Source organism: Lynx canadensis, chromosome C1 (assembly GCF_007474595.2).
Source record: "Lynx canadensis isolate LIC74 chromosome C1, mLynCan4.pri.v2, whole genome shotgun sequence".
Lineage (NCBI taxonomy): Eukaryota > Metazoa > Chordata > Mammalia > Carnivora > Felidae > Lynx > Lynx canadensis.
Window position 1 is genome coordinate 192,121,830 of NC_044310.1, and position 144,179 is coordinate 192,266,008.

General features: G+C 41.4%; 1 protein-coding gene across 1 annotated transcript; it reads left to right on the plus strand.

The window, feature by feature from the left end:
* The first annotated feature begins 878 nt into the window (after nucleotides 1–878).
* Nucleotides 879–109,690, plus strand: CPO (carboxypeptidase O). The gene is given in 15 exon segments (XM_030323766.1): nucleotides 879–1,164; nucleotides 2,000–2,147; nucleotides 2,794–2,894; nucleotides 6,473–6,587; nucleotides 18,123–18,318; nucleotides 20,200–20,324; nucleotides 95,257–95,332; nucleotides 95,334–95,357; nucleotides 97,413–97,514; nucleotides 99,015–99,119; nucleotides 100,162–100,272; nucleotides 101,400–101,490; nucleotides 103,193–103,395; nucleotides 108,245–108,329; nucleotides 109,428–109,690. Coding segments are annotated over 15 exon segments (2,031 nt in total).
* The last annotated feature ends 34,489 nt before the right edge of the window (nucleotides 109,691–144,179 follow it).

Here is a 144,179-nt window from a genome sequence, read left to right on the forward strand (position 1 = left end):
TACTTTTTGGGCAGTATTTATCACAAATGGATGTTGAATTTTGCCAAATGTTTTTTCTGCATCTATTGAGATGATCATATGACTTCTATCTCTCGTTTTGTTAATGTGCATCATGTTCGTTGATTTGCATATGTTAAAGCATTCTTGCATCCCTGGAATAAACCCCACTTGATTGCGGCAAATCATCTTTTTAATGCATTGTTGAATTCAGTTTGCTAATAGTTTGTTGAGGATTTTTGCATCTATGTTCATCAGGGATATTGACCTGTGGTTTCTTTTTTTGTAGTGTCCTTGTCAGGGGATAGTATCAGGGTAGTGCTGACCTCGCAAAATGGTTTAGAAGCATTTCCCATAAATACATCATCAGATTTCTAAGCATAAACTTTGCTTCACTGGTGAATTCTACCAAACATTTAAAGAATATTTAACACCTACCGTCTTAAACTCTTCCCGTGAAATTGAAGACATAATTATTGAAGATATAAATTATTTGAAGGTATAATTTATTTGAAGACGTAAATTATTATATCTCTATTGTATCCTGGCTGCCAGACCAGGAGATCTGCAAGTGTTGCTCGCATGACAAATACTGGGGGGGCCAGACCAAGGGTATAAGCTCTTTTCCGGCAGATCTCATCAAGCTTCAGGAAGGCCACGGGGGTGTGTGAGGGTGGGTCTCCGTGCTTACGTTCCCGAGAGTGCCTCTGCAGCCTCTAGATGTGTGGGAAACCTGAAGCATGTTCCTCAAGCTGAGGCTCCAGGCTAAGTCGGTGGGCCTTCTTCATAGGAAGACTGGGCTTGTGTGTCACTCTATTGTCTGTGCAGTGCTGTGGGGTGGTGGCTTGCAAACACTCTGTCTTGCCAATTGTTACATCCCCATGAAGTTCAGGAACGCAGCCCACTTGACTGCTGGGGCCAGACATTCAAAGGGCGACCCATGTGTGGACTGCATATGCCCACTGACTTCAGCTAGGCAGCTAGAGAGCGTAGGGGTTAGGCCATGCTCTCTGGCTTCAGCAAAGCAGTGGAGTAGTGTCCTGACCACTGGCCCCATGCTGGTCTTAAAGGAAGGTGCCACCTCTGAGCTCTCCCACCTGCAAAATGGCGTCTGTCAGTGCCTCCATCTCTGGGGAGAGTTTCAAATATCCCCTGACCCTCTAGCAGGTACTATTAGATGAGTAAATAAATCTCTTTCAGGTGTCATCTAAGTGCATTTTAAATTGCTGGGTTTTGGGGCGCCTGGGTGGCGCAGTCGGTTAAGCGTCCGACTTCAGCCAGGTCACGATCTCGCGGTCCGTGAGTTCGAGCCCCGCGTCGGGCTCTGGGCTGATGGCTCGGAGCCTGGAGCCTGTTTCCCATTCTGTGTCTCCCTCTCTCTCTCTGCCCCTCCCCCGTTCATGCTCTGTCTCTCTCTGTCCCAAAAATAAATAAACGTTGAAAAAAAAAAATTAAAAAAAAAAAATAAATAAATAAATTGCTGGGTTTTTCCTGGGTCTTGGGGTGAACAGGCTGCACATGAGCTCTTTGAAAGGGGAGTCTCCATTTCCTATAGCGCTTTGGGTCTCTTGGTTTTCTTCTTTCTTCTTCTTTTTTATTTGAGAGAGAGAATGTGCGTATGAGCAGGGGCAGGGGAGGGGCAGAGGGAGACAGAGAATCTTATGCTCAGCGCAGAGCCCAACGTGGGGCTCAATCCCACAACCATGGGATCACGACCTGAGCTGCAATCAAGAGTTGGACACTCAACCGACTGACCCACCCAGGTGCCTGTGGGTCCCTTGATTTTCAAAGGCACATGTTATAGGGGCTCATCTCTGTGAAGATCCCAGATATTAAGGTGCCTGAGGTGGGGGCACCAACCCCTCGCTCCTCCAGGAGAAGCACCAGCCTGGTGAGATCCCTCTCTACTTACTGTGCGTCCCCACACTTGGGGTGGGGTGTTTGGCAAGACCGTGTGTCTGCTTCTCCTACCCATCTTGATGTGGTATTTTTGTCTGTTGAGGTGGAAAAGCAGTTCACCCCGTTTCCAGATCTTTTTCAGAAGAAAATGTTCCATATATCGCCATAGTTCTGGTATGTCTAAGGGAGGCGAGTTCAGGGTCTTCCTATACTGCTGTCTTGCGGAAGTCCATGGAGAAACCCCCGGTCTGGTGAGGACTTTTTTGTGGCCCATAGAGTACCAGGGGTACACAGATGCCAAGCAATCCTATAATACCAACCCTTTATTTTTAAGATGAGGAAGCTAAGGCCCGAAAGTGGTCATCCTGTCCAAAAGGATATGATGATGATATTTTAGCAACTCTATTAGGCTGACCAATTGCACTAGTTTAATTCTTTTGCATCTCAAAAATATAAATCCATAAATATTAGGGACCGAGAGGAATAAGTGCCTGGCAGCGAGGCAGGGAAGGTGGTTGTATGAAGAAAATGATGATGCCAATTCTGCCTCCTTCCGAGTTTTTTTCATTAGACCCCGTGGATAATATTGTGAAATGTCACGATGAACAATAAAATGACATACAAATGTGAGGCTGTATTTCTTTCTCCAGATAAGTCAGTTAAATGTTGGCTAATTTTCTCCAAAGTCACTTGTGCTTAAGAGAGGAGCTCATTCTCTTACGCCCTGATATCCGTCTGGTTTCAGATTTCTTAGCTCTCCTAAGCATTGATAGATTTCCAAATGAGACTAGGGTAGCACTTACATCAAGTCAAACACGTTTGTGGGCTGACAAGCCCTGAGGGTCATCTCGTACTTTGGTATAGAGTGAGGAACCCGTACTTGCCTCTCCTTACAAGGCGGATGTCTCTAAAGGCCCAGAGGGCACCTGAGGGTGGGAAAGACAGGACGGTGGACAAGGTTAGTTCAGGGGCCAGCTCTGGAATATACCAGGGCCATTGTAAGTCCTCTAGGAGGCACAAGAATATTAGGCAAACCCAGTCCAAGATGGACAAAACACACCATTAAATAAATAGAAGTGAATAACATACTCTTGAAATGAAGACAAATGTGTTTTAGCTTGATTTTCTTTTCTCATTTTTCCTCAGGGGGCCACGTTGCCTCGGAGTCCCACAAGTGGAATTGCTATTAATCACGATCACTTACCTTCCAGAGAGGAGAAAATAAAGTTCAACGAGCACAAGCTGTATTTTTAAGATTTTGATACATTTGGAAACTGTAGCTCTATTCTTCCAAGGAATTGCCAACTACAGAAGGAGAGAAAAAGCTTATAATCAGGGACATAATGTCAGACTTTCTGGCAGTTTCATTTAGGACATTTATCCAGCCCGAGAAAAAAGAAAAAAAAAAAAAAACATTATTAGGTTTCCATTCCAGATTTGTTCCAGAGAAAGCTTTTCACTTCCCCTCCCATGACTCAGAATCTTAATATAAAACACACAGGGGCTACCGGGTAGAAAAAGAACAGTATCAGATGGGAATTTAGGGATCTACAATTATAATAAATATCACTCTCTGGGCAAGGTAAGAATAATTACTAAACAGACCCCTCAGCCCTGCCCTCCACACCTTCTCCACCCGACTAACTGCCTTGTGTACAGATATTGTGAGTATGTGGGACTCAGGACCAGTGCCCGGTGTGGGGATCTGGTCATGCCTGAGGAAAAACGCTGAAACCTGAACCTTCAGTTAGGGCCCAGACCAATAGCCGAATTCACCCTCCCATCCTTCTCACCCTTTCATCCTAGTATACATACTGCATATGTAACTAACTGCCCAATGCTTAGAAAAATGCTCAGTGGTAAACTCTCATTCTAAAATAATGGTCTGATAAAAGCAGCTTGTGATAATCTATATTCTGAATAATTCAGGTCCTGTACATCCATGACTGCCTCTATATCTAAGCACTGACAAGATCCTTTTTCTCCTTCTTCATTTAATTGATTCTTCACTTGTTCCTCACAAGAACAACAACCAAAAAATGGGTTTGAGGCTGCCTACAGTAATATGTGGAATATAAACACAATGAGAAATAAGTGAGGAAATTGATGGGAGAGGGAAATTGGATTGCAAAAATGAGAGACCGCCAGGGATGAGGTTATCATTTGGAAGCCCAAATGGTAAAGTCCTCTTGAGAGCCAGAGGTCTGGAGCTTGTTCGGAGCTTCTTGAGTGACAGAGGCAAGGGGCTGAGTTGCAATTGTCGGTGTCCAATAGTCAAAAGTATCCCAGTCCCTCCCGCGAACTTCATACATTAGCTCTCCACATTGTATTTAGGAGTACCAAACTTTTGACCATTTTGACTTCCCCCTTCTGTAAGAAGCTGGAACAGGAAGATGGAGAAAGATGTGCATACATCATAGGCTGCATTGAATCTGAGTTCTTGATGTAGCAGCATTTCCTAAATTAGGTTGCATACCAGAATTATCCAGAGAGCTTTAAAAAATACACATTCCTGGGGCCCGCCCACAAAGATTGGAGGTATGGGGTGGAAAATGAGAAATATGTATATATATATATATATTTTTTTTTTTTTTCTCCTCCAGATAGTTCTGCTCTAGCAAGTCCAAAGACATATGTTTAGAAACTCTTACCTTGTCCTTGATGCATGCCACAATAATTGCACCCACTTTATTTCACATGACTAAGTGCCACCCCCTCCCCACCACCAAGGAGCTTAATTCTGTACCAACTCCCACTGCCGGGCGTGATCTACCAACGTTGGCCACCACTGAGCTTCCCAGCAAGGCTCCTGCCCCTTGCAACAGTGCATTCCTTACCATTTTGTTACATAGTGTGCTTTCTGGGCCTTCTCATAGATCAGGGTTGTCTCATAGGTTTTCCAACTTTAACTGGTACACCCATTATTACCTACTTTCCTGATGCTTTTGGTCCTTCCTTCAACCAACAGCACAGTATTACTTAGGGTGGGCCACTTTTTTCTCTAAGCTCCTGAAACCACCCCCGTCCCCCCCCACCCTTATCACTACCTAACTGGGTTCTTGCCAAGTGTTAAATTCTATGTGACTCTCACACCTATAAATTCTCCCTTATCTGACTCTCCTTCCTTAATCCTTGGAATTTAGTCCTGGATATCTTCTCCTGTCCCCGTCAGTACTGTTGTTTAGGTCCTACAGCTCCTTTGGCTTAAGATCCCTTTCTTCCCCTAGCATGCCAGTACTTCCCAGGCTAAATTTTGGTGTGAATTATTCTAGTTATTTGAGTGGCCAGAAGAGGAAGATAGGACAGACCCTGAGTAGAGTCTATGTTTTCTTGCAAGGACAGAGTCCCTCTGCCTTGTCTTTCATCAAGGTGGGGAGGGGGCATTAGCCTTTAATGGGGAGGGGTGGGTCACTTCTACAGAGGGTTCAAGAGAATCTGGGGACTTAAGATTGCCAAGTGCATCAACCTAGACATCTTTATCTCATGTCTCAAGGTCCATTCTTCCCAACCTGGGGCATTGGCCTTGGCGTGTCAGACCTGCCAGGGATGTTGAATTGTTGGGAATTATACGGTTCTTGTTTTTGTAAGTCTTGGGCTTGGTTCTCAGATTTGGTTGCCCTCCAATAGCAGGAGACGAAAGTCACTTGATATGCCACAAAGCAGGCTTTGGCTTACCCACCTAGTCTTTAACTGGTGATGAGTTATCCTTATTATTACTATTCCCTCTGTTTCTCAAATGCCTCGTACATCAGACCTGCTGAATATTCTATTTCACTACTTTACCATCCCAGTTCACCAGCAATGAAAGTTTTGCCTCATGCTGGGGTCCACCCATGCTCCACCTACCATCAGTTGATAGGAGTTATTATTAACTGGCTCGTGGATGATCCAAATCTTATTGTTGAATCATTTTGCGGACCACTCCTAACACACCGACTGTCACAAATCACGTACCCTGGGAGGTAGTAATCTTGGGAGGGTAGACTCTTATGGGAAAGGGAAAGAATCAGGAGTGAACAGAAGGGGAAAGGTGGCTGTGATGACCAAGATCCCGGGCAATCCCATGATTTGCTCTGAGGCTGAGGAGGCTCTGGATTGTCATCCCAAACTGGGGCAGGGGACCAGGCCTTACATCTCTGACCAGTCACTGCATGTGGGCTCTCCCAGGAAGGCGATGTGAGCTTAGCTTAGGCAGTTCTCTTTAACAAAGAGCAATCTCTGCGGCAGGAATCAATCACGAGCTGTCAGCCACCAACATTCCCAGCAGCTGGGGAAATGACTGCCTTAGTGCTGAGAGGGCGGAGGCCTCTGGATGGCCCAGCAGAGTGTCCATTAGAGAAAGGAAAGCAATTAGGGCTTTGAACTTCAAGTCACTTACATAAAATATGTAAAGTCTGATTTGTTTGCTGCTATATAGACAAATATGTTATCACAGAATCTTCTGAGATTGAGACTTAGAACACTAACGTGAATTTGGAGAGCTGAAGGGGAAATCATTGGATGGCACTCCAATGATATAAATCCAAAAATTCTTCCTGATGGTGGTCTCCTCTTTAAAGTTCTTCTCTCTTCGCAGTCTGGGAGAGCCTGAGTGTTAGGAACTACAGTTCCCCCACGTCTCTATCCTGTAAGGGCTATAGTCTATATCATCAGAAACTACAAGAATCAAAGGTGTGCTACCTGTCCTCCAGGTAGGTAGACAGCAAAGCTATTTCCAGGCTTGATCAATTATAAATTCTTCCACTGATTTATGAGAGCTGTTTGGGGGGTGCAGGAGGGAGAGAAGGGGGAAAAGAGCACCACGTTAAATATGCATATAAATTATAGGATGCATCTTAATTTCAGAAATGTTAAAATGTGCTTAATTATGCGCCTCAGTAAGGAGACAATGCAGTATGAGGCAGTGGTGAGTGTTAGGATGAAAAGACACAAATTACGAAAAGAGCCAAGGAAAGAAAGAATATTCCAGAAATAACAGGAAAAGCCTCATGGGAGAGGTAGAATTTGAATAAGGCCTTGAAGGAAAAAAATGTGACACACTTACTATGTGTGATCCTATGGTTATTGACCTTTAAAACATGTGCATTTATCTATTCATCCTGGTCTAAGCTAGTAGATAAAATCACACTTTGCCGTTCCAGTCTTCATTTCAGCTGAACCTCGTAGTGTATTAAATTTGCGGGGATCTCATTATTGATCCACTCACATTACATTGCTATTTAACTATTTAAGTGATATTTGCATATATACCATCTCATGGTTGTCAAGAGACCTTGGAGCAAAGGAAGCCTATTAAAATACCAGTAGAGCAAGTGTTGTTTACATTTGCTCTGCTACTTGTTAACATTCGCCAGTTGAGTGTTGTAATCTAGTAACAACAGGGACACAATAATAAATTTGAGGCTAAAATGACATAGTTACCTCAAATATACAGGAAAACAATGGATAGAAAGTTAGAAAGTAATTCCCCGTTACTATCACATTTCACATCTGCGTGTGGCAGAACGAGATAAGAAAAAAAAATACTATTATATGATGAAATCCCAATATTTTGGCAAACCTTAAAACATTTTTGAATTAAAGTGCCTGTTTCTTCTACTTATAGAATTAATATGTGCTCGTTGTAAAAAACGTAGAAAACGCAGACAAGCGAAAACTGGGATGAATTATTTACCTCTAATTCTTGGTAAGGCAGGAATAGCAGTATGGCAATTGAAAATAGGAGTGATGTCATCATGGAGGGGTTTTTCAATGGTATGATGGAAAACCAAGTCTCAGGTTAACACACACACACACACACACACACACACACGTGCGCGCGTGCTGCATCCTATATAGCTCAAATCTTCTGGAAAATTATAAGTCTCCCTGTCTCCCTCCCACACTCCTCCCACCTTTCCTTATTGGTCTTTTCCACAAACTAACTCCCTTGTGAATAACATGAACATCCACTTTTACAAGGCTTATAGAACAAGGAGCCAGGAAGGCTGCTATACCAGCACGTGAGAGGCAGTTTTGAACATAACAGGAAATTCAAGATGGTTTCAAAGTTGGTGTCATGGCACTGTCCTGAGAATTATTGTTCTTTCCCAGAAGAGACGCCAGACATTGGCTGTGACACTTCAGAGTTGTTTTGGAGCAACGCTCTTGGTTGTCACTGTAATGGTGATGTATGACGTATAATAAGATTTGTTGATTTAGGAAAACCACATCACATATAAAAACATCCATTTATAACCATTTGACCAGTCCATCTTTAAAGGGATTTGACTGCATCTACTAAATCTCTCTAATACTAAATCTCCCTTGTGTTAGTTGTGGGTCTGCTCTGTAAATCTTTTGGAAAGAGTTAAGATACAAGTGATCAGAGAGTAGAAGTGGAACTTTGGGCAATGCACCTATGCACTGAATACTGATGGTGTGACAGAACGAGAGCCATTTCCTGAAACTGAACTGCATTGTGGAGGCAGATGGTCAACTGAATAGATGTCATTCACCATAACTTGTGCTGAACTAATTACCTAATGCAAGAAAGATGTCTGGGGAGCCTCATAAATGATATATGGGTGACTACAGTGTAGCCAAAATTATGGCAGCTATTAAAATGCCATTGAGGTCCAAAAATAGAAGGAAAAGAGCAGGTTAATAATATTTTATTATCATTTTTCCTTAGAAATTCAAAGCATCTTATCATGTCAGGAACATGACACAGGCCGAGTAGTAACCACAGAACAGGGCTATTTATGTGATTGCTCACTCTGTGTGGGTGGTTGGGATACCTTTACTTCAGTTATTGCTTCTGCAGAATAAAATAGTATCCCTCTGACCTGCACACTTAAATGCACCTCTGAAGGTTTCCAGTGCCCAGGTAGGATCTGTTCTTACCAACACTGCGGTGTTTGCAGTATCCTTAAAAGGAAGCCAGTTGTAGAACTAAGAACTGGTCTAAAAGATGAGCTCAGGCTTCTTGACTCCCTATTTAGTTTGGTCTCTGATAGATGAATACAATGCCTGTTCACTTCTCCTGACTAGTTAGGGAGCTCTGATTTGATCAAACAGGTACCTTTTAACAAATCACGCCTTCTAAGTGCTTTCTGTTTTCTTTTATTTCCGCTCGTTATTAAGAAGTGTATCCAACACACCAAAATGCGCAGACAGCAATATAACAAACACAGTTACCAGCTACCAAGATTTAATAAATGCTGCTATTTTGCCATGTTGCTTCATGTCTTTTATGGGAAAGTGGTGGGAAGAACAGAACACTCTAGAATTTAGAAAGACTTTTCCAAGCCCGTTCTTCTCCCTCCTCAAGGGAAATCTCTATATCAAAGGTGATGTGTGTCCTTCCTTTCCATGAGTTTTTATTTGACTAGAGTCATGTGTATGCATAAGAATATACAAGATGATATATATACCTATTTAAAACACACAGGATAATACACAGAATAAATGGCATTATTACTATACATATTCTACAACTTGCTTTTTTATCCGACGTTATGTTTTCCAGGTCCTATCCCTATGAACACAAGTGGGTCCAGATCTTCCTTTCAACTCTGGTTTAGAATCCGTTGTACAAGATATACCATATCTTACTCACCCAAGCCTCTGTCCTTGAACATGTTGGTCACTTCTCATTTTTTCTTTAATACCAACAATATTCCCATAAACACCTTTGTACCAAGAAGTAGAATTGCCTATTCATATAATTCATCTTTTTTGTGTTATTTTATTTTTCTTGTTCATTTGAGGGAGTTATTTGCATTGTTTAATACAATCTGTTGTTGTTATATAATACAAATATCTTCTTCAATTCTATCGTTTATTTTTACACATTGCTTATGCTCTCTTTTGTTCCTGGTGAAGTTTATCATTTCTTTCCTTTATAATTGGTACTTTTTTGTCTTATTAAAGAAATCCCTGTGTGTATCCTTCTAATTTCTACTAAAAATGCTGGGGTTCTATGTTTCACATTGAAATCTTTAATCCATTGGTAATGTATGGACATAGTGTGAGACAGGGATCAAATTTAATATTTTTTCTATATGAAAACCAATTTACCTTCTACCAGTTCTTGCATATTCCACAAAAATAACCTATCTGTAATGCTATCTCTTTCGTATGGTAAGTTTTTGTGTAAGCCGGACATTACTAGCACTCGCCAATAGCTGGTGATCCTGTCATTTCTGGATATATCAAAAACCACCTCCCAGCTCTTCTCCAGCTTGGCAAGGCTGTGTAACTAGTAATGGCCAGTGACCTGCGAGCAGAAGCCCTTGTGTGTCAATTTTGGGAAAAGAATGAAAAATCCTTGATCAATATTTCAGATGCCCTGAAGAATGTGTGTTGAGATGTCAGGGCCACAAGACAGAGCTGTCTGCATTGTGACATCACCTCATAGTCATCTGTACCAGCAGCAGACTCTATATGAGCAAGAAGTAACCTATAAGTGCTAAACCTCTGAGATTTTCAGGCTAATTTGTTGCTGTGGCTTATCCTGATTAATATACCATGGTTCTGATTCTGGGTTGTTTTCTTCCATTGGTTTATCTGCCTATCCAAGCACCGATACCACAGTGTCTTAATTATTTTGGTGTGAGGGGAAGTCTTGGTTTCCAATAGGGCAAGTCTGCATTCCCCTTCTCTCTCTTATCTTTGATGTTTTACCTTTGCAAATGAATTTTAGGATTATTGTCAAGGGTAATGAAATTGCTGCTGAGACCATGATTAGAATTTTATTAAATTTGGTCTTTACGTTGGGAAGAAATGACATCTTCATTATATCGAATCTCCTCTCCAAAGGCGTGATAAGCCTTCTCCATTTATTAGGTTTAACCATATTAAAATGCCACTTTTATTTTTTGTAGATCAAAACACAAAAGCAGACTTGAGCAAATGGAAGGACATCTCTTGTTTTGCTTGGGACATCTCAACATAGTCAAGATGCAACTTCTCCCTAATTTATAAATTTAATGCAATCCTAATAAAAACACCAGTACTGACAAGCTCTTTGTTGAAGGTGGGAAAGTTGATTCTAAACATAATAGGAGAAAATAAACACATAGGAATCATTAGAAAAGTGCTGTGAAGAAAGAAGCATGAGAGAAGATTGACTCTCCCATATTATCAGAGCACATTCCAAAGCTTCTATGATTAACGGTATGGTACCGGCACATGAACATGTAGAACAACAGACCAGAATTGAAAATTCATAAATAAACCACCTACATGGAAAAATCTAGTGTATGAAAAAGGCGGTATTGCAAATCATTGGGGCAAAAATGGGATTTTCTACTGTGTGGTGTTGAGACAACTGGAGAGCCATTTGGAAAAAGATAAAACTCACACTACACACAAGAATAAACTCCAAATTAATAAATGATCTATTTATGAAAAAATAAGACTGCAATGACTAGGAGACACGGATGAATTCCTCTACAATCCAGCTGTAGAAAAAGCCTTTACAATTATGACTTGAAACCACATATAGTAAAAGAAAAAACAGGACATTCTGTGTAGTCATTGGCCAAAATGCTTAAAAGTGTCAATGCCATGAAAGCCAACGAAAGAAACATTTGAGAAATTCAGATTAAGGGACACTAAAGCAACCTGATCACGAAATGTAATGCGTGATCCCGGGTTGGATCCCATACGGGAGGGGAAAGGTACATAATTGAAACAACAGGAAAGGTTGGCTGTGGCTGGAAGATTAAAGTCTTAAGAACTGAAGATTAGATACAAATAGTACATTTTTGCTAAATTCCCTGACGTTGATAATTGAGCTACCTAGGATTTGCGAAAGAGAATATCCTTACAGGAAATACGAAGTAAAATATTGAAGGGTCTATTTGTCCACCTATCTATTTACCTATATAGATACAGCTATCTGTTCAGTGTCATGGTGATCATGTATCTGAACTGGAAAACAGCAGTTTTCCAGTTTTCCAGTTTTCTGCTGTCATGAGCAACACTGTTACGGCCATTCACACATTGTGCCTTGGGTGCACACATGAAAAAAGGGTGTACCTTTTTTATGGTACGTGCTTGAAATTAACGTGCTGGACTGCAGGGTACCTGTATTTTTTACTTTATTGGGAAATGTGGGTGCACCGGTGCACATTCCCATCAGCTATGTAGAGATGTCACTGATGTTCCACATCCTGGCCAACATGTGGGACTGCATGACTTTACAATCTGGTGAGTGTAAATGGTATATTTTTTGCAGTTTCAATCTGCATTTCCTCAATGTCGTTTTTTTATGTTTATTTATTTTTGAGAGAGAGAGAGAGAGAGAGACAGAGTGCAAGCGGGGGAGGAGCAGAGAGAGCAGGAGACACAGAATCCAAAGCAGGTTCCAGGCTGAGCTGACAGCAAAGAACCCAATGTGGGGCTGGAATTCACGAACTGTTGAGATCATCACCTGAGCTGAAATCAGGTGCTTTACCCACTGAACTACCCAGGCCCCCACACTTTCTTTCTTTCTTTCTTTCTTTCTTTCTTTCTTTCTTTCTATGTTTATTTATTTTGAAAGAGAGAGAGTTAGACAGCAAGCAGGGGAGGGGCAGAGAGAGGGAGACAGAGAATCCCAAGCAGGCTCCGCACTGTCAGTGTGGAGCCCCACGTGGGGCTTGAACTCACGAACCTTGAGATCATGACCTAAGCCGAAATCAAGAGTTGGAGGCCTAACTGACTGAGCCACCCAGGGGCCCCTGCTCAACTTCTAATAAGGGAACAACATGTTGTATGTTTATTGACTCTCTGTTTGCTCTTCTGTGAAATGCTGTGGTTCATGCCTCTGCCCATTCACTTGCCTTCTTCACCGTCAGGAGTTCTAAGTATTCTGCATGCCAGTCCTCTGTTTACTATATGAATTGTAAATATCTTCTGCCAACGTGTGGGTTATTTTCACCTGTTAAATGATGGCAGGGATTTTTAAATTGGGGGTAGGGAAAATATCAATATTTTCCTTTTTTTTTTTTTCTTCTCTTATTTGGTCATATTGAAGTAAGTTCTTTCCTAACCAGAGTCTACAAAGAAAAGTTTTAGTTCAAACTTTAACCTGAATTAAAAGGGATTTTTGGTTACACCGTGAGGGATTTAGTTCGTATATTTAATACACATAGCCAATTGTCCAAGCACCAGTTATTCAAAAATCCATCCTGGAGCGCCTGGGTGGCTCTGTCAGTTAAGCGTCCGACTTTGGCTCAGGTCACGATCTCACAGTCCATGAGTTCGAGCCCCGCGTCAGGCTCTGTGCTGACAGCTCGGAGCCTGGAGCCTGTTTCGGATTCTGTGTCTCCCTCTCTCTCTTCCCCTCCCCTGCTCTTGCTCTGACTTTCTCTGTCTCGAAAATAAATAAAAACATTAAAAAAAAAAATCCAACCTTTCCTCACTAATATGCAAAGTCTTTTCTGTGATACATCAATTTTCCATCTGTGGAGGATCAGTTTCTGGACACTCTACTTTTGTTTATTTATCCCACACCAGTAGCATGCCATCACGCTGTTTTCATAACCACAGCTTAGTATCTGTGAGGACAAATCACTAAATCTTTTTCTTCTTTTTATGCAGAGAAGTTTTTTTTTTCTTTTTCTATTATTGTCAATCTTGGTCTTCAACACAAATTTTAGAATGAGCTTTTCAAGATACATGAAAAATCTGGCTGAGACTTTTATTGGAATTACATTGGATCTATGTATAGATCTGGAGAGAATTGATATTTTTTACAATAGTTTTCCCACCCAGGGATGTAGTATAGCTTTCCGTTTATCCAGTTTTTCTTACGTGTCCTAGTAATGCATTAAAATTCCTTTTATTCATTGATTCTTCTGGCTGTGGGAGGGCCTTTTCTCACATCAGCTTTACCTGCTACAGTTACTGGTAATATCCTTGAACTCTGAAAGAACATACGTCAGATCAATATTTTTCACAGATTCCTCCAAAAATTAATCCTCCGGTGATCAAGGCTGATAGTGATAGCTATATATAGAAAAGAATAAATAAGCCAAATCTGCAAAGAAGTTTCAGTTTACTTGAAATTAAGGTGGGTGTAGATCATTGATGATCCTTACCTGAGGCATTCCTTTTTTATTAACCTCTTCCCTAATCTTATTTCTAGAACAACTCTGAAACATCTTTTCTATTGGACTTTTCTACTAGAAGCCTCTATTTTAGAATATCCATGTAAATCCTACCTTCCCCCCCACCTCGATTTGCAAATTGCATTAATGCTTTCTTTTCCCATACCCCAAATGCTCAAAATCAAGGATGCTTCCCTCCACATTTTTATTATGAAAATTTCAAAGTCAGAAAAATTTTCAAGAATAGTAAGATAGAAACTATATACTCACCACCTAGTATCTATCTATCTATCTATCATCTATCTAATTTCTCTATCTAGCTATCTCTCATCTCTCTCTCTCTCTGTCTCCCTCCCTCCCTCTCTCTCATCTATCATGCAACCTTTATCTATCATCTACTTATCTGTCTTAGTCTGCTAGGGCTGTCATAACAAAATACGATGGACTGGGTGGCTTAAACAACAAAAATCTATTTTCTCACATTTCTGGAGCCTGGAAGTCCAAGATCAAAGTTGTTAAGTTCAGTGTCTCCTAAGTCCTCTTTCCTTGGCTCGCCCTCTTGCTGTGTGCTCTCCCCCAGTCTCTTCTGTGCACACTCCTGTCTCTTCCTCTTCTTATAAGACACTAGTCCTGTTTGATTAAGTCCCACTCTCACGGTATCATTTAACCTTAATTACTTAACAGCCTTTCCAAATATAATCACATGGGCGATTAGGGATACAGCATAAGAATTTGGTGGGGGAACCAGAATTCAGTCCCTCGATCAATCCATCTATCTATCCATCTGTATATCTAATCTTATTGAACCTTTTTCATGTAGATTTCAGTCATGACCCTTCAGCTCCGAAGACTTTTACATCTCCTAAAACTAGGAGCCTGTTCCTGCCTAACAAATGCTATTATATCACGTATGAAACACTAATATCCTAAAAACCTCTAATATCAACTCCATATTCAAGTTTTCCCAATGGTGAGAATCCGCAGCAGGCTCCAGGCTCTGAGCTGTCAGCACAGAGACTGATGCGGGGCTCAAACTCACAAACCGTGAGATCGTGACCTGGGCAGAAGTTGGACGCTTCACCGAGTGAGCCACCCAAGTCCCCCAGCATTTTCTTTTCTCTAGCTTGCTAATTTACTGTAAGAATACAGTATATAAAAATATAGCCTACAGAATACGCGTTAATTGACTGTTTATGTTATCAGTCAACAGTAGGCTATTAGTAGTTAAGTTTTGGGGAAGTCAGAAGTTATATGTGGATTTTCAACTAGGCGGGGCATTGGCACCCCTACCTACCACGATGTTCAAGGGTCAACAGTATTGACCTGTTTCATTTAAGAATGCGTATTGCTGACAAAAGAAGGCTAAACAGGAGTGTGATATTTGGGAAAGTGAAGGGAAACAAATGTAACCATTAATTAGGATCCAATTTATGGTGCTATTGTGAAGGATAATAATTTCTTAGCTTAAATAATATTCAATATCTTGATCACAAGTACCATTAAGGGAAAACAGTGACTGAGCTGGGTTCTTTGTTAGTCTGTAAAATTAAAACATACCCTAAAAATTAAAGCATCATCTTTTGCAGACAGGCACTAATGACTCTGGGGCTGACAGGTTAGTTTAGTTTAAGCATTTCATAGATGATTAAAGTTAATGAGTGAAGTGTAAGCAGGACTCTACTTAATGAATGTGCTAATTGTTTTTCTTGCTGGAAATATTAGTGCTGCTTTTAACCACAACATACAGAAGATTAGGAGCCAATTCATTATACTTTGTTTAATGAGTTATATTTATACAATACAACGGCATTGTTAAATTCACATAGTACCCTTCTTAATATTCAAAGCACTTTACTAGAGTGTTCTATTTTAAGCTCAAAGCCCTCCTTTGTCAGGAGGGAAGACAAGAGCAGGATGCCTATTTTAGCATGGTGGTTATGAGTGCAGACTCTGAATTCATGCTGCCTGCATTTGAGTCCTGCCTCTCCCACTTACCAGCTGTCCAATCTCGGAAGACTTATTGACCTCTCTGTGCCTCAGTTGTCTTGTTCATAAAGTGGGGCGAGCGATAGTATCCACCTCATCAGGTGTTGTAGGTATTGGTGAATTAGTTAATGCTTGTAAATTATTTCAAGCAGGGCTGAGTATGCTGTAAGCCTCATAAGTGTATCAGTAATAGCATCAGACCCACCTCTGCCCTCATGGTACCTTCTTACCCAGCATCCAGAGTGATCTTTCAAAACCGAGAATCCCTTCATGTCCTCTGACTGCTTAAAACAGTCCAAAACTGTCCTTGCGTGAAGAGTCGAATCCAAACGTCACCATGGCCACGTACGTTTGCTTGTACCTCATTCTGCAACCCATTTCTCTCTCGCTGCCCCTGCTCTGGTGGTGTAGACATGCTGCTCTCCCTTCTCTTTCTCAAGCACACCAAGCCTCTTGCTGCTTCGAGAACTTTTCCTGGACTGCACTGTCCCCAGATCCTCAGATATCCCCTGAGTCACATCACAACTCAAGGCTGATTCAGGAACACAGGATGCCGTCTGTGACCATCTTATCCCTTGTACTTGGCCACTGCCACTGCCCTATTTAATGGAGAAATGAATGGATTTTTTGTGAACCTTGGGGTTCATGGTCCACTATCATCATTGGTCCTTACTTATCTTCTTTTCTTTATAGCACCTATTACACAAACAATGCGTAAGTATATATATATATATATATATATATATATATATATATGATTTTTATTTATTGGAATACATTCATCATGGTGCCTAAGTCCTTTAGAACTCAGAATCTCCCTGGCTTATCCTATAATTCTTAACCAGTGGTTCTCAAAGTTCAGTGTGTCCTGTGCCCAACCCCAGAGTTGCTGACTCAGTAAGTCAGGGACTATCTCTTCAGGGAGGTGACATTTAAGTTGGGTTCTAAAGAATGCAACGGAGTCCAATCTAATGGGTGCTGAGGGAAGGGAGTGCTGGGTGGAGGGAACAACGGGTGCAAATACTCTGAGCTGAGGCAAGTGCTATGGTGTTTGTGTAACAGAAGGGAGGCTGATACGACTGAAGCTTGGTGAGTGTTTATTGAGTTCCTTTACATCCCTCAGATATACAAATTAGAGTAATTTAGCACTGCTCTATCATGAATTAGGCCAGAATAAATAATGTCTTCACTTCAAGTTGAAACTTTAAACACTTGTAGTATGAAAATATAAGACAGCAGCCCAAATGACTGTAAATTATCACAGAATAATAAGATCCCGAAAGTGGGTGATGGGCATTGAGGAGGGCACCTGTTGGGATGAGCACGGGGTGTTGCATGGAAACCAATTTGACAATAAATTATATTTAATATAAAAAGATAACATAAAATCCCCTCCTAAAATGTAATTTCTAATTCTAGAATTTTTTTTTGGATGTTTATTTATTTCTGAGACAGAAAGAGACAGAGCATGAGTGGGGAAGGGGCAGAGAGAGACAGAGACACAGAACTGGAAGCAGGCTCCAGGCTCTGAGCTGTCAGCACAGAGCCTGATGTGGGGCTCGAAGTCACGGACCGTGAGATTGTGACCTGAGCCGAAGTCGGTTGCTCAACCGACTGAGCCACCCAGGCACCCCTGTAATTTCTAATTCTAATTGAGCTGCACACTTATGATTTATGTATTTTCTTGTATGGAACAATTCTGAAAGTTAAATCTAAAATATAATAACATTTCCTCATGGATGCAAAGGAGATGCATAACTTCTCTGTTCAGAACTATTTGCTAGCAATCCATGACCTTTAGGGCATAATCTCAAACCTCCAGAAGGGCACATAAGGCCCATCTCTATTGGCCTGTTTTTCTTCTCCTTAGTCTCCTAAAATGTACGTTTCTGCTTTGACTGGAACCCCTGCATATCCCAAATGGGCGTGCCAACTCATGCCTTGAACCGTTATTACACCTGGCGGCTCTGGGAAGCCTCCTCCAGCCGTGTCCCCTCGAGTCTGAGCGAGTTCCCCCACCCCCCACGCCTCTATCACATCAGAGCTCACGTCCTCCTCCACATTGTGATGTGTTCCACTGGCCTCTTTTGTTTACTTGTCTATTCTGGGCTTGGCTCTGAGCTCCCAGAAGGCGGGGAGTGTGCCTTCGTCTTTTTCCAGTGCCTACCACAGTGCCGGGCATACAGATGGCATGGCCCACATAGATGCTGACCGAACAGATGAATGGCTCTACAAAGTCTCATGCTGCTATGATATGACTTGGGGCGGCTTCAGAAAGCCAGCTGCAGTACTCTCAGTATTAATACTACAGAAAATGCATAAGAACCTTCTTCACACAGGATACCGAAATAATGCTGTACATGGGTTGCATGCTCCATGAAGTTTCAGGATGTCTGACACCTCCCCCTGGGTGCCCCCTAGAGAGGGCAAACGTGTTGTACAAGCCCTTCCTCTTTCTGTGGCATAGATGAGGGGATTAAACGTCTCTCCTGTCACAGGGAGCAGTGTCTTTTTGGTCTCGCTGGGGTCTGGCTTTGATTATTTTTTAATCACTCACGTGGCGTCCATCCCCCTTCCATGGCTGATGCTTTCTCGGCCTGTAGAAACTAGAGCTTACATGTCATACCCTCAGAGGTGTTTTCTGTCTCTCAGGGCAGCTTGTCCATTCCTTTGTAGCACCCAACACAATCTTTACTCACATATTTATTTCTTTACCGCCTCTCTGAGACCTGGGTGTTGACTTCTCAAGCACAGAGACGGTCCTATTCTCTTCACTAGACAGAACACTGTGTGGTACTTCACCAGCATCTGGTGAGCATTTGGCAGGATGAGTTTGGGATGAATTACCCTCCTACTCCTAATGGGTGGCCCCAATTTTGAAAGAAGTCACATAATATAATTCTCAGAAGACAAACTGGAAGGTAGGAATTACGATTGCAATTTTACTGAAAAAGAAATAGCTCAAAGAGAGATTGACTTGATCAAGATAAGTTAATGAGAGAATAAAGGCTTGGATCCTGGTTTTCTGATAACAAGTCAGTTTTTACCTATACAATTATTTTTAGAGGAGATCTCAGGAGTCCTGAAATATGGATGGCTGTTCCAAAGTTTACCCACGTGGAAATTCGATTGTCCCTCTGGTCAGTGCGCGCTACAGAAGAGAAGGAAAATCAACAGGGAGGTAATGAATTCGTGATAGAAATGATCCAAGTGGCGTATTCAACATGCCATTTATGTTTTCCTTCAAGTCTCTATTGTAACCTAATTGATTATAAAACAGCAAGATCTAAATTTGTGATTCACACCAAAAAATAAACTCCTTTGTATGCCATCTCATCTTCAGGAAGATTTCATGAACCGAATTGATAATTGTCAACATTAAGTTCTTTTCAGTCCAACAAGAGTGAAGGAAACTCAAATGTAAAATTCAGTGCCAGGGCGCCTGGGTGGCTCAGTCGGTTAAGCGACCGACTTCGGCTCAGGTCACGATCTCACAGTTCGTGGGTTCGAGCTCTGTGTCGGGCTCTGTGCTGACAGCTCAGAGCCTGGAGCCTGCTTCAGATTCTGTGTCTTCCTCTCTTTCTGCCCCTCCCCTGTTCATGCTCTGTCTCTCTCTCTCTCTCTCTCTCTCTCTCTCAAAAATAAATAAACATTAACAAAATAATAATAAAAAAGATTCAGTGCAGTCAAGATTTTATTTTTGGTTGGGAATCAATCAAAATGAGGCTCTGAGATCATTATTCTAGTTTTCAGAGTGCTCTTTCAAAATAAACACTAGAAAATATTTCATTTTCAAAACATAACGCTTCGTACATATTAGCGTAAAGTACCATGAGTCAGAAACTGTAGTTACAATATCTACACATTGACGCAAAAACTACTATAAAAACACATGATGATAATACAAGCTTCTTTGAATTTTGATGAGCAAATGGCATTGATTCACGTCTCTGTGAATTAAAAGCTTGGGAAATGTCTACTGACCTTTGCCTTTGATGTTGCATTGTCTGCTATCTATAGAAATAACTTCTTGTCTATTCTCATAATAAATTCAGATGTTTAATACACCTTCCTGAAATGATTTTGGCCACAACCCACAGGGAAGGAGAGTTATTGCTTCTGCCTGTGGTAGGAACTGGGGAGGCCCCTCACTGGGAGAGGCATTTGGGCTGGGTCTTGGAGAATGAAGAGGACCTTGCTGAGTGAGTGAGATTAATGTTTCCCTGGTGATGGATAGCGTGAACAAAGACTCAGAGATGAGCTAGGTCTGCAGAGGATGCTGAGAGTTTGCGGAAGTCCTGTGAGCATAGAGGACAAGGAGCGAAGAGGGGAAAACAAAGATGGGGAAATAAGACTGGGAAGGTAAGTTGAAGCCATGTCAAGAAAAGCCTCATGACATATTGAATCTTACAGGATTCATCACAAGAGCAGTTGGGAAGTATTGACATTATATGAAATAGTGCTTAAGGAATTAAAGACCAAGGTCAACACCTAAAGATATGAACCGATGTGAACCTCACAAAGAAGCTAACAACTAAGCATCCAGCTCTGTACTCCAAGCATTCTGTAGAGGAAATAAAGAACAGAAGCTGACTGTCTTGCATTAGTAATGTGAAACAGCGATGTCTTCATCTATAATCTACATCTGTAAGGTAAACCACTGTACTGTAACCTAGGAATACACTGAGAGATAGTTAGGAACTCAGGGTCGGGGGTTGGGGCATGGATTCCTTTTAGCCACTCAAGCTTTAAATTTTTTTTAAATGTTTTATTTATTGTTGAGACAGAGACAGACAGAGCGTGAGCAGGGGAGGGGCAGAGAGAGAGAGAGCGAGAGCGAGACACAGAATCCGAAGCAGTCTCCAGGCTCTGAGCTGTCAGCACAGAGCCTGACGTGGGGCTTGAACTCACGAACCATGAGATCATGACCTGAGCCGAGGTAGGACACTTAACTGACTGAGCCACCCAGGCGCCCCTAGCCACTCAAGCTTTAAAATCTATGGTCTGACAGGACACTTACCTGGGGTTTGATTTCTTTAACTGTAAATGAGGGATTGATTATGTCAATGATTTATGGTAGAGGTCGACACATTTTTTTCTATAAAGGGCTAGAGCATACATGTTTAGGATTTGAGAGTTATAAAAAAAAAAAAAGAATTTGAGAGTTATATAAACTCTATCACAACTACCCAACTTTGCCATTGTACTTTAAAAGGAGCTATAGACAGTATATAATTAAATGCATGTGGCTGTATTCCAGTAAACTTTACTAATGGACATTGAAATCTGCATTGTGTTTAATTTTACTATGTCACAAGGTATTATTCTTTTTGTGATTTTTTCAACCATTAAAATAGTGTGAAACCCATCCTTAGTTTGTAGACCATAAAAACTAGGCAGTGGGCTGGGTTTTAGCCCATGGGCCATTGTTGGTCAATCCCTATTTCTTTATGCCTAATTTATTCATTGGACAAATGTAATACTTTTCAACAATAGTGTATTTTCATTTTTTTCATTTAATAAATTATTTTTAAATGTAGCCTATCTGATTTGACAAAACTTGTGCCAGTTATAAGGGTACTTGCTTTATGGTTATAGACGCTTATCAAAGAACCCTCTACAGGACCCAAATAAAATAACTTTCCTGATAATCCCACTATGGTCACAGAATAGGTCAAAGAGAACCTACTTCACCAATCCTTATATTGTCACTTAGAGGGATAAGAGAGTATTTTTAAAAATACAGCATTAATATTTTTAGGACATTGTTTTAAAAAATGAGAAAGGGTTAAACAGGTATGTATACATTGATGTTCAGAGTAGCATTATTCATAATAGCCAAAAGGTGGAAATTACCCAAAAGCCCATCAATGGACGAACAGATAAACAAAATGTGATATACACTTTCAGTGGAATATTATTCAGCCTTAAACAGGAATGAAATTCCAACAATGCTACCACATGGATGAACCTTGAAGACGTAACGCGAAGTGAAATAAGCCAGATACAAAAGGACTAATGTCGCATACTTCCTTTTGTATGAACTATCTAGAGTAGTCACGTTCACAGAGACAGAAAATAAAATAGTGGTTGTTGGGGCGCCTGGGTGGCTCAGTCTGTTAGGCATCCGACTTTGGCTCAAGTCATGATCTCACGTTTCGAGAGTTCGAGTCCTGCATCGGGCTCTGCGCTGACAGCTCAGAGGCTGGAGCCTGCTTCGGATTCTGTGTCACCCTCTCTCTGCCCCTCCTCTGCTTGTTCTTTCCCTCCCCCTCTCTCTCTGAAGAATAAATAAACATTAAAAAAAAAAAGCTCACAAAAACAAAGAATAGTGGTTGCCAGAGGCCGGACAAAGGGGAAAATGGGAGTTGGTGTTTAATGTGTACAGTGTTTCAGTTTAGGAAGATGAAAAAAGTTCTGGAGATGAAGGGTTGTGACGGCTGTGCAACAATACAAATGTACATAATGCTGCTGACCTGCACACTTAAGAATGGTTAGGTAAATTTTATGTTATGTATATTTTACTACGATGATTTAAAAGGATGAGAGAATGAGAAAATGGCGAATCTAGTACCCCACGAGGCAAAAGGAAAAATCGAGCATAAGCTGCAGGACTAACCCCTAGCAGAGTAGTACAGGGCTCTTTGAACACAAAGTGACCAAGATAACTTTAATGTCTGGGGTTTTTTTTTTAGCGTTCTATTTATTACCAACGTCTGTGTTTTGAGTACTCTATTCCAGAGCACATTGCTTCAGAGTATCCTTTCAAATGACATTTTACAAAGGAGGAGACAGAGATTCAGAGCGTTTCATTGTCAAGGAACCAATAGGCAGGAGTGAGAAGCAAGTCCGTGGCTGTGCTTCCAAAGCCTCTGCGCTAAGCCACCATAGACCACTGCCTCCTTGAATTCTGAATCCACTCGTGTTAGGCTGTTGAAATCCTCTGCCGCTGAATACGGGATTTTTGCAATTCCGTAGCCATTGCTACCTCCGAAAGAGAGAGGACTCAGTTGCATTCCTTAGAGTCTGGGTCCGTGACATAGGACCTGTGGGCTGTTGGTTATGGAAAGGCCAGAAGGTCATTGCTATGTGCCGGCTGACGGTGCTGTGGGCCAGGTTGATTTGTGCCTCCACTCTGGGTAGAGTGACTAATACAGCCTTTAGCCCACAGATTCCCACCTCAAACGTTTACACGACACCACTAAATAATAAATACGTGCATGCCTTATCTCTCCTACTTGACTGTAAGATAAAGGCAGGAGCTGAGCCTGTTTAATATTTATATCCTCCATAAGATCGCCCTGTGCAGTGCTTTGCACCAAGTAGGGACTCAGCAAATATTTGTTGAATGAATGCATAAATGAATGTTAAATAATCTGCCTCCAGATTTTCCTTTTGTTTCAAATTTTCTCCTCCATCTGACACATGCAAGTTTCTTCCGTGTCCCTTTCATGGATATTACAGATGCCCTCAACTATTTTTCATGTTTTTCTGGCCTGCTTTTTCTCATCACTGCTGAAACAGACTGGGGGCCAAAAATAGAACCTCCTTGACAACTTTGCAGAGGACTTACGTCCCCGATTCCTGAGGTGGCAATACTGATTCTGTTAGAGCAGAATGGGAGTTTTATGACTGCCACATTCTTGGTTTTGCCTGACTTTAGAAGGGATACAAGTTTTCCCGGAATGGTGGTTAATACAAACTGTAATCACCCTCGGAAGCTGGGGTTCAGGACAAATAGAGGAATGTCACAACTTGTCTTAAGGATGCTTAAAGATGCTCAAAAAGGAAACAGAATTCTCTCTCTCTCTCTCTCCTTCTTTCCTCCCTCCTTCCCTCCTTCCCCTCCCACACATTCTTGTTCTCTGTCTTTGTTTCTTTCTCTATTTCTTGCAATCTCTGGTTTATGGCAGGGTCAGTGACTCATATTTGTTTTCAAGCCAGTGCATATTATGAAGACACAAGACAAGAATGTGTGTAAACACATACTCTGCCACAATGCCAATTCCTCCGGATTAAACTGGGGAAAACCCACAGTGACAGACACTGCCTCAATCTAGAATTGTCTCTGATCCACATACACTGGCACAGAGGTTCCCAGTATTGCTCTGGGGGAATTAGGTAGGAGACCTGGCTTCTTCTCTGAGGGCTTCTTCTCTTCTGCTCTGTCTAGAGCAGCTGAAATACCCGCCACTGAAGATGCCCTGAAGGTCAAAAATCCTCCCCACCCCTCCAAGAATCTCCTACAGTGGTCTCTTTGGGTCTTGGTGTCTTTTGCTCTATTTTAGGTTTCTCTTGCTAATCTGCATGTGACTTTGGGAAAGAAAAATCTAATATGTTAGCATCTAATTATGTAAACACTTTCTTTAAGTTAGAAACAATATTTAAAACTGTGGCAGGAAAGGTGTACCACCTCTGTTCTCCTTGGGAGAACTAGGTTTCTCTTCAAGTTAAGGAAATAGAGGAACTATTGTGTGTATAAATATGTATACACATAATTTCTATATCTATACCTATATCTAAACATCTATATGTATCTCTAGCAATATCTATCCATACTGAAATGCAACAGAATTTTGAAAGCACTCTTAGCATTATGAGCTATAAGAAGATTGGTTAGCAGAATGTAATCTTTGTAGTTCACTTAGTGTCTAACTATATCTTATATTTCTAACCTTAGGCTCAGCCACAATGATGGTCTTCCCTCCTTTTTTCCCTCCATCCTTGGGTTCTGGAGTCTTTAACAGTCTGTGAGGAGGGAGGCTACTGGTAATGCACAGAGGAGGGGGACCTTGGGGACAGGAAGGGAGGGAAGCAGGAATTAACAAGGTCGAGGGAGCACACGTGTGGGAGAGGCTACGGGCAAGTGGGGAAGAGAAAGGTCTTACTCCTGTGACCTTGGGGGTGCCTTAAATAGACGAGGGACATTATCTTCTGGTTCTGCATGAAAAGCTTCTTTTCACGTCGAAGGCAGAGAAGTGACTATACCTTTTAGGGATTCCCAGTCTGTGTTTGCCAGCTTTTTGGTGCTCTGCCCATCCTCCCCATCACCAGCTGTCAGCTGGATTCCACCATAAGGAAGACAGTCCTGAAGACAGTCCTAAATGGACCCATTTAACCAGTGGGCAGTAAGCATATCACCCCTCCTGCTATGGTAAAGGGGCACAGGTCTAAGTGAAATGAGTAAGTAGTCTTATGTATTATTCATTTCTCCCTCTTTACCCAGCATGATCTTAGATCTCTAGAACACTTTCTGGCCTTACAAAATGCCCTAAAGTAGGGGCGCCTGGGTGGCTCAGTCGGTCGAGCATCCGACTTTGGCTCAGGTCATGATCTCGCGGTTTGTGGGTTCGAGCCCCTCTTCGAGCTCTGTGCTGACAGCTCAGAGACTGGAGCCTGCTTTGGATTCTGTGTGTCCTTCGCTGTCTGCCCATCCTCTGCTTGTGTTCTGTCTCTGCCCCTCAAAAATATATCAATAAATAAATGTAAAAAAAAAATTTTTAAAAACAAAATGCCCTAAAGTACATTTGAAAACCTTGAGGTAGTTATACTTGGCTTTCAAACTATGTCATGCCTTTGTTCAAAACTTCATCACCTCTCCCGAGCCATTGCGATAAACCCCTTCCTGGTCTCCACGTCTTCCAATCTACTTTGTAACTGATGGTGAAGTTGTCTTTCTAATTCACAAATCTACAATTGCCATTATCCTGCTTTTCATTTTCACCTGTTTTTTAAGGTTTAATTTCCCTTTTCTTCCCCAAATGAAGTATAATATGACATCCCAATATATAAAACACTGAAGCATCTCTGCTCCGTAGGAGTAGGGTTGGGTGTGGGCAGAGTCCCTGCTCATTCAGTCTATGTCCCCACATCTTTGGCCCCCTTGTCCTTGACCAACCCTCGTCCTCCTCCTCTCAGTGGCACACACAGGATCCCTTAGGACCTGTTTTAATCATGAACATCCAAAGCACATGGCACAGCTTCTCCAGCTCCCTTTCTGTGCCGTTTCAACTCTGGGCCCCTCCCTGTGCTCTCCCCCTTTGCACCATCTACCTCCCTCCTTGGAATGTTCTCCTCCTTGCTGCCTGGTGATCTCCTCTCAGCCTTGGAGAAGGGGCTCAGGTGTTACCCCCGCTTAGAACCGTCCCCAACATCCCTGGAGAGAGTCGATCACCCTTTGTGCCCATGGCTATCCCTGACCATTTCCACGATGCCATTTATTACATCGTTTTGCAGTTCTCTCTCTGTAGCCGTATTATTCCTCACTCGGTGATCAGAGAGGCCATGTCTTACTGTGTGTTCTTCCATGTCTGTTCCTGTCTCCTAGCATCGTGCGTGTCCACAGCAAGTTGAAATGATCATCGCTGGCTAAATGGGGAAAAATAGTGCACTGAGCCCGAGTCAGAATCAAAGAGTATCTTGAGTCCATTGATAGCTTAGCAAACTCGGTGAAAATAAGTGAATGTTGTCTTTATTTGTGAAGTAAATGGACATTGTGGTTTTCTCTTTTCAAGTATGTCATCCAGACAAAATGGACTTCTTAGGGCACATTTTCAGTCACAATGTCCAGAGTCAAATGAAACTGAAGAAAATGGTGCCCCAGCATTCCCAGGATGTGATCCTCCTTCAAGGAGGATCATTACCTTCTCCCTGGGGTCTCTGTTGACTTATCATTCCTATGTTTGTCTCTTTCTATTTAACTCTTCTAATGATGGTTGTTTGTACCTAATTCTTTCCTAAATTCCCTACCCTGGACTCAGTCAGTGTTTTGAATTGAAATATGTTGATCCATGGAAGCAAAAGTTGGGTCTCATGGCTCTTTGTACCGTCTCTTCTGTTAATCAACAAAGTACTTGAATCTCCAAGGACTCTTTCTCAAAGCCTTGTCAAAAAAAAAAAAAAAAAAAAAAAGGAAAGAAAAGAAAAGAAAAAAGAAAAAAATCAGAAAGTAATTATTCAGGGGAAAGAAGGTTTAATGAAACATATGCCTTTTGTTATTTTGAGCATGTGGGTCTTCTTTAGAAGTCATAGAAAGGTAAAGATTACTATCAAGAAGGAAAGAAAGAAAGAAAGAAAGAAAGAAAGAAAGAAAGAAAGAAAGAAAGAAAGAAAGTTACTTAGCAGTGTCCACATTTCAAGGATGTAACAGAATTTAAGGGCAAAATGTATATTTGCTAGGAAAGTGCAATCAGGGGCATCACTAGGTATGCAAAAGAAAGTACACAAGCTAGATGGTTTGTGACAGGAATGCTCACTTTTTATTGGTAGGCAGGGGTTCCTGGGAGCTAGGAGAGGAGAGTTGGAAAATGGGAATCTTGCTAGGGAGAGGGGACCCGGCAATATGGTGGCGGGCCAGCGTGCAAGGCAGGAAAGTGCTGATAGGAAACTTCCCCTTGGGGGATGGATGAGGAACTATAAGAACACTATTCCCTTGTATTCAGTTTTGAGTTGTTTATTATTCCATGAGGTGCTGGTCCCTCTTCCTTACACCCAAGCATTCAAAAAAGTCTGTTGTGAACAATGGCTTTTTGTTGGCAGTGTGTTTTGGAAGAAATGAGGAGAAAGGTGGCTGCACATAGCATGAAAAGAGGAGAGGACTCACAGGAGAAGGGAAAGTAAGCAAGGATCAAGAAGTCAGAAGAGGTAGGAAGTCTGGGCAGGAGCTAGCTAGGGTAGCAATAGACTCCAGGAGAATACCACAGAGTCATGAGGAGTATGCTCTACATCTCCCGGGGCCTGGATTAGTGACTCAAACCATTTCCTCTGGATGTTAAAGGAAAGGATGATTTTTCCCTTGGGCTACAAAAGAAATGCTTAACATAAGGGTGTGTGTGCTCTCTCGGAATGATGCTTCTCCCCACTAGCAGGGCTATTCCACGGCCTCTGTAGGACCTGGGTGTCCCTATTATAGAGCCCTCATGTCCCATCTGTCACATTACATATGGTCAATATTCTCTTGTAAGAATCTGAAACCATCTTTGTGATTTTGCTTTTGATAATATATATTCTTGATGTAATTATTTGTGTTTATTCAGAGTTTAGTGTTTTAATTTGGACCCAATGAATTTTTAAGATCAGATCTTAGACATTTTCATGGACCTCTGCAAAGCTTCTGAACCTTCAGCCCCTGGGCTCAACATAACTGATGGATAAAATGTTCATACGCGACAGTAAGCTCTTTCTTGCAGAGGGAAAGCCAATTTCCAAAGAGGTATTATCAGCTTCTCTTGATAAATACAAATATTTAACTCACACCCACAAATGCTTAATTTAGACCCTGGTTTTTCAAGCAGAATTTCAGTGGGTTAATGAAAATAGCATAGAAATAATTTTTAGTGTAGGTCTTTATCTATAAGCCTTTTGGTTATCAGTTAGGGTCGTGTCTCTAATTAAAAAACAAAACAACACAAGGCACAGAGTGATTAGTAAATTAAAACCTTCAAAGTAAATCTCAAGCCTGATAAGAACTCTAATTTTTAAAAGTGTTTTTATGTCAAGAGACAATTTAAAGTACAGGTTTTATAGATATTTTCCTTTTACATAGAATTCTCTTAGCTAATCAGATGTTGAGCGGCGTTTCCTTTAATTTCATCTGGCCAAGCTTCCCTCCATCTGTTTTCCCATAATGCTCTCATTCTCTCCTCCAGATGTTTGGCACAGCATCTCAACTCGATGCCTATTTCTTCTTGTTCTCCTTCACCTCACATGAACCTTCCAAGTCATAATTCTTTGGAAATAGACACAAGGAGCTTTATTTCAAATTACCATCTTTTACTTAAGGAGTCTCATCTCTAAGGTCAGTACAAGTCAAAAAAAATTCTTTCTCGTTGTAGAATTTCTTGGCTGTGTATATTCTAGAAAGAGAGAAAGAAAGAAAGAAAGAAAGAAAGAAAGAAAGAAAGAAAGAAAGAAAGAAAGAAACCAGAAGCACAAGACTGTTAAGCAATATCCTCATGTCCACATAAGCCAGGCTCAGGAACAGGAATTAAACATCAAGAATTTAACTTTTGATTCTTTTTTAACATTTGATTTACTGAGAACTAAAGCTGTTCTATCAGTCACTTTACAGCTTCCACTTTGATCAATGCCTCTATTCAATAGGGGGTCAAATACCTGAAGGGAAATAAAAGAACTCTCTGGAACATATGGCAGGAAAGGATCATTTGTGTGTGCTTGCAGAGAAGACAAATGACTCACATTCCGCTCTCTCACTGTGTCAGTGTTCTGTGCTACTCAGCCGATCCTAGACAACCGCGTGCTCTAGCTAATCTACTGTGTTTCAAAGCAAACGAAATGGAAATAAAGGTGGAAATATCTGGAAAGTAAATCATGATTTTAAAAAAGATCTAGTGGCATGAAAAATTTTCTCTGACAAAGTGTACAGCCTGTTAGGAAAATTCCTTTCTGAGACCACCTGCTGATAGTCTATTTTATAACTAGAGAGAATACTGCCTTATGTCCAAAACTTAGATAGAACTAAAGCATTTGATGGGAAAGAAAAAAAAAATACCATAAACCTCATTAAGAACTTAGGTAGTTTTCACGGTGCAAACGAATCTACGAAATAGAAAAGTTCTCCTTCCTGTCACTTGAAATAGAGTTTCGCCTTCCTCGTGTCTCATGTTTGCCCTTTATTCTTCTGCCCTTACTGCCAACATCTGGGTAAAGTCAGTATAGGCTCGTGCTGCGCTTGGGCGATGGCCTTGAGTACATGTCTCCCCGCTTTCAGGCTCTCAGGATCCCGTCCATCTATCTACTAGAACTCCTGCCGAGGAGAACTCTCGGCATTTGTTTAGAAGAAATAGCTCACAGGGTGGGGGGCGGGGAGGGGGTGCTGAAGACAAGCACCAAGGACCCACTCAAGGGTGTGGGTGGAACTTCCCCAAAACAGATGAATACGAGCAGCATCTTGCCTGTGTCACAAGGAAAAGGAGTAGAAAGTCAAAAAGCAGGGACTGGGAAATAGAAGGAATGGGCCCGGGGTCATAGATATCTCTCTTCTTGATGTGTCTTGATGTGTCTTGCTTCATGACCCCCACTTTTAGAAAGCCGCCAAGCTTATGAAATATTTGGAAGTAGTGGCCTTGGGGAGAACCTATGGAGCTGGGCATCACGTCTACACAAATGTGCAGGGCACAGGAGCACGGAGCCATCGGGAAGAGAGAGGAAATGAGTGTAAGAAAGCATGGGAAACGTAGGAGGGCTTTGAACCGTCACAAGGGTGGCATCAGACTCCTGTCATCGCTCTCCTGACACAGGCGAACTGGCTGAGATTTAGGTCAGGCTGCGAATGATTCACATTACCTGTGGAGTTGACTTTGAACTCGTCGGTCTGACTTTCCAGCCCTGTGTGATCGTGCTTTCTTTGACTACATTCCAGCCTCTTTTCCTCTTTCAGGGTGGTCGAACTGAGCTGATCATTTTTCCATGAATGTGAATATTACTGCTTGAGTGATCTGGGGAAAATGAGTTAGGATTTCAGAATTTGAGTCTATTTATCTGGAAATTATCTGTGAATAAACTCGTGGGGTTGTCGCAAGAATTAAAGGCGATAACGTGTGTAGAAAAGAATCTGTCACCCGCTTCTCATACCATTAGACACCCAGTGAGTCTCGTCTCCCACCCACTCTGTCCCCACTGTCCCTTAGGAATTTTTGTTCCTATTGCTCCTTTTATGTGACTTTCTCTCCCCGCCACGTTCAAAAGGCTATCCTACTTTATCACATATGGCCTAGCATTGTAGTGATTAACGTCTCCCTCATTTCCTCATATGGATTGTAAACATACCAAGAACAGTCATCTTTATATCCCTTATCGCATCTAAAGAGTTTGCAAACAGGATACGCTCCATAAATATCTACTGAATACATTCTGTATTATTATTTACCAAAATGGTCCCCATGATTTTCAATCACAAAATTTAAATTTATTCTGTTAAGAGCTCAAAAATAAGGGGCGCCTGGGTGGCGCAGTCGGTTAAGCGTCCGACTTCAGCCAGGTCACGATCTCGCGGTCCGTGAGTTCGAGCCCCGCGTCAGGCTCTGGGCTGATGGCTCAGAGCCTGGAGCCTGTTTCCGATTCTGTGTCTCCCTCTCTCTCTGCCCCTCCCCCGTTCATGCTCTGTCTCTCTCTATCCCCAAAAAAATAAACATTGAAAAAAAAAAAAGTTTAAAAAAAAAAAAAGAGCTCAAAAATAAGGCGGCAGAAGTTCCCTACTAAATATTTCTCACTCAGTTTTCAAGGACCACGTTTTAAATACCGAGCCACATTCCCTCAAAGACGTCTATCACTGCCTAGGTCATAACCAGTACAATGTTTTGACATAAATCAAGTCCATAGTATGAAACTGAATAGACCTTATTTGAAGCTTCACACTAATGAAGGAAGGAACATAAAATCATTTGGAAAAGAGCTGCCGCACGTTGGGCACGCGCTAATTTAAAAAAATGGAATGTTTCTTTTCACCATCCCTAAGTTATTGGGATGGCAGGTGTTCCTGTTTTATGTTGTTGCTGATGTTTTCAATTGAGGAGTAAATTTTGCCTGTAGGCAGTTAATCATCTGGGCCTTTTGGAAAACTTAATTGAGAGGTCATTATTTGCCTTGCTTCCTTCTTCCTCCACATCTCCACAGCATATCGGCAACAGCAGTGACGTACTACTCTGCTGGTAATTCATAGGGTATATTCAGAACCACAGATCATGGCTGTTAGACCTGCCAGATGTCCCTAGTCCCTTGCTGCAATTAAGTTCCAGCATAGCCCAATTTGAAAGAGATGGAGAAACCCCAGTTCTAATTAAGAATATTCATGAGTTTGCACCTCGGAAAGCCAGAAATCACATACTGTGCCAGAGTGGACCAGATCCTTTCCTTTGAGAAGAGGGTTTTAAATAAGTCACCAGGTAGGCACTTATGGGAAGTTCGGAAGTGAAACAGGAGGCATGAGATTGAATGAACTGGCTGAACTCTTGGCCAGACCAGTCTTAATAAGAATTTAAAAGGCTGTATCAGATCTCCTAACACTGGCCGTACATTATCATCTGAGAAGCTTATAAGAGAAAAATCACCCGTGCCTGGGCCCACCCGCAAGGCTAGTCTAGATCAAGAAAAAGAAGCAGTATTGTTGTTGGCATGCTCATCTCCAAGCAGAAGTCGCCGCCGGACAGTTGCTATGGTAACCACGAGCTTGTTCTTCTAAGACGTTAAAAATGAGAACGCAAAGCGTGTTCAGCTGGACTGGAAACAGGTGCGATGTATATAGCACGTTTGAAGTGGAGTCAACCAATCACATGAGGCGATGCAGAGGTTCTCGGCCGCACCTGCGATCAGTTATCAGCAGTCCCTAATGGCATCTTCAGAAGCAAGACAAGGAGTGACCTTCAACGCGATGCTCTCCCGGAGTGGCAGAGATCACACTCTATGAACCGCTTGGTGTTCTGTCCGTTGTGATCCTGGAGTCGGAACCCTTGAAAATATGTGGGATACATGATTGCAGCTTACGAGACCAGAGGTTCGGTTTCTGTCATTAACTAACTGTGAGACGGGCACATCACCGGGCCTTTCTTGGTGACAATTTCCTTATCTAATAAAGGAAAGAGGTAGGTTTCAAGAGGTAGGTTTCGGGGTTAGAAGGGGCCTTACAGGCGATGTGTTTCATCCTACAATGGACATCTGTTGTTTAGGGGCCTCCAAACTCCACTTCCCCTTTATTCTGTAGCCGATTCTTGGCTTTCCTTTGGAAATCAGTCTTCCCTCACTCTCGGACCTGGTATTGACTCTACCTGTGGCTCCATTTTACCCAGGCCCGACCAGTTTGAAACACTGTATTCCCCATTCACAAGGTGAGTGGTTTAAGGATGTGCCTGAAGTCAATTAAATCCAATGAAACTCAATTCTGGGACTTTTCCTGGGATTACGGTGAAGGAGAAACTCTTTTTTTTTTTTTTTTTTTTGCTGGGCTTTATGTGTTTAGGAAAAAAGCTGAAGATGTGAGGAGCAATTTTGTCATCACAGAGGGAGAATGTGCATGAGGATGAAGCCAGCACAATAAAAATGAGAGCTCATTAGAGCTAATAGATGGAGAGGTACAGTGTCCCGGTGACATAATTCAAAGCTCCTAGATGCAGCTATGCCTGAAGTTGGTGTACCTTTTTCAGTGACCGAAACCAATGAAGTTCCCCCTTTGAAAAAGTGAAGCCAGTTTGAATTGAATTTCTCTTACTTAGGTCCAAAAGAGTTCTGGGTATACAAACCCCTCTTTTTAGAGGCTTAGGGAGCCAACACCGGTGGTGGTGACCTATCCAGAGGTAGGACAGACCTAGAAAAAGTCAGAGGCAGGACTAGCACCAATTTCTGAGCTTCTCAATTCAAAGACTTTAAAAATACGTCGAAACCTGGAATTTTTCAAGGCATGATAAAGACAGCTTTGAAATTTACATTCAACTGACTCTTCCCTCTTTTCTAGTAACATCAGTCTTCTCATAATTCTTTTTTTTTAATTTTTTTAAGTTTTATTTATTTATTTTTGAGAAAGGGACAGAGAGAGTGAGTGGGGGAGGGGCAGAGAGAGGGGAAGAGAGAGAGAATCCCAAGCAGGCTCTGTGCTGTCAGCACGGAGCCCGACGTGGGGCTTGAACTCACACACTGTGAGATCATGACCTGAGCCGAAACCAAGAGTCAGACTCTTAACCGACTGAGCCACCCAGGCGCCCCAGTCTTCTCATAATTCTTGATAGATTTATCTTCTTGGGGCCTTTTGCTGTTTCTGGGTTCACTTAGTTTGTACCCAGTGTACCTACCTACCAAGTCAATGAGAAAGAAATGGAACAACAATTCACCACACAAATCAGTATTTTGATAGCACATAGGTCACGTAAACAATAGGTTGTCTGTGTTTCCTCTTTTTCAAGTTTATTTTTCAATACATCATGGCACCAAGACCTCACTTTCCTATCAGAGGCAGAAGAGACAGATATCTTCAAAAGGAAGAATGTGAAATTCGAGCTTCATATTTCGCTGAAAATTGAGTTCTACCAACTGTCTTTTTCATTCTGTAGCCAGTGAATTAAGACCAAATAATTAAATGTTTTGCTAATTCTGTCAATCCAGCTTCAGGGCTTTGTTCTCCACAAACTGGGTACCCTCAAGACCCACTGCTCAAGACCCACTCCTCAAGACCCGCTCTATTATAGCACTTACGTTGAATGTTTCCACGTCTGTCTCCCCCGTTGCAACTCGAACCCCTATATGTCAGGAACCTTGGTTTAAATGGACACTCAATCATTATGCACTCTATGGAGTAAAAGTTGGAACACATGGCTGTTTTGAATTTATTACTTAGAGCGTTGATTCACTGTGCTTCCTTTGACTATTTCCAAGGCCGGGTAGCAAGCTCATTTGTCCGTTATTAGTCTGTGTGAGAAGAGTTCCTCATATATTGAAACTAATTTCAGGTTTTGAAAGTTTCCACATGGACCATTTTTAATCAAGCAGAACCTTGTGGGATTTTAGACCCTGAAGTGTCATATCTAATTGTTATATTTTCATGTTCATGTCTTCAATAATCATCTAGAAGTGATATTATGGGCTGGCACTCAGAGGCTGTGTGAACCGTGAGAATCTACATTCCAAAATCTTCTCAGATCTTACTTGCTATCCTTCCCATTTGTCTCACATCATCTGGGGGATAGAAAGTGTGAACCTTGTTAGTTTTATATACCTTGAAGTATTGAAACCAACCAGAGAGAGACTAGAATATGGAACATTACGGAATATCATGTTCTTATGTCTATATGTAAATTTGTAAAGTTCCACCCCATTCAGAATAGAGAGGCTGGGGACACTTTTAATCTAGGAAAGGAATGATATTAAGTTTATCAGTGTGGGATGCCTGAGGGGCTCCGTCGGTTGAGCATCCGTCTTCGGCTCAGGTCCTGATCTCACAGTTTGTGGGTTCGAGCCCCACATGGGGCTTTGTGCTGACAGCACAGAACTTCAGATCCTCTGTCTCCCTCTCTGCCCCTCACCCACTTGCGTGTACTCACTCTCAAAAATAAATAAACATTAAAAGATTTTTGTCAGTGCATAACGCCTTGTCTTTTAGATTAGGGAAAATAGGGAAGAAAGCACAGCATCGTTCATTTTGAAAAAGAAGAGAGTGCATCCAAATGATTTTTATTGGAAATTTCAATGTTCTTTTTCCACTCAAAGTGAAATATTATGCAAATTTTAAAATATTAATGTAAAAGAAGGGAGAGTCCAGCTCTACGTATAATACCTCACTAATTCCTCAAAACATTCCTAATAAAGTAAATATTATTGTCTGCATTTTATAAATGAAAGACTGGCTTTAGAGAGGATAAGTAAACCGTCCACAGTCATCCAGACAGTAAGCAGCTGAACTGAATTGGAAGTCAAGTGTGCTCGATTCACAGTTTCCGTCTTGACAGCTCTGTTACATGGCTTTGCAAAACGTGGTTTCAACAACTTGGTAGTTTCTCTATTATGTGTCAGCTGCCACACTATATGTTTTACACTCATTATCTCCGTTAATGCTCACAATGATTCTGCGACTGGGATATTATTATCTGCACGTTAGCGATCGGGAAACTAGCTTAGCTAACTTGCCCAAGGTCATGGAACTTATATGGTGGAGTCGTGCTGTAGACACCCTTCATTCCTTCAGCTCACACTTATTAAACAAGGCTTCTGTGCTGGGCATCACAGGACCAGAGCTGGGCCGGGGCGAGAAGGAAACGGAACTTCTTTTCTCAGCCACTTTAAATATTAGCAGACTATTTTGAAGTGAAGGGAGTGATTCGTGCAAAAACTAAAGAACAGACGTTACCACAGCATTGGTGTGTCTGAGATTGGACTTTAGATTCTCGAAGGAGTTCATACACTCCAGCGCCTCCCTGGAGCCCTCTGAGAGTTACTGAACTCAGTTTAATCCACTTGCTTTGGAATCTAGGAAGGGCCCCTGCTTTTCCTCTGGGGCTTTACAAAAATCACTGGCTTCCGAGGGGAGGGAGTGGAGGGATGGGCGAAATGGGTTGAAGGGGGGCGGGAGGTACAGGCTTCTACTTCCGAAATGAGTAATTCACGAGGACGAAAGGTACAGCATAGGGAATATAGTCAATGGTACTACAATAGTGTTGTATGGTGACAGACGGTAGCTACCCTTGTAGGGAACACAGCGTAAAGTATAAACTTGTGGAATCGCTATGTCACATACCTGAAATTAATGGAACATTGTGTGTCAGCTATACTTCAATTAAAAAAATGCCTGCCCTCCTTTCCAGTCTCCTTCAGCCCCACACCCACTAAGTCTCTCCTACAGGGAAGAGACTTGACCTGCTGATGCCCAGACACCCGCCTACCCCCTCTCTCACTCTGTTTGTCACCTTTATTCCACTGCCCGACACCTCCAATGAGGACTTTGTCCCATCTGCTTCCACGTCCACATGCCCTCTTCTTCCTTAAATACCTGCAGTCTACCATCATCCTCACCCCAGACTCTGTTAAGTTCAAGGTCACCAATGGCCCCTACTTACTAGGCTGATTGTCTTTTCATAGTTACCTCCACCGACATCTGATGACGGAATCAAGTCCGGATCCCTTAGATCAGACTTCCTTTGTCCTCTTGCAATCTGGCTCGCACCAAAATTCTGTTTGCCTCCCTTGGGACTCTCTGATGCAAACAGCTCTGCTTCAGCAAAACTGGTCTACCCCGTGTTTCCTGAAGGCATTCTGCACATTTTTGTGCTAGGCAAACATAGCAATTTTCTTATTAGACAGATGAGGTATGGCTTAGAATACCAGTGAAATGAAGACCGAGTGTGCAGAGAAAAATGAAGCTTCTATTAAGCTATCTGGAATTTTTCTACTAGGAAATCTAGAAGGAAACTATGTTCATTTCGGCACTTATGGCTGAGCTGCACGTTAGAGTTCAGGTGTGCATGTGTTTCAATTCTGAGTTAGAGGGTGCACTTGTCAGTGCTCGGTACAAGCGTCCCTCACCCACCCGCGCAAAGAGTCTGCAATTTGTCACTTCCCTTTTACAAAAACCTACGTTAGTACAGTTAAGGCTGTTTTTGTAAAAGCCAAAATCCTTTTGGCTTTCTTTCAACCACGTGGCCTAACAGGAACTTTCAGGAAGCAGAGGATACTTTTCAGTTTACACCATTTTGGCGGATGAAAGTTTTCACGGGGATGTTCTGCTTTCGGATAGCAGCGGGGAATCCCGGGTTTGAATTCCCTGAATGCCACTAATTAGGTGTAGGACTCTGGGAAAGTTTTCTAAGATACTGAGGCTCAATTAGCTCAGATACAAAATGGAGGGGATTACAGTCCCTGCTTGACAGGGACTCCATTCGTTTGCAGAATGAAAAGAGAGAATGCAGGTAAAATGCATAGCGTAGAGAAGGTGTTTAGTAAGTGCTGGCTTTTCCAGTTGCTGCTGCTTGTGTGCGTGCCTCGCCATCACACCAAATGTATTAGGTTCCTAGGGCTGCCGTAACAAATCACCATGAACTTGGTGGCTTCAGACAACAGAAATGTATTATCTCCCAGTTCTGGAGACCAGAAGTCTGAAGTCAAATGTTAAGCAGGGCTGCATTCCCACTGGCGGCTCTAGGGGAGACTCTATCCCATGCCTCTTCCAGCTTCTGATGCCTGCTGGATTGTCTGGGTGTTCGTTGGCTTGCGGCCACATCACTTGAATCTCTGCCCCTGTCTTCAGAGTGTCTTCTCTTCTGTCTGGGTGGGTCCGCTCTCTGTCTCCTTGTTATAAGGACACTTTTGATGGCATTCAGGGTCCAGCCAGAGGATCCAGGATAATCTGCTCGTGACTAGATCCTTACTTTAATCACATCTGCAAAGGCCCTGTTTCAAACTAAGGTGATATTCACACGTTCTAAGGGGCAGGATTCGAACATATCTTTGGGAGCCATCATCAGCCTATCACACCAAGTTAGAGGCTTTTTTGGAAGAAGCGACACATTTTCCTCCTCTTTGTACCTCCTACAACATCTAGAACTGTGAATAGAGGACGATGGGTTCATGGGTGTCCACAAGGTATTAGCAAGTAAACCAATGTGTAGATTTTTCAATTACCAAAGAAGGGCATGCTTGGGCCAATGATGAGTGTGTGCCTAAGGTCTGATTTAAAAAAAAAAAAATCAAAACCCAGAAGCCTAATGCTAAATATTTTATAACTAGTCAGTGGTTTGGTACGAGTATTAATTAAATTATTAGGCAACGTTAACGTTCCAATGAACAGATTGTTAGTGCGTACTAAGCTATGACCTATGCGGTCCAGCCCTATCCCGAGTGGTTTCACAGTCGAAGAAGCATAGCCCACAAAAGGATTTCAGTGTCCACCCACGCTTCTCTCAGACATGCAAAGGTACATGCACAGGTGTATAACAGCTCCTTCAAAATCCCCTACTCTCTCCCTGTGTCTAGTCTACTCTGAAACTTTGTGAAACAGTCGAGTGTCTCATTCTCTTGATCCCAAAGAACACTACCACTCATGGTATCCTGCTGGGTTGCCCCTTTCCACGGTAAACGTACCCCCCATCGTCTGCTTACCTTACGTCTCTCGCCCAGGGAGGCTGGGGGGCATGGACACTCTATAAGGGGCATAGGTGGAGGGGGGCACCTTGGAGGGTTTAGGATTGATGGCCGCTGTCTGGCTGAGCCAGCTGGCTTTTGCTCCATGCCTCCTTACAGTGTTCACTAATCACAGAAATGTATTAGCTCTCCCCTGGTGATATATACAATATCTAGAAATCAGATGTTTGGCAAGTAGCCCACTCGGGTCCAGTCAAAATAAGACGAATAATTCCTCAACTAGTGTGAGATTAAAAAAGACAGAGTCTGTTGGTGTGTGCAAACCCATTTGCTTTCTTAGAACCTTAGAAATCACAAAACATGCACCACAGTAGGCCCTGCACTTTTTATTGCCAAGGAGAAGATTCAAAATAAAGGCCGACCACTGAACGGATTGCTCAGTCAAAGGAGAGCCATGGCACATTAAATTCAATAAACCACTCAAGCTTCTGATCGAATATATTATGGGAACACTGTAGGCTACAGTGGAAAAGATTCGTCCAGGAAGAAACAATATACTACCGCATTGGCTTTCTTGCAGGCAGTCTCAGCTTCAGGCACAAGACGATGCTACCTGATAGTTGCCATGGTAACTGCGCAAGTGTTCGGCTGGAGCGTTTTCAGATGGAAAAATAGAACATCATACATGAGTCTGCTGTTTAAAGAGAAAAAGGATGGGCAGCGGCTTGAAAAACGGGAGTCTGCCAGGATACATTCTGCAATGTCAGGCTCCTGAGTCTCCTGGTTTTCGTGAAGCCAGTTAGGGTTGCCATGCACACCTGCTGGCGGGGGTCCAAGACTGGTGGCGTCCTGGGTCGCTGCAGTAGGGACAAGGCAGGGTAAGAGCTGTATCTGTAATGCCGTGGAGGCCGGAGGGGACTCCGTCTGGTGCAGACGTGGGCTTGCCATCTTCCCCAACCTAGCTCTCTAACGTCTTGCTGAATCCGCCAGGTCCTATATTCACGGTGGATTCTATATCCACTTCACTTAAGGCACTCTGCCCGGGCTCTCTCTGCCTTTACGCCCCACACACCAGTTCTTTGCAACTGAAAGATCGAGAAATGCATTCAGTGTTCATTCAAATGGCCCTTTCGGTCTATCTGAACGCCGCCCTGCAAAATGAGGTTCATGCCTCACCTCTGTCTGCAGCTGCTTCCCGCCCGCAAGCAGTACTCCCTCCCTCGTGCCCTTGCACTTTACCACCTGCGCCCCTCATTTGCAGTGTGGCCGTGTTGTTTCCTAGGAGCTGACTGCTTCCCGAGCAGAACTCCCGGATGGGCCAGCTAACCTTTTGTTGGACCTACATAATGTTTGAAAAGTAAACCAACGGTGTGATTTCACATCCCGTCCCAGATAGATGCTGCCAGCTCCAAACCCATGTTTTTGCTCTGACTAGAGCTGAGAAGTGACTGCCCTCTTTAAGATCACGCTCCCTCGTGGCCACTGGGTGGCTTCACGCGGTTAAGCGCCGACTTCGGCTCAGGTCATGATCTCAAGGCTCGTGAGTTCGAGCCCCACGTGGGGCTCTGTGCTGACAGCTCAGAGCCTGGAGGCTGCTTTGGATTCTGTCTCCCTCTCTCACTCTGCCCCTCCCCCGCTCATGTTCTGTACCCACCCCCCCACCCACCCCCCCACCCCCCCTCAGGAATAAACATTAAAAAAATTAAAAAGAAAAAAACAAGATCATGCTCCCTCACCCTTGGTGGTGGCTGTGTTACCACAATACTGACCTGCCCGGCTCCTGTAACATCTGCAAGGACTGAAGGAACTCCTGTTCCCGAGGACGGGGACAGCACACCCTGTTCCTCCCTCTAAGTTCGTCATGTGTTGTTTTTTTTCCCCCCAGACCCCAGTGCCTTCACTTGGTAGGTACACAATATTGATTCTAGGGAACCATTCTTTTTTTTTCAACGTTTTTTTTTTTTTTTTTTTTTTATTTTTGGGACAGAGAGAGACAGAGCATGAACGGGGGAGGGGCAGAGAGAGAGGGAGACACAGAATTGGAAACAGGCTCCAGGCTCCGAGCCATCAGCCCAGAGCCTGACGCGGGCTCGAACTCACGGACCGAGAGATCGTGACCTGGCTGAAGTCGGACGCTTAACCGACTGCGCCACCCAGGCGCCCCTCTAGGGAACTATTCTTATAGTCTCCCACCCATCATCCATCATCCATTCAATCAATCAGTCATTCCATCAATGTTTCCTGGGGCCATTTCACAACCAGGCACTATGGAGAATGAGAACAGCGAAGAAGACAGTCTCCATCCCTGACCTCATGGTGCTTATGTAATCTAGAGGATTTTTTTTTTACCCAAAGGGCTAAAGCAGCTGCTAAATGGACTTTATGAACAATCTCAGAGAGAGAAGATTGTGCCAGAGACAAGTCCAAAGAGAAGAAGGAGGAAGGGGAGGAGGGAGGGATGTAAATGGCCAAAACATGGATGGAACCGGTTGACCTTCTTGATAGGTTGACCATCTTGACATGCAAAGAAATAACATTCAAACAATAATGGCAACTCTTTATCAATACTCAGTTTGGCAACGATGATTTCAAAAGAATCATAATGCCAGTTGTGGAGAATGTATGACGTAATGAGCACAGTGGTTTCTCTTCAGGGGACAGCAACCTGGCATAGTCTTAAGAGGGCAACTTGGCAATAAATGTGAAATATCTAGAAATATTTTGTGATTTCAGGATACAATTTCTAAGACGTATTCTCAGGAAATAATTAAGGGCGGGCACAAAAACTTAGCAAAAATTTTTGTGGGAGACTTGTTAGTGACAACACCATCCAACTAAATGGTAACGAGGAAAGCAACTAACATGTGTTAAGCACCTTCCTATGCGCACCCCCTCCCGTAAGATGCCAAACAACCCCCGTGAGAAGCGTGACTGCTCCTTGAGGAAAAAGTTTGGAGAAGTTAGTAGTTTGTCCGTCCTGACACAGCTCTAAGGAAACACCACTGGAAGGGGGCCGAGCCCATCCAGTTATCACACCATGTTTCTATTAGTGAAAGAAAAAAAATAGTTGAGGTCTCACATTAGGGAACCAGTTTAATAAATTATGGAGGAGCCATGCCTTGGAATGCTAGTCAGCTATAAAAATAACATAGATGAAGATACATCCGCTTGGAAAGATGTTTGAAATATGCTACTAAGCTAATTATCGGACAGTGTTTATAGTGTGGTCTCGTGTGTATAAAAGAATCAATTTCTAAGCACATGTGAGCATAGAAACATCCAGAGGCATTGCTACCCAGGTTCAATAAGCGACTGTCTCTGGGTGATAAGATGGTTGTTTCATTTTTTTCCCATCCATTCTTTTTTTTATTATCTATTAAAAAATCAATCTGTATTATTTATGTAAAAGTCCTTATATTTGTTTAAAAAAATATGGGTGCATATTGACTTGGTATGAGCCTTCCAAGTCATTACATGACATTCTGACTCTTGCTCTCCCTGAATGACCATTGCTTCCCCTCGGGTGTTATAAAAGTCATCCTACGCTGAGAACAGACAGGCATGGGTTTCAGGCTGGGCTCGGCTACTGATGCGCCCAGGATGTGTCCTGAGGGCAATCACCGGCTCCCCTGGCCTCAGCTGGTTGATGGCCAGGCAAGCTGAGCTCTGAGGCTCCTCCAGCCCTAACACGCATGTGCGTATGTGTATTCAGTTTCTCCTTTAGAGATAGCCTGCAACCATTTCTAGTCCTCAGGAGAAAGATTTGAGAATGTGAAATCATTTTGGTCTCTAAAAAAGCATGGATAAACACCTGCCCAACCCATTTTAAGAAATCATAACATGACATTTATAAACTACTTTGCACAGTGTTTATGAATTCCCTCTCTAGAGGCTCTGCATTTGACTCTAGTTATTCTAATTATTTACAAGCCTGCATTCGAGTAGAGGATTTGCAACCGTGAGAAAGGGAAATGCTTCCTCCTGAGATTACTGGGGACCTGTTGTGTTGCTGGTACGAAATGTGTTAAGACCCCTTTCTCTGATGCAGAAAATGACCCCACAAAATAAAGTGTGACTTCATTTCAGCCCCAACTTTCTCCCCAGCTGTATCATGGCCAATAGTTCCTTAAGGCAGTCGAGCTGGGCTAGCATGGCATGTCAGAGTTGCAACTTTACCCTCTCACAGCAGCTCAGAACAGCAGGACCCGTTATGAGGAGGGTGCTTTTTCTCTGGAAATGAAGAAGTTGAGTGGTGTTTGATATCCTTGTTTCCTGCAAAGGAAGTCTAAGGCTGCTGAGCTTAGATGGGTGTTTAAGTCTGACTCTGAAGTCAGACAAATCAAAATTCACATCTTTATTCTGCCTCCTGTTACCATGGAGTTTGGGGGTAAGTTACTTAACTTGGTCCCAGAAATCTCATCTGTGAAGTGTGGAAACCTAACAGTCACTTCATCAAGATATTTGTGAAGATTAAATAAAATCAGTCTGTCAGGAATCTAGTGGGTGCCTCAGCCATCATAGGTACTCGATAAATAGCAGCCATTCACCTTACTGTGAATAAAAGAAGGTGTTTATGCCCTTTTATGAGGCATGTCCCATATGTAGTCTCATAGCGTGTGAAACAGATAATGGAAGATGAGCTGAGGGGAACAGATCAGAAAACAAATATTGTTACAGTGAACATTGCACACCTTCCCCTGTAGTTTGCGGTTGGAGAATGGCGGGCAGAATAAATTATGGTGTCTACAGATGCGTTTAGAAGATACCTTGAAAAAGGTGAAAAGACGTTACACTGCACATTTTATGGATTCTTCTCATCAGTGTTTCAATGTTTGCCGGTGTGTTTTAGGATGATTCTTTTATTTCAGCTGCAAACCCCTATTTGGAAAAATCTTATCAGTTGAATTGGCCCTTAGTCAGTCAGTTGAATTTGACCTGTCCGGTTTCTTACTGAGTCGTTTAAGTATTTCTCTCCACTACTAGACTGCATTACCCAATTCGTTCATGTAGTGATTCACTCTGAACTTCATTATGCCCCAGACCCTGTGCTAAACACTCAGTACAGATGCGTTCCCTGCCCTCAAGGAGCGGACAGTCAAATGTAGGGAGAAAAATAAGTGTTAGCTTCGTTTACAAATTTCTCCTCTCCTCCAGCCCTTTTAAGGGGGGCCAACTGCTGACTTCTCCTTCGTAAAACAGGCTCCAAGTGGAATGAAACACGAGAGGTGCAAAGGTGGAGGATGTCCCTGGTCTAGTGAGGGCCTCAAGTGGGAGAAGTCAATCCAGGAAGGCAGATGCAGAAAAGACTTCATAGCAAGAAAAACTGTTGCAAAGCGTTGAAGACATGTCATACTTCTATTTGTATTTCTATTCCAGGTTCTCTCCTCTCTGTCCCGACACCTATCATAGTGTCTTAGACATGTTCTCCACTGGACCGAATCGAGTTCTTGCAGGTCCACAGAGGAATCTGTTCTCTCAGTGGGTGTTGACTTGTCTCTGGGAGTCCCCCTGAGATAAGACCCAGGGCTGTGGCCCGAAGAGGAAAAAGAATCCCGTAGGACAACTCTAAGAACTCACTTCTGAAGAATGGAATAGCAGTGAACTCAGAGTCAAATAGCCCAGAGCATGGAGTCTGGATTTGCCATGTAACAGCGGTGTGAATCTGAGTGAGTGCCGTAAACTCTTTGATTTTGTTTACATGCCTTTAAAATGAAAGTAGTGATACCAATGCCACCGTGAGATGAAGTTTATAAAATCAGCTGGCAAAGGCTGTGGAATTTAGAAGACTCTTATTTACAGTTGAGCTTCTTCCCATTGATTCCAGAAGACAGTCCACAATATTTTGACCAACGCTTCTCTCCATCCCTCCACTTGGCTGATTAGCAGAGGGAGATCTGTTTCAGACGGTGTCACTGAGAAATTCAGATACTTGCGTCTTGATTCAATGACCCCTTACTCGGTCGCAGTTCAATGTTAATACCCTTTAATGATTGTCGCTTTTTTCAGCTGGGATTTTATTTGATTTAAATGTTAGATCCCTAAGCCAGTTTTCAGGGTTGCTTTCAGCAAAATATACCACTTGATTACATAAGAACAGCACACTTTTTATCCAAGCATGCTAAGAAGTCAGGTTAGGTGTAAAACAGAGAGTCATCTAAAGTTGCAGAAACTTTAAATTTATATCAACAATGAATTCTCTGTAGCCACACCGAGTCCATCAGTAGATATGCCAGATAAGGGAGAAGAATGGAACGATGACCCAGCATTCTCCAGGAATGAGCTATGAGATGAAGAAAAGTGCACGCTGAAGGTGAGAAGGGCAGAGCAGGAAAGGTGTGTTACAGAAAGTGGCTAATCCAGCCTTTCTCAGAATCAATCTTACGAGAAAACTCCCGAGCGTATACACTTAACTTGGCTTCTTGGCAAGGAGTTAACTGGATAGCTCTAATGCTATATACACCTCGAAGTCATTATTTGTTCTGCGTTTAAAATGGGAAATTGAAGTTTGACAAAGTCATTTAGATTAGCCCAGATCTCATGCAAAGCAATTGGTTCAGAGCTATTAGCCCAGCAGATTTCTCGGTCCAGTGAGAGTCTGATATAGTAGGGGAATCTCGTTGTGATTCTTTCCATTTCAAGCTCCAGACAAACTGCCCTTTCTGGGTCTTGAACTTGCTTCTGTGATTACTTTTTAAGTGTCTCTCAGGAAAGTTTTTCCTCAATTTGGTGCTCACTGTTCCAAGCCTTTGCTTCTATCCCTCTCTCCTTGCTCCTTTTTTTTTTTTTTAATACACCATCTTTGAGAAACCACATCATATGGAGATCTCCTAAATTTACTGTTCTGCACTCCTCGCTTTTTTTCTTGGCTGTCTACTCAAATTTCTCCCTTATACGTTTGCAGTAATATTTCATATATTCACTCTTTTCCTCTAAATGGTTGCCAAAATATGCAGCTGCTTCCTCTTGAATATTGTGAAGATCCACCCTCTTATCTATCAAAAGGGGAAAAAAAAGACTATTTCCAAACCCCAAATTCCAGTTAACCATAGAGGAAATGAATAGTCTCTACACATGGACTACTTGGTCAACTGGGTTTTTTTTCTGCCTGATTTTATAGCTCCCTCTTCATCCAGTGGGGTCAGCATAGGCCGAGGGAGCCTCAAACATCACTGCCATTGCTTCAGTCAACTATTCACACAGGTGCCCTGTCCAGGAAGCTGCAGGGACACAGCTGTCAGTAGCATGCTGCACGCTGCTACCTTGTCCCTTTCTGCCAGGGTCACTGGGACAGTGAGGACCTAAAGAGGCGCCATCCTCTCCCTCGATTCCTGGCCAATAAAATAGACATTTCCAGCCCGTGTGAGGTAAGAGGAACTGTGTGTGTGTGTGTGTGTGTGTGTGCGCGTGTGTGTGTTCTCTTTTCCTGGGCCATTTCCATAAAAGAAAGGGTGGTATTATCTGTTTGGTGTGATGGTGAGCGTGGGCCTCTAGCAGTCTGCTGGTAGGTGGAGTTGACGTGTGAAGGGTTGTAGGCACTTTGTGGCCTCCCTGTGTTGTCTCTGTTAATAGGACCCTCCGCATTCAAAGGGGAGAGACAAGCCAGGATCCTCCAGCACCTAGTGGGGTGAGTGTCTTTTCTGCAGGTCTGAGGTCTTGGAGTGTGTGAAGGGTGAGGGGGAAGTGTCCAGAAGCCTACACTGGCCTCAAGTCCAAGCTGTGTTCTTCAATGCAGTTGTACTAGTACGAATCAAAAAAATTTTTTAAACCCCTTTATCTATAATTGGATTTGAGCTCAAAGAAGATGGGGGGGGGATGATTATTAACTTAAACTCCAATAAAAGCAGGTTTTCTATCGTTTTTATTTTCTGATTATTAAAACTCTATGCCTACAAAACAATAATCATCTGTATTTCCACAACTCATCTCGTTTTCCTTTGGTATTCCCACATCAATCCGAAGAGTTAAAAATCATCTCAAGATCAACACGATTCTAGCAGCATTTCCCTGAAAGGGACGGGGTCTCATGGAGTTAATGTAGTTAATCACATTCTAGAGAAGGGGAAACAGACGCGGGGAGGCAAGATGGCTTGCACCAGGTGAAACCACCTCTGTGGGTAGGAAAGGAGCCACAGTGATGACATTATCTCTTTCCTAAATGCAGGAGGGAAGCCTGTCTCTCTTGCTTTGTGTTCTGCTCTACTAACCACAGTAGACCTTCAGTCAATGTTATTATCTCAATATACGTTGTGAGTTTTTTGTTTAGTTTGGGAAAATATGAATTGAGTAATTCTACAACTCAAGAAGAGAGGAATTAGGAAGAGACATGGTATGGTTCTTGAAGAGAATAGAGTTTTTTCATCACAGCCTAAATGTAAGTAGGTAAGTGGGTAGGTAGGTAGGTAGGTGAGCAGATACATACATACATACATAAAGATGTAATCTTTTGATTTTTCTTACTTTATTTCTTTAAATTAACCTACTTTCTCCCTGGGCTTATTTTCTTTTCCAGCATTCCACTCATCTGCTTTGGCCTGCTGCTGACTCTCCCTTAGTTTGCGTCTTCTCTGGCTTATTTGGATGACTTTTCACATCTCACTACCTAAAGTTGTGCCTCAGGCAAATCATTTTGTGTTTCTGAACTTCAGTTTTCTCAAATTTAAATTGACACAGTTAAGTGAAACCTCTAGATTCCCTCTGGTGTGAACCGTGAGCAGAGTAAGGTAACTCATTTGGGAAGGAGCTGAGAGGCCCAGGTACTCTGGCTAGTGGATGTGGTCATCCCCACTCCATTAACCCTTGCTTCTACCAATTTATAATGGGGTTAAGCAGCCTCCTGGGAAAATATTTAAGCCCTACCCAAGGTTTTATTTTTGGAGTTTCACTCATGTACAAGCATGTCTAATAAGTTGGGGGGCTCTGACTAAGGCCATATCATAGAAAAGGTCATCGGGGACCTCTAAGGGAACACACCATAAGTGAAAAAAACGTGAAGCACACAATAGCCCTAAACATTAAAGGAAGGTCATAGTTCCATCAATGGTTTGGCGAGTGGTAGGAAAGTTCATTTGCCACTAGTCAGCCTTAGCATAAGTTGTACGCTCTGGGAGAAAATGACATATGGGAATGGACCACGCTTTACCGCTATGCTGTAATGCTTTAGGATTCACTCAGGCTAGTTCTGGGACCTTCTCTTCTTTTGGTTAAAAACAAAAAGAATGTGTTGCTTTTCATTTCTTGAAATTAGTAATGTGGACCTCTGACTGTAAAGAATGGTGGTATTATCTCAGCTCTGCTGCGTTCTTATTCCATCAGCATGCGGGCCTTGCAGAGTTCCAGCTCCAGAGACATGCCGCATAGCAACCATGGCCTCTGAAGCAGAGTTATAGCTTGAAGTGAAGCTACTGTGAACTGCTGGGGCCTGAGTCCTCTAACCTGTCGCCACAGTGACAATGATCAAGGCTGATTAATTAGTGCATGTAAGCCCCCCTGTGGGACATTCTAGAAATTTCTTGAAGAAAGGGACTCTACAAGACTGACTTTCCTGTGGTCAGGCAATAATATAAGCATTCCTGTTGATTAGAGAATCTCCTGTAGATCCATTCATTGCCCTTCCCTTGGGCTCAGCTCTGTGTGGCATGTGGTCTCCTGCAAGCTGCATTTCTCAGGCATCATAAACCTGGTTTCTGGGGGCTTTGGCCAATGACTGGCACTTCACAGGAGATTGGAGAGGGGAAATACAGGAGAAACCAGGGTATTTCTCCCCTGTTGTCTGGCTTTAAGTGGCATCATCTTTAAGTGATTATGTATCTTCAGTGACTCCAGTTGCCATCGGAAAGACCTATCAAGGTTTTAGTCTCCACTGAGTGATCCTTCAGCCTTCCTCTTGTTTTCCCTCCAGTCTAGGTCTGGAAGCAGTTTCTTATTATTACCAATCTCTGGCTTCTCTCAATGTCCTCTGGTTGACTCCTTGGCCTTTTCTATCACCTCTATAATCAATTCTCTGCATTAAATGTCTCTTTATTAAATAATGAGTGTTTTCTGCTTCCTGATTAGATCTACTGATGCATCAAAGAACCCTGAGAAACCTAATGTTTTAGTCAGCTATGGCCACGCTAATGCTTCATAACAAACTCCAAAACTCAAAGGCTTAACATAACAGATTTTCTCTTACATTGATGGATCTGTAGATTGAATTTTACTTAGCTAGGTTAGGCTGGACTCCAGGCTTCCAGCTGAAATCAGGTTTTGTCCCATGTATCTCTGCTCTTTCTTGGACCAGGGGTTACCCAGAGCATTTGGTACGATCCCTGTACCTTATTCTGGAGCCAAAGTTGAAAGGGCAGCAGCTACAGTGGGGAGTATGTTAATCACGTAGTGGACCATCAAAGGACCAACTTGCACAAAGCTCAGTTGTGCAAGTTCATTTCCACCCTGGTCACATTACTTAATGTCTCACTGATTAAAGCAAATCACATGACACAGCAAGAAGAGTGGAAGCGTACTCTAGAGCTAGAGCTAGAAGAGTACATTCTGCCCACCATAAAGCCAGGCAGGGGTGTGGCTATAGGATTCTATTATGGTTGAGGAAGCAATTAGAACCACTAATTAAATCTACCACATTTGGCGTAAAGTAAAACTCATCATCTTTAAGAAAATTGAACTGTATTATCATTTATTATACTTTGTACAAGTGGTGGTTAACTCATAAAATCTGTTGTACTTACAACTGATGTTTTATTTTTTCCATTTCTCAACACTGATGTTGATTTCCAATTCAGAAGTTATAGCCCATTTTTTACTAAGGACCTCTTTTTTACAAAAAATAGAAGAGTGTCATTTATTATCTCTTAAATTAAACTCACCAATCTACCTGCTTCTTTCTGCTGCTGAGGCTGGGAACTCATCTGCTTTGCCAGATGATTCCACGCTTGACTTGCCAGCAGGAGGTGCTGGAGGGAACTGCCAAGCTAGAGGAGGAAGTATGGTCTCCTTTTTGTTTGCTTCCTATGGGCTTCCTTTCAGCTCTCTCTCCAGTGAATATAACAGAGCAAGACTTTTTAATCTCACCAACAGCAGTTCATTGAATCCACTTTGCAGTGCCCCTAACACCCACAGCATTAGCGGAGTAACACCCCCACGCAGAGGGGCCCCTCCTCCAACCCTCCTCCAAAAGGCTTTAAGCTTCAAAATTTCCAACCTCTCTTTGCTATTTCTCTTCATTTTTAGGAGTGAGAGCTGCTTCCAGCAGTTGTTACTTCATCTTACCTTAGCTTTCTCTTTCTTAGATAGCAGTTCTTTGCATCTAATGAACAATTGTCAATATTAAATTCCTTCTTTTGGGGTGCCTGAGTGGCTCAGTTGGTTAAGCGTCTGACGTCAGCTCAGGCTCAGGTCATGATCTCATGGTCTGTGGGTTCAAGCTCCAACTAGGGCTCTGTGCTGACAGCTCAGAGCCTGGAGCCTGCTTTGGATTCTGTGTCTCCCTCTCTCTGCTCTGTGTCTCTCTCTGTCTCTCAAAAACAAAATAAACATGAAAAAAATCTCTTCTTTTAAAGTAACAGGTGAAATTGTTGTCTCCTACCAGGAGATACTCTACTTTTACCTAATAAGATTCAGCTTCATCTTTAGGGAAGACATACATTGCCAAAAAGAAGAAGAAAAAGAGGAAGAAGAAGAAGAAGAAGAAGAAGAAGAAGAAGAAGAAGAGAAGGAGAAGGAGATGAGGGAGAGAGGGAGGGGGAGAGGGCGAGAAGGATAAGGCCGAAAAAGAGAATACCAAAGATAAGCTACCGAGCATCCTCTCCTCTTTCCTCTGGTCTATTGATTTTCGTTCTTTCTCTTCTCTGTCTTCTCCTTCTCTTTCTCTTTCTTCGCTCCTCCTCCCCTCCTCCTCCTCCTCTCCTTCCTCTCCCCTGTTCTTTTCTTGTTCTCTTTCGCTTTCTCCTTCTCTTTGCCCCGTCTCTCCCTCCTCGCCGCCTCCTCCGCACCTCATCCGCTCCCCTCCTCTCCCTTCCTTTTTTTGGCCCTTTCTTCTCTTTTCCTCCGCCTCCTTCCTCTCCCTCAAAAAAGAAGAAGAAGAAGAAGAATGTAGGAGGGGAGAACAGTCCATGGTTGGGGCCAGGCTGGCAGAACTCAGCTGGGTTTTTATTGTGGTTCTCCAGGAATACAAATTTGTTTCCATTAGAAAAGCCAAAGACCTTTTAGGTGACCAAGGAGACTGGAAAGTAGTGTGGGCAAAAGAGCAAAGACATAACAGCCTTCTCTTTAACATAATAGAATAGCTTTTAATTTCTTCTTGGAGACCTCAAAATCATAAAGTAAGTAGATTTTTTGCAAAGTGGGTTTATTATGATTATCAAGTTCTAAACATCTCTCTGTGCATACAGTACTTGCATTCTAAACTGGTTGAGGCATGGCCCATTCTGTACTTCAGGGATTTTTATGGAGTCTTCATCAGGTAAGCATGATCCATTATTAACTCAATCTTTAGCTCCCTTTTCATCCCCTGAGAATGGCAGGTGCGGCTGAAAGTTCCAAGCTTCTGGTCTTGATTGGTCCTTTTAGTGACCAGCCCCCATCCAGGAGCCCACTAAGAGTTGCTTTATTAGAACTAACGATGCTCCCATCACCCAGGAAATTCTAAGGGATTTGGGAGCCCTGTGTAAGATGCTCCTATCACCGCATTACTCAGGAAATTGCAGGAGTTTTAAAATCTCCGTGTCTCAGAAACCAGGATCAAAGCCCAAATATTTGCAAGAACCAGGGGCAGAAACCAATATATTCTTATTATTGCACATCCATTCTCACTGTAGACCTTCACTGTAGATATATATAATCTCAAATAATGTTCCCAATATTAACCTTAAATCCTTTCCTCCTGGCTGATTCCTCCTTGTCTTCCCTCACAGCCCTCCCTAGACTAGGTTAGGTGCCCCACTTATAACCTGCTATATTGGCATGTTCTTATTTTTTTATAGCACTCATCACAAAATACTGAAATGACAACTTTCTACATCTATCTTCACCATTAAAATGTAGACTTGGGTAAAGAGATGTATGTGTTTTCTCCTACTGTGCCTCTGGTCCTTGGCATCGTGATGGGCACATCGTAGGTATTTCAGAAATGTTGAATGGAGGGACTAACAAAGTGCTAGACTTATGGGGAGCAGGGGGTTAGTGGCAGTCAATCACGCATAGTATCTATTATATCTATTATATTATAGATTATATATATATAGATCTGTTATATCTATATCTATACATACATAGATATATAGAGATATAGATATAACAGATATATACATAGATATATCTATATATAGATATAGATATAACAGATCTATATATAGATATATAGATATATCTATTATATCTATTATATCCAATAAGTATCTATTATACTTTGCATTCTGTGTATCTAGATCAGTGCTCCCAGGTGACTTTGATAGCATTTGCTAAGGGACTACACTGTGAGAAGCAAAGCTATGGAAAATATATCCAAAATGGAGCCCTCTCACTAAGACCCTAAGTAGGAAAGAAGTAAATGAGACTCACATATCTCCATTCTTCCAGACCCTTAATCTTTCCTTAGCCAAAATCGTTTGTTGGAAAACATACACATTTCTGAGTTAAGTGGCAGAAAATCGTAAATAACCATGGGACCTGTTTAATATTGTTCATATTTTTAAACAAGGAACAAAGCCCCTGTTTATTTTGAAACAAGGGACTAGAACTCTGTGTGATGTCAGGTATAAAAAAGCTAGTAAGGAAAACTGGAGACCACACTCGTAGGCAACCAGAGACTTGACTCACTTAGGAAGTGCAGCCCTGAGAACAGCACCTGGGACAGGGTGGGTGCACAGACATGTTTGTTGAATCAATAAAGTCAGATCAGTCTAGCATATCCCTCAGCGAAAAGAAAAAAAGTATACAAATTGTGCCTGCACAGAGAATCTGTGCCATTGTGGGCCTTCTGGAGCTGTCCATGAGACTCATTAAAAAAAAAAACAACCCACATCCTACCTACAGAGTGCTTGCTCACCCTCCATGGGAAAAAAAAAAAAAAAAACCCTGAAAATAAAATATTGTTAAAATAGATGTCGTTCTGGCTGAAATTTTGCACATTTGGTAAATGATTCACTCTATTAGGTAGGCAGAAATAGGCACAGAAAATTCACTAGGGGATGCTTGGAATTAAAAGTAGAGAGAAGTATGAATTTCTGTGCCCAATTCATTGCGTTCTCCCACCATTAAGAAAGATTCTGTCATTTCAAAATGTAGAGATTCACAGTTTCTGATTTTTTGGAGACTTCTCCTGAAGCTCTTGGTACTTCCAAACATGGATGGTCAATAACATTCTGTAGAGAAGACCTCCATTGTGGAGGATAAGAGCTGTCATAGTCGTTATAGAGAATAGGAAACACAACCTGCTGTGTCCCAGAGCATTCCGTTCCTTCAGGGAGGACACACTCATTCCTTCTGGTTACCCTGATGAGCACCACGCAGTGGTGATGGATGGGTAAAGCTCAGATCCTGACTCTGGTGCTCCATCAAGGTTAGCTATGCTCTACTTTGCTGCCTTTTTGGTGGTTTTGTGTTTGCTTCGCTCTTTTCCTGTCTTTTATACATGCCTCCACGTGACACTTATGGATATCACCGTTGCTGAGTTTGGGCACACTTCCAAAGAAGCTCAGATTTTGCTCTTACTTTTCCATCCAATAAATTCATCTGTTAAGTATCGGGAGAAGAATTCTGGAAACTTCATCACTAGTTGGCAACTATCACATTTCTTAGGAGAAGAAAAATCTTCAATCTAGTTGGAATCATATTTCTTGTGCTGGAATGGATTGAAGACAAAAAATATATTGCACATTTGGGCATGGGCCTTGATTTTTCAACATAGATCTTCCATGTGTTAGGAACTGATGATGCACATTTTTCCCCCCTTGGGGATCTTCTTTTCCTTAAGGCATTAAATTGCCTGTTCAGATGTATAAAGTATCCACTACCTTGAAGGAATGGGCTAATTAGCAAAGGCAAAATTTATGGACATACACTGAGAAGAAAGGGGAGATTAAAATCCCGTTGTATTTAGGTATTCTATGTTTACACAAGGGAAAACAAATTATGGTAAAGTGACTTCCTTTGTCTAACTGACAATTTAGAAGTGGAAGGCAGTCATGCATTGTGTGGAAGGCGGAGAGCAAAAGCTGTCCTTTTTCTGCCTCTCCAGCAGGTATCTCACACCAACAGGTCTTAAGCTCTGCCATCCATGGGCCCCTGAGAAAGCCCCCATGGCTAGCCTTGCCCATGCCTCCGTCCATTGCCTTAGCTCCTGTATCCAACTGTAACCCGGCTGATCTTGTAGGTCACTACCACCAAAGAGTTCTTAAACCTGGCCAGCTCTAATTACCGTTTACTTTTATGACATTTTCGTCTCTAACTCAGTGGTTCTCAAAGTGGTCTCAGTGGTCTCTGCCCCAGCAGCAGCAGCACCTGGGGACTCGTTAGAAGTGTGCATTCTAAGGTACAATTCCAGACTGATGACATAATAAATTTGGGGGGGGGGTGCCCAGCAATCTGTCTTAATGGGCACTCCAGGTGATTCTGATGCACGCCCTACCTGGAAAGGTCTTGCTTCCTAATTTGAAAATGAAGATTAAAAGACTGTTCTTTGGTCTGAGTCCAGAGTAGCAAACAAGTAACCACAGAACAAGTATTCAACCCATACGAATCAATGAGGGATAGCCACGTGCTTTTGAAGGTCAGCCAATCAGCAGCAGCGGCACTCCAGGACCTGCTTCTGAAAGTCAGTTAATCCCTAAACTTCACAGCTGAAAGTCAGGCAATCTCTAAACCCTCCCACTTTAGAGAGTCTGCCAATCCTTGAACACCATGGTTCCTAAAACCCTTTATGATATCAAGTTTTGCTTTGTACAGAGAGAATGAGATTTTTAAGACTAGCTCTCCATTGTTTAGTAAGCAGTAAATTTAGCTTCTTTGTTTTACCTATATGTGATTGAGAATTTCATCCATCAACCAAAAAAAAATTATTGGCGATTTTGAGAAAGTCAAAATCTGGACAGTAGTTCCCCCTTATCCTTGGGTGATACATTCCAAGACCCCCGGGCGATTCCTGAAACTGTTTATAGTACCAGCCCTATATATACTCTGTTTTTTTTCTATACATAATACATACCTATGATAAAATTTAATTTATAACTTAGCACAGTAAGAGATTAATAAATATACCTAATAATAAAATAGAACAACTATAATAGTATATTATAATAAAAGTTAGGTGAATGTGGTCTCTCTCTCTCAAAATATCTTATTGTACTGTGCTCACCCTTCTTGCGATGATGTGAGTTGATAAAGTACCTATGTGAGGAGATGAAGTAAAGTGAATGACACAGGCATTGTCATGTAGTGTTAGGCTACTATTGATCATCTGATGATAGGTCAGAAGGAGAATCTTCTGTGTACACAATGCAGGTGACTCTGGGTAACCGAAATGGTGGAGAGTGAAACTGCGGAAGTAAGGGGGGGAGGGGACACTACTATATTGACGGAAGATTTGCTTGGCATTGTTGAAACTTTAGTGGTAAGGACAAGACATGATGTGTCTTGTCCAAGACAAGGACTAACTATGAATCAGATAGAAGATTATTTGGGAATCAAAATATACAAGAAAAAATAAGATATGAAGTATAATAATTTTTCATGACTCTACAGGCATCGTTATTATAAACAATTACTATTCACCTTATGAAAAGTTGCGATATAAGAATCAGGAGAATGGGGAGAGAAGAAATGAAGTCATGAGGATGGTTTGGATGCTAAATCGTAATTTTCTATAGCAGGAAGCCAAGGAGAAAGGAGATACATGGCAGAGTTGAAAGTGGAAAAAATATATGATGTCACCATTGCATCAATTAAATTTTAATACAATTCAAGAACTATTTGTTGGGCACATATGTACGTTGGACTCTTAAGATGCTGTATAAAGATCAAACTGTCAGAAGAGACAGGCTGTAAATAATTTCGGCACAATCCAAAGAAGAAATTAATTAATTTTGACAGGAGTGATGTGATCAGAAAAAATTGCAAAGAGGAAGTCATGTGAGTTAGGTCTTTTAAAGATGAGTAAGCACTTCCTAAGCAGACTGAAAAGAGAAGAACATTCCAGGGTGAGGGAATAATGGGGCAAGGGCAGAGGTGTGGAAATAAAAATGGAATTTGGGAATGAGGGAAATGGACAGAAGTGAGACGGGAAAAATAGTTTAGGGCTAGGATATTAAAAGCCTAGACATCATGATTAGGAGTTTAGATTTATCCTGAAGGCATAATTTTAATTTTAACTTGAAGCAACAATATTAATTTTAATGTCTTGGTATAACCTTAAACTGGAACAGACTCACATTTACTGTTCTCAGTAGAGGTGTGCTATGTATTGAGTTGTGTCCCTCCCAAGTTATATGGTGATGCCCTGGTTACAGCAATCACCAATGTGATTGTACCTACATGGAAGCAATTAAGGTTAAATGAGGTCACAGGGTGGGTCCTAATCTGATAGAATTAGTGTTCTTATAAGAAGAGACACAGAGTTTTCTCTCTCTCTCCACCACCGTTTCTCTGTCCCTCTTTCCCAGTCCCCATCCCCACCTCTCTCCCTCTCTCTCTCTCTCTCTCTCCACCATGTGAGGACACTACAAGAAGGCAGCCGTCTGCAAGCCAGGGAGAGGGCCCTCACCAGAACCCAACCATGCTAGCACCCTGGTCTCAGACTTCCAACTTCTAGAACTATAAGAAAATAAATCCCTGTTGTTTAAGCCTTTCAGTCTCTGAAATGTTGTTATGGCAGCCCAAGCAGATTGAGACAGGTGCTGCCGACATCGGTTGGAACAATCCTTTACAATACAGGACTTTTGTGTACGTTGCAGGATACTCAGTAACTCTGGTCCCCAATGTTAAAATAGTGGTAGTACTACTCTGTCACCATGACAACCGAAAAGTGCTCCTACACCACTCCAAGTGCCCCTTAGTGGGGGATTGTAATGTTTCTGGTAGAAAACCACAAAAGGAAGCTATCAAGAAGACTACTATCATTAAAATAGGATTCATCATAGTTCTTCCCGATCTGTTAGCAAGAGTAGGACAATGTGATATAACAAAGGATAATTTTAATATTCTTTCCAAGAGCCTATGGGGTCTTACTATTTTGAGGATGGGGTCTCTGATTTTGAGAAAACCAGAGTGATTCCTTGTCTGGTTGCCGGAATGATGAACACATCATTATACCAGTGAAAAAAATAAGAAAAAAAACAAAAACAAACCCAAGCTCTTTGCCTTGAGATAAATAAAACCAAAACAAAAGAAAACAGTAAGTACACTGCTTAGCACTAATCTCCAAAATAAATGAAGCCTCGAGTCCTTTCTATTAAGTTGCTTACACTTCAGGAAAAAGTTATCCCCAATTTTTGCAATACTGAATTTGGCAGATATGTGGTACTTTGAAGATAGAATAATTGTGTGAAGCAATTGCTGTTTATCTCACCCTAAAAAGACTAAATTTAATCTTGGTAAACTTGTGAGGTTTTTTTCCAAAACTGTAGTGTCTTTTATTTGGAGATCCCAATCTTTCTGAACTCTTTTTAAAGCTCTTCAAGTAAAAATACTTGAGAATATTTTAACCACAGCTGAAATTTCATCATGCTCCTTTACAATTAGAGGCAATTATTTTCTGCTTTCTATCACCATAGATTTGTATTTCTCTTCTTGGACTTCATATAAATGGAATCAGTCACTATGATTATTTTGTGTCTGGTGTTCCTCATTCAACATCTTTTTGAGACTCATCCATATTGATGTGTGTATCAGTAGGTCTTTTTTTTTTTTTTTGGCTGAGTGTTATTTTCAGTGAGTGGACATACACAATTTGTTTGTTTATTCTTCTATTGATGGACATGTGGCTGTTTCCAGGTTTTGGCAAACATCAGTAAGGCTGCTAGGAACACTACTGACAAATCCTTTTGGGGACATAAGGTTTCATTTCTTATCTAGAAGTGGAACTGTTGAGTCCTGGAGTAGATGTATATTTAACTTTATAAGAAACTAAAAAAACATTTTTCTGAAGTTTTTATGGAATTTTACATTCCACCAACAATGTAGGAGGGTTCCAGGTACTCCCATCCTTGCCTTATGTGGTCAGTCTTAAAAATTTTAGCCGTTGTAAGTGGTTGTAAACAGTATCACACTTTTGCCTCTAATTTTCATTTCCCTGATAACCAATGACGTTAAATATCTTTACATATGCTTTTCATAAATCTCTTTTTAAGTCGTTTGTCCATTTTTACTGGGCCATTTGTCTTTATATTGTTGATTTATAAAGACTGTTTTATATTTGTGAACACAAGCTATTTTTTTTAAATATTGTATTTTTTCCCCCATCCGTTACTTGCTTTCTGTATCTTTTGATTAGCAGGCATTTCTAATTTTTATGAAGCTCATTTATCAATGTTTCCCTTTCCTGGGTAGTACCTTTTGTGTCCTAAGAAATCTTCATTTACCCCAAGGTCACGAGGAAATTCTCCCATGAGTTATTCTACTAGAAGTTTTCTAGTTTTGCCTTTTACACTTGTCTCTATAATCCATCTCAAATTATTCCTTTTGGTATGGGGTCAGTAGAGTCCAGTTTGTAATATATGGTGTTCTCCGTGAAACACATTTGCATACAGAAGGTTTATTGGGGAGCATTCATTCCCAGGAAAAATACTTGTGAGTCGTGAAGGAAGCAGGATCGGGCAGAGGAAGAAATTAAAGTGTGATGCAAAAGAGGCATCAGGCAATCCTATGAGGAGCTCAGGATTTCGATGGCTCTTCAACATTGTTTTAAGTGATGCGAGAGTCCCGGACCTTTGTACCTCCACACTAGCCAGTTATTGGATTCCCGCTTTTACCAAGGAGAGGCTATAACATTGGTTGATGACAACACTTTCTGGAGAAGGGGCTCAGCTGTGAGCCATCAGCCGCCAACACTCCAGTGACAGAGAAATGAGTCTGAAGAGGGAATCTGGATTGTGCACCATAGCAGCCATTGAAAGGTTACTTTTGTTTGATTTTCAATCTCCTTTCACTATTTGTTAAAAAGACTTTTCTTTCCGCCATTAAATTGACTTGTTGCCTTGGTCAAAAATCAATTGTATGGGTCAATGCCTCTACTCTATATTCTCTTTCATTGACCTATTTGTCCTTATGGTAATATCAAACTGACTTGATGATTATAGTTTTATAGTAGTTGCTGATATTGGGTAGGTTAAGTCTTCCATACTATCAAATTTGTTCATTTTCAAAATCATTTTGGCACTTCTAGATCATTAGCATTTTCAGAAAAAACTTAGGATCAGCTTGAGTTTCTTAAAAAAAATTTTTTTTTTAGTGTTTATTTATTTTTGAGAGGACTGAATGCAAGCAGGGGAGGGGCAGAGAGAGAGGGAGACACAGAATCTGAAGCAGGCTCCAGGCTCTGAGCTGTCAGCACAGGGTTCAAACTCACAAACTGTAAGATCATGACCTGGGTTGAAGTCAGATGCTTAACTGACTGGGCCACCCAGGTGCCCCAGGATCAGCTTGAATTTCTTTAAAAACAAAACAAAACAAAACAAAACAAAACGCTGCTGAATTTGTTTGAGTGTATTGAACCTATAGATAAATTTGTGGAGAATGGATATCTTAACAACATTGAATTTTTCAATAATGAACACTATAATTAAAGACCTAAATGTGAAATGTGAAACCATAAAATTTCTAGAAGAGAGCACAGGCAGTAATTTCTTTGACATCCACTGTAACAACATTTTTCTAGATATGTCTCCCGAGGCAAGGGAAATAAAAGCAAAAATAAACTATTGGGACTACATCAAAATAAAAAAACTTCTGCACAGCAAAGGAAACAATGAACAAAACTAAAAGGCAACCTATTGAACAGAAGAAGATATTTGCAAGTGATATATCTGATAAAGGGTTAGAATCCAAAATATACAAAGAATTGATACGACTCAACACCCCCAAAACAAATAACCTAATTAAAAAAATGGGCAAAAGACATGAACAGACATTTCTCCAAAGAAGACATACAGATGGCCAACAGTCATCTGAAAACAGTCACGTGAAAAGATGCTCAGCATGACTCATCATCGGGGAAATGCAAATCAAAACCACAAAGAAATATCACTTCACACCTGTCAGAATGGCTAAAATCAAAAAGACAAGAAACAACAAGTGTTGGTGACAATGTGGAGAAAAAGGAACTCTTGTGCACTATTGGTGGGAATGCAGACTGGGGCAGCCACTGTGAAAAACAGTATGGAGTTTCCTCAAAAAGTTAAAAATAGAACTACCCTATGATACAGCAATCACACTACTGGGTACCTACCCCAAAGCTACAAAAACACTAATTCAAAGGGATACGTGTATCCCTATGCTTATAGCAGCATTATTTACAATAGACAAATTATGGAAGCAGCCCAAGTGTCCACTGATAGATGAATGGATAAAGAAGAGATGATATATACGCATGTATATATATTATATATACATAAATGGCATAAAAAAGAAAGAAATCTTGCCATCCTCAACAACGTGGATGTAGTTAAAGAGTGTAATGCTAAGCGAAATAAGTCAGAGAAAGAAAAATGCCATATGATTTCAATCATATGTGGAATTTAAGAAACAAAACAAAGGAAAATGAGAGAGGAAGAGATAGAGAAAAAAACCAAGAAACAGACTCTTCACTATATAGAACAAACTGAGGGTTACGGACAGTATCCCCACATTGATGGGGATTACAGAGCACACTTATCATGATGAGCACTGAGTAATGGGTACAATTGTTGAATCACTATACTGGACACTTGAAACTAATATAACACTGTATGTTAACTATGCTGGAATTAAAATAAAAAACAATAGAAAATGATGAATACCATATGTTTCTCCCCCTTTATTTGTGTTTTCCTTAATTTCTCTCAGCAATCTTTTGTAACTTACAATGTACACGTCTTGCCTGTCTTTCATTAGCTTAATTTTCAGATATCTGATTGTTCAGATGCTATTATATACAGCATTTTAAGCTTAATTTCATTTTCCAATTGTTTATGGCTAGTATGTAGAAACACGATGGATTTGCAAATTGCTTGTGTATCATCCTAACTTTAGTTCTAGTAGTTTTTGGCAAATTTCAAAGAGTGTTGTAAATTCAATTCATGCCTGCAAAGAGTGACAGTTTTACTTTTTCCTCTGTAATCTTTATGCTTTTTTATTTCTTTTGTTTTCTTATTGCCCTGGACTAGACTTCAATACAATGTTTAATAGAAGTGATAACAGTATACATCCTTGCCTTGTTCTGGATCATAGAAAAAAGGTGTTTGTGGCTTCATGATATACAATGTTACCTATAGGTTTTCCATATGAAAAGTTATCGCATAGAAAAAATTCACTTCTATTCCTCATTTGTTGAGAATTTCTATTATGAATAGGCAATGAATTTTGTCAAATACTTTTTTGCATTTATTCAAATAATTATGTTTTTGATCTTTTTTTTCTGTTAGTGTCAATCATTGATTTTTCAAATAATGAACTAACTTTATATTCCTGGAATAAAATCCACTTTGGCATGCTTTTTATGCATTGCTGGATTGAATCTGCTAATATTTTCTTAAGTTTATTCAAATCTATGTTCGTGTGGGATATTGGCCTGTAACTTTAAAAAATATTTTTGTCAAATATTATTGTTGGGGTTACATTAGCATCATAAAAATAATAAGTGTTCACTTCTATTTTCTGAAAGAATTTCCTTCTTAAAATCTTTGATAGAATAAACTGATAAAAACTGGAATTTCTTTGTGGGAATGTTTTGATTATAACTTCTATTTAGTAGATACAGAGTTATTTAATATTGTATGTCTTTTTGCAAGTTTTTGTAAGTTGTATTTTTCAAGGAATTTGTCCAAAGTTGATCTAGTTGGTGTTGGGAGATAATTATCCATGGATTTGCCAAATTTTGCATGTTTTGTGAGCGGAAACACTGACAGCTTTTGTCTCAGACTGTCTTTTGAAGATATTTACATGGCAAATAGCTTGGAAGATAGAAGTCATTTCTCTGTCTGGAGTAGAGGGCAGGTTTTTCTGTTGTCCAGTATAATAAAGATAAGGTCTTCCTCTGGGGCAAATGTCAGACCGGTTTGCTTACTGCTCCTTTTCAAAGATTGGAGTTTCTCAACCTTGGGATTCTTCAGTTGTGACACAAACCAACTGATGTCCAGCATCCAGCTGAACTACCGTGTCACCTGATGGAACTGAGGGATCAAGGGAGAACCTGCTCAAACATGAAGCTCATAGACTTGCTGTGAGGAATATCATTTGTCTCTGACCTAGGAGTCTTGTGTCTTCTGCCAGCATACGCAAAATTGGCAGGTTAACTTATTAGCTTACAAATATAGCGATATCTTCATAGTTCTTGAAGTCAGGACCCTTGCATTTCTTGACTATTGGCATAAATTGCTTATAATATCCCTTATTATCATTTGAATGCAGTTTAGTAAAAACAAAAACAAAAACAAAAAAACTTTGCCTCTTTCATTCATTTTATTGTTCTCTCTCTCTCTCTCCCCCACCCCATCCCCGCGCCCACCCCCTGCTTGTGTGTGTGTGTGTGTGTGTGTGTGTGTGTGTGTGTGTGGTTTCATTGATCTTGCTAGGGGTTTATCAATGTTATTAATTTTATCAATGTTACTGACTTCATTGATTTTTCTCAATTTTGTCTTTTCGTATCATTAATTTCTGGTCTCATATATATTATTTCCTTAATTGTGCTCATTTTGGGTTTCATTTTCTCTCCTTTTGCTAGTTCCTTAAGAGGAAACTTAGATGATCAATTTTTATACTATTTTATTTTCTAATACAAGTATTTAATATAATAAATTGCCTTCTACGATTACGTTAACGTACCTCACAAATTTTAATGTGTGGTATTTTTGTTACCATTCATTTCAAAATATTTTCTAATTTCCTTTGTGATTTCTTCTTTGACCCATGGGTTATTTAGATGTGTATAGCTAATAAATTTCCAAATATTTGAAGACTTTCTAGATGTCTTATTATTATCAATTTCCAATTTAATATTATAGTGGTCAGAGAGCATACTCTGTATGTCTACGTTGGTGAATGCTCCATGTGCATTTGAAAAGAATATATCTTTTCAGTATTGCAGCTGTTGGGTATTGTTCTAAAATATCAGTTAGCCTGGGGACCGATAGCAGTTTTCACGCTTTCTATATCATTACTGATTTTGTCTATTTGTTTTATCCATTACTGACAGAGGGATATAAAAATTTCCTATTTCCTTTTTTAAAAAAAAGGTAGATTTACACATTTTCCCTTTTCATTCTCTCAGATTTTTGTCCATGTATCTTGAAATATTTAGAGGATTATTATGTTTTCTTGATGACTCAACCTTTTTAACTCATCAAGGAACGTCCCTCTTAAATCCTGGTAATACCTTTGATCTTGAAATTGACATTGTCTGATATTATAGTCACACAACCCATCTTCTACTTGGTGCTTGCATGTTTTATCTTATAGCACACTTTTACTTTTCACCTACCTGTGTGTTATTATTTAAAGTGGATTTCTTGCGTGGCGGCTGGCTGGTTCAGCTGGCAGAGCATGCAGCTGTTGATCTCTGGGTTGTGAGTTTGAGCCCCATGTTGGGTGTAGAGATTACTTAAGGAAATTTTTTTAAAAGTTATTAAAGTGAGTTTCTTGCAAACAGCGTAGAGTTGTATCTTGTATTTTTAATCTGGTCTGACAATCTTTGGTGTCTAGTGGGAATGTTTAGTTAATTTATAATTAATGTAATTACTGGTATGGTTGGGTCTGAGTCTACCATATTGCTATTTGCTTCTGATAGTTCCATCTCCTCTTTGTTTCTCTGTTCATTTTTTGATGACTTCTATCTGGTGAATTGAACGTGATTTTTTAATTATCTGTATCTCCTCCATCGACTTTTTAGCCGTACTTTTTTTTTTATGTGTTTGCTCTAGATAGTACAACAAGCATCTTTAACTTAACATAGTCTATCTTCAAACAATACTTTTTTATTAAAATTTGTTTGTTTTTGAGAGAGAGAAAGAGAGACAGAGTGTGAACAGGGGAGGGACAGAGAGAGAGAGACACACATAGAATGCGAAGGAGGCTCCAGGCTCTGAGCTGTCAGCACAGAGCCTGACGTGGGGCTGGAACTCACAAACTGCGAGTTCATGACCTGAACCAAAGTCTGACACTTAATGACTGAGCCACCCAGTGGAAGGAACACCCCGAGGCAGAGTCCCAAGTCCTTGAAGGGGAACAATAAAGACCGGTGCTGGAGGCAAGGGTAAATAGGTTACACATTAAAAGCTTGGGGTCACAGGCTTCCAAAACCTTGGGGCTGAGATCAAGAGGCACAGGTGTGGAGGAAGCACTCTCCTCTTCCACCTGTGCCCAAGGACAACTTCTAGACTCATGATAGTCCATTTGCATTGCCGGTATTACCACCACCACCATGGAGAAAGGCTGCCAGAGCCCTTCAGGTACAACTTCGTAGGGTCAAAAACTACCTCCCCAACCTGTGGGAGGAGTTCTCCAAAGGATTAGAAGCAGAAATCTGCCGGTCTCCCACCTTGGAAGTGTACTTTTGCTTTAGTAAACAGCTTTGGCCCTGTTAACTTTCCTTCTGGCTGTCTTTATTCTGAGCACGGACCCTCACATGAATCTTCTCATGGGAATCCAAGGACAGAGACCTCCATTCACACAGCTCAGACAGTCCCACCGGTAACAAGGTCTCTAATCTATAGCCTGTGGGTCAGAAGCACAGGTGGTCACCTGGGCCTGTGACTGGTACCTGCAGTGGCAGGGAAGGCAGTCCTGTAGGACTGAGCCTTTAATCTGTGGAATCTGATTCTATCTCCAGGTGGAGAGTATCGGAACTGAGCTGAATTGTAGGACACCCAGACGGTGTGTAGAAAATCACTGGAGATATGGGGAAGAACACCACCCACATTGGAAATTGGTCTCAGAACACCCATTGCAGGCCATTAAAAGTTCATTTAGATTTTGCCTGTTTTTTCCGTCCCCCTTTCAGTATCCGATTTTCTACTCTGCCAGGGATGAATGTGGCCACGGGTCTCTTTTCCCCTAAGAAGGGCCGGTCACTTTCTGGAATGCAGTTCATTTAGATTTCTTTGTGTCCTTATCTCTCTGACAGATGAAGAAAAAAACGCCCACAGCTATGATTTAGTAACTTCTCTGGAGTGTTCTTGTTGCTAGGATAGAAGCAACAGTTTCTCATGACTTTTTACATCCTCACAGGAAATGGCAGTCACCCGATGTCACTTTAGATTTATTTGTGGAACCCAGTCCCTCAGTGAAAATTGGTATAAGCCTTATGACTTCTGTGATCACTTTCAGTTAATAAAAAGGTCTCATAGTCAGCAAGTCAAATGTTTAGTCCACTATAATAATAAATACTTAGAATTTGATTTAAGTCCCATTTTTCTCGGGTTCAGCTTACTGCAGGCTGGACACCAGCCGTGGGAGAGGGGGCATCGTTGCCTTTTTCTTCCCCACCCTGTGCTTTTGTGCTTCCTCTTGTCTTTCTAATCTCCCTCCAGACCCCCCAAGAGGTGGAAACATCGGGGAGAGCTAAGAGTGAGGAAGCAGAAATGCCTCATTTGACCAACACCAATTTCTGGCTGTGCTGGATTTTTTTTTTTAAACCCAGCTCTTCCTTGAGATCTTTCATGGATTTTTGGAGTGCTGGGTCTGTCTCCCTTATTTCCAGGGAATCTCTCATCTTGCTTACCTTTCAGGAAGGTAGATCCACCTTTATTGCAACAGGGTTTTTGTTTGTTTGTTTGTTTACATTTATTTATTTTTGAGAGACAGAGAGAGACGGAGCATGAGTGGGGAGGGGCAGAGAGAGAATGAGACAGAATCCGAAGCAGGCTCCAAGCTCCGAGCTGTCAGTACAGAGCCCAATGCGGGACTCGAACTCAACAAACCATGAGATCATGACCTGAGCCGAAGTCGGACGCCCAACCGACTGAGCCACCCAGGTGCCCCTGCAACACGTCTTTTATGTTTTCCCCAGCTCTTAACACTCTGGCTTCAGTTCAACTGTGAATTTTTCTTCCAGGTATTCCTGTTTAACAGAACCTAAGACATCCCACGCTGTCCTTGCTTGGGGTCCTCATCTGGTCCTGAGGAAACACACATTCCTTGCCCAACTTAAGGAGTGCAGGTTCCCTGTACCATGTCTTTGTTCATCTTCTAAGCAGCTAGCCTCACAACCCTTACCTTTAGGTTTTCTGGATGTATGGCCATGTATCACACTCTCTGGGCAACCATCTGGAAGCATCTTTCTTTGTCATGAAATGGAGAGTGAGGATCCCCAGTGCTCCCCCCATGGGGAACTAGGATTCACAACCCAAGACTACGGTCTCCAAAATACTTGCTCATCTCCAAATCTCCGCCTCTTTATATCCTTTCTGTGGGTCAGAAGCTTAAGTCACAAAACTGGTTTTTCACCTCTTTTAGAAATCATATGATCTTTACCTCGCTTTGGGATTGTTAAACACTAGACAACGGGTCCGAAATTGAGTGGCTTCCGCTAAGCCCCATGTCACCAAAGCAAAACTTTATTTAATTACGGTTTTGGCTCTGCCACAAATGGAATCTTAAACCAGGCAGTCGGGAATTGCGAGGTCAGCAGTAGTCAGGTAATCTGCCCAGTAGACCCTTTCTATCCCCTAAAGGAAAGCAACCTTGTGATAACCAATCTATTTTTGTCTAGTATAACTTCCTTGTTCCTGTTCCCTTCTGCCTCTAAAAGTCATTCATTTTGTACAGCTTTTTGGAGCTTCTCTCTATCTGCTAGATTAGAGGCTGCATGATTCATGAATCATTAACTAAAGCCAATAAGATCTTTAAAATTTATTCCATTGGATTTTGTTTTTTAACAAAATGTAACATCTTGGTGCCTCAGTGGAAACTTGCATTTTTAAAAAATTCTGCTCTACAGGAAGGCATGAAAAATTGAAAACGACCCACAATATGGGACTAATTAAGTAAAATTGGGGTACAGCTATTCAAGATCATATTCTGTAGCACCCCACCCCCAAAAATGATGAGGACACTCTTTATTTGTTGATTTGAAATGATCCCTAAAATACAATGTTAAGCAAAGGAAAAAAAAAAAAGGAACAGTGTGTAGATACAGGATGCAATTGCTATTTTTAAAAAAAGTGGAAATAGATCTGTTTTTGCTTGTGTTTAATAAAATATCTCTGATAGGATACACAGGAAACTGGTTGCCTCTAGGGAGGGATGTTTGGTAGCCAGGGGTAGCTTTTTGTACTTTTTGAGATTTAAACCAAGTGAATATATGATTATGTTTAAAAAGAAGGTAGTATTAAATTGAAAGAACGCATGCACAGTGAGAAAGTAGAGATTACAACTGATTCTTTCCAGAGCTTGGCTGTGAAGAAAAGAAAAAAAGAGAGTAGGAGCCAGGACTGGGTGCAGGGTTGAGGAGTGAGGTTTTCTTTTTTGTAGCAGAGTCATGGCTATTCCATGATTTGTATAAAATGATGATGGGGTTGGGGCGCCTGGGTGGCGCAGTCGGTTAAGCGTCCGACTTCAGCCAGGTCACGATCTCGCGGTCCGTGAGTTCGAGCCCCGCGTCGGGCTCTGGGCTGATGGCTTGGAGCCTGGAGCCTGTTTCCGATTCTGTGTTTCCCTCTCTCTCTGCCCCTCCCCTGTTCATGCTCTGTCTCTCTCTGTCTCAAAATAAATAAACGTTGAAAAAAAAAATTAAAAAAAAAAATGATGATGGGGTTTGGGAAATGCTACTCTAAATCATGGCTCCTTGGCATATTATTTTAAACTAAAGGGGTTTGAGAAAATGGCAGAAGCAGGAAGGTCACTCTGACTTTCCCCCCCCACCAGTCTGCCCTGCAAGAGATCACAAGACCTTCATGAGAGAGGTGCCCTCTCTATACCTGGAGGGAAGAAACATCCTTATCTGCAAAGACAAAGAGATACTGAGAAGAATCCTAACAAACAAGTCTTGCTAATTTTCCCCAGTTCATTACACTTCCTTCAAACCCTCTGACCTATCACATTTCTACCTGACTGCCTACCCTTCAACTTGAGCATAAAAATACTCAGGACCAAGTGAAGGCCCTCAGGTCACGTAAAACCTGTATTTAAAAAAAAATGTTTATGCTTTTCTTTTGTTAACTAGTCTTCGTGTCCATTTAATATTCAGATCCAGCCAGGGACTCTAAGGGGGTCAAGGAAATATTGTTCATTCCCTACAGCTACTATATTGAGTTGTGACCTCCTTCTCCCACCCAAGTATTTTCTGACACCCGCTGAGTGGCAGGAAGCTTGAGATCCTCCTGGGAGATCCTGAGTCACAGCCACAATGGGGATTTGGAAGATATCAACACGCCTCCCAAATGGAGGTGGGGGGAGCAGAGACTGGAATATTCGACAGGACAGCCGCCGAGAGGACTCTAAGGAGTTATGTTCTGAGTTTGCCATTCACATAGCAAATAGTGTGCAAGGAGCCCTCTTGGAGCTGTACAGGGCATTAGGTCTGTCAGGAACACGCTTGCCATCAGGCTTCTTTAAAGAAATTAGGGCAGACACGTGGGATCCTTTCTCTTCTCTTCTGTCTGCACTCTGCAGTTGTCCAGGCCCCATGCAAGGTACCGAGGTCAGTGTCCACACTGAGAACACTGGGGGGGCAGAACCATCAGCAGGACTCTGTACCCCGGCATGGAGTCCTAGCTCAGCAGAGTGAGGCCAGCATTTCGGCGCATTGCAGATTCAGCTGGAATCTTCGGAGGCTGCAGACCTTTTGACAACAGTGCAGTAGCTCTCCAGCAGGGGATGACAGAACCCCGACATGGGCTGGGAGTGGGCTGGGAGAGGTAGGTCTCTAGCAAGGCAGCAGCAACAAACACAGTATTTTCATGACCTACATGTAAGATCCTCCTTCCTTCTGGGGCTCTCACGTAGGCTGGAGGCAGAGGTAGGTGGAGGTTGGGGTTAGAATACTTGGCAAGGTGCAGGAAAGCATTTGTAAACTTTTTTTTTTTTTTTAACCCGGTACAATTCGGGTTTAATCTGGAAACTGGTGAAACCCGGGAGCATTTGGGTTGCATTATATTTTTCTTTATGATTTACTTTTTGTGTAGTAGAGACTTGTATTTATTGGCTGTGTTTGAGTAATTAAGAGGAAGAGCTCGAACATGGAAGAGTATATGGAGTCTCTCTGAAGGAGTCCAATCAACCAACTTGCCAAGGCCCTGGTCCCAGAATTGGGGATAATGGTGGAGAGATAGGATTTTTTAAAAAAGGGCACCTTTTCTCCGAAGTCGGGAGGGGAAGAGTTGCAGTGGAAATGGTTTCATAAACATGGACTGGACTTCTTCAGTGTAGTCAGGGGCTATCTCGCCTGCTGAGAGATGAGGACGACAAGAGTGGATTGGGGCCCTTTAGGAGAGCCATGAAGGCTTAGCTACTCCTTTTGGGAATTTGTGGTTGACCAGACAATTATAAAATAATTGCTGAGTGGTGTCAAGGGCCCCCCTGGAGTTGAAGGCCATGAATTTGAAGTGACATAGCCTTCCTCGGCCCCTTAAGTCTCTAGGTTAGGTGCCTTCCTGTGCGTTTCCATGGTACTCTGTTTTCCCATATGATAACACTATGGTGTAGTTGTAGAGCTTCCCTGCTCTGAGAAGAAGAAGAACCTCTCTCTCTGAGGTTGAATACTGTTGTATTCTTTTCTGAGTCTAGGATAGTTTCTTCTACTGTTTCTAGTGCCTAGCAGGTACTCAACAAAACTGGTTGAATAAACCTCAGCGATATGGCAGCTGTGAGATTTCTCCATTCCCTCAAAAATGCTGGGGTAGAGATGCAAAAGAGGCAGATGGAGTGAATGGTCCAGAGTGATTAGAAGATTTTCAGGTGGGTGTAGCTGGGGGTGAAGACGTTAAGGGTGCTGGCAAGAGCCTTATGGACACATGATGCTCCGTGAGGATTGGGTTGGACAGGATTTGAGAGGTGGTGCATGCCAAGGTGAAGAAAAGGTCTGGGGAGAGGCCTTGGGAGTGGAGTGTTTATGAGAACCACTAGAGACGGAGCAGGGCTGGGCTATGACCTTGGCAGGTCCAACTGTGCTCCTGGCCTTGACATTCTACTTCTCAGTGCATTCCTCACAACCTAGTGGGAACCTCCCACCGTCAAGGATAAGGAGGAGGAAAAAGCTTAAACAGCAAATAGATTCTCCTTGAAAAACAGATTTGTGAGTGGGAGAAGAAAGCAGACATTAGAACTAGGTTTTTCAATGACAGTCTTGACATTCAGTTCTTACAGAGAATCTTTCTTTCAAGTAGTTGAAATGAGATTTGCAAAAGCACGTCATGAAACTTTGCGGCTCTCATAGTGGTCAGTATTTTTATGCCGGTTTTGAAAGCACGGACCATACCGAGTCACCCTTGTAGGCCCTGGGCCCAGCATGTGGGGGTATTGCCCGATAGGCTGGCATTGACCTAAAACCTGTCCCCAGGTCTTGCATTCACTTACTGTACTAATAATTAGAATCTATTTCCACAGACACCCCGATCGGTTAAATTTACAGGCCTGTTTTTTGAGCTACCCAAGAAGTTTCCCTTTCTAGCTTGCAGATATCCTGTTTACACAATACCAGGCAGGACAACAAGACACGCTTTGTACAGGTTTCAGAACTTCATGAGTGAGGAGCGCTCACAGTCTCAGGAAGACTGCATTAAGAATGAATGTCTGCCGGGATATGAAATTTCACATCACTCTAGCAAACAAGTACTGGGCATCTTCTCTGTGGAAAACACTGAACAAAGGGAAGAGACGCACTCTTCCTGCTCTCAAGAATTTGACAGTCAGGTGGAGAATGCCGGGAATGGCAGAAATAACTACAAGAGAAGCAGAATTGTGGAGGAGCCAGAAGGAAGATAAAAGGCCATGGAAATTAGCAGAGAGAAAGAAACTGCTTTCTGCGGTGCATAAAGGGCCTTCATTAATTACACTATTAGAAACAAACAACTTTTATGAGTTGCATATTACTAATATGTTTTGTATTGATGAATAGTAAATTTGTAATAAAATTATGGTATTAAATTATAAAAAGAAAAGTTACTTGGTAGAACGCCACAGCAATCCCAGAGAATATAACTACTACATTATATGAAATTAATGCTTGAGGATCAAGAAGCAATATAGCGGTTGAGAAAGGAGTTATTAAATGGTAAGGGATGTCACAATTGAATATTAATGTGGAGGAAAAAAATTTAAATCCATGCCTCATCCCTAAAATTTCATTAAGTTCCAAATGAATTAGTGGGTTAAATTGTATTACAATCAGAAGAAAATAAAAAAGCCTATTTCTCCCACCGATGAAGAAGAGATATGTGCCTATTATGCTATACATTTATATCATTTAATAGAATAAATCTAGGAAATATGACCCATTTCTCCTGGAATGGGAAAATTATAAGATCAACATATAACACAAACTTACTGTTAAAAACAAAATTTTCTATATACACAGTCAGAACCCATCATGTAGTGGCTTAAAATGATAACCATTTATTTAGCGCCCGAGTCCATGGGTTGGTAGTTTGGACTGACTGCTCCTTTGCTGGTCTACACTGGCTTACTCAGGCATCTGGGGTCAGTTAGGTGGTCTGGCCCCTAAGGCCAGCTGTTGGCTGATGCAATGGGGCACCTGATCCCATCTTGTCTTGTCGAGGTTTGCTCATGTGAGGCAGATGGGTTCCAAGTGCAGCCAGGGGGCAAACCCCAGTGCACAAGTGCTCTACATGTCGCCGCTTGCATCACGTTGGCTACTGTTCAATGAGCCAAAAGAATCACATGATCAGTCCCAGAGTCCATGTGGGAGGGCATTGCCAAAGTATGTAGAGTCAGGGAAGAGGGAGATCGGTGGCCATTTTTGTAACCTACCCCACGTCAGTAATTGGCAAAGGAGACAGGCGGCTCTCACACAGAATAGCAGATCATTGCACGGAAACTTGATTTTAGTACTAGTGAATAAAGAAATGCATATTAACATTGGCTTCTAGCCTTTATTTTGTCGAGGAAGAAACTGAGGCCCAAAGCTTTGCTATGATGGTACAGAAGATAACCTCCCAGCCTGCTGACCAAGCAAGGTCTTTGATGCCAAGTCTAGCAGTAAAGGGCAAATCTGGGTTCAAACTCAGCTCTACCATTTCCTGGTGGTGTAACTTGCATAATATCTCTAAGCCTCAGTGTCATCTTTGTAAAACTGGAAAAATAATACATGCCATATAGATTATGAGGATCAAATGAAATCATGTGAAAATATGCTGTGAGGGGCCTGGTACCTGCTCAGTTCATGTCTCCTCCTTCTCCCCCCCCCCCTTTTTTAAATAATTTTCTTTAATGTTTATTTTTGAGAGAGAGAGAGAGAGAGTGTGTGAGTCAGGGAGGGGCAGAGAGAGAGAGGGAGACACAGAATTTGAAAAGACTTCAGGCTCTGAGCTATCAGCACAGAGCCTGATGCAGGGCTCGAACTTATAACCACGAGATCATGAGCTAGGCCAAAGTCAGATGCTTAACTGACTGAGCCACCCAGGCACCCCTCCTCCTTCCCTTTAGTATGATGCAATCTTATAAAACCAGCAACAAAGGAAAGCAAAACTAGAAAAGCTCAGGCAAAACACACCAGCAAATAAATTGATAAAGCTCTGGGGACCAAGAAGAAACTGCTACATTTGTATGTAACTGGTGACTGTTTATACAGTTATTAAGTTCATAATTATTGGATACATTTCTGGGCCTGGCCCCATGCTAGGCAATGGAAATACATCCATGCCCTCATGGATAGTCTAATAGCAAAGACAGACAATAACCAAATCATCACATCAGTAAGTATGAAATTGTGGCCTTAATTAGTGCTATAAAGGACTTTTGATTAGTGCTAATAAAAGAGCGTGTAAGAGGAAGGGGTACCCCAATTAGGAGTGGGAGGGGGCCAAGGAAGACCTCCTTGAGAAATGAATAGGTTGGGGTATGACAGGGGCAGTGATGGTTGTTACCTAAACTAGGGTAGGGTTATCAGAAAGGGTCAAACCACAGGGTCCTAGGAAATGACAAGTAGATGGTCTTAACCCTCAAAGCAATGTGAAGTCAGGGAAAGATATAAACAAATTTGGGATTTGAAAAGCTTTTTTTTTTGGAATCAGAGTAGAGAACAGATCGGAGGAGAGAAAGAATGGCTTCAGGCAGATGAATTAGGAGACTATTGCAGGAGTCCTGTAATTTATAATTTAGTTCAATTTTCCACAGAGTAATTGTAGACCTATTCATTCTACTTTGGTAAGTCCTAAGGAAATACACCCCAGATACTTGTATGTTCATCAGAAGTTATCAGTGACTAACATTAGACTAATAATATACATTTCAAAATGAATAAAGTTGAATAAATGGGCTTTGGCCAGCCAAGTCAGTGTTAAAATCCATATGTATTTTTAACAGTCATGATTGTTTTGTCATTATCAATTTTATTTATTTACTTTTAATTTTTTTAAAACATTTATTTATTATTGAGAGACAGAGAGACACAGAGCATGAGCAGGGGAGGGGCTGAGAGATGGAGAGACACAGAATCTGAAGCAGGCTCCAGGCTCTGAGCTGTCAGCACAGAGCCCGACATGGGGCTCCGGCCCACAAACCGCGAGATCATGACCTGAGCCAAAGTCGGGTGCTTAACCGACTGAGCCACCCAGGCGCCCCTGTCATTATCAATTTTAAAAGTTGCCTTTCTTTCCCAGCTGGACCAGCTTGATAATAACAACATTCCAAGCAACCTTGGAAGTTTGATGTCCTTATTAGTAAAATTTGCACAGACATCTCAAAAGTCTGGGTTACTCCAGATAAAGTTTGGATTTGGGCTTTACCTTGGTTGCAGTTATTTGAAGATACCAATAGCTGAATTAATCTCACACAAATTCCTACATTAGTGAAGCTTTTCACCTGATTTTCAACTACCCTTTCTAATTGCCCCTGAAATGAATAGACCATAATAATGCAGAGTGTTGTCAGGAAAAACTGTGAAAAGCTACGTAATGGACCACAAGGATTATGGGGCATCTACAATGGTAAAGGTAGAACACTATCTACAGCACTGTTTGTGGCTACCTGGTTTTCATTGTTTTTGATATATTTTACAATTCTGTACATTGTGAAAAATTAATAATAATCCAAATGATTCTTGTCCATAGAAATACCATTGAGGGGCACCTGGGTGGCTCAGTCAGTTAAGCGTCTGACTTCTGCTCAGGTGATGATCTCACGGTATGTGGGTTCGAGCCCCACGTTGGGCTCTGTGCTCACAGCTCAGAGCCTGGAGCCTGCTTCAGATTCTGTGTCTCCCTGTCTCTCTGCCCCTCCCCCACTCAGGCTCTGTCTCCAGCTTTCAAAAATGAATAGCATTAAAAAAATTAAAAAAAAAAAAAACAAATACCATTGAAAAGTGTTCAGTGGAAGGAAATGACTAATTTTGCATATTTTTGTAAATTCAATATAGCATTCTTTGTTGCCTATATATCTGTGTTTCTTTGACCTCTCCCTTGAACCGGTTCTAACTTCCTATTTGCTCTCTTGTTAATTATGCAGTAAATAGAATCAATTGTTTTAAGGTTTATTTATTTATTTGGGGGGCAGGGGAGGGGCAGAGTGAGGGAGATAGAGAATCCTAAGCAGGCCTGGTGCTGCCGGCACAGGTTCCCTATGTGGGCCTGGAACTCACGAAGCCTGGGAAACAGGTAATTTGACACATGGGAAACAGTTACAAACTACACCTAAGAGAGGTGGGCAAATGAGTAGATTTTACAGTAGAGACTTCAGAAGGAGATTAGGGCGGAGTAACCAGAAAAGACTTCAGAGAAAAGGTATGATTTCAGAGTCAGGACTTCAAAAAGCCCAGGAGAGATGGGAAGGTAGAGCCTGCTGTAATAAGATGCAGAGGAAATCAGCATGGCCTGTTGAGAGAGCTTTGCTTTTTGACAAGGACTGGATAGAAGAAATAATAATCAAGGCTAAATTTTATTCAGCATCTACAATGTACATGGCAATGGGTGCCAGAGATTCTCAAACCTGCCTCCCCATTCAAATCACCTTTGGGAATGTAAAAATGCTGCGGCCAGGGAGCCCTTACCAGAAATTCTGATGTAATTGCCCCGAAAAGGGAGGTGCCCCCCACAACTCTCCAGATGGTTCTGAAAGGAAACAACGTTAGCAAACTACAGTGCTAGGCAATTTACAAGTGGTCTTTGATCTTCCATTTCATTTTAACCCTCCTGGTAACCCCCTAAGGGGGGTATTTTCATCCTTGTTTATATTATAAAGGAGGAAACAAAGGCTCGGAGAGACTTGGTGACTTGCCTCAGCGGGGGAGAGGGGGGAGGAGGATGGAGGTGAGGGAAGGGTGGGGTGCTGCTAAGAGAATGAGGGAAATCTTGGTTAGTTGGGTGGAGAGAAAAGCAAGCGCAGTGGTGTGTGACATAACATTCCTCTAGAGTATTAAGGAAATGCTGATAGAAGAAAATAGGACCCACAATAAACAAACGAATACAAAAGTAACAAAATAGGACTCATTTGGGGGCATCTTATTAGTGTTTTTTTCTTAAATGTTTATTTATTTTTGAGAGAGAGAGAGAGAGAGAGACAGCGTGGGAGCGGGGTAAGGGCAGAGAGAGAGGGAGACACAGAATCCAAAGCAGGCTCCAGGGTCTGAGCTGTCAGCACAGAGCCTGTTATGGGGCTCGAACTCATGAACCGTGACATTATGACCTGAACCAAAGTGGGAAGCCTAACAGACTGAGTCACCCAGGCGCCCCCGGGGGAGTCTTATTAAAATGGAGAGTCTGGGATGGAGATTCGCCTTTCTGACCTTGCTTCAGTTATGCTGATGATGCTGGTTCCCAGTCCATATTCTGACTTGTAATTTTGGTTTTAGATAGCATGATCAATGCAGACCTCTGGGTCTCAGTTTCCTTTTCTGTAATTGGGTCCATAAACTGATCCTACTACATGAAGGTTGTTTATGCATTAAAGCATAGCGTCTGGGAATATAGTAATCACTTAAAATTTTCCTTATAATTTATAATTTGCGTTAGCTTTTAAAAGACTTTCCCATCAGAGTAAAATGGCATCCTCCTGGGGGTTAAGGAAATGCTAATAGAAGTGATGAGGAACATAGGACAATTAGGGTAAGGGATGTGAATGCTTTGCTGATGTTATTTCCATACAAGAGAATAACAGGTATGAATCTTGTGAAATGTGGTAGTCTCAGAGTACAAGTGTGGAACCGAACTGAAATTTTTTAGTATACTTGGGTTTATTAAACCCCATAATAATTTAGTACTACTTTTCTGTATAAAATGAATCTCCATATGTGAAATAGAGTAGGAGTCTTACTCCTATGTTTTTATTTTCGATATATAGGAAACTCATGAGAATAGGAATATACATTAAATTAGGGATATTCTCATATTAATACGTTCTTAGGTCATAAACAGAAAGCTAGGATTATATAGATTATATCCAGCTGATTTTAGTAGCTAATATACAGCTCATTTTCAGCAGATGCTCATTTCCAAAAAATCCGTTTTGCTAATGGATATAAAGCTGAGAAACCCCTCCACCCTCTGCCTCACCTCTAGAAAATTGCTCTAGAAGGGTGCCTGGGTGGCTCAGTTGGTTGAGCGTCTGACTTCGGCTCAGGGTTGGTGAGTTCCAGCCCCGTGTCAAGCTCTGTGCTGACAGCTCAGAGCCTGGAGCCTGCTTTGGATTCTGTGTCTCCTTCTCTCTCTGCCCCTCTCCCGCTTATTCTCTGTCTCTCAAAAATAAATAAATGTAAAAGAAAAAAATAATTTTTAAAAAAAAAATCAAAATTTCTCTAGAGAACTTTATATTATTAGGAATTTGATGATAAAAGTGAAAACAGTTCTACATTTTGCTATTTGGAAGTTTGATTTTCTTTTCTATAGAATGTGGTTATCATACGGGAATAATCGTGTGCAGAACTATAAACTGGTTACAGATCCTTGTTATTAGTGTCAATGATAATTACACCATACATTTTTGATAGTTTTTACAATCTTCACAGGGCTTTTACATAGATTATTTCATTTAATATGCTCCAAAAGTCTGAGTGGGAGGGCAGACTGTTAGAACTGTTTATGAAGGAAGACAGGTGAGGTTTGCCCCAAATCATATGGCTGATAAATGGGGGAACAAAAATTAGAGCCCAAGGCTTCTGACTTTTAACCCAGCGCTCTGTACATGGTCTATCTAGTAATGCACTGAGATTCTGACAATGAATGTAATAATCTCTAGTAATCTGTAATGATTTTGCTAGATATAGTCAACAGGAATGAAAGGTTAGGGCAATGAAGCTGGGGGAAAATCCAGAGAAGAGAAGAAAGCCTGTTTTAATTGTGTTGCCTTTCTTTTATACATACATGTACACACATACATATATATGTGTATATATATATATCTTTGCATATATATATTTATAGCTTTACTGAGATATAATTGACATATAACATTGTGTAAATTTAAGATGTATGACATATTGACTTGATACACTTATATATTGTAAACTGATTACCACCATAGAATTAGCTAACACCTTTATCATGCCACATAATTACCTTTTCTTTTTTTATGGCGAGAGCATTTAAGATTTACTCTCTTAACAACTTTCAAGTATATAATATAGTATTCTTAACTGTAATGACCATGCTGTGTATGAGAATCCCAGAATTTAGTCATCTTCTGACCGGAAGTTTGTACCCTTTGCCCTATATCTCCCCATTCCTCCCACCTCCCGTCCTTTGGTAACCGCCCTTCTACTATCTGTTCTGTGAGTTTGGCTTTTTCAAGATTTCACATGTAAGTGATATCATACAGTATTTATCTTTCTCTGACTTATTTCCCTTAGCTCTCATGGTCCATCTATGCTATCACGAGTAGCAGGATTTCCTTCTTTCTCATAGATGAATGATATTGTATCATATTAGTGTGTGTGTGTGTGTATATATATATATATATATATATATAGTGTGTGTATATATACGTATTGTATGACCCAGGGTGATGAATCAAAAGTGTCTTGTTGTTGTTTTGAAAATTAGTTGGTGGTTAATGCTGAGTGAAATACCATCCAACTGGGAAAGAGACGGAAAAGTATCCAAAGGGCTAATTCCCAAGGTAATTGCCCTTACCACACCTTGGTTCTATGCCCACCCCTCATCCAGACAGGTGGCAAAGATTTCTGGAGGAAAGCCAAACTCCTCCCATCTCCTTGCCCTCCCGCCTCTCCTGTTGACACTTGAGAGCATGTATTTCTTCCCTCTGCTCCTCTTCCTTTCCATGATGATCTAAATGAAAGATGCTTTAGCACGAGGGAAGGAGCAAAGTTTATCATCTCCCTCCTTGAGGACCCTGTCACACAGTACTGTGAACACATTTGGCAAGGCAAGCGAACAATGAGACAGACGACGCTTGTTTTCTAAGCCAACTAGTATGGCGTGCAGTCTAGCCAGCATGTGATTTTCTGTAGTTCATTGGCTGTTCTGGAAGCCTGGTAAGGACTGGCTGTGTGGGATGGTCCCTGCTCTTCTGAACTTCAGTTTTGTCTGTTTCTGCATCTAACTATCTGCAAAGTCCAGAAAGATCCCTGTGACTCAAGAACAGTTGTATTCATTTATTTTCATTTGTCCTGGGGTCTGGTTGATGTGTTGGCTGGGCCATCTGAGAAGCAGGTGTCACGACGAACTTAGAAGTGGAAGAGATTTACAGGGGGTAATCCTTGGGAAAGACAGAAGGGAGAGGAGACAGGAAAAGGCAAGGAGAGCCTTCAGGGCATGACCCAGATCTGACAACTGTGAAAAGTGAAGGGCAGGAAAGAGGGATTGAGTAAGAAAGGCCTCAGACTGTAGTGCAACTCCAAAAAGATTGCTAATAGAGGAATCCTGCACAGGTACAGTGGTAAGCCCTTGTGCCACTTCTGTGTTCAGTCATTGGTTAGGGAATGCCTCTTAGGTAGCACTGGGTCTCAGCTTGAATGCTGAGTCAGACTCTGAAAGTACTCACAGCCAGAGACTGGCAGCAGTTTTTCTCTTGAAAGTAGATCTCAATCTGCTGGCATAATCACAGCTACCGCATCCGGCAGAAGGGAAGGGGATGGTCACAGAAAATTAAGTGCCGAGCCATAAAGGTGAGAGGCTGGATCTAGCCAATGGATTTATGCCGGCTGTCGATAACAGGCATATAGATTCATGCATCCCTCCATCTACTCCTGCATGCATGCATCCACACGTCCACCTACCCACCCATCCACTCATCTATTGTCTTAGATGACAGCAGTATTCTCTGAAGCTTCTGTCAGGACACGAATGTATGCTAGGTGCTGCCACACACACCAAATCTAGAGTTTGCCTCTTCTGCCACTAAGGCCATCATCTCTGAGTGACAACTAGCCTGTGTCTCCCTGCAATCTGCCTGCGTCCCTACTTGTGACCATAAGTCAGCCTATTATCCATCTGAGACCAAGCCCTTAAACACAGCCCACTTTTTGCCTGTCTGACACACCTCCTTCTTGCTTCCTGCTGGTCTTTATTCCACTGGGTGGATGATGATTCAGTTCCAGCCCTTTGACCCAGTTGTGAAAGTCACATCACCAGGCATAAAACGTGCATGGCGAGCGATGAGTTTTACTGCAATGTCCATGGGTTCAAGGTCAGTGGAAAAAACTAAGGAGCAGCAGAGGTGGTGAACTGGCTTGGCTGTATAATTTTCATTTTTAAGCCACTCAAGTTGTTTACCTTCAAATGACCCTGGTCTTTGTTATTAATATTTCATAGAGCTTCTTTGCAACAAATATGGCAATCAGCCATGGGAAATCATGGACCTCCTTCTGAGGCCACATTATTTTGGAGGACGAAGACGGTGGAAATGTCTAGGGTTTGGCAATGTAATAAAAGAGGTTGATCTTTTAAAACAAATATTTCTGCCAATTACAAGTAATCATCCTCCAAATCAGTAGTCGCTAAGATTCTTTCATTTCTTTAATCCTATTACTTATTCTCTCAAAGAACATGGGTCTCACCATAATAGCAACAAATTCTCATTTTTTTTCCCCATAAAACAGTGTTTATGGTTTGGCAGGTCTTCTCTCATGTGGGTTTAAAGAACCACATGTGTTTGTGAGCATGCTATCGCGTAGTTTAAAGAACATAAAACTTGCGGTAACAGTTTTGGGAGTAAATTTTATTGTTATGGCTTTAAAACACAATCAAATAGAACCAAAAATTCCATTAGTAGTTGAATATCGTAATAATAGAGTTGAGGATAAATTTTACTGTTATAGGAACTATAAAACAGCAATAATAAAAAACACTACTATTGTGAATAAATTGTTTGAGATGACTAACTAGAAAGCCATAAAACACAACAGTGAGGAATAATCTAATCACCGGGAAGATGTGATAATATTCACCCTTGTTAGTGAGGAGTCCAGTGGTCCCAGTTCATTGGCTCTGGGTGCTCTAGGTTACTGGTTTCATTCCATAAGGTTGCAGAAAGATAATCTTTGGCCAGTGAATTGGCAGGAAACCACATACTGCAGTGCATTTGGACACGAGGATTGAGGAAAATCCAATTACCAGTGACTGTTAGGAAAACCCTGTGTAGCAATGCCAAATGTGCTTACAACATATTTCTAAAATTTAGTTTATTTATTTATTTTGATAGAGAGAGAGAGAGAGAGAGAGAGCAAGTGCATAAGAGAGAGAGTTAGGGAGGGGCAGAGAGAGGGAGAGAGAATCCCCAGCAGGCTCCATGCTGTCAGCTCAGAGCCCGACATGGGGGTCTATCTCATGAACCATAAGATCATGACCTGAGCTAAAATACGAGAATTGGACACTTCACTGACTGAGCCACCCGAGCACCCAAGTCTCATAACATAGTTTTAAAAATTATTTGTAGGCTTCTAATAGCAATTTGTATATATTGTTTGTGCATTTTCATGTATTTCTTATTTTTATTTGTGTTCTTTAGCTTCGGAATAACTGCATAGAGTCACATATCTGATGGAGGGGGAAGCCTATTCTAATCTCACCTTTTATTTGGACTACCCCCATACTCCTCTCTGCCTCTCTGCCTCACGGCAGAGAGGAGACTGGAAAGAAAACACCCTCAACTCCTCTCTTCCACTCTTCCTCTGTGGAACTCACAGCTCCATTAAGACCTTTGCTTCAGAATGAAGACTCTGAGGTGGCTGCTCTGTCCCCGCACTTGGGTGAGGGGACAAGTGTCGGGTGTTGCATCTTACCTCTCATGCTGGACATCATCAAAATTTGAATTCAATGGTTTGCCTCCCTCTCCGTTTTTATCTGATTTTACCAGAAGAGACTCTGACATATAGAGAACAAACTGAGGGTTGATGGAGGGGAGGTGGGTGGGGGGGGATGGGCTAAATGGGTGTCGGGCATCAAAGAGGGCACTTTTCAGGATGAGCACTGGATGTCATGTGCAAGATGGTTCTACTCCTGAAGCCAGGATTACACTGTATGTTAACAAACTCGAATTTAAATAAAAAAAAAATGAATTCAAGATATCTGACTTGACAGTATCCCAAAGGGATGGCGGAAGATCATAACAATGAAGTTTCCATTAGGCAAGCTATGCTGATGCAGTTTTCTATACTCGCTGCCTCCACTTTCTCACTTTGCTTTCCTTCTTTAACCAACTCCAGTCAGGCTTTTGTCCCTACCACATGTTGACTGAAATTGCTCTTTTCTAGGTCTCCAGGAGCCTCTATCCTGCTGGATGAGACTGCTAGTTCTCAGTCCTCATCTGACTCCACTTCTGAACAACATTTGCCCAGCTGGTAACTCCCACTTTCTTAAAATGCTTTCTCACTTGGGCTTCTGGGATACAACAGTCTCTCAGTTTCCACCTACTTCACTGGCTGTTCTTTCTCAATTTCCATTGCTGATTCCTCTCTTCTACCCAGACCTCTAAATGTTAGACCAGCCAAGGCTCAGTCTTCGTTCTTGCCTTCCTCATCTATGTTCACACCCTAGATGAGCTCCTCATGTGGCTTCAGGCATCATCTTTGCAAGCTGAAGAGTCACAAATTTATGCACCCCACTCCAACTTTCCTCAGCTCCAGCCTGCCATTATTGCTGCCCACATGACAATCCCCTGGATGTGTAATAATAAGCACCTTCAACTTATCAGAGCCAAACATAATTCTTGAGTTTCCCCTTCTTCAAATCTCATCTCCCTCAATTTCTGCCATCTCATAAGAAGTCACCACTAGTCATTCCATTTTGTAGTCCCAAAGTCTACGAGTTGTTCTTGAGTTTCCTAATTCCCTCACACTTCATTAGTATTCCATAAGCAAGTTTGTTGAGTCTGCTTTTAAAATAAATTCCAGTGTGGCCAATGTCACATGATATCAGTGTGACTGGCTAACCCGAGGCCCCATCATCTCTCCCTTGGACTGCTATGGTGTCCTCCCAGCTGGCCTCTGTGTTTCCATTCTTGCCTACTCTCTACACTGCAGCCAGGCAAATTATTTAAAATATAAAAGCAAAACCTTTGCAGTGATTTCTTGGAATAATATTCAAAGTCCGTACTATGGCTCATGGTCTCTACAAGACCAGCGCCCTTGCCTATCTCCTTGACCCCATCTTCCATCACTCTCTAAGTCCCACTTCACTCAAATACTGGCTTTTTTCCGGTTCCTCACTGGCACAAAACTTATTTCTTCCCGGGACCCCTACACATGCTGCCCCATCACCTACCATACTTTTCTACAACCCTTTGCATGAACCATATCGTTAGAACTTAACTCAAAAATCATCTTAAATAAGGGGCTCAGTAGGTTAAGTATCCAACTCTAGATTTCAGCTCAGGTCATGGCTTTGTGGTTCATGGGTTCAAACCCCACATTGGGCTCTGCTGACAGATCAGAGATTGCTTGGAATTCTCTCTCTCTCTCCTTCTTTCCCTGCTCCTCCCCTGTTCACGCTTACTCTCTCTCTCTCTCTGTCTCTCAAAATACATAAATAAACATTTAAAAAATATTGTCTTAAATCAAGACAGACCTCTCCATCTCAGTATAGTCTTGGCCCATGATCACTCTCTAGCTCCTTAATTTGATTCCCTTTACTTGAAGTTGTACTTGAAATTGTTTGCACACGTGTTTATTGTTCTCTCCACTCTATTGTGAATTCCATAAAGCAGAGTCATGGTCTGCCTCATTCATCTTTGTATGTTTTCATCTTTGTACTAATGCCCGGTGTGTAGTCGGTATTTGTTACATTGTTGTAGAATGAATGAGCGATAAATGAATGAATACGGAGCACAGGATTTAACTAAGTCCCCAAATGCCAAAGACTCTGTTTAAATCCTCCACTTCTCTGCACGAAAGCTTGCCTTGCTCAATTAGACTTTAACAACAATCTTAACTTGAACTTTTACTTGTTAGTGATCACTGAGATTCAGGCATATCCTGGGTTTTGTCTGGAAACAGGTGGGGTGTGTGACAGAGTCCTTTATGTGAGAGGGGTGTGTGGGAAAATCCACTTGGGAAGGGATTTTAAAATGTTTCACTGCTCAGATTCAGAGAGACCTGGATTTGTTTAAGAAGCTGGTGGGGCGATTTCTCAGAACAAGAGAAGGAATTTGACCCAACGTAAAGCTTTAAGAGGGGAGTGGAAATCCTGATAATAACCACACCACCATACCCAGAGCAGAAGACATACACCCATTATGCTCAGAGACCTGTGTGGAGAGAACAGCAGGAATAATCAGCTTCTAAGTAAATACAGGTGATGGGGATGCCTGGCAATGAGGACTTCACGTAGGGAAGAACTTCTTTCCGGATCTAGTGGAGCCAAGAGCTTGTGTGAATTTGGTTTTCAAGGAGAAATGAAAAATAAAATGGTAGTGTTTTCCACTACTTAAGAAAAAAAAAAGCTATTTGAGGACACGATAGAGTTAATAAAGCAACTGCTCACATAAATTCTGCTGAGACATCCATTAACTGACCTTATCTTATCTTGATTGTGAGAGCCTCTGCCTTTATGCATTCTCAGAGGTGCTTGGTCCATTAACCCGGAAGAGAAGCCCAGGATTATCTAGTTCTTTCTGCAGGAGAATGAAGCTGCTGCTTGGGACCCTTACCTCTTGGGGATCCTGGTTCCTGAGGAGCTGGGATATGATGGGTGAGAGGTGACGTGGGAAGAGGGGCTGATTTATCTTGGTTTAGACCATCTAAATGGAAAGCTTTTTTTCGAGATCAGTATAGCTGGATTCTCCCCTCTTCCAACCCATACGCACCACCAGAAATAAGAATAATAAAGATTGTGGAAGTTTTGTCATTCAACGTTACTCTATAATCTTTGAATAAATAGATAAATATCTGACAAATATCTTCCAACATAACATACGATAAATACCAAAGATATGTCATGTGTGATTGGAAAAAAGGAAATATTAATGAAAATTCTGTATCCTTTATTTACAGGTTCATAATTGGTAAATAAGATTATGCTAATTATTGAGAAAATGTTTAAAATGTTTAAAATTTCACCAAGATATAAGTTATTATTGTTTTTGGATACATGGATAGATTCAGTACCAATTGTCAGAGTTTTCTGTTAAGTTGTATTATTGAAAATTTCCTTTGACATTCATAATTCGTTTAAAAACATATTGCAATCATTAATAATACCCCATCATTGTACCCTACGGGGCATATGCTTGATTTCTACTTTGTCATTTTTACAAATAATGCCATGGTGAGCATCCAGTCCACATAAAAATTTTTTGCAAGTCTTTGATTATTTTCTTAATATAAGTTAGGAGGAGAATTCCTCATTCAGAAGCTGAGGAAAATGTAAGAATCATATTGCTTATTGCCAAATTGCCCTCTAGAAAACTTGTATCGGTTTGTGTGTGAAAACATCCACCTGCCTTACTTTGCATTTTGTTGATTTCTAATAAAATTTTGTGGGCTTTGTCTTGATTATTACTCATTTTATTAGTTTATAAATTGCCTGTTTCGTATCATTTGCTTATGTTTGTGTTCTTTCTCTCTTCATAATGAATCATAACTTTTTAAAAACATATAATGTATATCAAATCTGTGTGTGTCCGCGGGGTATAGTTTTTCACATAAAGTGTGTATTTTCTTTTGTTCATGCATGGTTTATCCTGCTCATTTGGCATATCTCATCAAGCATGCATGGTTGTAGATAGTATTTTTCCTTTTGCTTCATGGTTAAAAGAATCTGGCAGTAAACCCACTCTCACAGAACAGGGAAGTTCACTCTGATTTTGCCCCAGATGAACAGGGTAATCTCAATCTTAGCTTGATAGGAAGTCCTTATTTCAGAGATATAGAGAGAGTCTAGGATCTTTCCAATGCCAAAACCTCTTTGAACAGTCCATCTCATGTTTCCATCAGTTTACTTGGTTTCATATATATCATTTATCTTTCCACCTGAGGTTCTTCCTTCACAAATTAGAGACAAAGACTTGCATATGTCATGGGGCTTTGACTGGGAAAAAATCAACTTGGTTAAAAATATCAAAAGCCTTAAAACTTACACGTTGTTTCAAGTAGTAGCTCTGACCCTGAAAACTTATATTGAGAAAATAAGCTAAGCACAGAAAGAGTTTTATGCACGGAGATGTAGCTTTATTAATAATATAAATATTGCATAAAATATTATAATTTTTGGAAACCAACCTAATGTCCCATATTAGGTATATACATGTTGATATATGATCTATGATAATGAGTATTATTTATCCATTAGAATAATGATTATGAAAAAATTTTAATAGAATTAGAAAAAGCATGTTTTATGCCAAAAGCAAGGTGCGGAATGGAAAAATGTAATAAAATAGCTAGAAAAAGAAAAGAAAAAGTATGTGCCAAAATGGTCATTGTTATCTTTGGATGGTGATTTTTCCCCCTTTACCTTCGACTATTCATTTTGTGAATATCAACTATTCATTTTGTGAATTTTCTTCAATAAAGATGCATAAAACTTTTATTGAAAAAAATATTTTTCAAGCCCAGGTTAAATTAGGGGAATGATTTGGCTCAGGCAATGGGACTACTGATGAGATGACTTCCATCGGATAACTCAAGTGCAGCTATGACTGCTCTTAAGGAGAACATTTTAAATCTGCTAGTCTTGGTCCTTAGTGACTGTTTGCATCTTCATTATTATTTACTAATATAAAATAATGTCCACTTTTTTTATGGCTCTTACCAACTCAAAACATCGGTTACCTGCCATTTTTGATACTCTATTCATTACATGTGATGCAATAAAGGTCCAGAAAACCTATGATTAACAAAGATTACAAGCTTTGTAATCTTTCTTTTGAGCATTTAGGGAAGTGAACTCCTATATACTGCATACTCCCAAGACAGTGTCAGTCTGTAAAATCACTTGGGATTTAGCAATGTGACCTAAATGCTTGAAAATATTCATCCTCTTTGACCTATTAATTTTTCTCCCTGGGATGTAGCTCAAGGAAATAGTCAGAAATGAGCACAAAGATTTATGCAAAAAGTCATTAACTCCAGAATTATTTACAATAGCAAAAAAACAAAAGGAGAAATAGATTTAATATGTAGCATAGATGACAATGTTTAAATAAGTGATGCTTAGTAATATATACCTACTGTGAAATATTATGCAGTCATTAAAACGAATGTTTATAAAAAGTTTTCATTGGTTTGAGGAAATGCTTCTGGTAGATAGGCAATACAAAGGAGTAAAAACAAATTTTATGTAGATATAATCTGCATTGTGTTTAAGAAAAAAAATGTGCACGGATAAATACAGATAAGAAATATGCCAAAATATCAACAGTGGACTCAGGGAGATGGGATTATTAAGGATTATTCCTTCTTTCTATTTTCTATTTTTCTCCTCTCCATACTTTCTCAATTTTCCATGGTTAAGTGTATGCTAATTTTATAAGAAGGGAAAAAAAGTTTGAAAATACATTACTGTCATGAAATATTCATGTAACTGTATCCTTACTAAGTATTGAAAATACAAAATTTGCCTCAGTGTTCATTAGATTTTTGCCTCTTTATGCATTCCAGTCAAAATTCCACTAGACAATCTTTGATCCACAGTATTTATTAATAATGTACCCCAAAGGATCATTTTCTCTGTTAAACATTTCATGAATTCCTATTCAAAAAGAACACACAAAGTACAATAATCTTTTCATTTGATCGGTGAGATGAGACTGGTGATAATTTGGGGGATTAGCCAGCTTTTCTTCCCTCTCTGCATGCATTATGCATCATCCAAGAAATTGCCTAGAAACAAGGAATTGCCTTTCCTAAGTATATGGTTTAAACATTGCTTGAACTAAGTATTTGGGTTTCTGAGATTTAGGTATTGTGTTTAATCTCATGTAAAAATGATAAGCACTCTTAATATCAGATGTTTTCACTCAGATCCCATACGGTTCTTTTTTTTCTTCCTTTTTTCTTTTCTTTCTTTCTTCTTTCTTTTCTTTTCTTTTTTTTTTTTTTTTTCATATTAAATGAACTCAGTCATTCAATGTTGGGCTTAATAGGCAAGGTACTCATACATTTAGCAGACATTAGCTAGGGGAAAGCCAAATGTTGGTTCTTGATGGTGTCCAGTTACCTTTAATTTCTTCCCTTCTCTATTGTGGAATTGCCAGGGAATATCAACCCAACTGAAACAGGAACTCACCAGGGACCAGCCCTGTTTTTTGTGTACTCACTTTCCTACCCTGCTGAGTAGATAACTATGATAAATACTCAACCATAAATGCTGAACTATGTGAAGGATGGAACAGGGTCGCTCTTGAATAGTGACCATCTCTGTCCCAACAGTGTTGTGAAAGCCTCTCTGATGATCTCATTTCTGGGCCAGACTGGACAGGCAGGACAGCCAATGTGAGGAAAGATGAAGGGAAGGCTGAAAAGATATCCTTCTAATTTTCTTCATTTCCTCTCTCCCTCTTTCCAGGAAAAGCACTAAAATTGTTTTCTAGTGACTTTATAATCTCGTACTTATTTTGCTCTCTTCATAGTCCAAATTAAAGCTAGACAAAGTTTTAAATGGGCTAATAAATATTTTATGCTGATTCCCTAGGGTACAATAAATGCATAATTTACCTATGTAACAACATCTTCAGAATAAAACAACAACCTGGGATAATAGTATTTACCTTAAGGATTTTTGTCAGGATTAAATAAGTGTATATATATGTATCAAGTTCTTTGAACAGTGCTGGCACGTATAATTGCTCGCACAAAGTTGGTTGTTATTACTGGCTATTCTCAGGTTAAGAATTCTCCCTCCTTTGTCTCCAATACACTTAGTGTGCCATTTAACTGGTAGTCAATCGGGCACTTTCCTTTTCACACTTTATGGCTTATTATTTAATGGCTGAGTATTTATGTCTATTCCCTTAAGTAGATCTTAAGGTCTGTAAAAACAAAATCGACTTTTCTTTTATTATTATCTATTACTAATTTTGCGTACAGTACCAAGAGCACCCACCTCTTGGGTTGTTGAATGAATTAAGTAAATGCTTTTATCAGTGCCTAGCATATAGCTCAATAAAGATTAGCTGGTATCATTATATATATTATATATATATAATCTTCTGATTATTTGATAAAGACATGAAATGTGCCCTTGAACATTTATGTGTAGATTGAATTTTTATTAATTTAAACACACCAGGGGTTGTACATATTTTCTTTACAAGATGATAATATGTTTTGTTGATCAGCCTCAACATATTGCTTGCATCAGTATATACATTTTATATTAGAATTGCTCACCCTGAATGAAGCACTCTTGCTTACTGAAAAAAAAAAAATCAAATGAATGATAAATATTAGAAACAAATCCCTGAATAACATGTTGTTTCTTAACTATTACAATTTTAATAACAGTTATTTCTTTTAATCCCCTGAAATTCATTTTCATTATTTTAACTGATTATTTAGACAATCCTATCTCATGAGATTTTCATTTGCACAGAGTGAGTAAGGTAAAATTCATACTGTTATTAAATTTAGAATAATAATTCTTATTAATATTAGCTATTCTTATAAATATTAGTAACAATTAAAAATAATAAGTGTGGTTCCAAGTTGAAAGCCATGGAATTACGTTAGAGAGATTGATTTCTATTACAGTGGGTAATTGTGGTACATGGTGCTAAATGAACCAGATTGAAAAATAAAATTTAGTCAATTCAGTTACTGGAGTTCCGTAGCTATGAATGGAACTTGAGTTTTAATTAATTCTTTCAAAATATTTTGTTGCTCAGTATTGTGTGAAGACAATACCAGTTAGGTGGCTAAAGTATTCTCCACACAATTTTTATTTTTAAAACGATTGCAGCTAAATAGCGTTCTGCTTTGCTTTGTTTTGAACTACTAGTGTGCCTTAACGCTGATTAAGCATTAACTGGTTGTCAGAATTATGCTCACTGTAACATGGATAAGTGTATTAATTCATTTAGTTTTCGTAAGAATCCTTTGGGAAGGTATGGTTATTCCCATTCTGCAGATAAGGAAATGAAGGTTTAGGGAAAGGGCAGATATAATACCACGAATGTTCAGAGGGGAAAAAAAAAAGAGAAAATAGATAAAAGTCATTGAAACATTAACTAATTCAATCTCTGACACATCCTTGCAGTGCAAGGTCACAATCCAAAAGTTCACACCCCAGCTTCTCCAAAGGCTCCCATCCTAGTGCTCTTAATATGAAAATCACTCCATACATATTTGTTGGGTGAATGAAGTATCAGTTGGTATGTGCTCATAATGAAAATATTATATACTTCTTGCTTAAATAAAGCCTTTTAGCTAGGAAACTAAAATATTTATCAAACGGTTGCATGACTTAGAGATAGGGTACTAGCTGTTCGACTTACTAGTTCTGCAACCGTTTGCAAGTTACTGAATTTCTCTTGGCCTCAGTTGTTTTATTCATAAAACATGGGTGATAACATTTCACAGGGTTGTAATGAGAATAAATTATATAACGTGCATGAATATATTCTCTTAAGTGCTGGCACAATATCTGACATAGAGGAGCAGAACTGAATAGTTTTATTAAACTGTTTATCAAAAGATGAAGAATATATAGACAATCTGAGTAGGCCTATATTTATTAAAGAAATATAATTAATAATTAATACCTGTCCAAACAGAAAGCTCAGGCCCCAATGGGGCCTTTGATGAGTTCTACCAAACACCGAAAGAAAATTTTACCAATTCTGTACAGTCTGTATCAGAAGATGGAAACAGAAGAAATACTTCCTGACTTATTCAATGAGATCAGCATTACCCGAATACTAAAATCAGAAAAACAGCATTATGAAAAAAACACAAAACAAAACTACAGATCAATATCTCACATAAACATAGATAAAAATCTACAACAAAATACTGGCAAGTTGAATCCAACAATATATAAAAATAATTATACGTCACAGCCACCAACTGAAATCTATCTCAAGCGTGTAGAGCTGGTTTAATGTTTGATAATCAACTAATGCAAATCCATCACACCAATAGGCAAAGAAATAAAAACTCATATGATGCAGAATCAATAGATACAGAAAAGGCATTTGACAAACACCGGCACCCATTCCTGATAAAAACTCAGTAAATTAGGAATAGAGGGGAACTTCCTTTACATCGTAAAGAGTAGCAACAAAAAAATCTACAGCTAACATCATACTTCACGGTGAGAAACTAGAAACATTCCGCTTAGATTAGAAACAAGGCAAGGATGTCCACTCTCACAACTACTTTTGAACATTGCACTGGAAGTTTTAGCTAATACCATCAGACAGGTAATGGAGATAAAAGGTATACAGACTGGGAAGGAAGAAAGAAAACTATGTGCACAGATGACATGATCACCCATGTAGACAATCTGAAAGAACTGACAAAAAACCCATCCTGGAATTAAGAAGCAATTAAGCAAGGTTGTAAGGCACAAGGTTGATGTATGAAAGTCAATTGATTTTGTATATAACATCAATGAATAAGAGAGATTTGAAAATAAAAGCATATTATCATTTATATTATCACCTCCCGAAATAAGATACTTAGGTATAAGCCTAAAAAAATATGCACAAGATCTATATCAGAAAAGCTATAAAACTCTAGTGGAAGGTATCAAAGAAGAACCAAATAAATGGGGAGATGTTCCGTATTAATAGATAGGAAGGCTCACTATTGTCAATTCTTCCCAAGTTGATCTATAGATTCAATGAAATCTCCATAAGAATCCCGGAAGGTCATTTTGTGGATATTGACCAACTGATTCTAGAGTTTATATGGAGGGACAAATGACTCAGAATAGCCAACACAATATTGAAGAAAAACAAAGTTGCAGGACTGAAACTACCTGACTTCAAGACTTATGATAAAGTTACAGTAATGAAGACAGTGTGGTATCGATGAAAAGAAGAGACAAATAGATCACTGGAACAGAATAGAAAGCCCGGAAATAGACCCACGTAAATATAATTAATTGATCTTTGACAAAAGAACAAAGATAACACAATAGAGCAAAATAGTCTTTTCAACAAATGGTACTGGAACAAGTGGGTATCTACATGCCAAACAACAAAAAGTGAATCTAGACATAGGCCTTATACCCTTCATAAAAATGAACTCAAATTGGATTAACAGACCTAAATGTAGAATGCAAAACCATAAAACTTCTAGAAGATAATGCAAGACTTAAAAAAATTTTTTTTTCACGTTTATTTATTTTGGGGACAGAGAGAGACAGACATGAAACGGGGGAGGGGCAGAGAGAGAGGGAGACACAGAATCGGAACAGGGCTCCAGGCTCTGAGCCATCAGCCCAGAGCGTGACGCGGGGCTCGAACTCCTGGACCGCGAGATCGTGACTTGGCTGAAGTCGGACGCTTAACCGACTGCGCCACCCAGGCGCCCCGATAATGCAAGACTTTAAATACAACACCAAAAGCACAATTAATGAAAGAAATAATTGATAGCTTGGATTTCATTAAAATTAAAAAACTCTACTCTACAAAAGACAATGTCAGGAGAATGAGAAGACAAGCCATAAACTGGGGGAAAATATTTGCAAAACATGCGTCTGATAAAGGACTGTTATTTAAAAATATACTAAGAACTCTTAAAACTTAACAATAAGGAAATTAAAAACCTAAGTTAAACATGTGCCAAAGACCAGAACATATACCTCACCAAAGAAGATCTACTGATGGCAAGTGAGGGTACAAAAAGATGCTCGACATCATGTTATTGGGGAACTGCAAGTGGAAGCAATGAGATACCACTACATACTTAGAATGGGCGAAATCCTGAACAGTGACAACACCAAATGCTGGTGAAGAAGGTAGAGTAACAGGAACTCTCAGAGATTGCTGGTGGAAACACAGGATGGTATAGCCACTTTGGAAGACAATTTGGTAATTTCTTACAGAACTAAACATACTCTTAACCATATGACCCAGTAATCATGTGTCTTGGGATTTACCCACATGAATTGGCAATTATGTCCACACAAAGCCCTGCACACAGATGTTTGTGATATTTTTGTTCATGATTGCCAGTTAAGCAATTAAGATGTCCTTTGGTAGGTGAATGGATAAATGAACCGTGGTAAATCCAGACAATGAAATGTGAGACAACTCTAAAAAGAAATGAGCTATCAAGCCATGAACAGACATGGTGGTAAGTTAAATGCATGTTACTAAGTGAAAGAAGTCGGTCTGAAAGGCTACACCCTGTGTAATTCCAGTTCTGTGACATTCTGGAAAGGGCAAACAATGAAGACAGTAAAGATATCAGTGTTTGCCAGTGGTTGGGGGATGGGGGACAGGGATTAACAGAGCACAGAGGATTTTTAGGACAGTGAGACTCTATGATACTACAATGGTGGATACAGTTCATCATACATTTGTTTAAATCCATAGAATGTATAACACCAAGGGTAAACCCTAATGTAAACTATGGACTTTGAAAAATAAAGATGTGTCTGTTGATGTTGGTTCATTGAATATAACAAATGTTCCACTGTGATGTGGGTTATTGATATGTGTGTGTGTGTGGGGGGGTGGATATATATATGTGTGTATGTGTGTGTGTGTATATATATATGCACACATTATATATGTATCTATATAATGGAGTATTATAAATATACAATACTGTTGGAGGATTTTCTTTAACCACAATACCCGGGATTTGTTGTCTTGCCACTTCAAAGAATGAAGAGGTGGACACAAAATGAGCAGCAGGCAAAAGTTTATCAGAGTATAAGATTAGAAAGGAAGATGGGGCACCTGGGTGGCGCAGTCGGTTAAGCATCCGACTTCAGCTCAGGTCACGATCTCGAGGTCTGTGAGTTCGAGCCCTGCGTCGGGCTCTGGGCTGATGGCTCAGAGCCTGGAGGCCTGCTTCCGATTCTGTGTCTCCCTCTCTCTCTGCCCCTCCTCCCTGTTCATGCTCTGTCTCTCTCTGTCCCCAAAATAAATAAAATGTTAAAAAAAAAAATTAAAAAAAAAAAAAGATTAGAAAGGAAGAATAATAGCAGGAAAGCTCTCTTTACAGAGAAGGGACATTCAGAAGTGAATGCCCCAGGACTATAGGCAAGGGTCCTTGTTTTATAAGGTTCTGGTCAGCCCTCCCCTTCCCCTTCACTTCTCCCTTGTTCCTTCTCATGTTCTACCCTTGTTGGCTAGGTGCTGAGTTCTCCATCCCTGATTGGCTAGTTTCCATTGTATGAGGGGTGGTTTCTCTGTGTCTCCCTCTCTCTCTGCCCCTCCCCTGTTCATGCTCTGTCTCTCTCTGTCCCCAAAATAAATAAAATGTTAAAAAAAAAAATTAAAAAAAAAAAAGATTAGAAAGGAAGAATAGCAGGAAAGCTCTCTTTACAGAGAAGGGACATTCAGAAGTGAATGCCCCAGGACTATAGGCAAGGGTCCTTGTTTTATAAGGTTCTGGTCAGCCCTCCCCTTCCCCTTCACTTCTCCCTTGTTCCTTCTCATGTTCTACCCTTGTTGGCTAGGTGCTGAGTTCTCCGTCCCTGATTGGCTAGTTTCCATTGTATGAGGGGTGGTTTCTGGCAGAACCTAGGTCTTTTGTCAAATTCCTGAGGGAAATCAGAGGTTGGGGGGGGGGGGTCTGTTACATTCTTAAGAGGAACCTTAAGCCTTGAGGGGGTTTGCTGTGGTCAGACACTCCCAGCATTGTTGCAAAATATGTGTCCCCCCCCCTCCCCCCCCCCCCGTGAACTCAGATCCTAAGCCTTTCCTCTCTGCCTATTTTAGCCTATCTTCTCCTATTATAATACATGTATTGAATAGTCCTCAGCCCTAAAAAAGAATGAGATCTTACTGTGTGCAACAACCTGGATGAACCTAGAGGGCGTAATGCTAAATGAAGTAAGTCAGACAGAGAAAGACAAATACCACATGATTTCACTCATATGTAGAATTTAAGAAACAAATCAAACGAACAAAGAAAAAAAAGAGACGAACAGAAAAACCAAACTATTAAATTCAAAGAACAAACTGATGGCTGCCAGAGGGGAGGTGAATGGGGATATGGGTGAAATAGGTAAAGGGATTACGAGTGCACTTATCATGATAGGTACTGAGAAATGTATAGAATTGTTGAATCACCATATTGTATAACAGAAACTAATGTAACACTGTATGTTAATCATACTTCAAAAACATTTTAAAAATGCTTTAAAGAATACTGCAGGCTCTTCAATCAGGCTGTCAGTTATCGTCAATCCCAACACTTTCCCTGTGACTCAATTTCTTCATCTCTGAAATGGGGATACTATGAGTACCTATCCCAGAGTGGTCAAGAGAAGTGAAGGAGATTTAAATTGCTTGAGTGTCTCCCTGGGTGACTCAGTCTGTTAAGCGCCCAACTTTGGCTCAGGTCATGATCTCACGGCTCTGGGTTCGAGCCCCACGTCAGGCTCTGTGCAGACAGCTCAGAACCTGGAGCCTGCTTCGGATTCTGTGTCTCCCCCCTCTCTCTGCCCCTCCCCTGCTGCTGTCTCTCTCTCTCTCTCACAAATAAAATAAACATTAAAAAAATAAAAATTCCTTGAGTGTCTCATGATAAGTTTCAGTTCAATAAATCATAGCTGTTACTTCTTTTACAAATTTAAAAGTATGCTCGTCTACAACATCTTACTGAATTATCTCAGCTTCCTTGCAAGATTGGGGTGGCTGTCCTCCCCTCACTCAACTGATGAAGAAACTACAGTTTGGAGGGACTCAATTGTTGCCCAAGGTCTCACAGTCAGTAAGTCACAGCGAGAAGACGCTAACATTGACTTTTTCTCCTCCAAACCCTGTTCTCATCGCTTCTGACCACCTTTTTATCAGCTTTTCACTGTTCAGGACATCCGAGTTTCTTCCCTGCTTTCAGTCTGGCTTTCTTCTGCAGATCCCTAGCACAACACAGACGAGAAGTTGTGGAAGAGACAGTGAGCCAGAGGAGAGGCCTGGACGCCTATTCCTATACAGAGATATCACCCCATGGAGGAGGTGAGCAATGGACACAGGGAAAATTTTTTTAAAGAAATATTTGTATTGCTACTAAGATGTTGTTGTTTTTTGAAAACTGGATACATGAAAGAATTAGCTGCTCTATAGACATATTTGTGACTTTATGCCAAGCTTTTTTCGAAGTATAAATTTTCTAGAAATAGAATCTCTGGGTTAAGATAAGCACATCTAAATTTTTGTATAAATGCCCAAGTGGCTTTCCAAATAGGCTTTATCATTAATTCTCTCCGCATTTGGGGGGGGGTCTATTAATAATTTCCAGAATTTTTTTTCAAAGAATGCAGGAACAAATTTACACATTCTTCTGTAACAATCACCCTCAAGCAGTAAAGATTCTAAAAATTTGAAGAAGGCACAGTAAGGCCCCTGGAAAGATTATGCTCTGGTATCAGGAAAGGTCACACCTGCCTTGGCCACTTGCTCTGTGACCTTGACCGAAACATTTAACCTCCTTGATCCTCAGTTTCCTCGTCTGCGAAACAGGAAATCAGTACCTATCTTGCAGCTTTTCTGTGAGAGTGAATGGAATACACTATGCTACATCTGATTAAACGATGAAGGGGGGCGCCTGGGGGGCTCAGTCGGTTAAGTGTCTGACTTCAGCTCAAGTCATGATCTCAGAGTTCATGGGTTCGAGCCCCACATCGGGCTGTGTGAGGACAGCTCAGAGCCTGGAGTCTGCTTCAGATCCTGTGTCTCTCTCTCTCTGTCCCTCCCCCACTCACACTCTGTCTCTCTCTTTCTCAAAAATAAATAAACATTTAAAAAATTAAACAATAAAGACATAATTGCTGCTGCTGTGCTGTTATTTGTAGCCCTCCCACGGCTTAAGACACCTTCATTTGACTCAGTGCCATCAAGAAGCATGCACAATACCCACGTGATAAGCTGTTGCTCTCTTCAGTTAACAGAACTGAGTTGAAAAAACCCCACTGACCTATTACTAGTGTTATAATAACGAAATTTTATCACAGATATTCCATGTATCTCAATCGAGATACAAATTCTTTGAATAGAATATTTGTTATCCCAAAGTAATTATTGCTATTTACCATAACTCTTCTGGAAGAGATGTTTCAACTATACAGATATTGAGTGTGGGACTGTCCCACACTCAATAGGATAATGGCTATCCTAATATATTTTATGTTTACGAATTCCCTTATTCCATTCGCCATTATAGAATCCCATAGTACTGACATACAGGTGAAGGTATAAGACTGCTTTTCCAAGCATCGTGTAAGACTTTTAATTAAATCAACATCCATTCAGGTCTCCTCACATGAATCAAAATGATTGATTTGGGATTGATTGAGGAACTTCTATTGGCATGTTCTGTAAAGGGCATATCCTCTCTAATCTTGGATCCACGGGCATTAGCAAAGGATATTGCTGGGATCCAAAAAGATCCCCCAAAAGCCTGACTGAAACTTCTGGCATGATTGGGTACCACATGGAAGCCTAGAGGCTTGTGACCATTTGAAGGACCTGTTATTGTACGATGTTTTTCTTTAAAATTTTTTAATGTTTATTCGTCTTTGAGAGAGAGAGAAAGACAGAGTATGAGTGGGTGAGGGGCAGAGAGAGGGAGACACAGAATCTGAAGCAGGCTCCAGGTTCTGAGCTGACAGCACAGAGCCCAACACAGAGCTCAAACCCATGAACTGTGAGATCACGACCTGAGCCGAAGTCGGTTGCTTAACTGGCTGAGCCACCCCACCCAGTTGCCCCAGTATGATGTTCTGATATTCCCTGTTATCAGTGGATTATTGAAACTATGAATTCTCAATAATTTATTTGTAAAGTTCAATAAGGTGTTCTAAGATTGGGTGGCAGAGTAGATCTTTAAAGAAAATGGGAGGCAGTCAGTGGTAGTTTATTGGTTGAGTCCTGTAGTTTGTTTAGCACACAGTCGTTGTAATGTAGAACAAATAGTCCAGAGTTCAGTTTCTTAATGAGAGAAGCAGTTATCTTAATTAGAGGCAAGCAAACGATTTTCTTATTGATATCCGCAGTCCTTCCTGACTGTTTCAGATCTATCAGTGGATGATCCAGATAAGTGAGAAGTACGCAGAAGTCGTGACACAGCATTTCTTGGGAATGACCTATGAGACCCGGCCCATGTATTATTTGAAGGTGAGTGAGAAGGCTGAGAATTACCTTAATTCCTTGGTTCACTGCCCTATTACCACTTATTGTAGACATATTAATTTACAAAGCACATTCCCAAATTTGAGAGTTATCTATAACTACAAAAAAATAAGTTGTATTGGCTCTGAAATAGAATTTACTCAGGAATCGAGTGAATGATTGGTTCATTCACTACCTACCTGATTTTCAATAGGCCATCAAACTCTGAGCTAAGTCAGCCAAAAAAGATGTGTAAATATCCTCTGCCTGGGGCATATTTTAAAGAATAAGGAAGCAATAAAAAGAAACTAATCACCAAATACACGCACTCATAAAAGGGGTAATTATAAAAGAGAGTTAAGATAAAAGGTGGATTAGGAAATATGCTGGCAGTTTTGAAAATGGGTGAGGTTAGAGGGAAAAGGTTCCTTGAATATGATGAATCCAGTCTTGTATTTATCTCAATTTGTAAATTTCTCATTGATAAAGAGGGAGAGTCTTGATCAACCTCTTCCAAAGGCTTTCAATGACTAGAGTCTAGGCCATTTACATTCAAAACAGATATGACTGTTACAAACTTGGGAGTGTTCACAACCTCTTTTCCATCAAAGGGAATCCACACTTGCCAGGTTAATCCCCACTCACCCCACCCCTCTGAAAGAGGAGGGGATCTTTCTTACTGGAGTAAGGCTGAACTGATGTTCAAGAATGGCACAGGGAGAAAGGAAAGAAGATTTGGTTGACTGGGATTGGAAGAGTCTCTAAGGAATAGGGGAAGTTAATGAATTTAGTAGATATTGCAGGAGGTTATGTATTTGGATCCATTCACAGTTTCAAGAAGTTAAAAAAAATTTTTAAAGTATTTATTTTTGAGACAGAGAGAGACAGAGCATGAATAGGGGAGGGTCAGAGAGAGAGGGAGACACAGAATCTGAAGCAGGCTCCAAGCTGTCAGCACAGAGTCCGGCACGGGGCTCGAACTCACTGACCATGAGATCATGACCTGAGCCGAAGTCGGGTGCTTAACCGACTGAGCCACCCAGACACCCCAACAGTTCCAAGAAGTTTAAATGAAGACCCGGATTCATTTTTAACTACTTGAACCTTACCTCTTGTAGGTACTTTACCACTCTGAGTGAATCCTATGTGGTAAGCCTTTATAAGGTTTATAAAGACTTGGTCTCCTGGTTTATAACTTGGGGGTTTCTGCCTTTATTTATAATTAGGAAATAGGGGTGAAGGGAAGGCCAGGCTTTGGGTGGGGGACATGGGGAGTCAGAATATGGTCCTAAGAATAGCAGCCAAGGTACCTAGCAGGAGAGCAAGAGCAGCCATGGAAAGGGTCATATCGGTAAATGTCTCTGCCATCATCCCTGCCTCGTGCTTGGAACCACAGAGTTGAGGAAGAAAGGGACCTGTGGGGGAATAAACAAACCCTGATAACTTTGCACGGTGGCTTATGATTATAAGCGATTGTTTGGTAACAGAGCATGAATGTCCCTCCAGATCAGCCAACCATCCAATAATCCCAAGAAGATCATTTGGATGGACTGTGGAATTCATGCCAGGGAATGGATTGCCCCAGCTTTTTGCCAATGGTTTGTGAAAGAAGTAAGTGTCTTTAGCTTCCTTTTCTTCCTTTTCTATTTTATGCTTATTTATTTTTGAGAGGGGGGGAGGGGCAGAGAGAGAGGGAGACACAGAATCCAAAGTAGGCTCCAGGCTCTGAGTTGTCATCACAGAGCCAGACACAGGTCTTAAAACTCACAAACTATGAGATCATGACCTGAGCTGAAGTTGGCCGCTCAAATGACTGAACTACCCAGGCGTCCCTCTTTAGTTTTCTTATAATGGTTAACCCCCAACAAAATACCTGTCACAAACAGCTATTAGAAAGCATGCTTCTTTCACATGTAGACATGAATTACTCCTTCACCCCGAGGAACATGGAATGTATAAGGAGCTTTACTGAAAACTGGGTTAGGTATTCTGATCTCTTTTTAGTGGATCCCAAATCATTTTTACTGGAAGGTTAACATACCTAAATGTATATGACAACACACCTTGGAAGTCAGAGATGAGTAAAGCCTGGTGCTGTCTTTTTCAAATAATTTTGGGCAATTTTTCTAACACTAGGATCCCTACTTTTTCACCAGCAGAAGGAGCATGGAGTGGCTTCTTCAGGGGGTCTGTTGTATGGATGGAGAGATTTAGCATGTGGAAAATACCTTGCTCAGTGAATTGTTACCTATTAGCTGGACCCTATAAGTCTTGAGAAACCAACAGAAAGATACCTACAAAGAGTAGTTCTCAAAGTGCGGTTCCTAGATCAATAGCATCAACATAACTGGGAACTTGTTAGAAATGCAAATTCTTACCACATTAGACCTAGGGAATTAGGGGTAGGGGATGGAAAGGAGGGAAGAGAGCCAGGATGTGTATATTTTAACAAGCCCTCCAGGTGATTCTGATGCACAATGAAGCTTGAGAACCACTATCAGAACAAACAGGACAACTGAGGCAGGCTGGAGGGTAGAAGGGTAGAAGTTCCATGTGCAATCACCTCTTGTAATTAAGTTGAAATTGTTAGAAAATTGAAAGAAAATATCTCTTCCCAGGAGCATTCAAATGTTTTCTCTCCTTAAATTTTCAGATTCTACAAAACTATAAAGACGACTCAAGGATAAAAAAGTTGCTTAGAAACCTGGACTTTTATGTGCTTCCCATTCTGAACATAGATGGTTATATCTACACTTGGACAACTGTGAGTACGTCGAGTCTGGTTCTGGAATGAGTTCACGAACTAGATCTTGACTCAGGTTCGTTTTTCTGACCTTAGTCGTTGGAGCGACCAACATGTTTTGTGGCCATGGAAAGAAAGAAACCCCATTTGGAATAAAAATCAACTCAATAATGTTAAGCCAACAATCTACACCGGGTTTAGGATTGAGAGAGCTGAGGTCTTTTTACAGTTGAAATCCAACACATATTTTTATGTTTGTTTGTTTTTAACGTATCCCCAGTTTTCCAGCCAGAGTTAACGTTTCTCCAACTCCAACTCCACCTCCTTAAAGTTTGGGGATTGCTTGCCAGATTGGTGTAAGATTCATATGCTGCCTAGTATCCACCTAGTTTTGAAGCATGAGGGGCACAAATGATATATAAACTCTAACCCAACTTTCATTTTTCATTGTGATCATTCACACAGGGAACCAATATCTCGTAAGGTTTTTAGTTAGTAGAAAGCTTCCTCTTTAAAATCTCACTAAAGCATATCACTCCACAAACAAGAAGCCCTGTTTCTAAAGAGTATCCATTCCTCCCTCTCTCTCTTTGCTCCTCCAAAAGCTGTTCCTGGGACCCCTTTCTCTGCAATAGGCTTTCGGCGTGGGTGTGAATCAAATTCTTTCCTCTGAGCTTGTCTGGAGAAACTTGTCTTTATCTTCATCTCTGCTCATCAGTCTTTTGCTTCCAGAAATGTGCAGAGACCATCACTGATACACCTGGAACAGCCCTTTTCCATCTGCCAAGCTATTTACCTTTCATCCTGTATCACTCGGACATAAAAAATGACTCTCTGAAGCTATCCCTGATTAAGCAGATCACGTCCACCAGGCACTGCTCATCTGCTCATGAGGAAAAGGCCATACTCCCTCCAATTTGATGGTTTACATGTAGGTACGCTTGGATTGTACAGATGTTTCTGTTATTGGGGGTTGCTGGCCCCTCTGTGAGACTAAAAATTACATGCACAAGCTTCATTATGTTAAAGGCAAGTTTTTCCAGACAATCCTAGAGAATATTTTTATGTTTGAGAGCCACCCAGTCATTACCAACACTGTGATTTATGAGACCTTAGAACAGCAGCATCTCTATGTTCCTCTGTTACAGGATCGGCTTTGGAGGAAATCCCGTTCATCACACAATAATGGCACATGTTTTGGGACAGATCTCAATCGAAATTTCAATGTATCGTGGTGCAGTAAGTACATGTTTAGTAGATGACCTGCTGAACAAAAAACAGAGAGGAGAAGCTAGGACCGAGGTGAACTACTAGAGATATAATTTACAAAAGTAGACAGCTAATTTTGCACAACTCTCTGGACTTCTTGACCAGTGTTTTTGTTCTAAGGAATGACATCTATATAGTAAGAACCAGCAACACTCAAATGCAGGACTCTCATCAAGTGGGATGGGGTAAACAAGGGCAAAGAAAACCTAGATCAAAGTGAATATGTTTGAAATCTATCACCTTATTTTTACTTATTTTTTAAAACTTCAATTCTTTTTTTTAAGTTTATTTATTTTGAGAGAGGGAAAGAGAGAGAGAGAGAGAGAAAGGGAGAGAGAGAGAGAGAAAGAGAGAGAGAGAGAGAGAGAGAGAGAGAGAGAGAGAGAGAATCCCAAATAGGCTACACACTATTAACATGGAGCCCAATGCTGGGTTTTTCTCATGAACCATGGGATCATGACCTGAGCTGAAATCAAGAGTCGGACACTTAGCCAACTGAGCCACCCAGGTGCCCCACACCTTATTTTTAAATATACGAATTTTCATAAAGAAAAGAAAAGTCAGAGAATTATCCGTGCAGATTATTTTTATAGCAGGGAGGCAGAAGTAAATAAGGCAAACATTTCTTTCTTAAAGCATTTTCATGTTTCTGAATCTCAACATCCCCAAGGAATCAGCAGCAAATAAAGAGGTAAAAAAAAAAATAGTTCAGAGCAGTCTGGTTAAAAACCAGATGATAAGGGTTAAAATTCAGACTTGACAGCTGTATGGTCTTGGAAAAATTGCTTCATCTTTCTCTGCTTTAGTTTTCTCTTATTTAACATGGGGCCTGGGGTGGTGGGGGCGCCCCGGGGGGCTCCGTTGGTTAAGCATCCAACTCTTGATTTCGGCTCAGGTCATGGTCTCATGGCTCCTGAGATGCAAAACCCCCAAGTCGAGCTCTGCACTGACAGCGTGGAGCCTGCTCAAGATTCTCTCCTTCTCTCTCTCTGCCCCTTCCCCTCCTCTCTCTCTCTCAAAATAAATTCATTAATTAATTAAACTAAACTAAGCTAAACTAAGCTAAATTAAGCTAAACTAAGCTAAAATAAAATAAAATAAAATAAAATAATAAAATGTGGCCCGTAGTCATACCATCCAATCGGTAGATTGTTGTGGAGATTTGATCAGTTTCCACAGAGGAGGAGCCAACCACAGTGCCCAGTGCGTACAAGGTGTGCGGCTGATGGTCCTTATACTATCAGTGAGAACAGGCTACTGCGTCCTTGCAAAATAACTCTCATGATGTGGAAGCCAGAAAGTCAGTGAAAGAGACTTAGGCCAATAAGGCTATGGCAGAGCCTGACCTGGGAACCCACGAACTGGTTCCCAAACGTCTGTTTCAGGGCCCCGCACAGATTTAAGTAAAAGGAATGCCATTTCATTTTGCATCGCCCCCCGCAGCCCATGGAAGCGTGGAGTTTGTCTCTTAAGTCTGAACGCCAGCCCTCCTGCCTTTCTGAGTTCCTCCTCGAGTGACCATCCTCGTTCGCGAATTTGACCGGAACTAACTTCGACAAGCCAGGAAAAACCCTGATTCCACCCACGGGTTGCCCTGAGCAAGGGTGACTCCTTGTCCTCAGTTCTCAGCTGGCATCATGTTGACCTTCCCGTGGTGTCCCGTATATTCCAGGCATCGGCGCATCTAGAAACTGCCAAGATATAACGTTCTGCGGGACAGGACCGGTATCGGAACCGGAGACAAAAGCTGTCTCCAGCTTAATAGAGAGCAAGAAGGACAACATCGTGTGCTTCCTGACCATGCACTCTTTTGGGCAGCTCATTCTCACTCCTTATGGCTACACTAAAAATAAGTCCAGTAACCACGAGGAGCTGGTAAGCCCACAGCAGCAGAGTCTTAACAAAAGCCTCCATGGGACCCCTGCCTTCCTTTCCTCGGTTTCCATTTTCGAGATTTTGGCTCCAGCCCCGCTTTTGTTCTCCCCGCTCTTCCTTATTTTCTTTCGTCTGCTTTTTACACCTTGCCAGACGCCTGCTGGGAAGGCTTCAGGTTAAATGCTGCTTTACCTACATTAATTAACTACCTGTTTCACAAAGTGTCAAGTTGGGAGACATCTTAGGTATTCGTCTATAATATAAATGAGACGATTATGTTAATAATCTGCAGGAATGTGCTTTCATTTCTGTAAATTCTCTTGAAGCTCCGTTCAGCAATTATAGCTTTTGAACCGTGCTTTAAAGAACTTGCCAGCTGTTAGTGGAATATGGCATATCTAAAATAACATGGCTAAATAATATCTGCTCTCTTCTCTGCTAAACACAATGCTTTATTTTCTTCTAAGCTCTGCTTCTAGTATTTGCCTAGGAATGTCTGTAAGGGGGAGCGCCCGCGAGGCCCAAGCCGGGCAGGGAAACTGCACTTTGTCTCACCTGGCTCTTCTGAAGCTGTGTTTACCCGAGCACCGGGCAAAAGTGCTGAAAAGGACAGGTGTCTTTGCCCTTTCAGGAACCCGAGGACAAAAGACACAGAGTAAAGGGAGAGGACATTTAGAATTGTTGGAATGCTTGGTATCTTTTGTAAAGCATTAATTTTTTTTTCGATTTTTAATTTTGACAAAATTGGAATGACCTAAAATTCGCCATTTTTAAGCGGGCAGTTCGGGAGTGTTAAGTGCATTCACATTATTGTGCAACTAATCTCGAGAAAACTCTTTTGTCGTGCATAATTGGCACTCGCTACCCATTAAAAACAGCTCCCAGTCGACCACCATTCTGCTTTCACTTTCTAGGAGCTTGACCGCTCTAGATAACCTCCTACAAGTAGGATCCTATGATATCTGTCTTTTTGTGACGGGCTCATTTCCTGTAGCATAATGCCCTCAAGGGTCATCCATGTTGTGTCATATGTCAGAATCCCCTTCCTTTTTAAGGCTTAGTATTCCATCATGTGTACGTATCACATTTTCTTTATACATCAGTGCATATTTGAATTGCTTCCACCTTTGGGCTATTGCAGATGATGCCTCTATGAACATAGGTATACAAAGATATTCTTTTGAGATCCCACTTTCAATTTTGGGGGTATACCACCAGACATGGAATCGATGAATCATCAAATGAATCGATGAATCATTTTTAATTTTATGAGGAACATACTGTTTTCCATAGGGACTGCACCATTTTCTATTCCGGCAAGGGAATTGCCCCACATGCTCATCAACACTTGTTATTGCGATCACAGAGGCCTGGGGACCCAGGCAGTGGTCGGTGGAGTCCGGACTGGAACTCATGTCTTCAGACTCCAGAGGCTACATTCATTTAGTCACTTCATACTGCCTCTCTGCTCTGAAACGGCTTGCAACTTCTAGGAACTCCTATCAACTTAGATGCCCAGACCACTGTGTCCTAGTTCTTCCTATCCCTGAGCTCTAGAAATCTCATTTCTTCTGTAAAGGAAACTGTAGAAACAGAGCTTTCAGCTGAGATGCCCAGAGCCCTTTTTATATCCCGGTTTCTGTGGCATTTGTTGTAGATGTCTACTTTCTGCTCAAAGGGATCTGTGGCAAACACAAATGAACCACCAAAGACAGGCCGTGATAGATCTTTGATGGGACACGCCTTCCACCAGCAAAATAAAAAAGCAGCCTGTAACTCCGGTATAATTTTAGGGAACTTTGTTCCTTTTGTGGCTCAGGAAAACAGATACTAGGTGACCATTTTGCAAAGTTTGTATGCAAAGGTGAGAGGTTCTTGTGCTGTTGGCTCTCTGGTTAGAGCCCTCTGGCCACAGGCTAGAAGAGGCAAGAGGGCAGGAGAGACCTGTCACACAGATTCACCACTACTGGACGGTAACTCCAAGGTGGGAATTACCGAGAACACTTTAGGACGACAGGCAGAAACTGGGACATTGAATTGAGAAAGGTTGCTTCAATTCTGTATCTCTTATAGCCTCAGGAGCTGAAGAGTTAGCATAAACAATCATCTCTAAAAAAGACAGTGTGAAATTTTTGCCACCTTGTGTCAACCTTGTTGAAGCTAGCTAGCAGTGGTTTTGGGTTAAGAACCTAAGGGTAAGCTTTGATAGAGTGCACAGAGGCAAGGAATCAAGCCAACTGTTTAAGGAGATTTCCAGTTTGGGTACTATTTACAACTACCAGAGACTAGCAATTAATCTCCATATATTTACAAAACCAGAAATTTGTAGAAATCATGATAAATATTACACTGCATGATAGACAACTTGGCAATCACTAAGTAGGGGAAACATAACTATATATAGCCCTGTTCTAAATGGCTCTGGAAATTAGAATAGCTGTAAAAATTCTAATGTTTTAAATGCGGACATTCTTTCATTTGAACCCTTTCCTTCTCAACTTCTAGATTCCATCCCAAGCTCCATCCCCCCACACACATGCCAGGGCCTTCATCAACCTTTTTTGTGTGTGTCTGCCTGGGCATATACGGCTATAGGAAATTCTCTGGGCCCAGTGAAGGAGTTATGAAGGAGGCCTGAGGTCTTTAGAAATGTAAACTATGTGCTACTGGCAAAGGGATTTTTATTATTTTGACTGAAGTTCCTGTAGGCTGAGAAGAAGGCAGCAGAGAAATTGGCTCTGTATGGCCTCGGGGTATAGTGTCAAACGGAGAGGGAAGAATAATCAGGAGGTCCACCCCTAAAGATAGAAGTCAGAATCTTCGCATTTTATTTTATCTTCTTGGAAAGGACCAAATCTATAAGCTAGGGCCACCATTGTATACTTCTCCTATATGTTATTCTATGTTATTCTTCCTACTCCTATCGACTTCCCCATTAGAATTGCTAATGGAATCATTGAAAAAAAAAAATCAGAAGTTCACAGCCAGGATTTGAGGGAAAGGAATTACGTAGGATAAAATAAGTGATGGCTGGCAATCAGAAGAGGGAAATCATCATCTGGGGTGAACTGCAGAAGAAAAAAAAAAAAAAATCCAAGTGCCATTTGGAAGGAAAATGTAGCCTGGAACTGGTCCATATAATCCAAATACAAGTTAAGGCCCACACGGACCAGTTAGCATGTAGTTTCACTCAAAGAAATGCAGAGACATGTAGGAATGACAAATAATTAAAAGCAATTTGTATCTCTACCGGACTTTGAAAGAACTTCGAAAGGAACTATAGCTGGTAAATCACAGAAATTGTTTCCCCTGGCTGTTCATTTCACTTACGGACAGCAACTACCCTGATCTTTTCTCTTCACCTTTCATTTTTATTTCCTTAGCAGAATTTCTGTCTCCAGAAATCCCCTCTCTGACTTTCTTCTCCTTCTTATCATTTTCTCTTCTTCTACAAACGACTCTTATACCCCTTTGCAGTGTTAATGATGAAAACCAGCTTTATTTCTTGTGCGTCTTTAGCCCTTACTACCCATCATGTCAATTCTGCACAACGTGAGACCAGGAACTAAGCCAGACGTAGAATCTCTTTTCAGGAAGAGAGAGAGAAGGTGAATGGCCCAAGACGGAATTCTCAGTATTGAGTAAAGAGGCGAAAATCTTAAATACATATGTTCAGCTGAATGTTTTTTCTTCTATTTTCACCACACGCAGAAAGTCCCAAATGCCCTAAGGATGCTGCTCTCAACTGCTGTATGTGACCCACCACGACTTACTACCTTTTTCACTCTTCCTTTTGAATTTCATTGTGCCTATCCCTACTCTACCCAGGCGCCACTCTGTCATACCTTAGGATGCAGCTGGACAACACAGGACCAGGAAGGAAAAGACAAGATTTAAAGTTAGACTCATCCCTAGTCAGAAGTCAGGGGAACTGATGTATCTCCAAGAGCAGTCAGGCTGCCCTAAGAGGTAAAGAAAGCCAAGGTAGACCCCAGTCTAGGCAGGGAGTGGGGAGGAGGATTTGGGTGGTGTTTGTGTAGAATCTAAGGGGAAACATTAGGGAGTCAGGGGTGGAGAATACTTAGAGAAGACTGTTGAAAGGGTACGTGAGGAGATTTATCAGAAGGCTACTAAACATAGCCAATGCACTTGATCTCTCAGTATTGGTGGCTGTGATCTCAGAAAAGGGTCTGCAGAGAGCAAGGTTGGAACATTAGAAATCATCCGGTTCTGACGGATTTCCCGTGTAGTCAGGTAACATGGTGGTAGGTGTGAGGAAGGGTGTTGCTTCCAGCTCTGAAATTCTATAAGCCTACAATCTCAAATATGAAACTGAGAAGCTTGGGCTTAATTCAATGGGCAGCTAAGCGTAGGGCTTTTGAGCAAGATCATGATCATAGTTCTACTCTATAGAAGTTCACCTGGAAGCCAGAGGAGATCGGTTAGGATAAGGATTGGTGAAAGGAAGGGAAACTTACTAGAAGATGACAATAGTCCATTTCAGAGGTAATGAGACTGAAATAGGGTGATGGCACTGGAGATGCAACTGGGTAACCATTTGAAAGAAGGAGAGTCAAAGGCGAGGGCAAGATTTTACATGTGTTTGCAGGAGCATGGGGCATCAGAAATATGGAAACCAGAATAGCCTTATTAGTGGGGGAATGATGAAATTGGGTGTGAATGTTTTGAGTCGGAGGTACCAGCAGGCTACCTAGGTATAGAGGTCCAATAGGAAGTTAGGAAGATGGTCTGGAACTCTGGAAAAGGATTTGGACAAAATATGAAACCCTCTGGATTGTTGGATTTATTTTTAACACCAGATATCTGTCTCTGCATTTCCCACCTACAGATCCAAGTTGGACAGAAGGCAGCAAATGCATTGAAAGAAAAGCATGGAACCAATTATAGAGTTGGATCGAGTGCAGATATTTTATGTAAGTAGCTTTTTTTTTCTCCTCTTCAATAGTATCTAAGGAACAAAAGAAACCAGTGGACTTTGGGGAGTGGGATGGGCAGGAGAAGGACGGAAGAGCTCCAGAGGTCAACAGGAAGTTGTACAAATCAAAATGACTGAGGATAAAAGGGAATCTGTATCAATCTAGAATTGTGCTCTCTAGGGATAAGGTGTGAGCTAAAAGAAAAAAAAAAAATTAATACACTGGCGCATACCAGAACTCCCTCTGGCTTCAGTTAAAAAGAGCTGGCAAGTGAGAAGGTACAGGAGTTAACAGGAAGGACATTTTCCAGTGACCCTTGGTCAGTTGATTCAGTTCTCAGAGGACCTATCAGGCTGAGAAAGCAAAGAAGGTGGGGCTCGGAGAAAGGATCTAAGACAATAAAAAATTTAGTTAAAAGGACAATGCACTGCTTTTCCCCATCCTCAGCCACCACATCTCCCACCCACCTGAGGACCACCTGGATGATATTTGCATAATATTTTCCCTGTTGCTCATTTTGCTTCAGTTCCTTTATATGTCAGTTCACTTGCCATATAATGCTGGGTTTTCCTAGTTTCTGATTCCGCTGAGAAGCTTAACTAGTCCTCTGCTATGTGCCGGGCATGATGCGAGGTACTCTGGGAGACGGGCGAGAGGGAACAGAGACGTTAGACACGACGTAATTCCTGCCCTACGGGGGCTTCGTTTCAACGAGAGGGAGAAGACAACTACCCATGAATCCTTACTATGAAAAAGTCTACTCAGGGGCGCCTGGGTGGCGCAGTCGGTTAAGCGTCCGACTTCAGCCAGGTCACGATCTCACGGTCCGTGGGTTCGAGCCCCGCGGCGGGCTCTGGGCTGATGGCCCAGCGCCTGGAGCCTGTTTCCGATTCTGTGTCTCCCTCTCTCTCTGCCCCTCCCCCGTTCATGCTCTGTCTCGCTCTGTCCCAAAAATAAAAAAAATAAAAAAAAAAAAAAAAAAAAGAAAAAGTCTACTCATTTTCCTGCACCGAGCCTTTCCTCCCTGAAATGGCCATGGAGACGTGTCCTTTCCCAGTATAACTTCTACCTCTGCCTTCATGCTTTTGTTTGTAGATGCCACATCCGGGTCTTCAAGAGACTGGGCTCGGGACATTGGGATCCCCTTCTCATACACGTTTGAGCTGCGGGACAATGGTACATACGGATTTGTTCTGCCAGAAGGACAGATTCAGGCCACCTGCGAGGAGAGCATGGCAGCTATACTCTCGGTCCTGGATGACGTCTATGAGAAATACTGGGGCACGGACAGTGCTGGAAAGGCAGCATCTTCCGCCGTGGTGCTGGGCCTGCTAGTCTCCTTCATGTCTCTTCTCTGAGCGCATGCTCCCCACGCCGGCTCAGCCCCAGTGACGAGAACGTGGTTGCAGCGAAGGTGCTTGGCTATCGTTAAGGAGGAATCGAATAATTCAACCAAAGATACTTCCCATTTCAATAAAGACGAATCACGTTTGCATTTTCATGTGTGTTTTGCTGGTGATCAATTTTTATTACTTTACAAGAGTATTCGTTGTTGCTATAATCCTGCTACGATCAGACCAAAGTTCAGCGGCTCATGAATCTATCGGTTAGCTAGGAAGGTCTGCTGATCCTGGCCGCGCTCACTTACGCATCTGCGGTCAGTTTCAGGGCCTGGAGATTTTTTTTTTTTTTTTTTCTCATCGAAATATTTTGAGAAATTTGCTTGTGGTTTTGAACCAGGTTCACACTCAATTTTGCATCATCGAATGACGAGCGGCACTCAGAAGAGGCTATGTAATCCCTCTATGTAGCTGTTGCTGCCTTAATTTATTCAATATTTTATTTGTTTGTTTACTTGAAAAATTTTTTTGAGAATCTGCTAGGTACATTTTGCTAAGCTCTGGGCTTACAGTGGTTAATCAGATAGACATGGTCCCCGTCCTCTGGGAATTTCTATTTCAGTGGGTGAGATTGGGGATGGTAGCCGTAAATAATTGGAATGGACACCCTGTTGCATACAAGGCAAATCTCAGCTCAGGGGAGCCGTAATGATTAAGCACACAAATAAATAAACTGAATATTGTAGCTTGTGACAGATACTATGAGAGAAATAGAGTAAGTAGAGAGGTAAGCAAGGGCCGGATCGTACATATATGGGAATACAGGCATTTAATTGTACTATCTTGTCTATTAAACTGTAAGTGCTCTTAAGGTAGTGTCTATGACTGTCATTTCCCATGTATCTCTATGCGACACCTTGAAATGGTGCTAAGCACCATTCAGGCTTTGAACAAATGTTGTGGCTGTAACCAGCCGACAGAGCATCCTTGGGTGTTCAGTCACCCATTTCCAAATTTCCTTGTTGGTCACAGTCACAATATACTTCTTGGTCGTAACCCTTTTATTGCCTCTCTTTGCCCTCTTTCTTTCTTCCTGTGTTGCCAGTGTGCGGCTAATGAGGGTCAGAAAGAAAAAAAAATGTCAGGGGCAATAGGGCTTAATGAATCAGACAGCAGCTATTTACATGAAAATGCCAACTCCACAATTGTGGCATTGTCAGGAGAAAACGGTAGGGTCTCCTCAGTAGTCAACCCAGGAGGGAAGAAACCTACTGTGACCACCAGTGCCACATTCAAGAAGAAAGCCAAGGAGCTGTGCCTCGGGACACAGGTTATCAGCCTTAATCTAGCCTGTGTTTTACTTTCTGTGGTTGTCTTTTAACGATTTGAGCCTCCAAGTCTATAGAAACTCTGACCTACAAAACTTAATTCATGTCTAAAGACTGAGCCTATGGACAAATATAATTAGAAGGGAGCAGATGGAAATGCAAGCTATTAGCTTGCCTGAAACCTCCTACATGGATTCTCCCAAGAGTCTAGGACACAATCATAGCTTTCTTGGGGGGCTTCCCGTGGCTTTGAGAGCATGAGGAGATCTGAGGGCCAGGACATGTATGTTACTTTTTCTGGAAGTTTTTTTACTTCTTGTGAAAGGATCCTAAGAGCAAAGATCTAAAGGTGATAAACAACCACCCAGATCTTTCTTTAAAAAAAAGAAAACGTTTATTTATTTGAGAGAAAGAGAGCAGGCACGCATGCAAGCAGGGGAGGGGCAGAGAGAGGGGGACAGAGGATCCCAAGAGGGCTCTGAGTTGACAGCTTCCGCACTGAAAGCATCGAGCACGAGCACGCACGATGCGGGGCTTGAACTCGCTAACCTCGAGATCATGACCTGAGCCGAAGTCGGACGCTCAACCTACTGAGCCACCCAGGCACTCCCCACACAGATCTTTCTTAAGGAAGCTTTCAACTTCCTGGTCTTAAATGGCAGTAGGTCGGGGAAACTTCACCACTGCTGTAATTAATGCAAACTTGAGAGTGTCTCAAGTTTGTACTGTGATGCTGCTGGGTCTGGGATTTGATATTACCCCGATTTAAAGCTAAGAACTTAGCTTGTCACTGCTTCACGGATGTTGAAAGACATGCGCCTCCTGAGTCAGAGACACCGGACAACATTACTCACGGCGCAATAAGCAGCTTGAGCATCAACGTATTTGCACTGGTTCCTCTTGCTCTCAAGTTCCAAAAGAGCCCAGATGACACCTGCTCTTGCAGTGAGTGGTGTCATAGGAAGGAAACACTGAGCTTGAGCACTTCACTGCTTTTACAGCAAGCAGTCAGCAAGACTGCTCTTTATCCCAGAAGGAGACACTTCCTTATCACTCACAGTTGCTTGCTTGCTGCAAACACAACTCAGAGAAACGGGCCAGGTGAAGAGTGGTCAGAACCTTGCATCCTTGGCGTAGGCAGCAAGATGCGTAGGAGCAAGAGAAGTCCATAGATGACTGTCTCCCAACAGGTATTAGGTTGGGTCATATGAAATTGCTGTCTTCATAGGTCAAAAAGTCCAAGTGTTGGTGATTTTATGTGGTTCAACATAATTTCTCGGTGCTAATAAAGGCGCCTCCATGGTGCCTTTTCTTTAATTTTTAAGAAAGTTTGAATATCTTGCATTTTCCGTTACTATTTCTTTCCTTCCACCAAACTCTCTTAGTGTGTTTTTTTTCCATAACTGTTCCTACAAAGGATCTAAATCTTCTTGACTTATAGGTAAATTTAGAGTTTAAAATGATGCAAAATGATAAATTCAGATGGTAGGCAAACCTCTAACTCCTATTTTTTTTCTACATCAGTGGCAAGATGAGTTATATTTTTGTTTTTGCTATGTATGACCGAGCTCCTGTTTCCCTTCCTTTTCTTGTGCAGTTTAGCCATCTTTTGATATGTTCCTAAAAATGTATCCTTCATATCACCCCAGTATGATTCGCATCTCATGCACACATTGTAATCTGGCATGAATGTATCATGACACTAAGAGAAGCCCACTGCCTACATATATACAATCACAATGCTAAATGTAAAGAAGTTAAAAAATAAAAATGAATAATCACTCACTTCCGCTTCCCTATGAAGTGATTGAAATACTTGATTGCATATTACTTCGTGCAATACTCATACGATTCCTGTTGGGTACGTTTATTTATTTGAAGACGAAATCGGGACAAAGAAAAGTAGCATGACCGCGGCCACACTGCTCTTAATAATTGTTGGTTGATCAAATAATTACTGAGAATTTCATATTTGTAGGAATTTTCTGGCTCCAGGATATCGGAAGCACCGTCCAGCGGCCACCGCCAATGCTTCATCCGTATCCCTTCAGGCCCCTTCTCCTGTATCTATCTCTGCCCCGGAGGTATTTTTTGCCTCCAACCGTTCACACATGTGTGACTCATCTTCTGATGACTACTTTTGGCTACTGCACCTACTTCTCCTATAGTCACAGAGAGTAAGACGTGTATGGGATTTGTACCTACCACCAGAAACCCCTAGCCACTGCCTGGATGGGAACCATTAAATTCATGAGTGTAAAGTTCTGTCCCCTTGCAGTGGGTTGGGGGAAAACTCCCAAGTGTAACTCATGTTGGAGAGGTTTTGTGGGATGAGGTTGAAGTTACCCTCCGAAGAACGTTCTCTGAAGTTACAACTGTGCATGGCTTCCCTTTTCCTGTCCTTCTCCCCCATCCCTTACCAGCTTCTCTTGGGAGCACTTCCTGAGTAAACCATTTGTGCATGAACCCACGCTTGGAGGTCTACATCTAGGGAACCCAACATAAGACTCCCTCCTTGGGAAGTAGTATCCAAACAAAATACAGTCTTACTTTCCTAAAAAGACCTTTAATAAAAGTAGCGCTAGGATTTAATAATCAGAATATGCCTGGGGATTATCCATGTTGCATGAACAGAAATATTTGTATTTTGAAGATGTTATCATTCTAGAATGTGAGGAATCTTGTTTCAGATAAGGCTTTTATTTCAGGAAAACATATGCATTTCCAGTTTTGTCTTTATTGAAAGCAAAGTAAAAAAAGATTAGCCTTTATGGACTTGTAAATTCTGAAGTATTTGGCGTTACGATAAAACTTTATGAGAAAATAATGGCCACTTACAACAGTTTTCCACTCTGCTGTAATCAAGACTGCATAGTCTTTTCTTAGCTACCCTGAAAAAGGAATTTTATTTCTTTCTCAGGAGTCATTCGTTTAAAATAATAATAATAAAAAGTAAAGCCCCAAAGAGCTTAAATGGTGAGTGTATTAACTCCTTCCCAAGCTGCGTGTGCCTTTCCCATAGAGCTCTTATCAGGTTTTTTTTTTTTTTTTTACCCCCTAAGAACTTGTTCTTTAAAAAAAAAAAAAAAAAATTGAGCAAGTCAGCTCCAAAATAATGGTGCAAATAAAGGCGAACTGTCTTTTCTGATGCAAAAGCAACCACAGAAACACAGAGGAGGCAAAGAGTAGCATGTACTCATAGGTTTGAACTCCCTGAAAACCCAGTTAACTGGATAGAGGATCTTAGAGAAATTGAGGTAGAGAGTCAAGGTGGAATCAGGTGGTTATAGATCCTGAATGTCAAACGGTTCGAATAGTGTCCCGATAGGCTGCTGGGAATACCGATGCTTTTGCACAGGGAGGATAAATAAACACATGTTATGTAAAGTTAAGTCTGGGAGGATGAATTAGAAGGAGACAGTTGGAGTGGAGAAGTCTGAGGCAAACAGTTCAGAAAATATACTGTGCACATATAAACTAAATAAGACTCAAGTGAGTTGGTGGCTGTAAAAATGGAACCAAGGGACAGAAATCAGAGGTGCTATTCAGAAAGATTCAATGTGGGGTCTATGTGAACACGGAAATGTGAAAAAAGCGCATTGAAATCATTGGGAGTGGATGACTAGAATAATTGTGGAACTATAAGATCATGAGAACTTGTCTGAAGTCAAATTTGTTTCCTCCCTCCCTAGCTAGAGAGGTGCAATAGACCAATGCTGAAAATGGACTTGTGGGTTTATGGAAGCCAAAAGGGAAGCAGTATGGAAAAATGAGGAAACCACTGAGTTTCAGACAGGAAGTAGGAAATATGAAATTGTCACGGTGAAGCGTCAGCTGAAACTTAGGTTTATTTTCCAACTTTAAATCAGGTCTCTAGACACGGGCAACCTTCATTTCAATCTTATGTTTCAAAATTTCCTTCAATATGGAAACGTGGTAGAAGCTTTTAAAATAAGTTCAAAAAAACCCATAATATCCACCAGCTTCTTCCTGCACATACGCTAATGTACCCTATGACATTTATTTTATAATTAGGTTCGCAAGTCTATCACTTTAAAGGTTGACTATTTTCTCTCACGCGGTTGCTTCAAAGATTTGTTTTACAGCAGAATTCCTATTTCGACTAAAAATGTACCTTACGGCATGATGTATCCGTCAGACAAAGACAGGGAGGAGGGTCCAGAGACACCCCTCAGCCCCCTCCCACAATTTCCCCAAAGCCCTGAAACACTTCCTGTTTTCACTCTAGGCCCTTGCTACTCATAGTGTGGTCCCCGATCCAGGAGCTTCAGTCTCACCTGGAAGCTTATCAGAAATTCAGGATCTCAGGTATCAGAATTTGGGTTTAACAAGATCCCTAGGTAATTTAATAACCTTGAAAATTTCGAAAGTGCTGCCCGAGAGTACACAAGTCCCCTGGAAATCACGTCAAAACACCGATCCTTGGGCCACGTCCAAAGATCCGTGGCAGAGCGAAAAATTTTCACGTGTAACAGGCTCTCTAGCGATGCTGATGCTACGGGTACCCCCCGACACATTGAGTGGCAAGAGGCTAGAGCAGCAGTTCTCCAACATTTGCCCGTATCAGAATCATCCGGAAGCCTTGTTAAACGTGGACTGATGGGCCCCATCTCAGTTTCTGATTCAGCAAGTGGGGCCTGAGAATTTGTAGTTTCGAAAGATTCCCTGGGGATGTTAATACTGCTGCTCCAGGGAACACACTTGGGGGATAATCATGGATAAAATAAATCGGGATAAAACCGTCACTAGATGAGCAGAGAGTGCCTTACTTTTTGAGTGAAAGGAGGTCAAATGTGAAAGATAGGTCTCTTCCCTCAAAGAGACTTTGAGTCTAGTTCAAAACACAGAAAAGTAAACCTCACTTAAGGGTAAGGACTAGGGGCGCCCGGGGGGCGCAGTCGGTTGAGCGTCCGACTTCAGCCAGGTCACGATCTCGCGGTCCGTGAGTTCGAGCCCCGCGTCGGGCTCTGGGCTGATGATGGCTCGGAGCCTGGAGCCTGTTTCCGATTCTGTGTCTCCCTCTCTCTCTGCCCCTCCCCCGTTCGTGCTCTGTCTCTCTCTGTCCCAAAAATAAATAAACGTTGAAAAAAAAAAAAAAAAAATTTAAAAAAAAAAAAAAAAAAAGGATAAGGACTAAAACAGAGGCCATATACATGGAACTAAGAATGAAAGGGCCATTAACTTAGCCTCTGTGTGAGGTGGGTGAGGGCCAGGGAAAATGTCACCCGGTTGTCTTTGTTTTTTTTTAAGTTTCTTTATTTTGAGAGAGAGAGAGAGAGGGAGACAGAGAATCCCAAGCAGGTTCCACCTTATCAGTGTGGAACCAGACACAGGGCTCGATCCCACAAACCCGTGAGATCTGACCGGAGCCGAAATGAAGAGTCAGATACTTAACTGACTGAGTCACCAAGGTGCCCCTCACCGACTTGTCTTAAATCTCGAGTAGAACTTAGAAATGGGCAGATTGTGTAAATGACCTGTAGCCCATGCAAGACACATTCTTGAATTTGAGATCCTGATAATGGCTATGGATTTCCCATTCAATTATGTTTTTATAAGTAAGAATGCTCTCAAAGTCTTTTATGAGGCAGAACGGGGTTGGGTGGGATGGACTGGAGGAGTAGAATCGGGAGCCAGGGGGCTTGCAGGGGAGCAGTGGCTGTGGGGATAAGCCTGAACAAACCCTCTCTCAAGCAGGGAAGAAAAGGCTGGAATTAACTCTCAGTCCAGAAACATCTGGTTGTTTCTGGACCTTTGCCTTAAGCATCTGATGTCAGCTGCTGCCCCCGATAACAGGAGGAAATTCCCAGGACCCTGCTTCTGAAGGAATAGAGTTCTTAAGTCCTAGGACTAAGGGGTATGTGGATTCCTCCAAGGGTCCACAGGTGTCCCAGCCAGATTTCTCTCTCTCTTTTTTTTTTTTTTTTTTTTTTTTTTTTTTTTTTTTTTATACAAGGGACTGGAACCTCAAACAATCTGGCTTTAAACTTTAAAAAGGGAATCTATCGGTTTGTGTAACAGAAATGTCTAGACTAGGGAGTTCAGGAACAGAAGGATCTGGGAATTCCAAATATGTTCTCAGGGTTGGTGATTTTTCATATTTTAATTTTGTATCAGCTTTTTTTCTGTTGGTTTCACTGAAGCGGACCCTTCCCATTTGGGGACAAGCAACCCCTAACAGCTCCAGGACTGTATCCTAGCCTCTCTGCTACCAGGAAAAGTGCTTCTCTTTTCCAGTAGTTCCAGTAAGACCCAAGAATGGGCCTCCTTGGGTCAAGAAGTGGGAATATGCTGATATCCAGGCCTGGGCCACATGTCTACTCATAGATCAGCTCTCCCAAACCATATAGACTGAGACAAGGAGTGAAGTCAGGCACTTGTAGAGGAAGAAGGATGGGTGGGCACCGGTCAGTCAGAAAGCAAAGCTGACCACTCTACCAGGGAAAGGGAAGGGCTTCTCTCAGAATTTGTTCCAACAGATTCCAAGGATCGTATTCCCAAGAAGCAAGTCAAACATTTCTTGAAACTGTGCGCTGGGCATACATTCAAAACTAGATTCAAGGTCCCCCAAACCAAAGCCAAAGCCCATTCTAATCATGAGGTCAACCTGATTGTAGCAACAATGTCTCTGGGCCTCCACACGAGTTCTACAGGTAACTGTTTTCATGGACTATTCCCAGGTTTCGCCTATGGGAGAGAATACAGGGCAGTGTCAGTGGCAAAAATTCTGAAGCCTTGTTGAAAAGGCTTCAAAAGGTCAAAACCTCAGCCCCGTTACTTCATGACTATATCTGGGGGAGGTTACTGAACCTATGTTTTAACAGCCTTATTGATAAAATGGGAATACTAAGACAATCTACCTTATACAGTTGTTGAGAACATTCAGTAAGATAATGTTTGTAAAACACTTGGAAGGGGGCTGGTTTTCCACGACAAAGTCACTTGTCCACCCTAGACCACCTCACTAGTCACAGAGTAAGTGCTGACTATACGTAAGGAGTTGAGACTATTATTTCTACTACCCCTTTCCCCAGCCCTCATGGGAAATTCCAAGGTACAGGAAGGGCACTCTCACCATAGAGTAACAAGAAAAAGGAAAGCATGCCTGGGTATATTGAACTGTTAACTGTCCTCCCCCATGGTGACCTGCCTTGCCTAGGATATGTCTGATGTGATTATCAATGACTAAGTCTTCCCAATATTCTCTCTTCTGTCTCCTGGTTTGTCAGCATTCTGTTATTCTGGAATCAGTAAGATGTCTCACAGTGACACCACTGAAGAGGGTTTTGCCCTTCAAGGACACCTGGCATGGAAGGATGGGGTGGAGGGATGGGGTGGAGGAGAGAGGCAAAGTATAAGTGAATGACTCCAGAATGCACCACAGGGTTCCCCCACATCTTGGCGACCTGCTGGGCCTCAGCACCGAGGCTGAGACTCACTCTGAGACTCACGCCTCACTGATGTCACCAGGAAGGAGGATCTTGTCTCCCTTCTCTCTTTTTTTTTAAATTTTTTTTCTAATGTTTATTTATTTTTGAGAGAGACAGGGACAGAATGCAAGTGGGTTAGGGGCAGAGAAAGAGGGAGACACAGAATCTGAAGCAGGCTCCAGGCTCTGAGCTGTCAGCACAGTGCCCGATGCAGGGCTTGAACTCACAAACTGCAAATTCATGACCTGAGCTGAAGTCGGACGCTCAACCGACTGAGCCACCCAGGCGCCCCATTGTCTCCCTTCTCTTGTAAGTACCTCTCCCTCTCATTGCCTTTTTCCTTGGCTGACCCCAGAGTTGTTTTTGGTCCTCTCTGGGCTCTCTGGGCTCTCTTCCCTGTTCCTTCTAGAAGACAAGTTTCTGCATCACAGCAATGAGGCATACACATATACAGCAAAGAGCAGGTTATCAGTAGTCCTTTAAATATGATTTCAGGTTAGGGGAAGAGGAGATGGAAAGTAGAATCATTGTGTAAGGTAGTCCCAACAGATCACTTCCAAAAAAAAAAAAAAAAAAAACAAAAAACAAAAAAAGGAGGAAACCCAGTGAGAAGGTCCTAGATGGCTGAGGGGGTCAGTCAATTCTTTTTTAATGACCTCTTCTCCAGCCTTCATTGGCTTCTTGCTGGAGGGTGACATTTGGATAACTGGCCCTGACAAGGGTTGACCTTCCATGAGATTACCTGTGGTTGACACTAGCCATCTACCTCCAAATTGAGGTTACAAAGTTACAGAAACTAGGTCATCCTACTTTCCTGGGAGGCAAAGGTTTCTTATGTGTCATTCATCTACTCTTTATCCGTGTCTGTATTTTATCCCAATCTCATTAGTCTTCGTGGGTCATTTTAAGCCACTGGCCCATTCCTTTCTATTTGTCTTCGTCTGGTTCACCGATGTTGGCTTGCTTTCCTGCTGTTCCTCTTGAGGTCAGAGCCTGATGTTTCTGGCCCCTGCACCCTTTCCAGGAGAGTACAGTGTACCTGACTTATCTAAAGTTAAGCGTGCCACTAAAATGGGGCGCATGTCCCAAATCACGACTTAAAAGTGACTTTGAATCTCAAAACATTTGACCCATGCCAGTATAGACAGAAGACAAAAATGAGACATTCTCCTCATTTGCTATGAAATGGTGATATAAAATAGGAGCAAAGTATTCTGTAAATAGTGAGCGCTGGGTAATTGATTTATCGTTACCAATTCCTTCTCTGTCCCATTTCTTATTCTTCCACCATGGCTTCTTATTAAGAGCTTTTGTCTCCTACTCTCATTTGTTTGTTTACAGTAATCCATTTTATCCATAAAGGGACAAATTGCATTTTTAAGATAACAACGGTGGCCTTTTGTTCAGTCCCTGTGATGTAAGATAGTAGTTAAGAACTTGGGTTTAAAGTCTTGTTCAAATTCTAACCCTGCCTCTTAGCTAGCTTGGGTTCCAGTTCTTCATGTTTCCCTACGTCTACTCTTGCCATGGTTTCATCTTGGGCAGGGTGTACTTCCCCATTCTCTGGGTTTGGGCTCACCCATGTGACTCGCTTTGGTTAGTTTTATGTTAAGCAGAATCAGCCCCACATGAGTCCTGAGTCCATGACTTTAGTGGCCTCGTGCGTTTCCACTTTGTTGCTTTCATCTCTACCAGCACCGCGGGGAGAATATGGCCCACCTAGTCCACTGCTCCAGGAGGATGAGACAGAGGGAGAAGAACCACCCCAGCTGAACCCAGCTGAGTGCAGCCAACATCCAGAAAACCCAGAAATGCATGACATCAGTAGCTACTTACTGTTGCATGCGACTGGTAACATGTAGTTGTTTGTTACACAGCATTATTGCGGCAAGAGCTAACTGAATCTCCTCCCAGTTTCCTAACTTGAAAAGAAGGGATCATAATCGTACCTTTTTATAGGGCTGTTGGGGACAGTAAACGAGACAAGACACGTGATGTGCGAAACAAACTGCCTAATACACAAGAACCGATTTGTGCTTCCTTGTCATCATCATTACTGTGTGCCAGAAACTTGTGCTCCTTCTCTTCACTTATGCGCGCTTCAGTTTTCCCATTTGCTAAGTGGAAAGAAATGAGGCTGAAGTAGGAGAAATCTCCAAAAAGTTACAAGTATTATATAGATATGAAACACTGCCATTTGCATCACCTTCAGACGGAGAAACAAGGGTGCGTTCCCAGTAACCTGCTGGAGTGATCCACGCAAAGCCAAAATGGAGAATAGAAACTTCTTTGAAGGCTTGAATCAGAACGTGCTCATGTGACCATACAGCCTCTGGCAACAGATGAGAAAGGGAAGACAAAAGGCTTCCTGCTATTAACTGATGACAAAGATGAAAACACAGAGCCAAAGATACAAGTCTTTGGTGAGAAGCCCAAACCTTGGGATAAATTCTGGATGTCAGTGTTTTATCGCTATTTTAATGTAGGTTTTACAATCCATCTCACCCTTCATGTCATGAGATGTGCTCCTTTCTTCATATACAAGAGCCCCGTGAAAGGGTTGTGGGGCTACCACCATGACCTTGTCAGAAGAGGCGGTGTCTGATCCTCCTGTCACGTGGAAGGCTGTGTTCTCAAATTACTTGCATTAGGGTTGCTCTCTGGGGGTTAAAACAAAGGATGAGTCCAACCAGGTACCAGAGCAGAACATGTGCTTCCACTCTGTTTTCCTGGAGCCAGGCTGAAGCAAGGTGTTCTCAGGTATGTGTGTCTGCAAATCCAGGATTCTCAAACATTTAAACCTATTTTCAATATAAGGCCAGGGAATGGAAGGGAAGGGGAATATTCCTGGCCGTTCCTTGCAGGTGCCAACCCAAAGGTCAGCTCATTTGCAAATACTCCTGTGGCCCTTCTTTTCCCCCAGGAGACCCAAAACTTAAAGGCAGGCTTGCAAAAGGATTCTAGCTGCATCTTAATTGGCTTTGATGATGATGGTGATGAACTTTATTAAATCATATGCGGAACATGTACGCATTTTCCCGGGGAAAGGATACGTACGTTTTCAGATTGCTCAAAGGGTCTTCCAAGAGATAAGAACTACTCATTGAGAGGGTGGCTAGTGAAAATTAAGCAATTCAGTTAGTTAACTGAAATCAATTAATTCAGCTAATGAGAATATTTTGTATTTGTCTTTATGCGGATAATCATTTATTTCAAAAGAAAGCTGTTAGCAGAGAAATCCGTTACCCTATTCTTATTCATGATGAAAAGTCTGATATCTTCCCAAATGCATTTTGTTCCAGCCAAAACCTGACAACCAACCAGCTCTAATCACTAAAGCTGTGTCTTAGGAAATCCACCGGCCCCCTACGACACTGCTGGGTGGCCTTCATAGGCTGTGAGTGTAAACGGAAACTCAGAGGTGCTTTTCTGTGTCTTTGGTGCTTTCTGAAAATATCTCATTAGTTATCCCAGTCTGTCTGTAAAGTGAGATCTCGATAAACAATTGCCACAGAGCAAATGGCTGAAGGACTCAGGGCTCTCTTCTCTCTGACGCTCTCCCTGGGCCGGTGACTTCTTCCCAGAGTCCTCAGTGCTGTCCTTAATAGTGTGAATAAGGTTGCTGCTTTTCCTCAAGATCCCGAGGGCAGGATTGTACCGGTGCCAGGCACTCATTTACAGGAAGCAGCGTCTGTTACCAGCATCGGGAGCAGAAGGCAGGAGTAGTAATCACAGTCTCGGCACCAGTGGCCTCCCCAACCTAGTTACTTGCTTTTAATTAAGATGCCAATACAACACCTTTGCATTTCCTTCAGGAACTGGTGTGTTCCCATTTGAAGGGACACCCAGATCGGTGCACCCAGATCTTTGGTGCTAACGACAGCGGGCCATGACCAAGCAAGGCCTGTTTTCCGATCCCTGGCACGAGAGGAGCAATGACAGCAGGCCTCGTGTATAGAGGGTTTTCCAGGAGATGGCAGTGTGCTCTAAGGCTGGACCCTGGCTCATGCCTTCTGCATCAACCAAAGAACATTGTAATTGAGACATAGCATTATAATGCATTCCAGACCATACAGCGGCTGGAGTGTCACCTCAAAATGCTTCTTACCAGTCTCAAAGTCACTGTAAACAGGGTAGGGAGACGGAAGTGAGATGGCGGGGGGTGGGGGGAGGAGATGGGAGGGGGCTCTTGGAGTCACCAGACAGCAACAATTGGCCTGGCTGTCAGCAGTGTTTCAGTACCTCCAGGCCAGCAGCGACCCTGATACGTATTTACGGCTCTTCTGGGCTCACCTCTGAAGACCAATAAAAGGGAACTGAAGGACATGTATTGTCTGCATGTTAATTTCCAGGTTTACAAGGAATATTTCATTATTCTCATCCGGGAGGAAATACAACATCTTTCTTTTCAAGCGAAAGGGCTCCTCGTTCGGGGTGAAGAGCATAGCCGATCAGCCTCTCCCCTGAGAGGCAGAGCTGTTCTCAAGGCTGGCCCCGGATCCCACACGGCTAGGGAAATGCCGACGTGGGGGTGACGGGGAGGAGTGGGGACAAAGGAGAATAGTGGCCACCGACAGAGTCACCGTGTGTGATGCACACGGTAAGAAAGGTAGTCACGCTGACGGCATTACTGGTGTGGCAGACTGATGCTGTAATTCCCAAGACGTGACAGCGACATCTCAGGACAGACCTAAAGATGGAGGATGGAAGAGAGGACAGGCAAATATCTTTCCCTTGAAGGAAGCCGTTGGCTGAGGCTGGTTTCCACAGGCGCATTTATAAGAATGAATGAGCCCTATAAGGTCAGGGTCAGGAGGACTGCGACGACTCTTTAGTAACTTCACATAATTTACTAGCTGTGTTCATAGCTTGGGACCTGAGTCTCTATTTCCAGGGTTCTTATTTGTATTTTTTGTTGTTGTTTATAGCTCCTTGGACTTTGCCAGAGACCTCCATATGGATGATAGAGCAGTAAGGTCAAACAGGTGGGTTGCTTGGGAAATTTGTACGAAGGAAAATGGTACTTAAAGGAGCGGCAGCCAGTCTTTACGTGTCTTTGAACTCTTCCAGGGTCTGTATGTGATTTCCCTTTAATTTTTATAGAAAGCTAGCTGTTTTCTGTCTTCCTTGACCCTCTTCCGCTGGAACTCTGTTCTATAGTCTCCACAAATCCTTTCTCCTGTTAAAACGCTTTCTTCATTCAACCCTCTTCCCTAATTCTAAGAGTAATCCTCACTCAAAGCCTTTAAAGTGTAGACAATAAATGCACGGGAGGAGCGTCTCCATGCTTTGCCGACAGCACTTGATATACGCCTGCCTTTGCCACAGCCGAGTGATACTTTAAAAGTTAGAAAACAAAGCAAACAAACAAATGGAAATTTACAGATAAAAACTCAGTGTTGAGTGCTGGGATGGTGTTCTTTCAAGAGGCCAGCCTTTCCGCAGCAGCCCAGCTGCTTTCTGGGCAAGTAGGAAGATGTATCCATTTGGCACAGAGTGAGAAAAAATTCAGAGCGCAGAACTGGGCTGTTCGGCATGGGTGCTGGGAGTTGACACCGTCAATAAGCAAGTGAGAGAGGCAGAGACAGGGAGGCCGGGGGGCACTACAGAATGGGCAGACATTCAGGGTAGAGACTCGGCAGAGAACAAGAGTATGAAGCACCCCCTAGACAGAGCACGACAGGATGGATATTCAGACTATCATACGAGACACTTTACAAGAGAAACGCAGCGGAGCCCACGAAGGTGATGAAAACGATCAGGAAAATCTATGCACGAGGCAGCCAGGTCCTCCGAACAAAATAAGTAAATATTGGGAAGATCACAGAGGAGACGCGTTAACTGTCTGCAGCCCCTTTGATAACTGGTAGTCCAGACAGAACCCACGAGCAGAGAGTCCTAAGACACGGGCCAGCCCTGAAGACACAACGGCTGACAAGAACGTATGGTCCACGCTAAGACCATTCTTTCTTGTTTCATTTACCTGAGCTGGTTACTTCTGTTTACTTCTTACAGTGCTTACGACGCCTCACAATTAAATTATTTTCCAGAAGTGGCTTTATGTTTGAGTCTCAGTCAAAAGAATCAAGCTTTTTGCCTGATGCTCAGATATCTAAATCCATGTAGTTCCTATTGACCATCTGGCAGGATTGTTATATCATTAGCCATATTTAAACTCGTAAATATCAGCCAGGAAGATTGAGGAGGTAGTGCCAGGATCATACAAATTATTCACCAAAAATGGTGTCTCCGTTGTTCAGAAATGGCGCAAACCTAAAGAGCACTTCGTTCAAAGTCAGCAAGTGCATGGGACAATGATCTTTCTCCCCCATTACGGAGAGAAGTATAGGGTGAGGTTCACAAAGGAAACCCAAATCACACAGCCCCAGAACGTGCAAGCCTGCAGCTTTTGAATGTTTGGACATTAGAAAGAGCTGCATTTCACAAGCCAGTGCAGGAAGATCGGTGGGAAAGATATTGAGACATTTTTTATGCAAGCATATTACTGACCTAGGTTTCTTTGTGGTTCCCCGTTGGTGGTAATGTTTGTATTGAGTCAGCTGCTTGATCTGCAATAGCATTTTCTTCTGTTATTGTTCTTTAAACTTAAACACATAGGACTAGGAACGACATCGGAAACCATCTGGTACAAATTCTAATATTTTAGCAGTGGAACTCTATGTAAAAAACAAACAAGCAAAAAAGAAAAACCAATCTTAATGAAACTTTATCCACTTAGGGTTATTTGGTTGTAAGCATAAGGGAATTTACTGGAAACATATTAGTATTTTCATATGACTGAAGGAAGGATGGGAGCATAAGACTGAGAATACGCAAGGTAGCAGGAACCAAAGTGGTCTTGAATGAATCCTGACCATTTCTTTTGCCGTTGTAGTCACAGGTCTATGGGTCAAAATCTAAGGAGAATCTGATTCAGCTTTGATCACATGCTTGGCTGTACCTGGATGATGAGAGCCGCAAGTAAAAGGAGCCGGTGGTCTCTGACTGGTGGATAGGACATCTTAAGGTTGCATACAATACAGAAAAAGTAATTCTTCAAGTGACTATTGGGGTGTTGGTTGAAAGAACGAATGGATGCTGAGAAGCAAAACGCATCCAGTCCATCAAACACGTAAACACACACACACACACACACACACACACACACCCCAAGTGAAACAGGTGAAAATAGTTGAGGAGAGAAAAGGAGGGGAATCCAGAACCCCACCCTTAACTTTCTACAGAGGTATCTGAGGCATTCCATGGCACAGAATGAAAATGACCGGCTTGGTTCATCTTTTGGAGCCTGGTACGGTGAGCCAATTTATGGTCCCCCCAATCTTCAGAGAATGAATTTCACACTATATTTTCACAATTTCCTCTCGGAATTCTTAATTATCATGATTACATAATGTGAACTCTTACTATTTGTTGTTGTCAAACTCCTATTGTGGAACTCATTAATACAATCCCAAATCTATGTCTTTCCATCACTGGTCATGTGATATTATACTTCCTCACCTCTTTTGAAGTTAGCTGTGACCAGGAGTTGGCCAAAGATATGTCACTGGAAGGGATGTGTGTCGCTTCTGGGCAGAAGCTTCCAGAGCCCGTGCACAATTCGTTGTGCTTTTTGTCTGCTGCAGCTGTGCTAATGCAAGCATGGGCCATCAGCCCGGGTCCCTGACTGTCATGGGAAGAGCTCCCTGGCTCACCTCTGCTGGAGGTATTGGGATAAGCCATTGAGGTTTTGGAATGGTTCATCATTGCAGCCTATACTTACTGACAGATCGATTTTCTTTTATTCTGACCTCACTGAGGTAGAACATCTGGTCTCTTCTCCCAAAAGAAGGTCCTACTTAGAATCATGGTATGCTTTCTTTGGTAAAGACTTCAGAGGTCATGAACTTTACTGGGCAGAAACTGAGGTCCAGTACATTGGCAAAATTATTCTGATAATCCTTAATAGTTGTCTAATCTAACTGCCCTCTGAGGCAGGAATCTACTCGGCAACATCTCTACTTTGGAATTAAACAGACATGGGTTCAAATCCAGGCTCTGCCCCTTATAAGTAATACAATCTTCAACAAGTCACTTAATCCTCTAGACCTCAGGCTCTTCATTTCTAAAATGGAATAATAGGGTTTCTGTCTTGCAGGATTATTGTGAGAATTTGAGATAGTGTATACAAAACACTTACCATGGAACCTGGCAGGTAGCGGGTATTCAACAATGGCAGCTAGTATTACCCCTGTTAACCTTCAGTCTTTTCCTGGACACTTGCGGGGTCTGTGTAGACTTGGAAATAAAGCCCATTCCCTCACATAGAACATCCTTAATTGTTAGCAAGCTCCTTTTTATTCTGCACAAATCTGCCTCTGCCTCTCTCTATTTGACACTGCATGTACTTTTTTTATGTTCTTAAGCAGCAGAGACCAGCCTTATTTCTTTTTCTACATGACAACTTATTGAGTATCTGAATGCAATTGTCTTGGTATTTCTTCAGGCCTTCTCCCCTCTGGTCAAATCATTCTTGGTTCCATTTTTCTTAAGCTTATATTTCCAGATAACCCATCTAACCTGGGAACTGGGTTTTAAAGTCTCTCTGGGTTGCCCAGATGGCTCAGTTGGGTAAGTGTCTCACTCTTGGTTTGGCTCAGGTCATGATCTCAGTTTGTGAGTTCAAGCCCCGAGGCAGGCTCTGCGCTGACAGTGCTGAGCTTGCTTGGGATTTTTCTCTTTTCTCTTCTCTTCTCTTCTCTTCTCTTCTCTTCTCTTCTCTTCTCTTCTCTCTCCTCTCCTCTCCTCTCCTCCCTCCCTCCCTCCCCTCCCCTCCCCTCCCCTCCCCTCCTCTCCCTCTCTCTCTCTCTCAAAATAAATAAATAACCTTAAAAAAAAGTCTCTCTGTTTGTGGTGTCAATGGCTAGTAAGCAGTCGTCGTTGCTAAATAACTTTGCTCCCTGGCTCCAATTGATTGGTCTGGGGCGTCCTTGATATAAGTCAGCCAAAGTTCCCTCTCTTGGAACCAAACTGGACAATGGAGTCCAGTCCAATCTCCTGGGTATAAGAGAGAAATATTCATAGCTCTGGGGTGACTCTGTCCCCTCCTCCACCTCCATGTCCTGGGGAGTAGAGAAGAAAACAATGAAGCCAGCACAGAGTGAGAGAGAGCAGGAAAGAAGCAGCAGCTGATGCTGCCCATTCTGTGAACAGCCTTCTACCGAGGGTTGCCTGCAGCCCTTAGGTCCTCTGTGGCACCCAGTCCTTTCTAATACCTCATCCCTTTTACATTTAAGTCGCTTTGGGAGTGGGGGCTCCTGTTCCTGGGAAAACAGTAAAGTCCTAACTCATTCTAATACCTTCTGATTCTTATAATGCATTAGCTCTGGGAACTCATCTTGAACAAAGGCTCCTGGTTCCCATTTGTTAGTTTGTATTTTGATTTTCCCTCTTCTATACCATGTGGCCTCTGTTTTAAGTCAGGTTCTCTAGAACCAGAGTCTGAGGTAGGGATTCAGGTGGTGTATTTATGCAGGGGCTGCTCTTCAAGGAGAAGTTGTAAGGGAATCAAAAGGAAGGGGAAAGAGCTGAGCAAGGATGCTAGAGTCTAGCCTCATCCTGAAGCACAGGCATTCAGGAGATAAAACACACCAGAGGTGGGTCCCAGCTTGCGGAAAGGGAGTGGGGCTTTTGTATCTCATCAGTTGGTGATTGGCTGGGGGTAAGGGAGGAAGGCAGGGCTTAACGACCATCAGCCAATCACAGTTCATCCCCAAAGAATGGGGAACTTCAAGCTGTTAGCTCTTAGCAGCTGGGGAAAGGTGCCTGTAACCTGATAAAAGGGATATAGGTGAGGAACCAGTTGTGTCTAGGGCAGCCTTCTTTCATTCTAATGGTTAAACCCACCTTCCTGTTTGGGCTTGCTGTTTCAAGGACAGTTCCTGTTAGACCTCTCAGGACACAAAGTCTCTCCCCTGATTAATAACAGCTGTCCTTTTCTGCCTTTTGTTGGTATACAGATTCTTCAATTATTCTGCAAAATATACTGAAATTAGCATTAGGAGTAGTAACTGTAAGTGAAAGGGGCCCAGCTAGGGAAAGGTTTGGACAGTGGTACTTTCATGGCTCTGAACATTGTAGTAGGTATCTGGGATTTTGCTGCCTGTATCCATTTCCCCCCTTTCATGATGATAGCATCACAGATTCCCCTTGGTAAAAGGCCCCACTTTCAACGGGAATGACCTTGTTCTGTTCCAGAGATGAGCTCTGATAAACTTAAGCCAATCTGCAGAGCCAACGCACCCCTTCCCAAGCACAAGGATTGTCTTAGCAGTGAGCACATGACCTGGTTTGGGCCAATAAAATACAAGGAAACTTTTTCTTGGAGTCCTGGGTGAAAATGCTTCTTTTGTCTTATTAAAGACTAGTAAAGATGTAGTCTTGTCTTCTGACTGACATGGGAAAAGGATGTGATTCCATTTCTGGAATTGAGCCTGGGACCAACCTGAAGAAAAGATCTGACACGAAAAGTGGACAAAAGGCTTTCAAATCAACAGAGCCCCCGAGAATATGGTGAATCTCTGCTTCCAGCCATCCGGGAAGCCATATACCCCTAAATCCATCAGTATGTGAACCAACATATTCCATTAGTTGCTGATGCCAGTTTCAAATGGATTTTTGTTTCTTGAAACATAAACTATCCTAAGCGATAGACTGCAGGGGGTGGGAGGAGAGATGGATCATCGTCGGGAATGTCACCACCTACTTGTTTTTGGCAAACTTTCACGTGTAAACCCTCCCCTCAAGTCCCCTCATTTGTTCAGATTTAAAAGCAGGAACAGTTGATTCAGCATCTCTGACAACCTCTCATAAACCATCCTAACCTGGAAACCGAGTGCCTAGCTGTCCACTGCAGGCGTCCAATTTTAGGATTTGGTTTTTGACATGCTAAACCATTGACAGAACATCAGCTTCATTTGGAAGACCTCCAGGTGCTAGCAGAAACATCCCCCGAAATGAGAAGAAAATGACCTCTCTCATGGAGGTCTCTTCTAAAGTTTATTCATAAAACATGTGACTGGAACTGTGCATTAATGAACTGCTGAAACTACTTTGGAAATAGTAGAAATGCTCAAGATAGCTCAGGGGTTATATGTATCATTCCTCACTGGGGCCCACACTGTCCTAGAACTAGTTCCAGGTGTGGGGTGAGTGCAAGAGTCCACTCTGGGCCATTCAAGGGACACTAGGAGTCCTGGTCTGGTCCATTTCCCTTCATTGTTCTTCCTCTCCAGAATCCTTCTAGAGCTCTTTAATGTGAGGGCTATTGTTTCGTGTCTCATGCCTGCGGGTTATAGTACCCTTGCATGATTTTTTTTAAAAATAATAATCCCAGTTATTATCATGGTTAGATATCTCTTTGTTTCTTTTCTCCATCTATGGTGCCTAATGCTATCTTTGACCAGATGGAGAATGCAATTAAAATAAATATAATGTAATATAAAAATAAAACAGAACATATTGCTTTTGCAGGGCAATCTGGGCCCAAGATTTTCTGCAGTGGAAATTACTGGCTAAATAAACCTATCTCCTCATTGACACAAAGCTGAGGAGAGAGATTGGTTACAACAACAAAAAAAGGAAAGAAATGTGATTATTTCCTAAATCGAGGCAAAAGAAGTTTTGCCCAAATGTAAAATTATTGAAGTAGAAAGTTTCTTTATTATTTTTTTCTTTTTCTTTTTACATAAACACTGTCAGCAAATTTAATAGCATTATGGTCCAGGTGCTACAGAGGATGAAAAGTTGAGTAAGGAGAGTCATCTCCCTAAAGAAGCTTTCAGGTTAGTTGGGGGAGAACACAGGTACATAAAAGGGGAAATAGAACTACATGGCAGATAACCTTGAACAAAGAGATTGTTGTAACTTTCTGGCAGAGGCCCTTCTCCCTTGGATCGCCGCAGGAGAAACTCATCCTTCCCAACAAGACACTTCCAGTACAAGGAGGCTGAATAATAACCTTGACCACTTCATCATCACAGACACTGCCTCAATAAAGAGGTTTTTAGTACAAGTAACAAACAGACTCAGTGTGAAGATGAGAATTTGTTAGAAGAATCCATATTTGTCTCAGAGAACTCAACAACCGGTATGATCCAAGAAAGAGGGAAATAGGGACTGGACAATCCTTAGGACCAAGGGGGCTATTGCCAACCTTCTTATGACCGTGGTGTCATTTGCCTCCGCCTCTCTCCCAGTGCCTACTTAATCTTTTTCTCTCTTCCCACCAGCACCTTTTGCACATGGTGAACATCATACTGTTCATCTCTAATCCAATCAGCTATGGCCAGTAAAAGACATGTCAGTCAATATAAATATAGCTACAAAAGCCCACCCATTCGGGTGGGTAGACAGTTCTTAGAAAAGTGAGATGGCAGCTGGGAAGACACAGATCTGGTCACAGTTCATTATGTCAATTTCTGGCCGTTTACTAAGTACTTTCACTTGTGATCAGTTCTGTGTTTATAAGCCCATAAAAGATATCTTTATCTTAACTAGAGTTTGGTTTATCATTGGTTTATCATTGGTTTATCAATGGTTTATCATTGACATATGTAACTCAACCTCCTAGACTTCTGTTTCCCATTTCCAAAACCTGAGAACAGGAACGTCATATGCATGTATCAGAGTGTATAGCCTTTGAAGAGGGACCCATCCAAGGTCTTTATTCAACTAGTCTCTCTTTTAAACCCATGCACAAATTGCCAACAGACACATGAAAAGATGCTTGTCATCACTTACCATCAGGGAAATGCAAATCAAAGCTATAATGCGATATCACCTCACATCTGTCAGAATGGCTAAAATAAAAAACACAAGAAACCCAGTGTTGGTGAGGATGTGGACAAAAAGGAACATTTGTGAACTGTCGGTGGGGATGCAAACTGGTGCAGCCACTGTGGAAAACAGTATGGAGAGTCCTCAAAAAGTTAAAAATAGAACTACCCTATGATCTAGCAATTGCATTACTGAGTCTTTACCCAAGGAATACAAAAACACTAATTCAAAGGGACACGTACAGTCTTATGTTTATGGCAGCATTATTTACAATAGCCAAGATCTGGAAGCAGCCCACGTATCCATCAATTGATTGATGAACGGATAAAGAAGAAGTGGTATATATATATACATAAAACAGAGTATTATTGAGCCATAAAAAAGAATGAAATCTTGTCATTTGCAATGACATGGATGGAGCTAGAGAGTATAATGCTAAGAGAAACAAGTCAGAAAAAGACAAATACAATATGATTTCACTCGTCTGTGAAATTCAAGAAAGAAAACGAACAAGCAAAGGGAATAAATGAGAGTGAGAGAGAGAAAGAAAGAGAGAGAGAGAAACCGAGAAACAGACTCTTAACTATAGAGAACAAACAGATCGCTACCAGAGGGGAGGTGTGTGAGGGGATGAGTGAAATCGGTGATGGGGATTAAGGAACGCCCTTGTCATGATGAGCTACGGGCGATGTGCGGAATTGTTGAATCACTGTGTTGCACACCTGAAACTAATAAAACACTACGTGTTAACTAAAAAGAACTGCAATAAAAACTTTTAAAAACTCCATACATGTGTACTCCATACATGGGGAACAAATGGCTCTGCCGTGGAGAAGTCTGATCAGAAGCTTTACTGAAGTCATGGGTATGTATTGCTGTTAATATCTTGATTATACCTAACCAGTTATAGATTTTTTGTTCTTGCCCCTCTTGAATATCTTGACCACTGACAGAGGATATTGGAAAGAACAAGCTCTAACATTTCTTGAATGTCTACTACACGAAAGCCACTTTATGTAACGCAAAGATAGCCATGAAATCTTTATATGAGTCATACAAGGCAGCTTTATTGTTGTTATTTTGTAGATGAGAAAAATGAAAGCTTAGGGAAATTGAGTGCCTGGCCGTGGTCATGGGCTAGAGAGCTATATTGGTCTATGGGTAGACTATCCCCACTCTGTACTCAAAATTTGCCTCCCCATACTGATGTCTCCCTTAAATTTAGATATATTTGATTTGATGGCTACCCATCTCCAGAAGGAATGGCCAAAAATGCAGAGGTTCTAGGTGCTCTGAACTGAGAAGATATGTAGCCTTAGGAAAATCAGTTCACCTCTGCAAGCCCGTTTTCTTTATTTACGACGCTACCCATGAAAGAACTCAAGCTGCAGGCTCCACGTCCAAGGATGGAAACAAACGAGGAGCTCCATAGACCCGTCAGTGTATCCTAGGGCCCTCACAATTTTAATTTTTCTGCTTCCTGAGAATTATCAGAGAATTAACCAAGTAAGTAGAAAGAATAGCCTCTGTTTCCCTTTACTTCCAATATCCTGGAAGACAGCTGGAGAATTCCTGCGAAAAAGTTTTGGTGGCAATGGATGGGAGACATTTCTATTTTTTAGTAACTCGATATTTTGGCTTCTGATTGAACCATCGCCGTTATGCCACTGCCAGCTATGCCATCACTCCTGCTCTTCCTCTGCTCCTGTCGTCTGAACTTGGAGGGCAGCCTTACGGCCCGCCCAGAAGAGGTGCCATAGTGGAGTGTGTACAAAAAAAGCACTGTATCAGAGAGCCAGGAGGCCTTGGTTCTGCACTAACTCTGCCTTCACTGACCTAGTATCCGGGGAGTCAGACCCCACCTCTGGCCTTCATCTACCAAGCCTCATCTACCAAGCAAGATGGCTGGAGAAAAATATCTTCCTAGGCTTCTTCCAACTTTAATGTTCCATGGCCCTGAGTGAGAAAAAAAGAACACTCCTCAAGGTTTACCTGGTGGCCTCAGCTAAGTCTTTCCAGAGCTTTTAGCCCTGGGGACACTAACAGGATTTTCTTCAAGCCTCTGTCTTTCATGCTTTCTGAGGTCAATACACAGGGACAAGCTGCAAAGTCCGTGTAGAGCATAGAGAGTGATACTCACTTTCTATGTTATTTTATTGCGACATTTTGTGGTTTGTTTCACATGTTTTGTTGACTTGTACTCTAAAGAGGCAGAACCTTTAATGGGTGGGCTCTTTTTCCTAGTGGATGATTGAGTCTCCAGGGCCACCTCGGAGCATAACTCTAGGTATGAAAGATCCCTCTGGATTGTGCAACCCAGGGACTTGCTAGAGTGGCGGTAAGTGGGGTAACTGCACGTGACTTTGACACTCTTGCTTATGACCATTACAGGGAGTCAAAGGGCACACACGGGCTAGTACATGGTTCAGATATTTCATCATTTTCAATTCAGAGATTTCAAATTCCAGCTTCACCACTTACTTGCCATTAGGTCTCTGGCAAGGTATGTAGGTTCTCTGTGCCTCATTTGCCATCTATACTAAGAAAACACTTATTCCTACTTCTCAGGATGGTTGTTGAAAATAAAACTTCACCTTTCATATAAAATGCTTAGCAGAGTGCCTAGTACATAGTAAGTAGCCAAAGCATCTTAGTTAATATTATTATCCCTCCAAACACATGCACACATACACACACACAGCAAATTCAAGAAAAAACTGCATTTTGATTATAAAACACAAAGACCATATCCCTATTGCATAAGCGAAACTATGATTTTTCATTTCTTTGAGTTTTCAAGCAAAACTATGGGAATAAAATTCAGAGCAAGGCCAAATTGAATTTCCAGGAAAGCAATATCTGAGAAGGTCTTAAAAAGAGAGAGGTTTGTTGGCTGAAAGGCATAAACACATCTTAACCTTGGAATCAGAATGGGAGCAGGCAGCGTGGCCGGCCCCTGACTACTTATTGATGAACTTCCACCTGCATGAAGATCAGGGCTATGCCAGCCAAGTTTAACTCCATTCTATATCTTTGCTTCCTGCTCCTTTATTTCTTTTCGTTAGTGATAATATCCCCATAAGGAGTGTGGGAAAACTAGGTGCATTCATAGCATAAAACTGTCATGGGGAATGTGGCACCGAAGGGGTGGGTCACACTGGATATGGTGGGCATGCTATTTATGAGTAAGATAATCTGCCTTCATGCCAGGGGGACATATACAAACACTACAGGGATCAGACAGACAATGTAACTTTGTAAAATGGACTGGCTTGGGACTGAGGCAAATCAGAAAACACATATCCTCTCCAAAGAAGGCAACCACTACTCTACTATAGGCTGCTATTGCCATGTTCATTGAATGCCCCCACATCTTTCCATTTCAAAGAAGTAGAAACTCTGGACTTCTTTTTTAAATTTTTTTATTAAAAAATTTTTTTTAATGTTTATTCACTTTTGAGAGAGAGAGAGAGAGAGAGAGACAGAGTACAAGCAGGGGAGAGGCAGAGAGAGAGACAGAGGGAGACACAGATGCTGAAGCAGGCTCCAGGCTCTGAGCCATCAGCACAGAACTCAATGCAGGGCTCAAACTCATGAACCATGAGATCATGACCTGAGCCAAAGTCGGATGCTTAACCAATTGAACCACCCAGCTGCCCCAGAAACTCTGGACTTCTACATCAAACTCTCCAAATTTTTAATTGATGACAACTCATTTAAAAAAAAAAAAAAAGGTAAAACACCTTTGGAGTCAAAGTCCTAGCCATACAGTCTTAGCCCATTGTAACACCCAACAGTAATCAGAGTTCAGAATTTGCAGATAATTGGTGTATGTGTGTGTATAGGGTTGGGTGAAGGGATGGCGGTCAGAAACTTCAGTTTCTACTGCACTGTTTTCACCAAACACATTTGTACTCAGTCATAGAACCTTAAGATTACAACTTTCAAAGTTTTGTTCCCAACCATGCAGGAATAACTGGTACCAGATTTGCCCTCTTATCATAAATAAGCATCAAGATGATCAAAGGATATGATGTGTCTATTTTTAAGCATTAAACAACAGACAGTTAAGAATTGCAATCCTTGAGAGAAGAGAAACACATAAGGGGAACCTCCATTGCTTTCTTCTGGTAGGCATTTTCCTGTCACAATGTGGGAAATTTGAGCTGAAATACGATGGCCACCTAGCTGAGTTGAAAAGGCAGGGATCAGAATTCCAGAGTGCAGAAATACCTGGAATTTTCAGGATAGGGTACCAGAAAAGAGGAAACTCCAGAAGAGGGTGTTCTAGAAGTCTATGTGGGAATTCACTCTTTAAATAAAAAATGATAGGGGCGCCTGGGTGGCTCGGTCGGTTAAGCGGCCGACTTCACCTCAGGTCATGATCTCGCGCTCCGTGAGTTCGAGCCCCGCGTCGGGCTGTGTGCTGACAGCTCGGAGCCTGGAGCCTGTTTCCGATTCTGTGTCTCCCTCTCTCTGACGCTCCCCCGTTCATGCTCTGTCTCAAAAATAAATAAATGTTTAAAAATAAATAAATAAATAAATAAATGATAAAATTGTATTTTGTTTAATTACTTAGGTACATATAAAACATATGACCACAATAGCACAAAAGATAGTAAATAGAATTTTATTGTTGAAAATCATACATTTTATGTGAAGTAGTGTAATATTAACGGTAAATAAATTATGATAAATTAAAGATGCATATTTTAACCCTAGAAAAGTGGTCCTCAAAATTTGGTTTGCAGACTAACCACATTAGCAACACCTAGAAATTTGTTATGTATGTATGTATGTATGTATTTATTTACTTATAGGGCACAAGTAAGCAAGGGGCAGAGAAAGAGAGAATCCCAGGAGGAGCAGAGAAAGGCAGAGAGAGACAGAGAGAGAGAGAGAGAGAGAGAGAGAAGTGGGGCTCACTTGATGTCGGGCTCAAACTCACAAATGGTGAGATCATGACCTGAGCTAAAGCCAGATGCTTAAGGACTGAGCCACCCAGGTGCCCAGGAATTTGTTAAAAATGCAAATTATTGGTGTCTATGCAGACTTACTGAATCAGGAACTCTGGGAAAGGGGGCCATCGATTTTTATTTCGCTTCAACCTGTAGGTGGTTTGAGAATCACTGCCTCAGAACAACAAAAAGCAAACCAAAAAGATTATAAAGATGTGTTTTTAAGGCAATGGAGAGCAATGGAGAGGAATAAATGACTCCTCAGCTCATTTTATAATGCCAATATACCCCCGACGTGAAAACCTGAGAAAGACATAACAAGTAAAGACAATTACAGACCAGTCTGTCTAGTGAGCATGGATACAAAGATCCTAAATAAAATGTTAGAAAATTGAAGGAAGTGAAATATAAAAAGAATAATACATCATGACCAAGTGAACAGCAAGGCTGGTTTAATATTTAAAATCATTCGATATAATTCACCATATTAATGGGCAATAAAAAGAGTAACTGTATGATCATTTTAATAGAGGCAGGAAAATATTTGACATAATTCAACACTTAGTCATGATAAAAATTTTCATAGAAACTGAAAATATAAGTGAACTCTTCTTAACCTGATCTATATCTGCATCTAAAAAGCCTAAAGCTAACGTCATGTTCAGTGGCGAATCAATGGACCTACTTCAACATTGGAAGCATGCAAATTCCACCACTTCCATTCAGATTGCACTGAAAGTCTTAAGGCAAGAAAAAGAAACAAAGAGCTTAAAGATTGGAAAGGAAAAAGTAAAATGAAGTTTATTCACATATTCACATGATTATTTATGTAGAACATTTTAAGTATATTTCTATATACTACCAACAAACAATTGACAAATGAAATTTAAAAATATTTAAAATAACACCAAAAAGTCAAATTGCTAAGAATAAATCCAATAAAAGATATGTGAGACCTACATCTATGAGAAGATAAATACCCCCCCCCCCCAAAACTAGAGAACTATACCATATTCGTGGTTTGGAAAAGTCATTATTGTTAAGATGTTAATTCTCTCCAAACAGAGCTAAAGATTCTACACATTCTCAATCAAAATCTCAGTTGAATTTTCTTTGTGAAAATTGACAGGATAATTAAAAAAAAAATATATATATATATGTAGGAAAAATGCAAATGTTTAGAGTAGCCAAAACAATTTTGATAACGGGAGTAGTTGTACTACCTGTTTTAAAAACTTATTATAAATGTATAGTAATCAGTTGTGTGGGATTGGGGTCAAGATAGACAAATAGGTCACTAGAATTTAACAGATCCGGAAACAGAGACATATTAAGTCAACTGATTTGCGACGAAGGAATGAAGGCAATTCAATGGGGAAAGGAAATCTTTTCAATAAATGGTGCTGGATATCTTTATCAGGAAAAACAAAGCAAAACAAAACTGTGACCTCTACCTCTCACTGTACACAAAACTGATTTTAAATGGCTTCTGGACCTAAATATAATGGCTACAGTGTCAAGTTTCTAGGAGAAAACAGAAGGAGTATCACTGAATCCTGAGGTTGGCAAAGATTTTTTAGATAAGGCACAAAAAGCACTAACCATAAAAGAAAAAAAATTATCCGATAGACTTTAGCAAAACTCAAATTTTTCTCCTTCTCAAAAAATACAAGTAGATGAAACAGCAAGTCTAGAAACATATTCACATTAGTTTTATCCGATAAAAGTTCTCATCTATATTTACAAAGAACTTCTACAAATGTGCAATTAAAAACAGCCAAATCTAAAAACGGGTGAAAAACATGATCAGACATTTCACAAAAGCAGATATATGGTTGGCTAATAAGTATGTGGAAAAGTGCTCAATATCATTACTCATCAGGGAAAGGCACGAAGGAAATTTCCAGTCTGATAAAAATCTTCTACATCTTGATTGAGGTGTTGTTTACATAGGTATATATTTTGACAAAACTGATTGAACTTTATACTTAAGATTCATATCTCACTGCGTATGTATCTTACATCAATTTAAAGGAACACAACCAGCTTGTATTTTTTCTAGCTGATTTGTTGCTATTCTAGTATTTGTACTTGAGAGTAGGTTTGTTTTTAGTTTGTTTTTTGTTTATTTTCTCATTTATTCATTCAGCATTTGTTAGGTACCAAGCTTTAGGTTTTAAAGAAACCAACCTGTCATCAATTTGGGTATGATAGGGGCATGGGAGGGCAGGATGCACTACGGCCAATTCACTTAGGACTTTACAAGATGAACACAGAGGAAAAATGACTGGGGCCAGAATTAAGGAGATGACATTGGAGCTGGAGAAAAGGAAAAAGGAAGCTGATTTGAGACATATTTGGAAGGTATACTCAATAGGACTGATTAGATTAGGGCACTGAGTAGGGAGTTTCCAGATAGGGAAAGAGAAAGACGTACTTTTAGACTCCCATCTTAGGTGACTGAAGATGAATGATGGTACACAGTTCTCCTAAAAGAAAGTATGAGAAAGAATAGGTTAGGGCAGGAAAGGGGTATGGGCAATGGTCTAATACAAGATGGTGGGTTCACTTCTGCACAGACTGAGTTGAGATGCCCAAGAGAAACCCAAAAAGAGAGGTCAATCAAGCAAGTGGGTATAACATCGGAACACTGAATCCTAATTACTGCTCTGCAGTAGAAACTTGGAGTAAAAAAGCTTATGGTTTGTGGAATCAGGCTGACCTTGGTTTCAATTCCTGCTTTGCCACATAGGAGCTGGGTGATTTCAGAGAAGTTAATTCTTGCATACCAGCCTCAATTTCTTCTCCTGCAAAAGGGGGTCCGAATTCTCCATTGCAGCCCTGTTGTGATAATCACGAGAGGTCCTGTGTGGGGAAGTACCTCTCACAGAACCTGGCACACAATAAATGCTTAACACACATCCATATATCGGGAGCTTTGCTTTCAGATGATGAAGGGATGATGGTTCACCAACAAAACTACCCTGGCTTAAAGTGCAAGGTATGCCAACCCCTGGCCTCTGTTTCTCTCCCCGGCCCTCTTCAAAACCCAGGTCTTTCCCCCCTTTTTTCATCATCAAAATCAGCCCTCAAGAGAATGTGACATCGGTCATTGGCCTCTCGTGGTTAATGAGATTACATCACCCCCTTCCTTGCCCAGGAGACTTCACATTCCAAGCCTGCTCTGTAACAATAGAAACAATGGCTTCCTCTCTGGTTAAAGGCTCAGTGTTCTGGTGAGGAAAGAGGCTGTATGGAGCAGGGCCCTTTCCTGGGACTCCTGAAATCCTAGCCATGAAAAGTAGCTAATTCTTTCTTCTCTGCCTCCCAGTTCGTAGTAAAGTGAGAGAGTCCCTGGTCACTGGGCTGGTGTACAGAGGCCCCAGGGAGACATCTGCAGCTTTAGTCTCCACCCTCCCTGCCCAATCACCTCCCTGGCCATGTAGTTTTATTTTGGATTTCAATTATTTTATTATTAGTAGTTGTAATTCTCCATAAGAGACAAACAGGGGCAAGGGGAGTATTTGTCTATTGTTTGTTACCCTTTAAGCTCAATGTCTACAGGTTAATTAAATTGAAAAGCATTCCCCCTGGGATGTACCAGGTCCCTGGTGGTCCACTAAGGTAATAAAACCATGGTGAAACCGAAAGCATTATTGCATGGTGTTTTACTCTCATCAGCAATGGCATCCACATACAAATTCAGTCAATTATCGGGTGATTCAGAACAGGTTTTCTGGGAATTTAATTATCAGAATGGTCTGTGTGGGCACCATGGTTGCTGGGGGGCAAATGAGCTGGAGTTGTCCAAGGACCAGTGGTCTCATGTCCTGACAAAACACATTTACCCAGAAAGCAACTATTGAACAAAGAATTCCACTCTGCTTTTATCAAAGAACGTGTCTACCATAGCAGCAACCTCTGTTAGGGGTGTGTGTGTGTGTGTGTGTGTGTGTGTGTGTGTATTTAAATCACTTGTTTTCTTTGTTTCTCCAAACTTCCTTTATTAATTCATTAATTTGGTACGTCTCTGTAAGCATCTTAAATTTCCCCCAAACAATAGGACAGATGTTATCAGATCTGAGCAACAATGAAATCAATAAAGACTTTGGAGGGGAGCAAGAAGAAAGGTACAGGGTAATAGCAATTCTTCCCTGAAAGCAATCTAACCCATTTTTAATTTAATTTGGAGTGCCATTATTTCAGGATTCCAAATGCTAAGGCCATTTTAATCATGCAGATCCCATGTCTTATTGAGTTGTGGCAGAGAATTACTCTTTTTTGTGACCCTGAGTTAGCAAGGACATGCTGGGCAAACAGCCAAGGTGCTATAAGCTCAATAATAATAATAATCTATATTTAAAGTTAGCATGATGGCTATTAGCCACTGGCTTTCCCAACAGGAGGAACATCACCTCTTCAGACCTTATAGCTATTTGACTTAGCACTTTCTTTAGTGAATGAGAAATATCATCAAATAAGCTATCTTTCTTGCATGAGAGGAAAGGAGGCATAAAACACAGACTATAGAGAAAAGCTATGAAGTAATTAAACATATCAAGGAGAAGTGCCTGCGGGGGTGAGGAGAGATTTGGGGGAAAAAATGGAAAGAGACTGACCTTGCAAAGGAGGGCAAAAACCTCCCTTTCCTGGAGAGTTGTCTGAGGGTGTATGATGAACCAGAGATTTATTTCGAGTCCATCTGCTTTTCATCAAAAGAAAAATAACTTAGTGATCTACTTTCTGTGAAAAAGCAAATAAATATTAAACCCCAAGTCGAGTCAGCCTGCTTACTAGGTTTGGATTCTCTCTTCTAATAGCTATCATTTACCGAACCCATATTGTATGCACGGAGTTCACAAGTTCTTTGCATACATTAGCCTTATTTAATTTTCACTGCCAAACCTGCACTATATATTTTCCTCATTTTATGGATGAGGAAACAGAAGCTTTAAGAGGAAATATCTAATTTGCTCACAGCTAGCAAGAGGCAGAGCTGGAATCTTTATCTGGAATTCCAAGCCTCCCACTTTTTATTCTGCATCAACAAGCTTTTTTCAACAACTTGTCAAGTTATTTTGTTGCTACTGTTTGTTTATTTTAATAAAGAGTTCAAACATGGCTTTCTGAGATATGTTTTTCTGGAGTTAAATAGGTATCTAGGCTGTCAGAGAAGTACTGAGATGTCTGACCCTTAATTCTCTCCTTTTCAGAGTGCTCCAAATATTTAAGTTCAATTTTAAAGGCACAACTAGTTAAACCAGTCCTTAGAAAACTGGCATGCAATCAGTTTGGAAGATAGACTTTCCTCCACAGTCCTAGAAATTAGCTACCGTGGGAATGTAGGTGTTGAACTAGAGGACGCTTACTGAATCTTGCGCTGGGCCAGCATGTGCTAGAAGGTTCTGTGAATATTCTGAAACCCATTTATTCTCAAAGTCGCAGACTTAACCTTCTCTGTGCATCACTAGAAAGTGGGGGTAGTGCTTTTAGTCACTACCTCATCTTACAAAAACTGTCAAGGATTAATAAAATAATATTAGCAAAATACCAACTTTTTAAAAAACTATTTCAAGGGTCGCCTGGTCAATCAGTTAAATATCCAACTCTTGGTTTCGGCTCATGTCATGATTTCCTTCTTATGGTTCATGAGTGTGAGCTACCCTCCCCCCACCCCACCCCATCGGGCTCCACACTGTCGGTGCGGAGCCTGTCCGGGATTCTCGTTCTCTCCTCTCTCTCTGCCCCCTCCCCGACTCGTGCTTTTTTTCTTCTCTCTCTCAAAATAAAGAAATAAACTTTAATAAATAAATAAATAAATAAATAAATAAAATGAAACTACTTCAAAAACATTAATTCCTTCAATTCACCTTCTAGGGAATGGAGACACAACACAGTCAATAATTTAAATTCTCTGGTAAAATGGGAAAGTATTATTGACCCTAAAGAGCACAGAGGTTAATTTATTTGCAAAAAAATGACCTCCTGCCACATGCTCTTGGTGGAAAAGGAATTATGTGAAGCCTCATGAGAAAACAATCATCTCTCTCCCTTTACACCCCCTCATTTCTGTTTGTTTTGGGTGTGTGTTGATAGGAGTGTCGGTTCCCAGGAAGCCATGTAAGAGAGATGTTCAAGTGTGCTTGAGTGTTTCAAAGCTTGCATGTTCTTAGTTTGGCCATGAGAGAAGCCATAGAGAGCAAGAGGAGAAGTGGTATCATGGATGACAGCCAAGCACATTTTGCAGGCCAAGCAGAATTTTTGCAGGTCTATTTATTTATTTATTTTCCAATGATTTGCAAGGCTGGGTAAATTGAATTACTCAGTGTTGATTATAAAGTAGGTTAGTAGGCAAGCCCAGAAGGTCAACTTGTTCACCACTACAACGGCTTTTTCTCCACCCCCAAATTATTCTTCAGGGAAATTACTCTCGTCTTTAATCCAATCTATAAAGACAATGGCATTTCCTCAAATTACTCCCAATAATTCAAATAAGAGAACACTAAGTTTAAGTAATGACTTGTTGACATTTGAATGTTAAATTCATGAATGCATTCATCAAGAACCTCTTGACTTAAAATATTCTTCTTCTACATTGCAGTTTGGAATGATATACAGTGGACAACTGCTCTTTCTTTGGTTATTGGGAATCCACCCCCCTCGTCTTTTGGTGACAAAATCCCAATTCCCTTTAGGGAAACTATATCGCCCCCATGGTGTATAGGCTGGGTGGGACTGTAAATGAAGGCTCCTCACATTCCTCTAGATAAGTGATGAAAATGTCACTGAGCCAGGTCAATCAAAGCCTCCCTCCTAAATATCTCGAAGGTGGCATATACCCAATGATGGCAGAAGATCTGGTGAGATACCTTGAAATGGAGAATTCTAAAGCAATCTGGTTCCTTCTTTTCCCTTTGGTCCACTTCCTCCGTTTTCCCTTCAGTTTTATGAGCCTCCCTCAACTGCAATCTCTCCCCCCACTTATAAATTCCTATTTTATATAAGTTAGCCGAATCCATTCCTTCTGTTTGCAACCATGCACTCCACTCTACCAACTCAATATGCCAAAATGGATGGGAAGCAATGATATTAAGACCAAAGGTGGGGATCACTTATTTTCAATAGTTCTAGCTTTGATCTCATCTCTACCTTACATTGTTTTAGAAATGTCTGAGGGAGAAAAACAAAATAAACAAAAACAAACAAACAAACAAAAAACAAACAACATTGCAGGGAAATTTCTGATTTAGCCACCAAATGTCATGAAAGAAAAGTCAAGACTTAACCTTTTCTAGTATTTGCCTTTTTGTATTCTGCACCCTGGATGGCAGTCTTGGTATCCAAGCCAAATCTAACATAAAAACTAAACAAAAATATATCACTTAACAACAACAACAATAAGACTAGGTTAGATGTCCATCTAATTCTTTTCATCTATGTCCCTTGAAAAGGCAACATTAGGAGATTATGAATGGAATGAATTTTGAATTCTGTATCAGACCATGCCAATTCCTGAGCTTTGTGGATTCCAAAATGTTTCCAGATTAGCTATTTCATTAGCTTTAGTGTATCTTCTAACCTGATTCAGACTCTAGGATGCATTTTGCAATTTGGGTTCATTCATAATTGACATTTTAGGAAATTATTGTATGAATAAGAGCTAGAGAAAATCATTCTCCTTGCTCTGTTCTAAGAAGTGAGCTAATAACAGCATATTAGCACAGGTTTCCTGTGCACTCAGATAACAAGCTACTTGGGTAATACAGTGGCTGAGACCACAAGGAAGGAAAGGTAAGAGAGGAAATTAATTTTTGTTGAACACATACATTTTGCCAAGCACTATGTTAGGAATGTATTATCCCATTTTTTTTTTAAGAGAAGGAAACTGAGGCTTAGCCATGCTAAGAATTTTTTGTTTAATACTTACTGACGA